A 134,083-nucleotide genomic window follows, 5' to 3' on the forward strand; every position below is an offset into this window, starting at 1 on the left:
GGGGTTTCATTCCTTCAGGCTGCCCTGCCATTCCCAGGACCCACATTTTGGCTTTTTCAGTTGCTGGAATTGTCAATGTGACTTCAAATGGGAGATCCATATTTATGCACCAGCTGTTTCTGAATGAAATGATTGCAGCCAGGCCTCTGTGGAGGTTCTGCTGTGGAAAACTGGGCTGAATTCCCTCCTGGTCTGGAGAAGGGAGCAGGTGAGGGCAGGGAAAGGCCTGGGCATGCTTTCCCAGCGTGATTTTGGAGGCAGTGCAAGCAGGAGGTGTCTCTCACTCTTGTGCCCTGCTGCCAGCCCCAGCCCCTGCAGGGGGGATTGCAGGGGACCCTGCCCAGCACAGCCCGGGGGCTTGGCTGCCTGGGGGCCCTGGGCACAGCACGGCGTCCCCAAGGCACTGCTGCCACCGGGGGCCTGGGGGGGACAGCTCTGAGGGTGTTTGCTGCCTGGCCAGCGGCCCTTGGTGCCAGGGCACTGCCACTGCCACTGTCACTGTCTGTCACTGTCACTGCCACTGTCACTGTCACTGTCAGTCGCTGTCAGTCACTGCCGCTGTCACTGTCATGGGCCTTCTTCCAGTGATGCCAAAATCCGGCACATCATGAATTAAAGTTATTTTTCAGATGACACGTTGGGCCAAAGTTCTCAAAGAAAGGTTCTGTATCATCTTTTCTGCACATCTTTCTACTTTTTCAGGTTTTTTTTAAATTCATCTTACTTTCCTAAAGTTGCTGTTGGGTTTCCCTTGGATCCTTTATTTTCTAAATTACCTTATAAATTACTTTTAACGAAAAGCTCTCACTCAAGTCCTACCCAGTGGACAGATCCTATTGCTGTATCCCGGTGATTTCTCATTTTTGGCACCAAGCTGAGGACACTGAGATGCAGGTGCTGTGAATGTGATAGCATCACCACTATTTGGCTACACAAAGGCAATTTTCCTCTAATTAAAACATTTGCTGTTGCTTGTCTCCTGCATGCATTTGGGCACTCTGTGATTTTTGCTTGGGCAGTAGTTGGGATGACTGAGCTGTAAATTCTGCCCTATGAACTCAGTTGGGTTTAGCAGCGCTGCAAACTTAAGCCGGGGTTTTTTTAGCCCTGATTTGCAAGGCTGGGATGGAGCAGGTCACAGCTTTGCCCTGTGGCTGGACAGATCCTGGTTTCATTCCCAGCCACGATGGAATCTGTTCATTTCTTTTCCTGTGGATAGTATTTGGAAATGTCATTAAGAGATTCGGTGAGATAACTTCAAGACAGCAATTCCTAAAAGTCCTGTGGGAGCAGAGAATAACAAAATACCTGTAGATGTGAGATACTGGAGAAGAATGGGACTGAAATGTCACTGGGGTGTCAGGGGGGCTGACACTCAGGACATGGGGACGTGCAGCCCAGCACGATCCAGAGTGTGACCAAAGCACTGCTCCTAAATTATTCTGTTGCTTTAGTTGTAGGTGATTTCAGGCATCTTCTAAGCCGAGGTGTCACAGTTTGGAGTTTGATGTCACGAATTCCTGGGCTTTTTGGAAACACTGCTGTTTAAAGCACTTTGTCCTCTCTGTGGCTGCCGTGGGAGGCGCAGGAGGCGGAGCTCCCTGGGCTGCCTAAGGGGAGACTGCAGGGAGGGCAAGAGGGTAAACAGTGCAGGTTTTGGGTGATGCTGCTCTGCCTCCCCTCTCACACTGCCACGCCTTGCAGCTGGATTTGCACAACTGCTCCAGGAGCTGCTGGGATTCATTGGCCTCAGTTTTGGATGCCCAGCTTGGGATGATCTTTGATGATGTTTTAAACTGGTTTTCAGAGTTCTGAGAGAAGTCTGATGTCAAATGTAAAGACAATCTTACCCTAAGCATGTATTTTTAAAAGTTATGTGTGTGAAAGAGGAATGAATAAACCTGCTCTTACCTTCTAGCTGCTCTCTGGTTCAGTTTGGCTCTGTCCTGCAGGGCAATGCCCAGGATGGGCCCTGGGCTTGGTGGAACAAATCAGCCAAAGTAGAGAGGAGTCCCCACAGAGCTTTGCTATTCTATTTGTGGAACACAAACATTAGGAAGGGAAATGTCATTTGAATGCTCTTGATTAAAGGGAATTTCTGGTTTTGAGGGTGGTGTTTGTTCCCCATCTCAGTGCCTGGAGCGTGGCTTTGTCCCAGTGATCCCAGAGGGACTGAGATCCACACTCAGCTGGAATTGGGGTCCCAGGGCTCGGCAGCCCAGGCTGGAGGGGCAGGGAGGGGTGGCTGGGTCCTCCCAGCCCTGCGCTGGCACTTCAAGCTCTGTCCCCAGGAACCAAAGTTTGCATTCATTCGGTGTGCCTTGACTTTGCTAATGGAACAGAATTAAGAAGCAAGTAAGAATTTGGCTTGGGTTTTTAAAATAATAGTTCTTAATTAACAAGCATTTCTTCATCCTGATCATATTTCATAAATATACTCCAGAGGAGAGAAAAAAAAAAAAAGAAGAAGGGGAGTGTGTTCACTTCCTGAGTGAACTCAGTACAAAGTGTAAATAAGTTGCCATGACCTGTAATTTGTTGGGCTCTGCAGTGGTGTTCCTGATATTTTTGTGTTTTACAAACCTTTCCCAGTGTTGTCATTGGCTCTTTTCCCCAGTTAAACTTTTCACAAAAAGTACAAAACTTCCATTATGAGAGAAGAGCAAATGAACTGAGAAATCCTTGGAAAGCCTCACCCACTGCCCCAAATCTCTGCTGCAGTGAAGCTGCAGCAGTTCTTTTGTCCTTCCACGTCCATGTTTTCCTTCCCTCCCTTGTTCCAGCCCTGGATGGGAGCCATGAGGGGCACAAGGAGAGGAACCTGGAGGAGAGGCAGGAAAAGCAGCTGGCTGGAGCCCGGTTTGGAGCTTTCCCAGCACAGGTATTGTCACAGGTTTGGGGAGGCCCAGTCCATCCCCCTGGCTGCCTTGGCACATCCCTCTGTGTGCCCAGGGTTTGTCTCTGGGGAGTTCTCCTGAGGCTCAGCACCAATTTTTATTTTTTTTCTTTTGGGGTTTCCAGATTTTGTGGAGCTACAGGGAGCTGTGGCTCCAAAGGGCCCCAGCAGCTCTCAGCTCCTCTGGGGCAGAAATGAAGTGCTGTTTCTCTCTTGTCACCCAGCTCCTCTGGTGCTCTCAGGAAGGGCAGGAGTGTTGTTCTGAATTTGTACCTCCAGAGCAATTAAAGCAACAGATTTGCTTGGGCAGACTCCCCACCCCAGGCTGAATAAATAAATACAAATCTGGAGGGTTCACTTGTGATTTTGTAGCTCAGTGAGCAGCCCCTGGGCCCCAAACCCCATCCTGGGTGGGAGCTCTTGCACTGTTTGGCTTTGAGGTTGGACTGGAGCTGGTTCCCACTTTGGGGATGCAGAGCTCAGCAGTGGAGGTTTCCTGAGGGGAGAATCTTTGCTTTTCACCAGCCTGGGTAAATTGCAGCTTTCTCAGCTCTCAAAATGTTGCTGCTCTCCCAGCACTGGGTTTTGTTGTTTTGTGCTCCTCCAATTCCCAAGGATCTGTTTTCTTTTTTCTTTAATTTCAAAATGAACCCATCTGTTTTGTGGCCGTGTCAAAAAGACTTGAAAATGTGAAGCAAAATGCCTCAAGAACAGAATTAACTCCAAATGTCATCATTCAGAATAACCTGATTTTCATTTCACTCCTGAAAAATTGGAGGGAAATATTTTCTGAGTGTTGGGAGTGCACAGCACAGTTGTGAGAGATCCTTTAGGACTGATCACATGAGTGATAACCCAAATAACTGATGGCAAGAAAGCTTTGCAGGCGCTGCAGCACTTTGATGTTGCTCTGTTTGCTGTCCCTGGGTCTGTGCAGGGCAAACAGCCACACAGCAGTGGAGATTCCTGCAAGCAGCAGAAAAGCAATGCTCTGTGTCTGTTCTTCAGCATTAGAAAGGCAGAAAACCAGTTTTTGGATGGCTGGGGAATTGTGTGCAGAAGTCTCAAAAGTCCAGAGTGATGTGTGAGCTGATTTAGCTGTGCTGGTAAAATGGACACTTCTCTTAGGGAAATCCGTGTGGTTTGTTTGGGATGTGTCCCAGAAGGACAGAATGGAGAGGAGATGGATCTGCCACGGGGCAGAGCTAACAGCAGCAACCTTTCCCTCTAATCAGAGAATATTTCCTGCCTCCACTCTGTCTTCAGTGATCTCTGATGGGTGGATCTGCACTGAGTTTGGTCCTCAGCCTTTGCCCCAGTGTTTTTTACATTTCCTGTGAGAATTGCTGGGACCAAAACTGCATGCAGAGCTCAGCTGCCACAGGGCAGAGCAGGAGGAGAATCCCACACTCCTCTTCCTGCATTTCCAGGCAGAAATTGTTTCTTTGTTGGATTAATCACTCAGAGGTACAGACGTGTCAGCAAAGTCACGGTTTGATTTACTGCTGCTGATTTTGCATCATCCTGAAAGGTCAGATCTTGACTCACAGCCTGCATTTGTAAGCCTGGCAGCAACCAAAGCATTATTTTCTGTTGTGAGGAAATCTTTAAAACAAGCTCTGGCATTGTTTTAAATGGTGGCTTTGCAATTCTTGGTTTTTTCTTCATTTTCCCACCTGAAAACTCGACGTTTGAGTCCATGACATTCATTACTTTGCCCAGACCAGGGAGCTGGAGGCTGAATTAGATGTCAGAGGAGGGGAGCACAACAAAGAACTCTGAAACAGGACAATTTATGCAACATCTTTAAAAGCTGAAGTGCATTTTACCTTTCTGTGGTTGGTGATTCTGAGCCCTGTTCAGCCAGTCACATCTTGATCACCACAAATGTCTGGAGTGCTTTTAGATGTTGTTTTCCTCTGCACACTTTCCTGATGTGTCCTTGGGGCTTTCTCACAGCAAAAGGTGAATTATGCACCTGTGCATTAATGTGCTGAGTTCTAGGGGAAAACTGAGAATATTGCTTACATTTAACAACCAGCTCTGCTGCTCATTGCTGTTACTTCATTAATGGGACTTGCAGGTTAATCAATGACCTCTTTTCACCTTGATTTTCCAGTTCCTGAGGGAGGTATGAGAGCCACTGGGAAGGAGAGACCAGTGACAAAAGGTTGGTATTGAGGTGAAAAACTTCACAGCAGAGGGTGACTTTTTATTTTTAGCAGCTCTGATCTGGGGTGTGTTTCCTGAGCAGGTGAGTTTGTGTCAGGGCATGGAACAGGACAGGGCCAGGAACACCTCAGAGCCTGTGAGGAGGAAAAATTGCATCAACTTCACTCCAGGTATGTCAGGGAAATCAAGAGAAAAGCCTTGGTTCCCTGTGGGGCTCTTCGAAGTCACCCACACTTTCTTCTGGGGAAGGTGATAATCTGAGATTTTCTGTAGGATTTTCTTAGCAGGAGCCCAAGAACTCGTCCCTTGGAAGGAAAAAGGAAAAGGAAAAGCCCTTGCTTTGATCTGTGAGTATTGTTAGTTCTTCTGACTATTTTCATCTCTACTCCCCCCCTAAAAAAAAACAGGTAAGTGAATATTGCAGAGTGGCAGTGAGAGCAGAGGTTCAGGCTTAGCCTGAGAAATATTATTTTTAAATGTGTTGAATCGACTTTTTCCTCTGAAAGCAAAAAAATAAAATAAAATAAAAATCTGTAGTTTTAAACTCCCTAGAACTAGTCTAACTCAGTGGTACATTGTTTGTATTTTAACACACAAGCCAGATGTCATTAACACAGCTCAACCCAGAGTATTTCACTGTTTTCAGGAAGCAGGAGATCAGAGCTCTGTGTTTTCCTGCATTGTAAAAGGTAACCTTTTACAGCAGAGGCTCTCAGAAGGGGCTCTGTGTGCAGAGTGTTTCCCCAAACTGAGTAAACACTTGGAAGATAAGCAGCTTTTGGACTATGAAATGTAGCAGGCGTTTGGCTGACCCAGCCTGGTGTTGACAGATGCCTTTGTGTCTCTTTGTGATGGACAGAAGACACATGTTCTCCCTGGCATTTAAGAAAGCTGCTGCTTAGCAAAATAAAATGTAAAATTCGACTGAACAGTGCAGCAGTGAGCAGTGAAACTGGCTGAGCAAGAAAAGATTGAGAGGGTCTCATGTGACTGCAGTGAAATGTGTCAGTAACTGCTTTGTCATTATGTGAAATGAGCCTGTGGAAAAATAAATTCTGTATTTTCCAGCTCTGCTGCAATACAAATGCATTCCAGTGGGAATATCCAGGTGTAACTGATCCCGTGCCAACCGTTCCCAGCAGGGAGGAATGTCCCTGGCTGTGGATGCCCAAGTGCCACAGCAATTAGCAGCTCTAAACCCCTGAGCCTGCCCCTTGTTGGCTGAACTGGGCTCCTGATCCTTCACAAGGAGAATTTCCTCGTGGTGCTCCTCCTGCAGCAGGGCACGGGCCACAGGAGCTCAGGAGCAGCCTGAGCTGGGAATGGGCTGCTGCTTGGCACTGGTCCCACTACAGCTTAAAAATACACATTTAAATTGTCTTGGCTGTCTTATACCCAAGAAAGCACTTGAGGTAGCTGTTCCAGAGAGGGGCAGAATGTTCCCATTTCAGGAGAGGTTAAAAATATTATTAAATGGATACAATTTCTATCAAGAGCTCTCCAGGGATCAAATGTTCTTTAGCATACCTTGTAATCCAGCTGTGGAATCACTGTCTGCTAAGGGAAGAGAGCTGGAGACCTGGGAACACACCTGGGGCTGTGGCTGTGCCAGAGGACGGGTCAGGAGCATGCAGAGGGCTTTACGTTCCAAGAAGGATCTGAAGATAGTGTGAGCAGTCCCCGGGCCAAGCCTGAGCGTGCCAGCCCCGGGGAGTGCACAAACACCCCTGGAAATGCTGCTGTGGGTGTTGCCCGGGTGTCACGCTGGGAACACGAGCAGGTGGCAGTGCAGGGACACCGGAGAAGTCTCCATTCACAGGGAGCCTGAGCAGTGCCACTGCCAGGCTCCTGAGGTGCCCTCAGCCCAGCTGGGCAGCCCAGGGCTCACTGTGGGCACTCAGGGTCACTGGACACAGCTGTGTGACCGCACGGGGCTGTGTGACCGCACGGGGCTGGGAGCCGTGCTGCCACCCCTGCCCACAGCAGCACTGCTGACCTCTGGATGGGTTTGTCTGCAGAGGTGATTCTCACAGCCAGCCCAGCCTGAAATGCACCCAAGCACATTCAGGAGAGGGCACTGCCCGAGCTGTGCATCCCCGGGGGTGTCTGTGCTGCCAGCTCTGCTTTCTGCCATGGGAACGGTGCCTGGGTTGAAACCAGCAGAACTGGTGTGTGTGGGGGCTGGGCTGATGGCACAGCTGGAAGGTGCCGCTCATTCAGCTCCCAGAAGATGCCACTACAAATGCTGGACCATTTAATGAAATACTGGGTGTCTGGGCCGGTTCCTCCACAGTGCCAGTCAGAAAAACCCTTTTTCCTTGCAGGAAATGGAGTTTGCTGTAAGTTACTGCCCTGGGAGACAGCCACGTGCCTGGCCTGTGTCGTGGAGCCCCCAAATCGTTGGTGCAGAACATTGTCCCTTTCCCTGCAGGGACAACAGCTCCCCTGGGAGAGCAGCCCCTGAGGCCCGTGGGGTGTGCTGTCCTGGGCCTGCCTCCCACGCCCTCCCAGCAGGGATCTGGGCCTCTTCCCAGGGTTTTCAGATGTGTTCCACCAACCCTCCTGAAGGGTTCTCATGGCATCTCCTCACCCTGAGCCAGGCCTGCCATGCTTCCAAACCCTGCTGAGCCAACAGGAACTTCATGTCTCCTTCCTTTTAGGGCTTTTTTTCTTTTTCCACTTTAGAGCCCCCCCTTCTTGCCTGGTTCATGGGGCTTTCTCAAACTCAGGGAATTAGAACTACTTTTTAAGGATTAGCCATCTCCAGTGCCATTGGAATGCTGCTCACCTGGACCAGAGGACTGTGGAGGTCGACATTTGAAATTCAGCTCTTTTCCCTGAAGAAGTTGAGGGACGAACAAAGTGCCACAAAATTGGTCTTTTCAGGAACAGAAATGCAGCACCAGCTGGTGTTTTCCAAACCAGTTCCTGTCCAGGTGAGTTCCTCAAGGCCCAGCACGGCTGCTGGGGCAGCAGCAGGGTTTTTATGGCTGGAAAGGATTTCCTGACAAACTCTTGTAGGCAAAAGCCCCCTGGACTGCAGACTGAGGCTGTGGCAGCCCCACCAGTGGGGTTATGGTCCTAAAAAAGGTAGGGATGCTTGGAAGGAAGGCAGGATGTGCCAGAGGTTTGCTTCTGCCTCACACACCAATTCCTGTCTCACCAGGCAATACAGAGGCTTAGGAACACACCTGTGATTTAAGAGCACTTTATTGTTCTTTAAGGCTACTTTTAAGTACAAAAAAAAAAGATGGCCTGCCAAACCTTTTTTTTTTTTTTTTCCAGGTGAAACAAGGCCACAAAAGAATGGTATATTACAGATTTACAAACACAGAGAGAATCTTTCAAACTGAACTGTAGATAACCTGGCTCTGTGAAGAAGCTTCACCACGTCTCGTGATGGTGAGTTCAGTTTAGTGTCCTTCCACCTCCCCCCAACCCTTTGGCTTTGTGACATTGTTGTGTCCAGCATCTGTTTTACTGGATGTAGCACATTAAATCTTTATTGCCCTCAAATCCATTTACCTATCTCAGATAAGTAAATGTAACCTTGTAAAACAGCTATTATTGAAAATATTAGCTTTAAAAACATTATCTTATTTGTGTTTACAAAGAAATAGAGGAGTCACATTTTCCACAGAGTCCATCTACAGTATTAGTATTGACTGTTATACTGCTCAGTAGCCTGTAGCAATAACAAACGAGTGGCTATTAATGCTAATGCAGTGTCCTCATAGAATAACTGTGTTCCTGCACTTTTTACTGTATTACAGACAAATCTACAACAAAAAAAAAAAAAAAGATCAACTTTTTTCTCCAAACAAACGAACGAAAAAAAAAAAGAATGATTACAATAAAGGAAAGGGAAAAATTAAATAGCTACATATCATTAACAAATTAATTGTTCCTCAAAAAATACCTACAAATTTCTCTGTACATTCTTTACGCACAGCGTAACGATGGTCTTAAAGTTACCTATATAAAAAAGTGTTCTTTTAACAATCTTCCTACAGAGAGTAGGGTACTGAATGCCAAAGCAAGGAAGCGTTGACTACCCAGTAAGATGGTAGTGAAATGTGTAAAACTGGGGGGCTTAGGTGTTGGGTTGGTTTTTTTTGTGGGTTTTTTTTCATTTTTTTAAAGAAAACTGAGCAGCCACCTTCTCACCAAGAGTAAGAGCCAATCTCCCGATCTCTTTCTACCCTGCACCTTTTCCAAATTAAATAGCTTAACTTTAAAAAAAAACAAAAAAACAAAAAAGCATAAAATAAAAGCCACAATGGACCCAATACTGTAACATAGTCCATAATACATCACGTGGAGTTCATCTTCCAACCAGTTCTCACTTCCTACACCGAGCCCATCCTTTCAGGGAGCCCAGTATAAAAACCAAGCCCTGGCTGCAACTGTCCTGGGAAGATGGAATGTACTGGGGAGAGTAGTTACACTTAACAAGAAGAAGAGAAGCTCTTAGCACTAGCACAGCTGTGGTTTTATGCCTGCCTCTACTGCCTAATTTCTAGTTAGTAGCTATTAAAATAGCAAATGATAATAAATGCAGTAATACCTGTATAAAATCTACTGGAGGAATGTATGCTGCGACTTGGCGTAGGCTGATGGATAGGCTTAAAAAAACCAAAATAAAACAAACAAACGGAAAGATCATCTTTCACAAACTGTAACAATCTGTTGTCCAGCCAAGATCTGTAAGGGTAGCAGTTCCTGCAGCTAGTTCAGGGTGGATTACACAGACTGGGGTTTGGGAAGCAGATCCCTGTGAAGCAGCAGTGCTGCACGAGGCCTGTCCTGAGCTGCCCTCGGTGCTGCTGCCACTAAAGTGAATAGCAAATACAAATATCATAGAGTACAACTGTACCAGCAGTAAGTATATCTAGGGTTGTTACTGACAAAAATAAACTAATTCTGAAGAGAAGCTAATAAGTATTATGATTCTTACTGTCTATACATTAATAGATACCAGCTATTTTTCATAAAACATGCATCGTTAAGCACTATGGAACCCTCCAACCTCAGCTCTATTCTAACAAACTGCAGTGTTTAGGAAAAAAATGCCCGTGTTCTGTAAATTATGCAGTCCAGTTGCAAGCTCTAAGCACCTGAAATCTAAAGAGAGAAAGACCTATAACCTGTATGAGACTTCCCCTTCCAAAGCTGTTTTGCTCTAAGAAAAATCAAACTGATAGAAATGTCATCCTTAAACCCTTTTTTCAGCAGTTTGCCCTCAAAATATTTAGCCTCTTCCAGAAAGTTGCTGTGCAACTTCAGTCCTCCTCCAATAGTGCAAATCATACATGACAGTTCTTTTCAAGTATATACATACAAAATTACTTCACAGAGGGAAAAAAAAAAAAAAAGCAATGTAAGCAAACCAGACAAATTCTAGTCTTGAGAAGCTAAGAAAAGCAAAAAAGCACTTGGGTCAACCAACTAAGTGTAATGGCTTTTGTGGATTAGCGTGCATTATTTTTTTAAGGGGCAGCAGATTTGCATCAGAGGTTTCTTTGGTAATTGAGGCAGGAAGAAAAGGATGCTACATCATATGAATCTTTATGAAATAGTTCCTGCTATCGTCTTTAAGGGCACCCTTTTACAAAAAAAAAAAAAACAACCAAAAAAACAACAAAGTGAGTACACAAAAACATGTGTTGAAAACTCCCCTCCCCTCCCCAGCACTACTGAAGCACTTGTTCCAAGCTCAGTCAAACCATGCAATTCCCATTGGGAAGGCTGCTGTCCTCAGGAGACCACGGAGGGCGAGTGATTGTGGCTGACCATGTGGGACGAGGGGGACGCCTGGCCCCGCCGCGACGCCGACTCGGGGCTGCTGCCCACGCCGTCCTTGGCAGCCTTGATCTGCAGCCACGTGTCCCCCAGTGCTTTGGCAAAGTGGTCATCCACCGAGCCCGTGATGGACACCGAGTTCGCCACCGGCTCGGGCTCCTTGTAGTTCTTGCCCAGGCTCCTGCGGAAGTGCTCCTCCACCACCGGGTCACACGCAGCGGTGGCTGTGGGGACAGCAGCAGAGGGGCACTCACACCCTGCACCTCATCCTGGCTTCTCTCACACATCCTGGAATGGATTGGCTTGGAAGGACCTTAAAGCTCAACCACCCCCTGCCAGGGACACCTTCCACTGTGCCAGGCTGCTCCAAGCCCCATCCAGCCTGGCCTTGGGCACTGCCAGGGATCCAGGGGCAGCCACAGCTGCTCTGGGCACCCTGTGCCAGGGCCTGCCCACCCTCACAATTTCTTCCCAATATCCCACCCAACCATGCCTTCTGGGCATGGGAAGCCGTTCCCCTTACCCCATCACTCCAGGTCCTTGTCTCCAGTCCCTCTCCAGCTCTCCTGGAGCCCTTTTAGGAACTGGAAGGGGCTCTGAGCTCTCCCCAGGGCCTTCTCCTCTCCAGGCTGAACACCCCCCATCTCTCCTAAGCTGTCTCCAGAGCAGAGGGGCTCCAGCCCCCAAAGCATCTCCCCTGTAGATGCCCTGTCACTACAAGTCCCTGTCACTAACATGGCCTTCCTCACACCCTTACATACCTGGGAGTGAAAGGGGTGGGCAAGGAGGTGGGAAGGAAGGAGTTAAAATTTAAAAAAACCTAATGGAATTAAACATTTTTACGTTTCTGTGACCTGGAACAGGTAAGCATTTATATATAATTGTATTTCTCCCTCAGGCAACTAACAGCTCCAGCTCCAATTCTATGGAAACCTTCTCCCAAAACAATCACACAGAACTTATATTTAAGCTTAAATGGAGTTAATAATGTAGAGTTGTTTAAAATCAGCTCCCAAGCCTGCTAATAGCAGTCAGGTGTGAGGAGACCTCATCCTAAACTGCAGCATGCCAAAAGCTGAGCTCAGGGTTTCATCTTAATCCCCACAGTTGTGCTGGGAGCAGTCAGAACTAAATGGGGCACTGCAGTAAGTGCTGTAAGACTATTACAGAAGCCTTAAAAGACAGGTTTTGACCAAGAACTGTAGTAATTCCTCAGACTAAATATAAGAGCACGGCAGTTTTACAATTCAGAATCAGTACTTGTGTGTCTTAATAAGAATTGTCTTTCCAAAAATACTTGGAACTGTTGGGATCCATGGCACAGCCCCCCTGCTTGATCCTAAAGCAATGCTTGATTGATCCTAAAATAAACCCCAGTGTCATGCACAGACACCTCTTCACCTGACAGGAACAGATCTTTTCTGGAAACATCCAGCCCTGTTCCCATGCCCACTGGAGCAGCTCTCCTGGGACCAGTAGCACCAGTTTGTGAGAAAACTGTAACATCTGAGATCCCCAATGATTGATTTCTCCAAGAGTGAAAGGGGCTCCTTCAGCTCCTAATTCTAGTTATCAACAGTATACCGATCTTTATAAAAATAATTTTAAAATTACAATTAATAACAAAATACTAATAATTACCCTGCTGTGGGCTTTAGGTTGCTGTCTACATCATGCTGGTATGGTTCCATGGACACATGGTGGCTGCTGGAGCCCCAGTGCCCTGAGCTTTTGGCAGTGCTGCAAGTTAAAGCTCTGCCCCAGCAGGTAAAGGACTTGCAAGGGAAGGGCTGAGCTTCCCCTGTGCTTTCTGTGCAGTGAGAGTGAACAGGAACAGCCCAGCTTTCCCAGCAAGTACTGCCTGAGCAGATTTCATGAGCACTGCTAATTGCACAGAAGGCACAAAGCTAGAGCTCCCTGTTTGGGTTGCTGTAGCAACTGCCCTCCAAAGGTTTTTGTGCTATCCATGCAGAGCAGGGTGCAGGGTCCAGCCTTTGGATGGGTATTTGTGGCTGTAGGAAAGATTTCTGCAACTGCAGCTGAATCACAAGAGTCTCCTGGCCATTGAGAGAGCTGGGGAAACTACAGGTCCTAAAAAAAGAGCATGGGGGGATCTGCTGGCCCTGGCTGCTGTTTGTCAGCTGGATTAAAATAAACATAATGACTTATTTGTCTGTGTGGGGTACTTGTTTTTTGTTTTGGTTTTTTTTTTTTGTCAAATAAGCTTTTCAAAACAAAAAGGAAAGAACACCTCTCTCTTCCTAGTTCTGCAGCAGTACTTCCAGCTGTGGCACAGGAGGAGACAAAGGGGTGTCCATCATTTCACCTCCTTTTCTCCCTGTCAATATGGGCACACTGGGGACCACTCTGCTCTGCTGGGACCCCAGTGAGGGCAGGCAGGAGGGTGGCACTGTCTCAGGGTGCAATGCAAGGTGTGGAATATTCTCCACTGGCTTGCAGCTATTTTCAGGCAGCTGCAATTTATTGATGAGTGGTCTTTGCATATGAATAGATTTTGATCTGTGCATGACTAATTTCTACTTTTGAAAGAGATTTAACATCTTTTGCTTCCTGCTAGAAAGCAATTACAGTTTCTGTGGACAATTCAGCATGGAACACTACCCTGAGATTGGAAGCTGGGTTTCATTCTCCACTTGTTTGCTTGCTTTTGATATTGCCCAATAAATTCCACTGAAGCAGAATCTTAAAGGCCCATCAAGTGGTAATTTATGGGACTCTGAGCACTGAAATTAAAGGAACACAAGAGAATCTGAGTGTTTTGTATTATCTTTGTGCTCACTTCAAACCAGATGCATGAAGAGGGTTTTTGCAGTTGAATGCTCACAATTTCTGCTCCACAGCAAGAGAAGATGTGATCACAAAATGGCCCTGCCAGGTTTTGCACAGGGAAATGGAGTTAAAGGAACATTTATCATGAATGTCAGCCCAGAAAGCAGCTTTAGTGTAAACAGTTGTGTTAGGGTGCAATACAAGGTGTGGCTGGGGGTGTGTATTCTGTTTGGCATCTGTTAGAGGTGGGGCAGTTCTGTTCATTGGACAGTTTTCTTTCTCTCTCCCACAACCAATCCTCCCTCCAGGAAATATCTTCTGTCCACGGGCCAGTGAGTGTCCCTGCATGGCTGATAAAATTACATCCTCCCATTGGGAGAAGCTCCACCCAGGAGGAGGAGCCAAGCATTCCTACCTGGACAGAATCGGAGATTTTGGGACACCACAGCAGCCTTTTCCCAACTGCATTGCCAGAGCAGCAGCTTTCTTCTCCACTGCATTCCCAGAGGAAGACCAGGCCCATCTAAACCACCACTGGAGCTTCAGAGGAAAACTCCAGCCTTGTGCAGGATCCCTGCTCCAACAGAAGCACAGCTGGCACTGCAGGAGGGCTGAGCCACCATGGGATGGGACTGTGCCACCACCCTGACACACAGGGCGTCAGCTCCTGCTCTGACTCTGGCAGTGCTGTTTTGTATCACTGCATTTTATTTTCCTAGTAAAGAACTGTTATTCCTACTCCCATATCTCTGCCTGAGAGCCCCTTCATTACAAAATTATAATAATTTGGAGGGAGGGGGTTTACATTTCCCATTTCAGGGGAAGCTCCTGCCTTCCTCAGCAGCCACCTGTCCTTCCCACCCCAGGCAGGCACTTACAGCTGGAGGGTCTCCTGTAGGCAGCCCCGGAGCAGGCGCTGTGGGCGATGGGGCAGTGGGACAGGTTGCAGTTGCGGTTGTTGGCAGAAGCACAGGTGATGACAGAGGGACGGTTCTGAGGGGACACAAGCACAGTGGCACACTCAGCAGCAGCAATTCAACCCACTGCATATTAACCCCCTGAATATTCAGCTATTTCTTTGCTTAAAAATAAAAATCCACATCACATTTCCACAATGGCTCCTATATAAGTGAACAGAAAAAGGGCAGTGTGAAAGTAAATGTTAAAAATAATTTTACATTGATTGTTGCAACTCCACAGCCATGGCAATTAAACCCATAAACTATCCAATTCATATTAAACCCAAATATTCAGCTGCTTCTTTGATTAAAAATAAAAATCCATTTTTAAAAGTCCATTGCACTTCCATAGAGGTTATTTCAGTGAACAAAAAAAGACAGTGTGAAAGCAAAACTCTGAAGTGATTTTACAGAGATTGTGTCAACTTCACTGAGTTCCATATCAACAGATTAAATGTTCATTTCATTCTGTGGCCACATATAGAAGGGGTTTGCAGATTTTCCAGGTATTTGTTGTCTTGGTGTTATAATTTTTATTCACAAGTTGAGTTTTCCTTGCCCTACCTCTGTATTCCACAGTGCATCCTAATCCCCTGCAATGTACAATAAATATGAAGAACTCTGAGCCAGTCTAGACCACAAACCCTTTCTTGTTGGAATTCACCTGCCTTTCCAGCAGGTGAATTAATTTATACTTAATTAACATCACTGTCATTCTCAGCACATGCAAATTCCCCAAAATATCTATTCACAGCTACATTACATTAGAACTCCTCCATCTGTACTTTAAGTGTAACCATAAAATACTCTTTTCAGAGTTGTTTACTATGGACATTTACACAAGGCCCTGGGAGAAGAAATGTCCCAGTTTCTCCAGGTGGCTGAAGGGAAATAACATAGGCATTGGAATAAATTTCATATATTTGATGATGCAAGGAGTCCATTATACTCAGTGCAAATTAAGTAGTAAGTAAAAGATTAACAGAACTGATGGAATTTAATTTCTTGACCATTTTACAAAATTTTACCCACAAAAAAATCACCTACCCCCACACAAGGTCAGTGAGGAAGGAGGGAATTTCCCTTCTTTGATGGTACTTTAGGCACAGTAAGAGCAAGGCCAGTAAAGTAAAAGAGCTGAGCTTTCTAGGGAAGTTTAACATCATTTTTGCCAGGACAAAACAGCAATGAGGTTATTTACACCTTATTGCACTGTCAGCAAAGTAGAAAAAAGTAAATAAAGAAAAACAGAAGAATTATTTGATTTTTCTGTAAACAGTTCACATGTGGGAGTAATCATTTTCTGTAGGGGTGAGGACTTTGTGCCTCTCAGAAGTGGTTTTTGAGAAAGGCATGCATTTAATTCTCTTCAGAAGAGTATTTTGGAGATGCAGCAGGTGGGAAGTAGAGAGACAGATAAGAGTATCTCAGAAACACACATGCCAACACCCTAAAGAACCCAACAAGGCACCTTGCAGAATCCTCTGCTATGGTTGTGTATATACAGAATATAGAAACCTACATAAAACTATCGAGATAAACTGAGAATTTAGTTACAATCACTAACTACAGCAGCTGAATAACCCTGTCCTGCTGCAAATAAGGTATTTTATTAGAAACAGAATAAGATGACATCTCATTCAACTCTTAAAGTTGAAAAAAAAATACCCAAAACAAGGAATTATCAAACTAGGATTTCTTTTTTTCAGTACACTTTTTATTTTGTATGATTTCTACTCTGTGCTCTTAGCAAGGCCTTGCCCCAACATCCTGTTTTCCCAAGAAAAATGATTGACATCTGGTTCAAAATGTCAAAGAGAACAGAGAGGGACCCAGGGAAGGCAGAGCTTGGGTACATGGGCCGGTTTAATTCCTCAGTGCTGCAGCTCATCACAGCTCAATTCTCTGCTTTGTGTCTCCACTTGTAGGAGGGATCAAAGTGAGTCTGACACATCAGGAATCTGCTCTTGCCTACAGAGATGGCTCAGCTTCAGCACTTCTGCAGCAAAACAAATGCCATGTGCAAAGCGAAGAACAACCAACAGAAAAACCTTAACAACCACTCCAGCACATGGAAATCGGGCATAAAATAATCAAAAAGAATGACTTGGCTTCAGGAAAAGGGAATGAGTGATACAACATTGCTCTGAACAACACAGCAACTGCCTTTGGCTGGCTAAAACAACTGAGATCATCCAGAGCCAAATTCTCCCTTCGCTGTTGTACCCCTTCTTGAGGGTGGAGAGGGCTGGGACAGAGGGGACACAGGGATCACCAGGAGGGGCTCAGGGGATGTCCCCAGGCACTGCCTAGCAGGCGCTGGGCCTCCCGGAACCAACCACTGAGCTCCCACTTAAAACACTGCTATTCCCAAATACAGCTCCTGCATTCCCAAACACAAACTCATGCATTCCCAAATACAACTCGTGCATTCCCAAATACAAACTCACGCATTCCCAAATAAAATTCATACATTCCCAAATATTTCCAAATAAAAGTCATGCATTTCCAAATACAACTCATACATTCCCAAATATCCCCAAATACAACACATGCATTCCCAAATACATCTCATGCATTCCCAAATACTCCCAAACAAAACTCATGCATTCCCAAATACATTTCATGCATTCCCAAATACAACACATGCATTCCCAAATAAAATTTGTGCATTCCTAAATAAAAACTCACATTCCCAAATAAAATTCATGCATTCCCAAATACAACTCCTGCATTCCCAAATATTCCCAAATAAAACACATGCATTCTCAAATGAAAACTCACACATTCCCAAATGCAACTCATGTATTCCCAAATAAAATTCATGCATTTCCAAATACAACTCCTGCATTCCCAAATACAAACTCATGCATCCCCAAATACAATTAAGGCATCCCCAAATATTTCAAAATAAAACTCATGCATTTCCAAATACAATTCATGCCTTCCCAAATATTTCCAAATAAAACACATGCATTCCCAAATAGAACTCCTGAATTCCCAAATACAACACATGCATTCCCAAACACAACTCCTGCATTCCCAAACATTCCCAAATACAACGCCTACATTCCCAATCTTGGAATATCACACGAATATCACAAGCTGTGACATTCAGGGTGTACTTTTAACCCCGTGCTGCCCGAGGAGCAGCCTCTCCTCTGGCTGCAGCTGCCCCAGGCTGTGGCTGTGGCCAAGCCCTGCCCGTGGCCCGATGCCAATCCCGATGCCGATCCCGGTGCCAGCCCCGGTGCCAGTGCCGTACCTGCTGCCGCTCCACGCTGCTCAGGCTGGGGGAGATGCCGACTGTCCTGGCTGCATCCACGCTGTTTTTGGTCAGTGCTAGGGGCTGCTCCATGCTCAGGCTGGGGATGGAGGCGTACATGTGGTTGGCGTGGAGGCTCATGGTGGGGGCAGCCGCCCGCTCGATGGGGCTGCGGCTCCGCTCCCGGTGCTCCTTCCGGTAGTCCCCGTTGGCAGGCTTGGTTCTGGCAGGGAGCAAACAGGGAAAAGGGATTTGTGTGGTTCCAGGATGTCCTGACACCTGCAGCATTCCATCAGCCCTGTCAGGAATGCACCTTGCCAGGGGGAATCCCCCAGTGGGATATCCCGAGAGAGAAGCCAACCCCACACATCTGCCAGCTTTGCCAACCAGCATCTCTCTTCAGCCTAGAATTTCTTCAGATACTCATCCACATGCACCAAGGAACAACTTTTCCAAACAGCAGACTCCTCCTCTTTACCATACTATTAATCCCACTCCATCTAACTCTGCAATATTCTCTAAGCACTGCTGAAGCCCAAGGAAAGTTTATTTTACTGAAAAGACATGGCTGATATCAGCAAAATTGCAGGGAGTCAAGGCAGGAAGCAACATTTTCAGAGGAGAAAATTAAGGAAAAGCAAACTACATTGCACTTATCTCAGAATCATTTATTTACAACTGCTCTTTCAAAAGACTAATTTCCAGCTACTCCTGAACAGTAAATCCCTGTAGATGTGCTCACATAATGAGCCCATCATCCACTGCAATGAAAAGAAAGCTGGGTTTATATCTGGCAATGAGGGATTTCAGTTTCCACACTGCAACTGAACTGTCATTAAAGGCAAACCAGTGACTGAAGGGAAAAGCACTTCTCTCATCACCAGGCAAATGTGGGCATCCCCAGCAGCCTGGAGTCAGCAGTGCTGGAAGAGCTCACACACTGCAGTGGGGAACAGCAAATTCCAGCTGCAAAAGCACCAGAGGAGACCACTGGCTCCACGGAAAATAAAAATAACAAACTGTCTTTGGACTGTTCTTGAGTATCAGCGACACACCCTCTGTGTCCTGTCTAAAAGTGTGTGAAACTCAAGGTGGTTTTTCTCCCATTTTTTAAAGCCTATCATGGCAAATTAATGTGCAGGAACAATCTTTAAAAAGGCTCTGATGAAAGGCAGAGACAGAAAAGGAATCAACATTCAATGCTGAAGTAAGCTACAAGACCAAAAAGCTACTGCTTATTTCAGTGTCTGAGGAAGTCTCTCCACAAGCACGGCTGAGAGAAAACAGTCCTGACAATCGAGGGAAATAAAGAGCCCCTAAGCACCCACATGGGGTGTGGGGATGTCCCATGGTGATCCTGCCCAGCCCTAAATCCTTTAGCCTCTACATCCCCTGGTCATGGATTCCAGGCTCTATGTACTTTTTGAAGTATCTTTTCTTCACAGGCTCTTTTTGTTTCTTTTCAACTTAAAATCCAATGGCTTGGATTGCCCTAGCCCCGACTCTTGAATTAGGAGAGACACAAAGCCATTGCTCCCCTCTTATCATCTTGCAGCCACTCCCAAGTTCATCTCTTCAACAAGCTTTTATTCCAGTAATGCTTTCTTCAAATAAAACCTGTATCTTTGTCATCTTTACGGGCCCTGTCAGTAAGAGCTAAAAGTCACCTCCTTCCTGGAGATGAGGATCCAGAACTCTGCTGCATTCAGGAACAGCACCTTGGCTGAACTACTCACAGTTCTCCTGTGCTATTCCTCAGCTTGCTCCAGAGGCACTTAGCTGTACAGAAATTATTGCTCCTGAATCAAATCTCAGCTCATTTATCATGGTAGAAGTTGGGTTAACACGATGCCAGGCAACCAGTGACTTGGGAAGCTCAGGACACAGGGACTCTGTGCCAAATTCCCCTGGCAGCCTGGGGAGGGAAGAGCCAACAGCACAACAATACAATCTGTAACCCTTTGCATCCCCTTGGCCCTTTTCACTAATTACAAATTAGCAGCTGCAGATTAGGAGAATCCACCGTAAAATCCAACCCTGGAGGTTTCACAGCTGGTCCTGTGTGCTCCCCAAGCCCATTTTCCAGGCTGGATTTGAGCAGCAGCTCACAATTCCCCAGGAATCACTGTCCCAGCACTGTCCCAGCTCAGCTCCAGCAGAATTCAACTGCAGGAGCAGCCTCAGCAGGAAAGTTTGGAATTGCAACACTCTGAGCTAATGACTGATACAAATATGAGTTAATGGCAGCACAAGGGGCTCTATATTTAACCTACAGTAGCTCCTCTTGGATTACAGCATGGAAACAGCTCCTGGATACGGGAATGATCCCACCCCAGCCCTGAGCACGCAGGCAGGAACCTCACACACAGCCTGGGATATCCTGGGAACCAGCAACCCCAAACACCACCCAAAATCACTGTGCAGCAAATGCTCCTTCTTGGTGCTGCAGTGCAGAACCTCTGGGGCTGCAGCCAAATTCTCACTTTTCAACTATTAGCTGGGCTACTACAATTAAAATTACAATTTGGAAGCTGCAAAACCACCAACAGCTCCAAGAGATTCCTACTTCTCACTGCCTCGAACAGAATCTCTACTCAGAATTATTCTGTTTTGTTTTAGTAAGCACTAGCTGATTTTCAAAGCAAAAGTTTTGTTTACCCCCCAAGAAATGCTTATGACATGAAACAAAACATGTACCTACACCAGTTGTTTGGGGATTTTTGTCTTAGAACTCCCTTTTCAACAACTTAGTGTTGCATTTACTGAGGGGTGGAGCTGTCAAGTGACCACTGAGGAACAAACTTACTGAAATTCCCAAGCAAAATAAACTTTTCATTTTATGCAACAATGCTTATTTCACTCATCCTCACTTTAAATGAAGAGTCACAGTCCTAAATATTGTTGAACTGGCAAAAAAAAAAAAAACCAAACAAAAACCCAATCCTAACAAAAATTATAACACAGAAAAACCCATCAAAAATTTTCCCTGAAGACTTTTGGAAGAAGAGACCAAAAACTGGGCAATGGGATCAGCTTGTCTCCAGGAACAAGCCCAGCAGGCAGACCTTCCCTAAAGACACCTAAAATTATTGAGTTATCTCAGCAATCTCAGCAGACCACACCCCAGGCCTTTCTGTAGGCAAATCATTCTCTCTTCTTAAATTAGAACAACTCCTCTTCCGGGCAGGGAACTGCTTATAATCCACTCCCTAAAATCCTCTCCTCAATTCATCCACCTTCAACTCATGGTGTCTCTGGAAAAACTGAAAAACACCTGAAGCTTCTAGTTCCACATCAGATAATATTTCTTCTGGAAATGTACCAGCACCATGTAGGACAGTACCATGAAAGCTCTGTCCTTGTGAAAATATGGCAGCATTTGTGAGTCCCTCCTGTTCACACATAAATAGCAAATCCTGCAAATTTGTCAGACTTGTAAGATTATTGTAAAATAAGCAATAAGACTTGTCAGATTTGTAAGATTATTTACAGGGCATTCATCAATTTCATGTTATTAAGTAATTTAGTTTAAAGCATCACTTAAAAATAATTTTCTATGGAAAATTTGTTGTTGTTATTATCATGCTGATTCTTGTTTTGCTATTAAAGACTTTATCTAAAGGGGCAATCCCAAGATAAGTGTGTGAAGATAATCATATTTCACTGAAGTCCAGGAGCTCAAACAATCCCCTCACTCTGGACAAGTTCAGAGATGCATCTCACAAGTCAAACATAAGGACCCAAAACCACAAAGAAGGATTTCTGACCAAGCTCAAAAAAGAACTTAGAAATATATACTACAAACAAATCCAGCTGTCCAAACAGCTTTGCCATCCCTGGACTCCAGTTTCTCCTAAAAATCAGCAGATTTTACCAACCCTGAGTCCATGAGCAGTGGGGGGGAGGGGATGCCAGAGCAATTCCAGTGTTTAAAATCCAGCAATTCCCATGGGTGAGCCCAGAGCAGAGCCAGGCACAGGGATCCATGCCCACCACCCCATTCCCTGCTCACACAGCTATCCCAGCTACTTCCAGCTTTATTTCAGCAAAATTAGACACGATCCCAACCTCCAGCGAATGTCTCCAATCCTTAAAACCCGGCCATGCTTTTCCAGCTGCTCCCCAGTGAATCAGAGCACTTACCAAGCATCCTGCGCTGGGGTGGCTGTCCCCAAAGCCCCAGCCATGGCAGAGGGCAGCTCCAAGGTGGGTAAATCCCCTGTTCCCAGGGTTTTGTGCCGCAGAACCTTCAGCCCAGGCTGTTCTGCTGGCTGGCACCGCCAGGGGGGAATTCACAGCCGGCCCACAGCAACAGGCGGCCCCTGCCAGCTGCTGCAGGAAAAGGGAAAAAAGAGGCCCACGAAGGGGACAGCGCTGCCTGCACTCACTTCCAGCCTGCAAAGCCCTCAGGAATGCTGCCAAAAGCATTACTGTACCTCCAAGGCAAGGAATCACAGACGGTTCTCACTCCCTTTGGCAGAACCGCAGCGCTGGCTTGAAATGGAAGCTCCAGAGTTTCACTCACACAAAGAACAAGCACCCCCTTTTCTTCACACAAACACAATGCCCTGCTGAAGAGCAAACTTTCATTTATGCAACCTAATTCCGACATGATTTGAACGTTTTCAGCATCTTTATGATATTTGTTTTCCAACATCTTCTACTGCCTTTATTCACTAGGTCTGAAAGAGGGCAGCTGCTTTTGTTAAAGGCTGCTTAAGGATTTCTAACCCACTGATACAGAATATCTGCTCCACATGCTGAGCATCATTTCCTGCAAAGTATCTACTTGCACACTTTAATTCTGTTACTGTGAGGTAATTCTGTTACTGTGAGGCAAATCTAGAATTTAAAGTGGTATTTGAAATACGATTATATACATCCAGGGAGAAAAATCCTTAAGAGTTCCTTACTCAGAATTAAACAAAACAAATTCACTAAAAAAAAAAAAAAACCCAAACAAAACCCCCAATAAAACCTGAAAGCAGCAACATTTTGCTTTGAGTCTCAGCCAATTATCTGAAGTATTCAGAACATGAAAAAATACTCCAAGCAGCCCAATGCCCTCCTGAATGACTGTAATCTAAATATACAGCCCCATTGCATCCCACTTTACCAGCAATGTGCTTCCCAGTTCCTCTGAACAGCCTTTTTCTTTTCTGGGTCAGTACTCCATCCCAAACCTTGCAGAGATCCTTGTTTTTTGTGGGAATCACTCGTGCCACAGACCCAGGTATGGTTTCCTGAGAAACGTAATGAATACCCTCCCTCAAAGGAAAGACCTTTAAGTCTAAACCATTGAAAAAAAACACTAAAAAGAAATGGGATCGTCTCATATAAACAAACACAAGTTCAGACTTTCTATATTTATCCTCACCAAAACAGGATTTCCAGAGATAAACCTTGGACCAGACAGTTACTTGCAAATGGAATCAACCAGGGGAACAGATTTCACAGTAGAAGAAAGAAATCAATAGTAAGCTGTGAAATGCACAAAGGAGTGTCCCATTACAGCCTGCACCAAGCACAAATACTCAGATACAGACAAATTTCCCTTCCTGAAGCCTTCATACTCACAAGTATGAGAATGCAAGAGAACTGCATGACATAAGAGCTCAGCCCAAAGCCAAACCCACAGAACTGAAATCTAAATCTAATGTACAGTAAAATCAATTAACACAATCTCAGATCCTACTCGTTTTTCTTACAGGGTTCTTTTTTAATGGTTGGCCACCTTTGCTCCAACACTCACAGGATTGTTTTAGAAGACAGCACTGGTTGCTTTATAACAGCAAAACTCAGGGATTTAATACATTAGAAGTTCTGTCACTGCTGGAACATGTGTACAAATACAATGCAGAAACAATGACAGAGTGACCTGGCTGCAATAGGTACAGACTGCAGGTTACCTGCAATTCAACTCTTTTTAATAAGGGGAAAAAATGACTCACTAATCTCTCTGTTCTGCACTGCTGCTGCCTTGCTCAGCTCCAAATATATTCCAACTCCAAACCTACTCCAATTCCTGTGTTTAGGTTCTCTTTTACCTGGCACACTTGATGGCTCATTCTAAATTTCCATTATTTTTTGAAGAGCCTTTATGTGAGGCAATTCCTGAGACACAAGCAACAAAAATTTAACTTATAATAAATACCCAGGAAACTTCTGAAATGGTAACTGTTGTCATTAATTCTACTGAGGTAGCTTTAACAAAATTTAGCCTGTAAAGAAAACTTTAAAAATCGTGAATAGCTCAAAAAGTGGAGCTAGAACAAGAGAAAGCTCCAGATTTCAGTGTTACCACAAGAAGTGTCTAGGTAGCAAAAGTTTCCTAAAATGCACAGTGATTTCTGGACAATAACCATAACCCTTTTCCACATCTTCAAAGTTTTGTTTAACTCTTACTAGGTGGGAACCAGCACTGAGCTCTCATCAGATCCAACTTACTTTTCAAGGATTCAGGACAAAAAGTCAAAAAGTCAAAAAATTTCAGCCTCCCACCAATCCCATCAGTCCAAGAGGAGAAACTTTCTGATCCTCTAACCTGCACCAGGGCATCTCTGTCTTCCTTCTCCCAGCTCCTGCCTAGAGCAGAGCAGTTCTTGGAAAGGAGACAGGACAAGCAACCAACTCCAACTCTTTGGGATTTATCTGATTCAGCCACCTCTCCATAAGCCTCTCTTCAAAGAACAACAGTAGCTCCAGCTGCCTCTGGAAAATCCTGCACTGCACACTAGAAAAATGCTGCATGGAAGAATTATTTCTGCCAGCTGTGAAGAGCTAAGGACAGGAGACAGAACTGTTTTGGAAGCTGAGAAAGGCCCTGCAGAGGATGTGGTCTGTCCTTGGGAGATGCTGCTACTGCACTTTGGAGAGCATTTGTTTGGATGGCAGTTTCAGCAAAACTCAGACACATCAAAGTGTGCCAGGAACTCCATCCTACCACTGCCAGTCCAGCCCAGAAGTCAGGTTTCCTTTCTAGCTCAAAAGTGAACCCTGCAGAAGCCACCACAGTGTCTGGGTGTTCTGAGGTACCTGAGACAGTCAAACAGAGCTGGTGAAGCGGAGGAGTGGAGCAAGGCAGGATACTGGAGGGATGAACAGGATGGGATCTAGAACAGCAAATCACTGCTGGAAGGGAAAGGAAAACTATCCTTGCAGAACTCTGAGCTGTTTCAAGTGCTTAAGGCACTTTGGATGCTTGGAGGAGAGACCTTCCAGGAACAAAACAAAACAATAAAACAATAAAACAATAAAAACATGAGGTACAAGAGACACTCCACATTTCAAACAAGCAGGAAGGGAAACCTGAGTGGAGGGAAAGAGCAGGGAGGCTTTAATGGAAACATCTGCAAGGTCAGAGGGTGTAAAGGGATTCATTTGTACCCACTGCAGTGCCCACCCAAACACTTCTGGCACACGTGTCCTCCTGCACTCTACCCATCCATCAGAGGGGTCATGTGCAGCTTTTTATTTCCTTTTGAATTCAAACTTGGCACACGCAACGAGCCTCCTATACCCAGTCACTGGAAAATACCATAAAAACTATTTATGGTCACCCAGAGAACACGCTGGGCCAGTGTCAGGGGAAAGGCTGCACATCCAGTGCTGCAGCGGGTCGTGTCCCAGGGCACCAGAATCAGCCACGGGCACTCAGCAATGCCAGGGCACTTCAGGCTGTCCTGCAGGCTCTGGGAAAACCTGCTGGTGCTCAAACTCAGGGGTGAAACCTGGCAGGAGAGTTAAAGGAAATACAAAGTGTCAGTTATGTTCCCTTAGAGGATCCACTGGCTTGTTCCTCGCAATGTTTTTTACTTTTTTTATTTGGAAAAAGTACTTTTGATCACCACCCAATGCCTGTTATGGAACTGTGTTTGTAAAAGTCAGTACCAGCTTGAATCAATCCATGAACCCCAAATTCTCTCAAGTCTGTGGGATGTCCCCTAGTTTCACCACCTAAAAGCCTGCATCAGGTTGAATTTTACAGCAGAGGAGCAGATTAATAATTTTCTCCAAATAAATGATAGGGGAAGTAAAAGATATCAACAGCATGAGCACAGCCGGTTTATTTGGTAAGAGCTTTAACAACACAAACCAGCCTCTGAAAATAAGGTCACAGTGCAGGAATTAACTGTGCCAAATCATCAGGAGAAAATGGGACTGCACAGCCTTCCCTTCCAGCTTCACTGTGTCTAATGAGAAAGAGGGAAAAGGGCTTGGGATGCTTACAACTTACAAATTATGGTCTCTATCCATCAGATACACACTGTAACATTAGCTGAGGTGAAGCAGGAAAAGCTGAGAAACTACAATAATTCACTTCCAGACATGTAAAAAATTCTCAAAAAAAAAACCCAGGCTCTTTAGGCCTTCAGACCTAGAAGAGCAGTGTTTAAACAACTGGTTTTAAGAAATCAGACCTTTTTCACAGGCTGTTTTAAAGAAGGAATAAACATTTCATTAAAAGTTTATTGAAACTGTTTGCAATTGCTAATAAAATCTGAATTACCAAAAACTCTAGAAGCACTATAAAAACAGTAACAGCTTCATTGTATATTGCACAACTATTCAGACCAATATAGTGAAATATTTCCTTGAAAAGCTGGCAACCAAATGGACCTCAGCAGCAACAGATGAGTGTTTGGAGGGCATTTCTGCAGCTCAGGCACCCCACACTGTGCAGTCAACAGTCTCCTCTCACAGCAGCTTCTGGTTTAGGGGAGACTTAATTAGAAAATCAAATCACAAGTAGAAATGTTTTGGGACTTTGTTTACTCCCTTTTGAAGGTATTAGTTTGTGAATCACGACACTTACTGATTAAAAACGTGACAAAGGTTTATGAAGCATCATTTGGGCAGCAGAACATCACTCATGTCAGTGGTGTCAGCGGTGTCCACATGGGATCCATCCACTCCTGACACCACCACAACTGTGGGCTCAGTCCCCATATGGGCCATGCACTGAATGAAGAGCTGGACTTGATGATCCTTGTGGGTCCTTTTCAACTCAGAATGCTCTGTGGTTCTGTAACTCACCCACACAGGGGCCATCCACAGTGGGACCAATCCACCTGGGGACTCATCCTCACCAAGATCCCCCCCACATGGGATCCATCTCTGCAGAATTCCCACTGGGAAAGCAACCCCAGCACTGGGATCAAACCCTCCAGACCCCAACAGCAGCTAAGCCCTTTTATTCCTTTCTTTCTTTGAGGATAAATCCCTCAAAACCAATTCAGCCCCAGCCCTGCACAGCCCAGCCTCAGCGCATCTCACAACCCCCAGCCCTACAGCTCAAGGACTCCCTGGGATCCCTCAGCTTCCTCCCCCAGCTCACTGTTTGGGAATCCCAGCAGTCTGCCAGCACCTGGCAATGCTACAGGAAGGAGTTAAACCTGCCAGGCTGTGCCTGCTATCCCACAGCATCAGCACTGCCAGCCTGGGGAACAAAACTACTGATTCAAGTAGAAATTAATGTAAGGTTTTATTCCAAACCTTACCCTCACACAGTCATTGTCTATAGCAACTGTGTCCATAACACTCTCATTCTCAAGAGCACAACTTTCTAGTAAAAGGCACATCTGTCAAACTGCAGGAAACATCTGGGAAAATGGTTAAATAGAAAGAAGTGAGATTAAACCTTTGTTTCCATGGGATTGGATATACATCCAGAGTATGTTTGCGAAGGTTACTGGTTCTTTCCTTGCTTCTTTCTAAGATCTCAGGATTTTGGATTGGTGCTGAATTTCACCCCATGTCGACATAGGTTGATTCACACAATGTAAAATTTTGCTTTTACCCTGGGGTAAAAATCCAACACTGGGGCTTGGGGGATTCCCCATTCATTTAAGAGTTGGATTCCATGATCCCTGTGGGTCCTTTCCAGCTCCAAACATTCCATGATTCTGTGGCTCCCATTCCACCTCTGAGTGCACAGGGCCCCCGATGCCTTCCCTAAGTGGGTGATCAAACCCCTCTGTGCAGCACTAACACAGCTTTGCCCTGACAGGCAGCTTGGAGCCTTGCCACACTGTGGAAGGGTCATGCACCTCCACAAAAGATGGAAAATGAAAGTGGAAAACATGATATCAAAGCAGAAATCTGGAGCTGGCTAACAAACCCCTTCTGTCTGCAAGTGGAGGAGACACCTGAGCTAACACTGCCTGGTTTTTCAAGTACCTCAACATCTACCCAAATTTTGACAGATAGGTCTTTTTGTGAAGTACTGATAAGCTATCAATCAAATTGCTTTTAGCCCTGAAACTGTTCCTAACAAACCTTTCACATGTGCTTCAACTGAAAGGGATTGGAGTGCTTTCTGAAATTCCCCCGTGGCTAAGAACCATAACTGTGTTAAATATTAACTTAGATATGGTGGCTCTTTCAAGTCTGTCTCTGAAGGTTCCATTTAACATATATTTCTTGAAAACAATTTAATTTTGTGCACTGTGTGATCTCCATTAATAAATAAGAAAGTGTCTGATTCACTCCATCATTCAAGCAATGCAGACAAGAAAAGGAAAAAAAAAATTAGGAACAGCAGTTTGAAACCTGCTCTGTGATTCTTTGTCCACTTAACACAAGAGCCACATGGGCACAGTTCCACTGAGGAGTTCAGCTCCAACAGAACTGCCTTGAGAGCCCCAGGTGAACCCCAAAATCCTTCAAGGACACATCTATGCCAAGGACTGGGTGAAGACACTTCACTCAGATGATGAGAGACACTTTGGGTGTTCTCAACTTTGTGCTGGGGTTTTTTCCCAACTCCAATTTGTCACAATAAAATGACAGTGGGAACATATTTCTCAATACCACATGAAGTTTGGAACCCAAAGAGCAGCAAAGAGTTTCTCTGACAACTCCCACACTACCTCTGAGAGCCAGCTCTGCATCCTTTCAAGCCCTGCTGGAGCCACGTTCCTCCACAACAGGGACCTGATTTTCTGCAGAACACTTCCACCCTGCGTTCTCAGCCAAGCTAAGGAGAAAGGTGAAAAAAATCCTCTAATGAAGAACTTTATTTACTCAATATTTCAAATCTTACTCAAAATTTCTCCTTTTGAGCAACTCTAAACTCACTGAACATGCAGATGAGCCTGCTCTGAGCAGGCGGTTGGATGAAATAGTCTGCTCTAGCCTGAATTATTCCACGGTCTTCAAATAAAGGTAACTTTTAGCACACCTTTTTTTAAGGGATTCCCCACTAACTTCTATCACAGTGTCATTAAAGTAAGCAAATGCAATTGGACATTCATGGTAAAAAACTTGTTGTGTAAGGCAGCTTCAGGAGTGTTTTGGGTGGGATGAACATCATTCTTCAGTGTAACAAAACTGAATACAGCCCAGAATTTGAAGAGTCTGAAACTACACATCATTTTACATGATACACACTGCAGTAACTTTTCATGTGCAGACCTTTTACTGCAAGAAAAATTTGGGTGGGATGGACATCATTCTTCAGTGTAACAAAACTGAATACAGCCCAGAATTTGAAGAGTCTGAAACTACACATCATTTTACATGATACACACTGCAGTAACTTTTCAGGTTTTTTATGTGCAGACCTTTTACTGCAAGAAAATGCCAAAATATTTATCACACAAACCAAGACAATTATTCCCTCGACTTCACAGCTGTGAACATTTAGCCGTAGGAAGATTTTTATACACAAATAAATTGCCATCGCAATCCTAATGCCACCAAACCAAACGGGAACGAGGGGAAAAATCTCCACGCACAAGCCCGCTCGTCCCGAAGCCCAAAGGCCAGCTTCCAGGCTGACGTACTCCGCACAAGGAACAAAAACAATGGTCCCCGGCTGAATTGCAAAGGCCATTTCTTCGGAAGGGGCAGCGCTGTGCCCGCTGGCCGCGCTGGGGACTCTTAGGGCGGCGGGGCGGCCGGGACAAGGCGGCCTTTGTGTGCCCGGGGCCGCGGAACGGGAGGGACGGGAGAGGGAGGAGAGACAGACCAGCGAGGGACGAGGGAGGGAACCAGCAACAGAGGCCGGGAGGGAAGGAGGGAGCCCTGCTGGGAGGCAAAGAACCCGGGAGGAGAGAGGAAGGAGGGAAGAAAAGGGAGAGAGGGAGCAAGGAGGCGGGGAGGAGAGTGGGAGGGAGGGAGGGAAGGAGAAGGGGAGGGAGGAAAGCAGGAGGGAAGGAGACATGAGAGCAGGAGGGAGACAGGGAAGGGAGCAGGAGAGAAACAGGAAAGGAGAAGGGAGGGAGCCAGGGAAGGAGAAAGGGAGGGAACCAGGGAAGGAGGGGGCCCGGGAAGGAGCTGGAGAGGAAAGACGCTCGGTAAGGAAGGAGCTCGGGCAGGAGGCCCCGAGCCCGGCAGCGCTGCCCCAAGCGCTCCCCGGACGGGCCAGGACGGAGCCACCCGCCCCTGCACCGCACAGAATTCTCGTGCAATCCTAGTTCCCAGTCGCTCTGCTGTAAACCACCGTGGTTTTAGTGAATTCACGGGAAAACAAAGCCATGTTTCAAGCCCAGCCTCAAAACAAGCTCCCTTCTCCTCCACAGAGCAGCACGAAGCCAAAAGCACCTTTTACTTCAGCAAGACTTTTAACTTCAGTGAGTGCATTTCAAGTTAAACACCTGAGCGACACACCAGAAAAATAAGGGAATTCTATATTACCTGTCATTATATTTTAATTTGGAAGTACTTGTTCTTCCCAGCCAAGGGGTTTATGGGTGTTCACAACTTCTATCACCACAAAAACACAGAAGCTATAAAAGTACATGAAAGGAACGCAGTGTCAAATGCTGTTTTTTTAAAAATTAATCCACAAGTGTTATTATCTTAACACTGAGAATTCTCTCCTTTGAAAAAGCACATTTGATAAAGTGTTCTTTGCACATTAATTCCATTACACATTTGAGGATCCTGCTGGGCTTGCCAGGGCATTTGATTCACTCTGCTCCAGAGACTGCACTCCAATAGTCGTGTTTTTCCACAATAAAAGTAAACATACCCAAGTACAGCTCACAAATGATCCTTCAGGGAATTACACCTGAGCAGGGAATGTCTCCAAGCACTCCATTTCCCAACAAAAGGCTGACGTAACTGGATTTCTAATAAAACATCCAAAGCCTTTCAATGGATTCATTCCCACTGAAGCACAGTGGGGTGCTGCTACCTCAGAGTTAAGATCAAATTGCTAACGAAAAGGTTCCACCATTTGTAATGAACCAAACACACAATTCTTGGCCTATTTAATTACATTTTCAGCCACAAGATGCTGGTGTTAAGAGAATGAATACACAACTATTTCCCAGTTCTACCAGCACCATCACAAAGACCCAAATGCCTGAACAAGAGCTGCTGCCGGAGGTTATAAAGACTTCTGTCAGCTGTGCCCAGGTTTTATGTCAGGAACACTTTAATCCTGTGCTTTCAGGATGAAAAGTCCAAAATACACAGCCTCAAACTGATCTTTACAGTCCCAGTCACAGAAATGTCTTTGCTGACACCACAGACACCGTGCCACCTGATCTCCACATCTCTCACACATTTGGATTTCTAAACTGCACATTGTCAACCTTACACTTCTAGAACCTCCACTACAATGGCTACCATTATGGTGCTCCACAAATTAATTCTTTCCCCCAATCCACCATGTTTCCTTGGGTGTGAACAAGCCAAGCTTCCACAACACATTTCCTGTCTCCCAGCTAAAATTCTCTGGACAGATCCACAGAGCTTGAGTAATCCAATTCTACAGTTAAACCAGAACATCCGAATCAGAAAAAAATGGAAAATATGAAAAACAGTCAAAAAAATAACTTCATTTGAGGCAGTGGCAGGGAAATGAGAATAAAATTCAGAGAATGTTTGTGAACTTTTCTGATATATCTGAAATACACAGAAATCCAGCTGTTTCAGATGAATCACAAATGTTTGAGTTTTTATAATATTCCAATGAAAGCATACTTTTGTATGGCCAGATCAAACTTACAAAATAAAGTATAAGAAGAGATGGCCTCATGGATGCTAATTTAGATTACAATTCATCTGCAGCAGATAGTTTAATTGAAACACATGAAGTCACATGAACCCTGGGCAGAAAACCAGTGCTTTTTATTACAAGAAGAAAAAACGCATGTTTCATGTACAAAATCACAGAAAGAATCTATTGAGAAAAACCATAAAAACATACCACACTGGAAACTATTAGACAGCTCTGACATATAGCTAAGGGATCACATGAAATAACTCCTTCATCTTTTAGTTTTGAACCTCGGTTGCATATGAGTCTGTTGGTTCAGACTTCATTATTTTTACGGCCTCCGCTATATAAAGTGTTATAATGTACGTAACTGCCAGCTGTGTTTTATTTCATCAGTAGAAAATGAGCCTTGAAAAAAAAAAATCACACTTTTCCCCCATAAAGTTACATAACATTTCAAAAATGCCATAAATCTCCTCAGTTGTGTCATGCATCCAGAAATGCAGCACACGGTTCTTTCCAAGCCCTCCTGGCCCCAGAGCAAGGCTATAAATAGTTAATTTTTTCGGGGAGAGGAGGAGGTATGTTGTAAATGAGAAGCGAGCTTTTATTGTTTTGCATTACTTCAGCGCTGGATTCCCGATTTGTAACAAATTCCAAGGCTGCAGACTGCGGGCCCAGCCTGTGAGTAAGGCTGCGGTGATTTATGGCAGGATAAATCCCTCCGTCCACATCCCATGACTGTGGAATGCGCGGAATGCCGGGGCTGCAGGAGCTGAGGCAGCAGCCACAGGAGCTCCATCCATCGCTTCCTCCAGGCAGGAATGACAGGAATTCTGCAGCAGTGCCAGCCAGGCTCGCATTCCCAGGAATGGCATCTGCTGATTGCCCAACACAGCTCATCAACGCCTTACCTGGCCGGCACATTCCACACCTGACTGTCAGAGCAGGAATGTTTAGCAACAACTGCCGCTTGCCCAGTTGTCAAGGCAGCCCAGGAAGCAGCTGGCTCGGAGCTCCTGGCCTCGGAAAAATGCAAAGCACTTGTGTTCCTCCTCCTGCTGCTGCTGCTGCTGCCTCCCCACCCCCAGCCAGAGAGCCTCAGAATGGGGGGAAGTGAAAGGAGCGCCTTGCAAAGCACGAGGGAACAATACTGCAGAAATCGCAAGGTGAATACGTATGGCTTGCTATAAATAGTTAGGCTGAGCTAATTCCTGTTACTTCACGCTGTACGAAAACAAAAGAAAGCATGAAAACCCATCTAATCACGGCAGCTCTAGCGCAGATCTCCCACACAAACTAGAACAAAGGGAAAAAACGGAGCACAAAGTTGGAGCCAGGACACGATTTTAGCAGATTTTAGCACGCAGCACTCAGTTCTGTGCGGGACAGACGCGAGGCACTTACAGATGCGGGTTGAACATGCGGCTCATTTTGGAGACGTGGTCATTTTCACAGTCCAGCTCCTCGTCCCCTTGGTCCATGCTGAGCTTCCTCTTGCTGGGGCTGATGGGCGGCGGGCCCGTGCGGTGGTTGCTGAGCGCGGGGGATTGCAGGGGCTGCATTCGGGGCTCCCCTCTCAGAGCCGCTTCACCTGCCCGGGGAGACACAGCAGGGGTGGGTCACCGCCACGGGGACAACAGCGACAACCTCCCCCCTGGGGAGCACGCAGCAAAACCCCCTGAAATTCCCCAGTAACATCCCACAAAATTCCCCAGTAACATCCCACAAAATTCCCCAGTAACATCCACCTCCCAGACTGCACACGTGGAATGTGATTGTAGGATGGATGAGGCATCCCAAATCACGCGTTATGCTGGAACAAGCGGTGAGAAAAGGCAGCAGGAGAGGGGTAGCTCACCCCGGATGGTCCCAAAGGCTGAACTAACCCACCTTGGAAGCAGTTTTTCCACTCAGATTCCCCCTCAGCTTTTTCACTCAGATTCCCTCTCAGCTTTTTCACTCAGGTTCCTCCCCTGGCAGGCTGCAATCGCAGCGCCGGGCTGTGATTACCTCACTCTGCAAACCATGACTATTCACAGAGAAATAAAAGCTTTGTTCCTCTTCTTACAGTCGCGGTTATAAATTCCAGGGCTACAGTTCACGTTAATGCCAAATATTTCACATCTAAAACTGAACAAACGTTCAGATTCTCAGATGATTCCCTTTATAAAACACTGTCCAAAACAAGCTTGTCTGGTATACAACTATGCAAGGGGAAAATTAGGGGGGAAATTGGAACTTGCTGATTCAACTTTTAAATATGTCCCTACAAGTCTTTCTCTATACTTTCAACGTATGTTTAGACCCGCGAACAAAAGAGCACAGTTCTTCAGCAGAGGAATCACAGCAATGCTAATTTCCAACTGGCGGCAGACTGAGTAGATGATAAGTTTTTATATAATCTCCCACTTCCCAGAAAAAGCCATTGCCAGCATTTGGGAGCTGTGTGTAATTCCAGCGATGCTGGCTGTGCACAAGCCCAGGACAGATCGTTGCTAAGCAGGCGTTAAAGCGTGACCACGGCTTTTCCCATTTCAATTAAACGTCTCACTACTCCTATAGCCTGGAGCACAGGGCTGCACTTCACCATTCTCAGGTCATATTTAGAACTCATAGGGGTTTAAAGATGTAAAAAAAGTGCTTTTGGGGCTCCATCAGGGGCTTGGAGAAGAGCTAAATTAACCAGGGTTACCTATTCTGGTAATATCCCTGAAATAGCTGCTTTTGCTGGAGTTTAAAATTTGTATTTTTCCTACACTGCCAGAAGCATTTTGTTTTTTACACAGCCATAATTTCCAGACCTAAAATTAGGCCTAAGTTAACTCCATCTAGAGCCCTGTGGTACCTGACAATGGAAATCTTTGTGTGCCACCACACATTTTCACATCATCACCGAGGCAGATGATTTATAAAATGCTGCCTTAATTCCTACACACGACAAATAACATTTTGTTGGAAAAAGAAGGAGCGAGGAGAAAATCTCCTGAATGTTTACCAGTAAAAATAAGCATTCTGCCAATTTAGTCAGCATAATATAAACTAGCAAATATACGCTGACCTATAATACACCACAAGCCATGATTTCTATTAAAGACTCTGGCACCAAATCTAAATAGGAACTTTCCATCTCAGCTCTAAATAGCAAAAACTGTGCCCTGCTGCAAATGCTCTGGGACAGACACCCAGAGCTCTCCTGTTCCGACCAAACATTAATTGAGAAGTGCCCACAACCACCCCAGTGCCACGAAAAAAAGCTTTTATCATCACAACATCTCTTGGGAATTGTTTTCAGATCAGTACATTTGTGAATTTTTCCTTTGTATTTTGCCAATAGAAACCCCCACCTACAGAGTGTTCATGTGCTAAACTTTCAAAGCAAACCACATCACAGCAGTTCCTCTCCATGAGGAATCTCCCTTATTCGTGTCTTTGAAAAGGAATAATCTAAAAGCAATGTTAAGAGATAAAGCTTTCAGCACCTGAGGCTGGAGGCTGTGTCCTCCCACCCATGCACAATCACTCTTCTCCCTGCAGTATCTCCCTTCACTTCTGGGGACTCCAACACAAAATTCCACAACAGCAATCACAAATTCCATGTGAGCACCTCACTCCCACTGGCTCCTGAGCAACTCCTAACAGTGCCTTGGGCAGTTTAAATACCCATGTAAAGCTAACTTGGGTGTTTACAAAACACCAAAAATCTCTAGACGTTCTTCAATCCAGTAAATCAGAAAAACTTGCCCTTTTCCCCCAAACAGGACATTGATACTATACAATTACCAAAATTGGGACTTTTTTATTTCAAAATTAAAAAACTCGTTTCTTCTATGGATGGTAAGAACAGCATTTATATATTAACATTCAGACTGAGTATAAAATCTGGTAAAAATGCTATTGTATGCTGGAAGAAACTTATTTCAAAGAAATTCAGCAAAGAAAGGAAGGGCTTCTAATGAAAGCTTATCCCATTTGGTAATGCATTTTCCTGACTGTGCAGGGAATACCAAGACTTCAGCTAAACATCCCAGGATCTGACCAGTACACTGGGCCAAAATTAATCAAATGAACCAAACTTTGAACAGGTGGGAGCAGTGAGAGTCTCTTACAGGCCAGACAAGGCAGTTCAGTTTGTACAGCCCCTCCTGCCCACACCAGGCAGGAGAACAATGCCAGAAAGAGTCCAGACAACAGGAAAAATCAAAGGTACAATCTCTTTACATTGTTTAGAGGGATAAAATGCAAATTCCTATACTGGTTTTGCACAGCACCCTGAGTTCTCATGGGGCCTGCACATTTGATTAGGGCTAAAACTGCTCTTCATTTAAATAGCATTCCTTCCCCACTACTTTCCTCCTTACCAAACTTGAATTTAAAGCAGAGAGAGAGAAACCACAGAGGAGACTATGGCCCCAAATGCTGTTTTAGGGACTAGATTTGTCTCCCCCAGCTGACCACACTCCATGGAAACCAGACTCTCATCACACAGCTGGCAAGGCAACACTCTGATAAAACAACTGTGTTTTATAAATTCCCCAAGTCCAAACTCCAGGCTTCAAAATTCATTACTGTGACGGCTTGTGTCTGCCCTGCAACAGAGAGCAGAGATAGCAAACACATTTATTGTGCCTCTCATAATGCTCCTCTTTGTTTCAGCCAGCAGCTGGTGGAAGGCACTCCAGATCTGCTGCTTTCAGATACTTCTACTTACAACTATTCATGCTAGTCTTTTTTTTTTTTTTCTTCTTCTTCTCCTCCTCCTTCTCTTTTTTTATTAAAACTGTTGGGCAACATGATAAAGCACAGACAAGCTAAACAAAGATAACACCGTGACGTAGTGTCTGCCTATAGAGCAGCTCTGCTCCTGCTTGACACCAGCCCATGCAGTCAGCAGGAATGTGCTTTATTTTAACCACTTAGGAGCCTGGCTCAAAGTGCTTCCACTCAGCACAGTGTTTGTCAGGCCAGCAGGGCTCTTCCCACCCTCACAGCCCTGGGACAGCTCTGTGTAAACAGAGGATGTCCAGCTCTGTTTGCCTTTCTCTGGCCAGCGGGAGCCGCGGCCCCAGCGGAACGTCCACAACAGCAAAAGCCGTGTTTTAACAAGTGTGCCTTGACAGAGACACCAGAGGGGTCTGAAATCTGTCTGAGAGCTCCAGGAGTCACCAAAGACTGGGAAAAAAATATACACTGCTGTGGCAGCAAGCTTCCTTCCTGTGACTCGGTACGGGCTGCACAGACACAGCGCTGCCATATCCTATCCCCCCTCCCCATTTCCTCTGTCCCGCTGGCTGCTTGTAACGCACAAATGTGAGCATTAATTACAGCCCAGAAACCCACACGTGCCTTTGTCCTGAGCTGAAGGGTGACAGTGCAGACCTTAGGCAGGTTAGCATAAAAGTCCTCGAAAGAAAATCCTGGCACTGCCCTTGCCCAGTTTTTTGTTCTGTGTCTGATAGATGGGTTTATCCACAAGAGTGAAATCCCGAAAAGTTTATTAACTTTAAGAAAAAAAAAACACCTAAAAATTCTTTAGTTGTGGTGTTTGTCATCAAGGTCCTCACCTTCAAGGTCTTGGATTGAATTACTATGACCTCAGGCCACTCTATTAATTAAAAAAATCACGGGCAAAAGCATTAAACAGACTTTAATTAACGGGCATCACACCTTTAATTACCTTTTCCAATACCTGCAGACAAACTCTCATTAGTGAGAGGAGTTGCCTCATGTTCTTAAGGCCAAATTCCCAGGGATGAGCAGTACATGAAAACCTTTAAGGACAGCAAGATCAAAATTTACTTTCATTGCATATGCTGAAAAGCCAAGATCTTCACAAAATCAATAGAGATGTGAAAAAGATACTATAAAATAAAATTCATTTTATTTTCTATCCTTATATTCTAAAAACCATTATGAGATTGAATAACAAATAGATTGGAACAAATTTCTAAACTATTGCATGTTTTATTCCACTATGGCAAACACTGAAATCAGTCTGTGCCAACATAAATTGGGATAAATGGCATAACAATTCCAATTCATGCACAAAATAAAAATAATCACATGATTTGAGATATCAAATACCAAGCAGGGAAGCCACCACAAATTACTCAATTCAAGAAGTCATCAGAACAAGTTCTCAGCAGAGAATTGCAATGCAGCGCCGAGTCCCTGTGCAGATGTGGCCAGCTGCCTGCTCTGGGTGTTACTGCACCTCCCACTGCACAGTGGGACAGGACTGACAGCCCTGGCACTGGAAATACCCCTGAAATCAGATCTGCGTGAAACAGCCTGCAGGCATCCTGAGAAGTGTGCAGTTCCAGGCAGATCTGCTTCACTTGCTTGACCAAAGACAACAAATTGATCCAGTCTCAGAAGGAAATCTTTGGTCACCATGAAAGAGAGCCCAAAAAGAATTACAAATTATATTATTTGTATCACTTTTGCAACCCCCACTCAGAAAAACAAACGAAATCCCTTATCCCAAAACCCCGCATTCTGCGCCACTGCTTTATTTCAGGGCTGCTTCTACAGAAGTTATGATTTAAGATGAGCTTAAATAAGACTTAATTCTGGGAAGTAGTAGATCAACCACTGTAAACAGAGTCACAGTAGTCTCTATTTCCTTTAGAGTACATTAAACAGGCCTATCTGGAGAGCATAATAAAACAGCAAACTACAGAACAACAAAAAATTAAGTATTAATGGCAACAGCCTGATTAAAACATGCTGCTGAGACATCAGATCTTGGAAATATTCTTTATTATAATTGACAGATTTTTTGCAGCGGCCAACTTACGGATTCCTTTATCTGCCACATATTTTACTGACTTTCTGCTATGATAACAAAAAGCTAATTTAGGAAACCAGAAAGTCACATACACATGTGGAGAAAAATTGGCAAAAAGCCTCTTCTCCTCCGTTTACAAAACATACGAACAGCACTTACTCCTGGAAGCAAGCTCTGGCTACCACTGTGCAGAGATTTGTACGCCAGAAAACCCATGGCCAAAACCAAAATACAGTGATTAAAGTGCCTGCTCTGGGCTGGCTCCTGCAGCTGCCCCTGCCTGCCAAGCAGGGACACGTTCTGCTCCACACTGCAGGCAGGGACATTAAATAGTGACCTCTGCATTCAATCACCTCCACCCACTTTCCTCCTCTTCCCTTCAAAAGCCTCACAAAGGAGCCAGAATTTGTGCAGCAGCATCACTGGCAGCCTGCAGCAGGCTCGCTGGAGGATCCTTCCAAAAATATCTTGTTCATCAAAATTAGAGACCATTTCTACTTAATAGGCCTTGAAAACGCTGCATTATGTACCAAAAGCTACAGTGCAACAGGCAGAAAATGGCAAATTTGCCTCCCCCAAGCCAACATCACCCTATCTGCTCCTTCAGAGGTAGTGTGAAAAACTGACTACTTATCTGAAATTCTCTCTCCTCACGTTCTAAAAGCACAGCTGCACACAACACCATGGCTACATCAACTGCCTTGGCTGGGGAACTGCTTCAGTTCCACAAACTATTCACAAATACATAAGATTAATAAAAAAAAAAATCTTTGCTAAACACTTCAACAATGGCTGAAAATTTCCCCCAAAAAATTCAGGTACATGGTATTTTCCCTGGTACCTAAAAATACCAGGTACCAGCTGAGGGAGTCTCCTTGGTAAGGAGGCAAGAATTGATGGCACGGGAAGAAACAGGGCAGCAGATCTGCCACAAAGAAAGCAGGGTGGAATAAATTTTAATGCTGTGGTCTGGCAGAGCTCCTTGATATTTCCTCTGTCAAACTGCAGCTTTCACACCTCAACAGTTGTGACTGTGAGGCTGTGTTCACTTCCAGCCCAACAATGAACTCAGGCTTGGGTCTAACTTTAGACCATGAGATTACTTCATGAAGTCACAGCTCTCACTAAGATCATGTCCCATTTAGGTAACTTACAAAACGCTGAAAAAAGTGTTGCTTTTTCTGCTCAGAGTACCTGTACTCGTGCAAACTGTGGCTAAAACAAGAATTCAATTATCTGGCAGGCACGATTTGGATGAAGTCAATGGTAAAGCTACACTGATCTCCAGATAAATAACACCAGGGTTGGCTGTAATACTTATGTTAACATCAGTGTCAGAAGGGATTTCTCTGACAGAGGATGGGTTTGTGCTCAAGGAGCAGGACTGCACCACCCCAGGAGCAACCTTTGAGCCTTTCTGCCAGCTCTCCCAGGAAAATCCTGCATCAACCATCCAAAGTCAGTGAAGAGGGACTAAAAAGTAGCACAATTATCATTTTGTCTTTGCTCAGAGAAGAACCAAGCTCTGGGCTAAGCCCAGCTCCTGAGTCCAGCCAAGGGCAGCAGTTTGGGCATCCCAAACACAAGAGGGGAGGAAGGGAGAAGAATCCTCTACACTCCCTGCAGGAAACAGTCAATTCCATATTCATTTTTTGCTTAGCAAACATGACATTTCTCTTTACTGGGCAGCAAAATACACATGTGATAATGTGATTTTACTGAAAATGTAAAAGCATTATCAATACAATTTTTGGTGAGTGAAATATAATTAAGGGAACATGTTGAAGATGTTGTTCCCCAGACCAAAGGTGGTTTCACATCTAGGTGTTCTTTTTTTGGTCACCAAGACTGAGAGTCTTAAATGACTTTGTCATATAAAAGATGGCAAGGCTAAACTAATCAAAGACCAGCTGAAAAAATCCAAGCCAGAAGCCTTGCCATCTATTTCAAAAGTAAATCCAAGTCACAGCAAGGTCACAAGAGAAGGAATTGTAAAACTGGGGCTAAAGCAGTATTTTAATGCACTAAATCCTACCTTATAGCTGTGTTGTCATGTGATGCTAAAGAGAGACAAATTCAATTTGTGAAAGCTCACATTTGAATAATTCCCCCTAAAGAGAAAATATTTGTTACCCTCCCCTCTGGTTGATTGGTTGGGTTTTGGGTTTTTTTGGATATTGTTTCTGTTACTGGATAGTCAGGTTTAGCCCCCCCTGCTCCATGGGCTGCTATTGCATGGCTATGATCCTGTAACACAAATTAAATTCTGGGTGTTCAGTGGCCCTTGTGGGTATGAACACAGTCAGGATGTGCTACAGCAGGCACGCTTCAAACATTAATTCTGAGATGTTCACTTGTAACAGGGTCATATTAAAAGCAAATCCAATAAATTGTGCACACTCTCCCTCATAAGAGTTTAAAGCAAAAGGTGCAATAGAAAGGTAAAAAAATATTCCACTTATTCCACAATTGGAGCCTATTTTTAGAAGTACTGCAGGCTTTTATTGCAGTTTAAAATAAACATGCTCTGAACACCTTTTCTCATATTATTCTCCTTTGCTACATGTGGAAAAATTCAGACCATCAAGAAAATGAGCTCTCTAAAAGAGCTATGAAATCTGATATTGCACTTTCCAGCAATGTTTCTTTTATTCCCGTTTTATTTCTCCCCAAATTCCCTACCTGGAGGTAAAATGGCCCTCAAGAGAGGATAGAAATGTTTTAAAATATGAATAGAAAAGCAGATGGATTTAAAATGTTAGGAAAAGACATGGATGGGTGGGTGCTGCCTTTGGGATGGATCTGGAATAAAGCAGGGTCACTGCTCAGGGCACTGTGCAAGATCCTGAGGGGATCCCTGGGACTTGCACCCAAGTGACCAAATTCTCCTCCTAAACCACAGTGACATGAGAAAAAAAATCACATTTGGCCCCACAAACGCAGGGAAAAGTTGGATTTCCACTTTGGTTTTGCTACCTGATGTGCAGCCTCACGGTCTCCCACGTGAGGGACACTGAGCCCCTCCAGCCAAGCTGGACAGAATATCCAAGATTTTAATCCACTGAGCAGCAGAACAATCCCAACCCATCTCCCACAAAGAATCCATTGTGGAGAACAAAATCCCTTTGTCCTTCAGAAGGGGCTCCAAAATCCCTTGTGGAGAGCGAGAGAGCAGCGACAACTGCGCGGGGCAGGCGGACATTGGGAACCCTCGGCGAAGCAGGAGAACCCGATCCTGTCTGGAGCATGGCACAGGAGCAGCATGTGCCAGCCTGCCCCTTCCTCCTGGGCAGGGCTGGGACGGGGCCCAGCCACTGCCCCACACAGGACAAGAAAGCAAATTCAGCTCAGCACAGGCCCTGGATGTGCACGCCACTGCCCCACACAGGACAAGAAAGCAAATTCAGCTCATGTGCATAACACAGGGCCTTCAATACTCTGCATCTGTGTTATTCTGAGGTATAGCTCAACGCTCCCTCAGATGCTGCTCTCATGCAGTGTTTTATTATCCAGGAACTTGTGAAGGATTCTAGAAAAGTGCAGCTCATGAGATTCAGAGGAAAGGATTCCATCTAATTTCTCCAGGGTTATGGATGTTGGTATAAAGAAACACATAAAAGCTAAAATATCACCATTGTTCCTGACAAGACTGCCTTCCAAAACAAAGAGGTACACGGCACCACTAAGGAAAAAGATAAAACTAAATCTGTGCCTCTAACAGAGCAGTTTTTAATCTTGGGTTCATGACACACAACTACATTGATTTTACTGGGGAAAAAGAAAATGGCTAAGAAGAGATGTACCAGAGAGCACCAAAGCTTTCAAACTGCTGCTCCACTACAAGGTTTAGCTGTGAAAAAGCTGGTAGCCCAGACTGAATTCCTGCCCAGAAGGACTGAAGGTGGTGGATTGCATTGAAGCACTCCCCCCAGGCCAGCAGCAGCGCTGGGATGGCTGGAGGCTGTCCCAGGGATAAAAGGGAGCCAGGGCTGTGGTGCCAGGGGATGGAGGCAGCACTGGCCAGCCCAGAGCCCGGCTGTTTATTTCACAAGCAGAGGGTGCTTTGTGGGGCCAAGTTGCAGGGTCACTCCAAATCAATGTTCTCTCCAAGGGAAAGAGAAGGCAGGGCAGATAGAGGGAGGGATTGTGCTTGCTACCAAGAAATTACATGCTGCCTGGGCAGCCTTTCTCACAGTTTTCTGGGCACTGAGGACAGGTTTTCCAGAACTCTTGGAAAAACAAGAACAAGCAGAGATTCTTATTTTTGAAGTTATCTTGACAGTCATGGGGTTGGAAGGGGTGAGCAGCACCAAAGTTACACTCTGCCTTCACTTAGGGCTGTGTCTTCCTGCCCTATACCTACTAGTCCTTAGCTGAATCTCCTTTTCAACAACAATTCCAGGCTCCTTCTCTATTTATTTCAGAGCTGCAGAAGCAACTCAATCCTGACAGAACCCAGAAGAGACATGAAGTGCAGATGGGTTGGTAAAACAAAGGTAACAAAAACATGCCAGCTGTGTTTTTGTGACCCACCACTCACATCACACTATTCTGACAGGAGCCAGAAATCAAACCTCTCACTGCATTACTGGGATATAATTCCCTAGTGAATTACCTGTTAAAACCTTCCCCATCTCACTTGAAAAACACTTCTGCAGATCTCTACCCCCTTATCATACATTTAAGATGTTCCAGCCCATAATTAAGCAGGGGTTGTATTAACTGCGAAGTTTTTAATGGAACTAAAGAGCAATGCTGGGGGCAGTGAGACACTGCATGATTAACTAAAAGGTTTGGAAGCCCTGCTTCAGGTCATAAATGGGCTCAGCCTGGCTTGCACTGCAGGAGCACAGCTGGACTGCTATTTCACTAAGTCTCTGATCCCAAATCATCCTGCAAAGAGAATATAAAAATTAACATCTGTGGGCACATTCCTTTTATGCAACTCAACGGGCTGTGATCTCAAGGAAGCGACCTGGGGAGGGCCTGTGGCTCAGACAGGGGAACTTCAAATTCTTCCCAGCATTGTCTGCAAGGCCTCATTCCTTTTATCACCTAAAAAGACTCAACTACATCCACAGAAGGAGATTCCATCACCTCAGTTTGGGTGGGGTTCACTACAGAGGAACCAAAGTCACAACATTTGGGTCCAAAAGTTCCTGTTTCCCCTCCATGACTGCTGAGCACAAAGTAAGGATCGAGTCCATACAGCATCAGTCCAAGAATCATTGCTCTTACCTGCTTAGCTGATTAATGACATATTTTATTTGAACATCTCAAACAGGTAAAAGCAATTTTCTTTACTAAGAGGTCACAATAAGGTTTAGCAGTTGTGGCAAAACATTCCAATGGAGGCACTTGGAATGCTGCTGTCAGCTTCAGCCCAGACTTATGCGAGTTCAACCAGTTACAGCTCTTTATTCCCCACAGTAAATAAGGATAACAGTCATTGTTTGTTTCACAGGGCTGGCTACAAGTTGCATTAACTGGGCTTCTGTGAGAGCAAGGATTCTGCAGAGAGTATTAAAAATATATGCAAATGTGAGCATTAAAATGTTTGTCGTCGTACTTGTTGCTAAACACAGCAGTTGAGAAACACTTGAACTCAAACAGGGTAGTGTTCCATTTACTGTACTGCAAAGAACAACTCAGAATATCCACAGATTAGCTGTTAGGCAAACATAATGTACCTCAAAGCAGTCACAGTCTTACATATTTGGACTTTTTTTGGACTTTTAAGAGTTTTTAAAGAAAGATAACAATTTTTTAAAACTTTTTTTTGTGACAAGCTGAGTTAAATACATGGGTTATGTAACATCAGTGAGAGAAGCATTTCTGAAGATAGAGAACCCAGGCAAGGCTCTGTAAACATCCTTGCTAATGCTGGAATTCCTATTTTTGCTACCTTTGGTAAAAGGCTCAGTGTGATGCCTGCAGCAGGACAAGAGCAGAGTGTTCACCTCTGGGTTTGGAGTGTTCAGCAGGAAAAGTGTGCACGTCAGCATTGCCCCAGCTGGCCCGAGGAGATTCAATCCACGGCAACCACAGAGTGGCTGTGAGAGCTCCGAGATGCCACAGCAGGAAAACTGCAGGGTGGGGGTTAAACAAGCACCAGTGCTCACCAGATGTCTGAGGAGGACATCTAAGAAGGATCCGGAGCATGAGGAAGAATATTAAAAAAAAAAAAAAAATCCCCTTCAATGCCATAAATATTTATACTAAATCCAAGGAACTGGCCGAGTTCAGACTTGCCTTATATGAATCATAAAGCACTTCCCTCACCCCATCCTCATTTCATGTGTTCTGGAGAAAAGCACCACAGAGGAGGTGCCACACTTGTGTCAGCTTCTTTTTCTCTATGGTAAGAGCAGTTTTTGTCGAGCTGCTTTAGAAGATGTTGCTTTCCAAAGAATATAAACAGAACAACTGAATAGTCCTATTTTACTTGGCTAGCTCTTGTGTGGCATTTACTGATCTTCCCAGATCATTCAGATTCATAGAAATAGCCCCCTTTTGCCTAGACAATTTAATTTTCTTTACAGGGACATTTAACTACAATCAGCAGAGCATCACAGCAAACAACTTCAACGTTGTCATCAGGAGCCAAGAAATCAGATTTTTCTGGAAGGTTCTGCTCTGAAAGTGTCCAAACCTGCTACTGTCACAAATATCTTAATTTACTTTCAGAAGTGAGACCTAGTAAACATTAGCAATTAAATAACAAAATTGGAAGTCTCAATATCATCTCTAAAGTGCAAGCACAGTGTGTTGATGCCATTTGCAAAAGAAGCAAATCCCCACTCACTCCCAAAAGAACATCAGCTACTCAAAAAGATCCATTTGGCAGTTTTGGGTTTCACTCTTCTCATGCAAAAGATGGCTGGGCTGGACACTTTTTAGGTTGTAACTACAAAGGGTACTGCCAATCTGCTGTTCTGGGATTTTAAGTTAAAACAAAACATAATAGATGTTCCAAATTGGTTTATATTCCCATGCAACAATTTCTACCCTGGGAAAAAAAAAAAAAAAAAAAAGAAAGAAAAAAAAATTGACTAAATCTCCCTCATCTAACTACAACCCATATTTAAATGCAAAAAACCCTATTTCTGCATGCTGAGAAATAAACATTAAGCCTCACAAAGCAGAAAAGTGCAGTGCTGGGAGGTTTCCATGCCTGCCCTGTCAAATGGGTTTCCAGGAAAATCTACTGCTTTTTAAACACAACTGGTTCCAAACTTTCCCTGGGAGAGCAAATATATTTCCTGGAACCTGCTAGCAACATTTGGAAGAATAGGAGGAAAGTTATACACTACAATGCCTGGTTCTCACAGCTGACAGGGAACACTCCAGAGTGATGAGGAGTGAAAAGGAACATGTCTTTAAATAATCAGAGACTCTTGTAACAAGGGGAATTAGGAGAGGACAGGAGCCATAGGTTCTGTGAGGGAACTGAGCTGGCTCCAGCCTGCTGAAGGCAACTTCCCCTCCTCCCTGTGTGCCACCAAGGCTGCAACATTCCACTTTATCCCAAATATGATCTGCTTCTATCCACGAACACCACTTGTGGATGAGCTTTTTCTCCAAAGCCAAAATGAGGCACAAGCATCATACAACATTTCTGGGGGGAAAAGCTGGGCTGCACCAAGTGCTCCTATGCTTAACAAGTTCTTGCTTTTAACACTAGCAACAATCAAGTTTAAAAGAAAAGGGGAAAAAAAAGTGTTACTTAAAAAAATCTGTTACCAAACAGTGCCATGAAATTTAGGCAAGGAAACACTCTAAACTCCTGTTTAAAAAAAAAAATCAGATACCAACCAGTGCTGTGAAACTTAGATAAGGAATGATTCCAACCTCAGTTTCACACTTTTGTCCCCACCACCCCTATCACCCTGAGATGTAAGGACTGCCATTCCTGTTAAAACTGGACCTCTGAAGATTTTTGATGAAGTCCCGTCACCTCACCCAGGTTTCTGGGTGACTTTTCCTTTGGCTGGAACCAATGCTGTGGTGGTGCTGGGTACCTCAACCTCACCAAGGTTGCACAAGAAGCTGTACTGAGATATTTCTTAACAAGAATGACCTTTCCTAAGGGAATGGCCTCAAGTTGCATCAGGGGAGGGTTAGAGTGGATCTCAGGGAAAGGTTCTACTCCAGAGGGCGCTGGGTACTGTCCAGGCTCCCCACGGAGTGGGCACAGCCCCCAAAACTCCCAGGGATGCCCAGGGTGGGATTGCTGGGGTGTCTGTGCAGGGATAGGAGTCAGACCCATGGTCCCTGTGTGTTCCTTCCAGCTCAGGACATCGTGTGATTCTGTGAACTGAAGTCCCCCAAGCTCGCCTTACCCTCCAATCAGTGCCAGCCACTCCTGCTATTAAAACCAAACCTCTTGCAGCTCCATCCATCTGTGACGTGAGGTTTACAAGTGGGCAGAGATAACCCTAATTAAGAGCTCAGCTGCCTGCTCAGTGCCCTGGAGGATCCATGTGCCCCCATCCCTCCCAGGACACACACCAGTGCTCCTGAGCTCCACTCACCGCTGAGCCCACTGGTAGGGAAGGCTGAGAATGAGAACATGGAAAAGAGCTGGGAGATGAAGCACCAGGGCCAATCTGCCCCCAGGAAATCCAGAGGGAGCCTGCTGGCACTGCTGGTGTCTGTCCCTGCCCCTCAGCCTCACCCCACAGTCATCCCCAAAAGCAGGGACAAACAATGCCCCTGTGTGTGTAGCTATCCGTGCTGATCTGAAGAGCAATTTGCAGGGGGATGATCCAGGCTGCAGGAAAAACTGGCTGCCTCTAAAGAAGGAATTCAACCCCAAAGCCCTCCCGGTTCTCTAAGGCTGAGGAAGTATAAAGCCATTCTTGTAAACACTTCTCCAGGAACCTGCGTTCACCACTACCTCACACTATTATCAGTGAGAAATTATAGGCTCTGTCCTGCTGGATTATTGTTAGTGTAAACAACTTTGCTAAATTGCTTGGCACTCTGTCTGCATGCAGCATGTTCAAACTCTGCAGTCTATTCAGCCAAAATCAAATATAAAGGCCCATCTGTATTAAACCTCAAGAAGAAATTAATAGACGACTATTTTCATGCAAAGCAGATATTTAAAAAAGGCAAAGCCAATACATATGGATGAACTTTTTCATTCATAATTTTAGATGCCACACAATGAAGACTGTTGTTTAAGCTTTATTTTTTCTCTAACAGCTCTCCATACAATGCAGCACATTGTTCAAACTCTGGAGCAATTTAAGCTTTTTCAATGTCTCCTAAAATCCCTGGATTTATATCCAAAGAGAGCTGGCACTGTAACAAATCTGACTTGTGAGTAACAAGTTACAGCCTTTAAGCAAATTGCTCATTAACACAGACTTCAACTTACTGCTACAAACCTCACTACCTTTTATCTCGGAAAAAAAAAAAAAATATGCTGCCTATCTTATCTACAGAAAGCTGTCGGATAACACTCTATTATATTTGGGGTTTTAATTTCCTTGTTTGAGTTCTCAGTACAAATGCTGAACTAGCATCCAGGGTGAGAACAACAGAACTCCAGGGGAAAAGAAAAAAAGTTCAAGTATGACCTAAATCTATCCTGCCTTTGATGAAGGAGGAAAATAAACTGAATTTTGATGTCAGTCCTGAAGAGGATATTCCCAACTTCATGCTAGGAGGAAATGAGCAAGAAAAGCCCAACTGTGAAGCTGGGGCTCTTTGTTGTTTTCCTGAAGATGAAAGAGATTGAAAATGCAAAACCCACAGAACGTGCTATAAATGGGGAACGTTCTGTAGGTGCATCTTAATTTACATGGCTTTGAACAGAAATTTTACACTCTGTTACAAATAAGAACACTTAATTTGCCGTGAAGGAGATTCTTATCCAGTCCTTAGCAGAAGAATAGTGCTTAAGTCATTTTACATATTTAGAGACTAACCCAAACTTTGCAGCTAATAGGAGAAACTGATGTTAGAGAAAGAGAAAAATGCAAGATCAGCAGAGAGAGCTGATGGAAGCTCTTTTTTATAACTTAAGAAAACATGTTGCATTTCATTAAAAAGCAAATGAAGTTAGCAGGATCTGTGCCTCTGATAGCAAACATTTGAAGTGGCGTTTTGGGGAAGACACAGACATTTTCAGGATGCTTTGCAGTGCCCTGAGAGGACACCCAGCTCTGCAAGCCAAGGAACGCTCCAGCCTTACAGGAAGTCAGTGAAATAATTATGTAATATGCCACTAACTAATGAAAGCTGTCCTGCAACCAAAAAGGGGTGTTTTGCTAGAAATCTGGATCCAATTTTCTTCATTAAAAAAAAAAAAAAATCCCAGTCTTCTGGACTATCCAGAGAACTCTGCATAACTATGTTGAGTGCTCCAAGTAACATGCCTGGGGGATTTCTTAGCATCTTATTGCATTTCTTTATACCTTTCCCAGCACAGCAGTTCCAGCCCTGAGAATGCAGCAATAACCCAGAGCATCTGAAACTGGGAGAGAGAGAGAAAGGAAGGCAGAAATCTGCCTTCCAACACAGCACCATCTGTGATAAACACCAGAACGAAAGGGATCTGCCTGGAGACTGCTCCTCCTCATGCATATTCCGTGGGAAAGCAGGAGCCAGAACTGGCTGGACAGCCCTGGAGTCAAAGAGCAGCATCACCTGTGCTCTGTTTTGTTTAACTCTGAGCACTCCATTACCTCAACACCGGGCTCAGAAGGAATACTGAGCTGGAGTTAAGTGAGTTTCCACCACAAAACGAGCTGCAGATGTTCCAGCCCTGAATACCTGCCCGGATCAAGTGGCTGTCATTCGATAGGCAGCGCTGGGAATGCCAGCCTGCCTCCAGTGCTGCTGCTCCCTGGCCTCTGCACCTCAGCCAGGGCTCCCAGGAGCTTCCTCACGGCCCTGAGCTCATTAGGAAGAAAACAATCTGAAAGCACCACTCATTAAACTGGCCATTGTTCATCACTGGCAGCAAATGTTGAGCAGAAGAGTATCAGATGTATTCACGCTAAAGATGAGCGTCCAGATGCCAAGGCAACAATTCTCTAATTATTTCTTCTTTTCTTTCCTATTGCACCAAAACTATTACAATAAATTGCTTGGAATGGTTGATCATCAGTAATATAACTGTCCTTTTCCACTGCATTCCCAATTTGAATGATTTTAAAATTTTCTTTCAAATGCCTTTTTTATGCAACTTTTTTTAAAAAACCCAGCTCATTGACATTCAGATTTTCCTCCAAAAGCATCAGTTGGATTTGGGGCATCATGGGGGCTCAAAGCTAGTAATGAGATTAAGAAAACCCTCCAAAGAACAAAAATAATCAGAGTAAAACAAACAACCTTGAGGAAAGGAAATGGCTTTACCCTGTGCTTCAGAGTTGCAGACCCCCTTTCTAAAAGTCTTTACCCTCATTTCTGGTTATAATCCTTTTCCTGGCTGTGGCTGTCCTAATTACATGAGTGTGCAGAAATTTCCAAGAGGCTACAAAGGCACCTTTAGAGGTAATTTAGAAACTTCCTGCTCAAAAACAACCTCAGGCAGGGTGGGATGCTCAGGTGGGATTGGAGCATCTCCGAAGGTGGAGACTCCACAGCCTCTCTGGAGAACCTGTGCCTGTGGCTCACCAACCTCACAACAAAAACTAAAAGAAATCAGCCCATGTTTGAGAAAACAGCCAACCTCAGGTGAGGTTTCACCTGCAGAGCTAAACCTGCAGCACAGCCTCACTTCTGGACAGCTAATGGGAGAACTTCCAGCTCTCCCATTCCCAGCCCAGCCCCAGCAGAAGGACAATTTGCTGTCCACAAGGCAGATCCCATCTATGTTATCACCATTTCTTCTCTTCCCCCAGAGAGGAGGCCAAAATCAGAGATGCGTTGAATGAATTAAACAGCACCTGTTTCCAAAACCAGAGATGTGTTGAATGAACTAAACAGCACAGTATTTCCATGCTGGGAACTCCGTGGCTGGAGTGTGACCACGAATGGCACAATTTAGGAGCAGACTGAGATGAAGACACAGCTGAGGTTCTTGGGAGGTTCCTGCCCCTCCCAGGCAGGGAAGGCTCTCCAGGGCTGGCATTAACTCAGCAGCCTGCAGCTCACAGATAACAAATTGCTATCTGGGACTCTTGCTGGGCAAGAAAAAGCAGGACTCCTCTCAGGATGCAAATCACACTCCTCTGCTCCATGTTGAACTAAAGGGTTGCCAGATGCACACACTTAAGGAACTTTTCCTGTTTCTTAGGTATCAACACATCTCTGATGCACAGGCTGCTGCAACTCCAACAGTTCCAGGGCCAGAAGAGTAAAACCACCAGTAAACTTCATAAAACACCCTGACATAGCTCACCAGCATAGAAATCATCCTCAAAAACCAAAACCAAATGTTTCCAGAGAGAATCTCAAGGAACAAGCAACCCATCTATCTCCTGTGGCCTATAGGCCCATCACTCTTTCCTCTGAAATTTCAAACCTATTTTTATCTTACCCTGCATCTTCAGAAGTACTTTTCAGGAAGGCATCAATTTATAAGTAGTTCAAGTGTGGCCTTCAGTAAATCCTAATTAACTGAGTTTGAGAGGGCGTTTTGTTGTCAATGTAGTTACTACTGCAACAGTGTCCCTGGAAAGACAAGATCCATCACTGCTGACACAACTCACTTCTAAAATAAATACTATGGCAGAGGCCAGGAAGATCTGTAGGCATCTCTAAAACACCCTTGGAGTTCAGAGCAGATGTTGCCAGTGTTTACACTTTTTAAACCACTGGGATATAAACACCTCACTATAAACACCACTGAAGTTTTGCTTTTCTTCTCTTCATTTTGTGTGTGTTTATTTTAGTGTTAAAAATGTTAACTTCCAGAATAAGGAAAATAGCAACAGATGTTTAACCTAAACAAAAACTGCTGCAATGGAGTGTATTCCTTAAGCTGTTCTTTTGCTTTTGAACTATTAAAGCTAAGATCTGGTTAAATAACAATTACTGGAGAAGAGGGTGGGGAATAAAAAGGGGCCTGGAAAGAATCTTCCATAAATATTAGGCATAATTACAATGAATTGAACTAATGAGCCAAAACTACAGAGCAACAAAACTTAGTGAACAGAACGCTCAGAAAGATGTATTACGCAAATAAAGCTTTGCATAAAACTCCTTGGTCTTCATCAGAAGTTACCAACTGCTTCCAAAGAAAACACTAATTACTGCAGAGAGCAGTGAAAAAGTTAAAGGATCCTGAAATGAAAACATTAAAGGATCCTGAAAGTTTTTTTTTTTTTTTTTTTTTTTTTCCTTTTAAACGAGTGAGTTTTCTTGCTCTAACAAAGAAAGCATGGGATAAGAAAGAAGTTGGGAATTCAACTTCATGGAACCCCAGCTCTTTATTTTTCAACTCAATCTTCTGTAAAAGAGCTCAGTCCGAGTGAATATATACATATTTGCACAGGAAAGAAAAAGCAGGAAAAAAGGAGAAACAAAGTTATTAACAGTACAACAGGGAGCCCCTCCACTTCCTGAAGGGAAGAAATGTGGCCATGCTGGTTCAGGGATAGAAGAGACTGTAATTCCCAAAGTGAGATTCAGCTGCCTGCGTTCTGTCCTGGCCTTTTTCTGAGCGCTGTGAACAGATATCTCCCTGGCCTGCGCCTGTGCACGCTCCGCATTGTTTCTTTCCTGACAACTCCAGCAAGTTTATTTTCTGAACGAACATGGAAAGCGTTCCTGCTGAATCAGAAAAAAAAAAAAAAAAAAAAAAAAAGAAAAAAAAAAGAAAAAGCTTTTCGCGGCGCTTGTGTGTGGCTACAGCAAAACCAGCGCCGCTGCCAAGCCGAATTAGCTCAGTGGTGCCTTTCTCTCCAGGCACAGCCAAGCCATAACCGCTTCTCGCAGCCGCACGTAGAGAAAGCTCCGCGCAGATGAACAAACTGATTCTGCCCTGTTACCTCAGGCGCCTTCCCAGCAGGGCTCGGAGGGCTGACAGGGGGAGGGCAGCGAGCCCCAGCCCCGCCGGACACAGCGGGCCTTGTGTAAGGCCGGGCCGGCGCCGGGGACACGCCGGACAATGGCCACGGCCCCCGGGGACACGCCGGACACCCGGCCGTGGCGCGGCCGGGCCGGGCCCACGCGTGTCCGGCCGCGGCCCAGCCCCGCGGCGCCGGGACAGACGGACAAACCAACCGCCGCCCGGACCCCGGCCTTCAGTGCCAGCAGTGCAGCCGGCCAGGGCAAGGAAAGTTGGAGTTGAAAACGTGGATTGTAGGGGGGAAAAAAAATGTAAAAAGAACAGAAAAAAATCACAAAGAAAGAAATCCCTGCCCTGTAACAAAGCTCTGAGAACAGCCCGCGGGGCGTCCCGCACCGGCGATCTCCAAAAACATTCCCGCTGACAAACAACAGCGAGCAGCGCTCGGACGAGGATCCATCCCTGGAAGGGATCCATCCCTCCCCGTGCGAGGGATCGAGGGATCCGTTCTCCCCCGTGCGAGGGCACTACCGATTTCCCGTGGCCAGGCACTATTACCTTCGTAGCACAGGATGCCGATATTGTTGTTCATCTTGTCCAAGTACTGGTAGTTCAACAGGTCCATCCTCATAAACAGCATTTATCGGGCTGGCGGAGACGAGCGGCTCCGGGCGGGGGAGGCAGACGGTGCCGAGGCGCTCCCGGCTCCCAAAGCCCAGCAGAGGCCCAGCCTGGAGCGGGTCGGGAAGGGGGAGCGGGCTCCGACAGCCCCGGGAACGCGAGGGGAACGCGCTGCGGGGCGGGGGGAGAGAGCCGTGCGGGGGCTTCCCGAGGGTTCTTCCAAGTTAAAAAAAAATAATAATAATAATTAAAAATAAGAGCGTAAAAGCAAAGCGAACGCGGCGGGGCAGGGCAGGCAGGGAGGAGGGCGCAGCCTGCTGCGAGCGCCGGCGCTGACAGCGGCAGTGCCCGGCACTGCCCGCCGGGCCCCGCTCCGAGCCCGCTGCCCTCAGAGCCCGGCCCGCCCCGCGCAGGCGCTGCCGGCCGGCCGCGGGTGCTTTGTGCTCCGCAGGGCCCGGCGGGAGCGGGGGAAGGAGGGAGGGCACGGCCGCGTCAGAGCCGCTCGCACAGGAAACAGCGGCGGCAGGAGGAGGAGGAGGAGGGGGCGGCTGCGAGGGGAGGAAGCGGCGCTGAGGGGCCTGCTCCGGGCACGGCGGCAGCGCGGCGGCTCGGGGGCGGGTGCTGAGCCTGCTGTTTGAAACTAATTCTGCCTCGCTGCGCTCCCCAGCACGGCCTCAGCGCCTCGCCGCGAGAAGCAATGCGCTGCTACAGCAACAGCAGCCATGGAATCACGGCGTGGCATCACAGGAATGATACATGGAATCGCAGGAATGAGGCAGGCAAAATAAAAGGCGTGAGGCAATGGCCATTGGCCCTGTGTATAGTTTATATATAAATAGTTTAAAAGGTTTCTGTCTCTCCATATAAACAGGCATCGCACACATTGCCACAGTTCCACCAGGGCACAGCCAGATGGGATTTTTTAAGGGCTATTAGTGGTTAAACATTCCGGTCTCTGGCTCTTCAGCAGCTGCCCAAGCCCCGGCGCTGCTGCAGCTCTGCCAGCCCAGGATGGGGCTGCCCGCCCGTGTGCAGCCCAGCCCGCAGCTCAGAGCTCAGACAGATGTGTGCCACTCATCCCGACACGGCGGAACATCTGGGCGGGTGGCACCTGATGGGCATCAGCATTTCCTGCGGCTCATCAGCACCCGAAGTCTCGGGCTGATACGAAAAGAGAAATTTAAAAAGCTAATGGAATCCTAATTTTTCCCTCGGCCCTCTTCAGCTTGGAGCACAGCTCATCCCTGCCCGTCTGGGATGGGTGATCTTCATGGTGCACACAAGGGCAGAACCAGTAAAAAACTTCAATTTCCACCCTGAGAACTTCTCCCCTCTGCTAGAGAAGGGGAAGGGGTGACATGACAGAGGCAAGTCACAGAGTGACACTTTGTGATGGCGTTTTGAGAGTCACTGCTTGAATGCTCTGGGTATTTCAGTAAGAACAGGTAGCTTAAATTTACTGCTGGTGTCTACTGAATATTCTAAGGAAGATTGCCTAGAACATAAAAAAGGTTTCTCCCCACTGCAGATCAGATACACAATGCTGAGGTAACAGTACATTTCTTAAATGGCATCTAATACAAAGTTGCAGTTGTTTTACAAAAGTTGCGACCACACAGACCAAAGCAGCCCATTATATTTTCTAGAAAGAGAAACTTCTTTTTATTAAAGAGTAGTGTATGGTGATTTTTAAGCAGGGCATTAGAAGTTTTGCATATTGTGCATACTCAGAGACGTTCTACACCAATCACTCAAATTAAAACAGCCATCTAATAATGACATCAAGAGAAATCAGAGCCATCGAAGATATAAACAACAATAAAAATCCACACCTACAACACTAAAAAAGAGAGGCACGTTTCTTCAGCATGAAATGCAGGTTTCTCACCAATTTTGGGACAATATTTTGATATATACAGTTTTTAACATAGAGAGCATCCCTGAATTCACAGGAATGCAATACATTTATTGGGTGCTTGGGAAGGACAAGAAGATAAGTATTTGATTTTTTCATTTTAAAATACTTAGATTTTTGTTGGAGGTGCAGGTGATGAGGAAGAAAACACAATTTAAACTCCTTCAGAGCAGTTTTCTATGAGACAGGGGTGCACATGGGCATTACAATTCCCAGTCCAATTTGAATTCTCTATATTCAAAGTTCCATATTTCTTCAAGCTGTTTGGAAAAGCATGGTTGGGTGCTGTCCAGAAACCACTGACTACTCAGGAGTGTTGTCCAGACACTAATAAAGGAGTTAATTTTTCTTTATTAGACCAGTAGTCACTGGTGTGCAGGTTTTTAGGCAGTAATGATCCCTGTTAGGTGAATGGCTTTCAGCATTTCAGTACAAACTCTGATTGGACTTGTCAAATGTTGCATAATGAGCATGCTTCACAATAAATAATAATAAACTGTACCAAACACCAAGAGCTTTTTGAACTTCTAAATTAAAATCAGAATGCTGCAAACGAGGCAATGCCTAGTGAAAGAGTGGGGGGAGGGAATTATCAATGTAAACATATCCCTTGCATTTTAAACCCAAAATCCATTCTTAGGAAAACTTTCATTGAAAGAAAATTTTATCAGCTCAACAAGCCCAAGTCCAGCAGACATTAACCTCAAATGCTGACAGGCTCACTGTAAAGTACTTGGTTCCTGTCAGCAAATTCTCAATTCAGATTGCTGCTCATGGTTCTGAGACCTTCCACTGAGCTGAAACCAACCATCAGCGCATCAATGGCTGGCAAAAAACGCTGCTTTGCATCAGTTCCTTCTGCATCCCGAGAGCTGCAAACACAGAGCCGAGCTGAGGCATCTCTGCCTCACTGTCTGCACTGTTTCCTCTAGGATCGCACCCTCCCTGCTCCTGGAGTGAATCCCAGCCCTGGGATCCGCTGGGAATGACGCGCTGAACTTTAACACAACACAACAGCAGCCTCTAGAGGTAACGGGAAAGCCGCGGCTCCATGGGATTGACATGGGATTTTATTCTAATCGTCCCACTGAGCAGGGCAGAGCCTTCAGCCTCCCAGGGATCTGCTTGGCTTCAACTCAGAAAGCAAATCCAGTCTGCACACAGCAATGTCTCACCACCTCAGAAGGCACAAAAAGCAATGTAAGGAAAGCAAGAGGAGCAGGTAAATCACCGCTCTAAATCACCACTTAATACAAAAGTAAATCCTTACAACTCTACATTATTCACCTGGATTTTTGTAGGGAAAATCCTTAATATATCAAGTCTGTGATACCAGATTTGACAGTGAGAGTTTGTATGGGTTTTAGATTATTTGAACAAGCACTGAGCTGCTTTAGAGCATTACATACATACAGGGAGTTGCTTTTTTCTGTGCCTTTTCTCTGCCCTCCTCGACCCTCTTCTCTCACACATGCTGCTGCCTCAGGCAGTGCTGAAGAGCCTGAGAAAATAAAATTCCTTCGGTGCCTGCACTCCACAACATCTTCCAGGGGGAAAATGGCAACACTGGCTGAGAATCAACCCCACAGATGGCAGACAACTGAAATTCCACCCGTGAAGATCAGAGAGCAACTATTGAAACAGTGACCAGTTCTGCAACTGAGGGAAAAAATAGTCTTTACAGAGTGGGACACACTGCTGTGTCTGTGTGGTCACACAGTGCTGCTCAGCATAATTCCATTTCTGAGCCGATAATTATCAGCTGCAGCTCCTCAGGTCAGACAGGCACCCACTGAAACCTCAGTGCACACCGAGGAGGAGGTGGAGGAATAAAGCAAGAACAGTTATAAACGGGTTTTACCTTTTTTCTTGCCCTAAGAAAAGAGCAAATTCGAGTTGAGGGTTGCTAGGTGGCGACGTGCCTGAAGGAAAAGGCTTTTCTTTTTCCACGCACTCCACGGTAGTGGGTGGGAAAAGCTGCTCTCAACATCCCTGGTTTTATATATGTTAGAGTGCACTGCACAGGAAAAAGGCAAAACAAAAATTCCCCTTGAAGCAGGAGGAGGTGTTTGCTTTGAAATCCACTCAGGTGTGATGATGAAATACAGTTAAAATGGAATGAACACGCAGCAAGGCCAGAAATGGATGACAAGGAAAATGACATTTCAAGTTCCTTGCAAGCAGCAATCTCCCAGCTGTGCCTCTGGGATCCACAAACACAACTCTTCCCTCAGTGAGTCAGATACCACAAAAATAACTTTACACACTTCTTACCAAGCATTAAGCACTCACAACTGCACTAGTGAACAGAAGATATAAAAGCACACATCATTCCTATGTGCCTTCTACTTTTTTTCTTAATCATAAAGTTGCATTACAAATAGATTTTAATCACACCCAGCTACCTGTTCCCTTAAAATAAATCAATAATTAAAGAAATCCCCATCAGGTAGAATAATTAAAATAAATCAATAATTAAAGAAAGCCCCATCATGTGGGGCATCTCTGAGCTCAAGCTGGTGCATTCCTGTTTGACCTGTCCCCTAGTTAAAGGTTTCAACCATGAGCAGACATTATAGAACACAAAAGATGCCTTTTTAATTATCACTGCAGCTTCTCAAGCCTGAAATAGGAAGCTTACACCCAATATTGTAACAAAAGAATTTGTGCATCCTATCATTCTTGTCATAACCTAAACGTAGGGAATGCTGCTTAAAAATCCCAAGCACAGCATTATCTAGTGAGGAAATGTGTTTGTGAGTGTGTGTGTCACAAAGTGCTGGGTAACTCACACTGGAATCCCCAGAGAACAAAATGCCAGGGAAACCAAAAGTACAGAGGTGCCTAAGAGTGTCTGGAGTTGCAAGCACTGCTAGGGCCCAGGAATAGATGGTAATAGCTTGTCTGGACTGGCAGATGGACTTTTTTTTATTTCTTTTTTTTTAAATTAGTTTTTTAATGCCTTGCTGTACTGCAGTTCTTATTCTGTACTACTCACTTCTTTAAAGACACACAGATTTCAAACAGCATCTCACTGTGGTGGTAAATAAAATTTCAGATCACTTGTTTGTAAATACTGAGTGATTTAGGACCAGCTATTTCATACCAGATCAGAAAATCCCAAGGTGTTTATCAACTCAAAAAGCTTTTGGTTAATGAAAACCTGCCCTCAGCAGCAGGAACCATTTGCCTCCCACCCCACACTAAACACACCTGCTGTCCTTCCACAGCCTTTTCCAGGTGGGAATTTGGGCCAGGAAAGGCAGAATCCAAGGCAGTGCACATACAGAGCTTCCCCTGTAGTTTGTTTTTTTTGGCAAAAAAAACTCACATTTAATTCTGGGTGAATACATAAAATAGGCACAGAGGTGCTGGGTGAGGCCTCTGGTTTATCAAGAATATTTTCCATTTCTCACTGGTATCTTGGAGCTCTCAGTTTGCTGGTGTTTTTCTCTTTTTGTTTTCTTAGGCTGAGCTGAGAACACTTCAAAAATGCAGCTAAAGCACACAACAGATAAATCTAGTTTATCTGGGTGGGAAAATTGTGATGTGCTAATTAGAAACTTGATAATATTTTTTGTTGTTTGCATACTAATTTAAATTTCTCAAGGGTTGATGATAATCACAAACATAATTCAACTTGAACTACAAAGAGTCTCAAACACCACCAGACCCTCCAGATGCAAACAGTGAAGTGCAAACCTTGCCATGCCCTGACATTGTATTAGCAGGGCAAAAAATTACTTTAAATTCTTCCAATAGGAGAAATGAGAGGATAAAAAAAAAAAGAAAGAAAATTAAAGAAAGAGCGATTACTAAAGAAAAAATGCCAATTTTAAGTCAGCTTGATGCTCAGGCATCTAAACCACTTTTAACTTAGGAAAATTAGGAGCCAGACTGTATTTAGAGGTTAGATTTCAAAATTACCGTGTGTATCCCTCAGCTTTGGGAAGAAGCAAATCCAGTTTCCAGAAGCCACTAATTGCAGGGTTTAGAAATAAAGCAGAGAGCTCTAAGATTGCTAAAGTCTTTGAAAACATTTCCCCTTATAGCTTGCTTGGCAAGACATGAAATACACTTTTTTATATAAATATATATATATATATATATATATATATATATATATATATATAAATGTGTATGGCCTAATTGAGCTTAGGTATTAACATATGGAAATCTGTGGAGCTGACCTTGCTTGCACACAGACTGAATATTCCAATAATTATAATCACCTTATAAGTGATACAAAACCAGGATTCTCAATGCTGTCCCCTGCCCTAAAATCAATCACAACTTTTCTTACAGAATGGAATAATTTTGGCTTCTATACATCACAGCAGTTACTTATCCTGAATTTTAAGATAAAAATATTTAATGAGTAGCTATTGCAAAACCCAATTATGTAACTTGCAACTTATTCCATTAAATTAAAATGAAATTTCATTCAAGCTCTAAGGCTATTCTTTTCCAATTGAGGGTCTTGTTCTCTATGATTTCAAAAGTATTTGACCTTAATAATATTTTCTACCACACCTAAAAAAAGAAAAAAAAAAGCACAAACAAACAACCCAAAACAAAAACAAACCCAACCTTAAACACACTCTGCTCTCCAGGCAGGACAAGGCCTGGCAGTGAATGGAAGCTGAAACCCTTTTCCAATGGATCAAAGTTACCATTTCCAATTCTACAGGTACCTTTTCCTTCCAAAAATTAAACCCAGAGAATGCTGAAAATTCCCCACCAAAACTATTTTTCAGTGGAACCAACACTAGGTTTTTTTTATTGTGCTTTTGCTGTTTTCACTCCCAAAAGAAATGGGAAAAAGAAGGTTTTTTTCATGTTGTGGATTAAAAAAGACATTTATTTGTTATTAACTTCCAGCTTTCTGACAAACCAGTAAAATCCATATTTACATTTCCCATCACTTCCCCTCTGCCAGCTCTGCCCTGGTTTTCTTAGGGATCACACAACCATCTTTAAAAAGCAGAGAAAACCTGCTTTTAAAGGTTCTTTAAACCAAATTTTTGGCTTTTAATTTACCAAAAAGTCAAAAATCTCCCTTAATTTACCTAAAATTTCCCTTAATTTACCAAAAAGTCATCAACATCTCCCTGTGGTGAGCACTGCCCCTGCCACAGCCTGTCCTCAAGGCCATGAGGAATCCCAGGTGCTGCAGGAATTTGCAGTGACCACAACCTGAGCTTTGTCATGTTTTAGCACTTACTTGTTTTTCACCCAGAGGCAGAGAGGAAAGGATCACAGCAACCGAATTTTAACCACAAAAAGCATTGGCTGTGCAGATTTGTGGGGTTTATATCAGGTTTTTTATATCAATTTTTTTTCCCCAAGGCTGACATCCACCACGCCTTCACTTCCTGAAATTCAGCATTTCCCCGAAAGTGACAAATATTCCACAACATCCCCAAAATTTCCTCGGCCTTTTAAAATATTTTCCATCTTCTTTCACTCACCTACAAGCTACTCTCTCTCTCTCTCTCCTTCCAACAACCCCAACACCTTCCTCAAGCTGTGCTCTCCACCCACCCTAAACCCATTCCTCTCATCCTGAACCAATTGATGCCACCTCACCCAGAGCCCCCCATCCTCTCTCACCACAATTTCCCAATCAAAGATTAATTCTTCATGACCCAGGCTTTAAAATTCCCTGTTTTCCTGCAGGCCAAGGGACACACACACAGCACCCAAAGATACTCAGTCAGGGGATGCTGAAATCCCAAAAATGAAGTGGCAGATCGCACTCTCAGGGTACCCCCTTCACTCTCCCTGTCCTGGTCCTTTTCCTGTTGATTTTTTATTTCCTTTCTCTCGAGCTACAGGTGCTCTCAGATCCATGAACTCAGTGTTTTTTTCTCTAACCCAGTGATATTCCACCTTCTTTCCAAAAAGCTGGAAAAACAGATGTCCTGGAGTTCACATCCGCCTCCTTCCAGAGCAAAGGGGGAAAAAGGCATTATTTTGGGACAGGACTAGAGAGGTGGCTAAAGAGGAAGAAGTCCTGATGGTCCCAGCAGCTCTCCAGCGAGATTAAATTCCCCTATAAACAAATCCCAACTCCCAAACAAGAAAAAGGAAAAAAAACAAAAAAAATCAGCTGTAGGTGGTGAGCTGGGCTAATTACATAAATCAGATTATTGCCAAAAACGGTGGGCTCGCTGCTTGCAGAAGTCAGAGGAGCTGAAGTGCCATGTGGAAATGACTGCTGGGGCAGGGCCAGGGCCAGGGCAGGAGGCGCTGCTGTGCTCAGGATGACAGCAGGGGCAGGCGTGCACCAGCAGGCAACAGCTCCGGTTGTAAACCCGGTACCGAGTGCGTGCCAGCCCGGAACGGCGCTGGGCAGCACCGGCTGCAGGCGTGGGAGCTGCTCCAGGAGCCCCCCGAGCACACGCTGCCGCCGGGCTGGGCCTCTCGTGGAAAAGAACCGGCAGCAAAAAGGTTGGCTGCAAGGCATTTCACTTAATAAATACTTACCAGCTATAGAAATAATATATTCTATAAATATATAATATCTGTTATATAGCAAAATATAGAAAAATACTATAAAATATATATTAAAATGTAAATATATAAAACATTTTAAAATATAAAATTATAACTAAATATAAAAACATCATATCTCTAATATAAAGTATAGATATATAAAATATAGAATTATAAATTAATAATAAATATATAATATCTATAATATAAAAAATATAAATATAAACTATAAAATAATTTATATGCAACTATAGAAATAATCTAATACATTAAAATTAATTAGATAAAATTTAATAAATTTTATATTCTAGTTTTAAATTTATTAATAAATCAAATTTAAAAAAGAACCCAAAATCCTGAGCTGGAGACACTCTACTCTTTACCATTACATGTCTTAGGAATCAGTTTTCAGGATAAATATTGTAAGATATTATTTTTAAAATACAGAAATGTTTAAAGAGCACTGCTCCTTTTTTTCTCCGGGTTCTTTATGTTGCAACTCCACAATATTGCAAAGTTTTGCAATGCTGATGCCTTTCTTAAAGGCCCATTTCTCCCATAGGCACCTGAAGATACTGCACACAATTATTTTTTTCAGCTTTTGAATTTAACAGATTTCTTTTTTTAAATCATGCAGGCCTCAAAGTGAATCCACAAGTTCAGAACTAGAAATTAGAAGAAAACTTTTGAACTGAACATTTTTGAAAGCCAAAAGTGAAGTGCCAAAATGTTTGGGTTGGGCAGAACACAACAACTTTTAAAAGTTTTTTTAAAAACTTTTTTTTTTCAAAGTGCAGATGGATAAAGGCTGTCAAAATACACTTTCTCCTTTGGTGTCCCATCCATCAAATGCACTCAGCCATGTCGAGCTCTTCTGTCTCAGAAGAAATTCTCTATCTTGAGCTTTCCCTGAAGTCACATACCTGAACACCCATAACACAATGGAACAAATTATTATAATTTTATTATATATATATATATACAGACAAGAATGCACCTAATCCAAAGCCACGTGATCAGTATTTTGACTTCTAAAAGGTGAATTTTCTCACATTTCATACAGATGACAGATTAGAAATATTGTGCATACATAATTTCTATGTGCAAGGAGCCTGGCAAACAGGAATCATTCAGTTTTCACCTGGGGCAAGTATCCACCTCTGTGGCAGCTGCAGGAATCAGGCAGGAAGAGGAGATTTCCCTCAAGGCACAGAAGCCAGTCAGATCCTGACTCTCCAAGGACCACGCCTTGCTTTCATCCACGCTCAAAATTACAAATAAAAGAACTTCTGCTCTGGATATTCCTTTCAGGCAGAACCTGTCTGACCTGTTAATGCACTGACAATGGATTTGAAACAGCACCAGCCTTTATTAAAGTGTTATTAAAGGAACCCTGGTGGAACACCCACCTCCTTCTCCAGACTCTGCCCAGGCTGCAAGCGTGCTGGAACCCTGATTGCTGAGAGAATTCCAGACTCTCTGTGCTGCCAGGCACTGACCCCAGGAGAACACTGCATTGACCTGAGGCCGTGGAGAAGCTTCCAAAATGGAATGACAGAACTGGGATTGTGGGTGTGGAGTTTGAACAGAAGTGTGTGATATCACAGGGTGGGAAACTTAGAGTTTAAGGGTTTAGAATATAGTGATATATATAAAGATGGAGGGTTTAGGGCAGAGGCTGCTCCTTCTTCTCCACCTTCTTGTCCATGGGTTTGGGTGGTTTTGTGTAATTGGATAAAAAAGTCCCCACTGCAGGCATGGGTTGTTGGTTATTGGGTTAAAAGTGAAAATAATTCAGGTGTCATTTCTTAATTGGACAAGTTCTCCTCAAATGACCTTATAGAGAGAGAGACACAGCTCCATTTTCAGTTTGTTAGAGCGAAGTCCTGTAGAACTCAGGGTTTATGAGACTGTGACATAGATAAGAACTAACAAACATCTGAGTCCCAACAAGAAACACCATCTCACACATTTAATCCCAACCCTGGCAAAAAAGAAGCAAAGACCCCACACAAACTCCTCTCTTTACCTTTACTGATGGAGGATATAAATTCAGATTTTCTCAGGGCCCACGAGGAAGGTTTGATCTCACAAGAAAGTGAAGCATTTAACCTCTACATGAGAGAGAAGCAGCCAATTCCTGCCTGCACATCTGCAAGCCCAGCATTACAGCAACCAAAACGTGGCAGTTTAGGAAAAGCTGGGTGAGCTGCATATCTTGGATATTCTGGGGTTCTCGTGACCCATCACACATCTCAGTGAGCACAATCTGCTCCTTAACTTCATCCAAAAACCCCCAACAGCCTGACTTGGGGCTCAGGAAGATGCCTTCACACAGTTTCTCTGATAAATATAAGAATAAGGACTCCACATCCACGAAGCTCACAATAATTAGAATTAATTACTGTTCCTGGGAATGAGCCCTGGCAAGGCAGCAGCCCCAGTAAGAAATGTGCAGTGCAGATGATCCCAAGATCAAAGTTCACCTCGCAGAGTTATCAGCAGCAGGATGCAGCTCCAAAGGGAAACTCCCCGTCAGTCCTATCAGATATCCCCACAGATTCTCCCTGTGCACACATCCCTTCCACAGGCAACACCAAAGGAACATAAACCAGCTGCCTGTTGATTTTCCTGGGCAAATAACCCTCCCAGCTCCAGAGCCTTTAGATTTAGTCATGGTGCAGCAGGTTTGCCACCAGTAAATTCTTGTCACTAATGACAAAGTGGGAGATCAGCCGTGCTGCCAGCGTGGAACAACGCCCACACATCACCCCTGGCAAAACTTCTGCCTGAATTTTTACTTTTATGGAATTTTATGCCACTGAGAAAATCCAGCTCTGGTGAGCTGTGTCCCATCTCAGCATTCCCCCATTTTTTTCTCTGTGCACAGGTGGAACATGAATTTTTAAAGTTTAACCCAACCTTCCCAGCCTGGCAGTGCTGCTGCTCCCACTGAAGTCACCATTCTCACATCATTCCTATTTACTGACAGGCAGGAACATTGATTTTCACACCCCACTTTCTCCTCAGCTTCTCCCCACGCTGAACAGATACTGAACCCTCAGAGCTCTGTCAGCCTCACAAGTGTTGGTAAAATGTGCTCTGCAGGCAGACCAACTCCAGAGACAACCATCACACCCCAGAACATTTCAACATCATTTTTGTTGAGCTAATTTAGGCTTTATTTTGTACTTCCAGACAGGACAGGCAGCTCATCTTAAAGCCTGCACCGTTTGGCTTTCCTTTGCTTGCTGGAAGATTGAATTTGTGTCAGGAGTGTCTGTGCAGTGAGACAATCCCAAAGAAACCAATTAGCCACATCAGGATTCAGCAGCAGGAGTGATACCTGAGCACTGCCAGAGGTTATCAAATACCCAACAGCTTGCAAAGTTTCATAGAAAAAAAACACTCTAAAAAATACTATGAAAATACGATAAATATACTATTAAATAAATAATACTAAATTTAATTATATAAAAATACTACAAATGTTATTAAAATACTATATTTTATATACACACAATACTATATATACTATATATGTATAGTGTATATATATACTATATATAGTATAATACTAGATTCAATAGAATATATTAAATATATTAATATACTTACCATATTACAATACTATATTTAATATTATAGAAAATATATTAATATATACTATATATAATACTGTATTTAATATAATATACATTAAATATATTAATATATATGCACTATACATATACTATAATACTATATTTAATATAATATTTAAAAATACTACAAAATAGGGATACAAGTCATTTGCCGTGTTGCATAACAAAGGTTGAAAATAAATCCTGCACCTTTGGCAGCCAGAGTTGAGCAATGCTGTTTAGGTTGCAGACAAACAGGTCCCAGTGCAGGGTGTCAGCAGATGACAGCCAGCACACACAAATCCTAATGGAAACAGCCAATCCTCACCTTCACACACTCACATATCTCCTCCAATATGCCAATTAAAAGATGAATCTTGTTCTGATCTGACTGAGCGGCAGCAGGAGCTCTGAGGACTGGGATCAGTTGAAATGGTTTATCGTGCCCCTTTATCGAGTGCAAGCACAGCAGTGAGCTCACTGAACTGCTGTGGGCCTCGGGAACTTCCCAAAGCTGCTCTCCTGAAGTGGTTTTCCAAGCAGAATTGATAACACCCAGCCCATAACTGAGAGCAAGCTGGGAGGGGGTGTATTGGTGCATTATCAGCTGTTAGTTCATCCCTCACATTATTACTGTATCCCAGCACGGCACAGCACAAACTGCTGCCACTGATTTAAATCACAACAGATTCAACAGCTCCTTCTCAGAACAGTGACAAACCCAAACCCACGGTCTGAAAAATCAGTTAGGGGCTAAAATATGATTGCAGCAGGCTTCAAGAAATGCTGTTGCAGCTCTCTAAAGAACTTTTAAGTTGTCAATTCCTTTCTTCCCAGCCTCCAGCTTAATTCCCTATAGAATTCCCAGTTTCCCTCTCATACATTTACTTCAGAGGCACTTGGATATTAAACCTTATAAAATATTTATGTATCTAAACTCTTATGAATTATGGGCTAAAACAACGATTTACACCACGGCAAAGAAATTGTGCTGAACGTGTTGGAGCACAGGGCAGCCTTGTCCTTCCTTCAGCCCCATTTTCACCATTTCTCACCTCTTCTTTCACTCACTGTTAGAATTTCCCACCTTTGGAAGAGCAACTCTCAAATTGCAGAGGTACATTTTGGTTAAAGCTGATGACACAAACCTCTAACTGAAACAAAAGTATCTTCCAACTTCTTCTTGCTATTTCAACACAATGCAAAAGAAATTCTCATTAAAAAAATAAATTAACTATTGCTTAAAAGCATTAAATACATTAAATACATTAAATGTGTCATTGCATTAATGACAATTTCTGTGCAATCAAAATAACCTCAGTTGCTTCACAAGTGACATAGATGTGGGTTTCCTTACAGCCATATAAAATCAAGGATGCCAGTTCACATGGAACATTTAATTCCATAGCTGGCCATGGAATTTAATTCCAGCAATAAGGTGCACACTCATTTGCAGCCTCCAATCTATTACCCACTCACCACTGCGTTCATAATGGCAGATAGAAAGAAAATTAAAAATAAGACCTCAGAGAACACAGAGTCAATTGAAAGAGACCTTTAAAAAAAATCCTCATTTACAGCTTCTGTTTCTCAAAGGAAACATCAGTTATTCCACAGCTACCAGAGAAATTGTTTATCTTCTCTGTGCTTTAACAATCAAAAGAAGTCACAAGGTAGCATCATTTGCATAAATATTTTCCCCTTACTTCAATGAACAGGCAATTTCAGCCAGTTAAAAAGGAAAATGATTCCTTTCCAACTTAATGAAGAACAGGAATCCAAAGAGGAACGGGAAACAAGGAGTTTGTAAAAATATATTTGGAAAGGAAAAAACTCTATCCCAGCCAAACCCAGGACAGAATCCAATCTGAGAAATACAGAAATGTTCTTCCACAAATCCTCCTTGAGTACTTTACAGATGTTAACTGGAATTCCTGGAGTGCCACCAGAATCTGCTGTAATCAACAGCTGAAATTGCGAGGGGAGCACAAGGGCAGGGCTGGAACAGAGCAGTGCAGGGCAGCAGGGAACAGGCAGGGGTGAAAATCCACATTTTCCTATTGTCAGCCTTCCTCCTGCTCCTCATTAATATTTGAGCACGACAGAGCAGACAGTGGCATTGATGGGACTGCGTTAGGGTCAGTGGAACCGCTCAAAGCGCCACCGGGCCCTGCTTCTGAGAAGGAAAAAGAAAAATAAACCGAGGGTAGAGCTGCCAGCTGACCAGACAGACACAGGGATGCAAACCCAACAGGTGACCACAAAAAAGTGGGAACACATCAGAGTGCAGAGAAACAGCAATACTGAAGTTTTATTACAATTTTTGTTTAGTTTTATTCAAGATTTTATTACAACACGATACTGCAGTTGTTGCATGGGTTTGCCAGGTTGCCTCTGCTCTGCCTATAGAGGGATAAATTTAATCTTGGATCAATCAAATGGATCAATTTAATCTTGAATTCTTGCAGAACTCAAGCCCATCGAACCACAGAGATTGTCCCTTGGGCCATTCAGACCCCAGCAGTCCTCGCTGCTCCCATCCCCTCTGTCCTGACACAGAATTCCCATTTCAAATCCCGCTCTGCCAGCTGGCCAAGAGGCTGTGGGGACATTTGGCCAAGAAATCCACGACGTTTCCTTGCTGCTGGCAGCCCACACTGCAGCGGAGAGCTCAGGGAGCCTGAAAGGCAAAACACCTGCTGGGATAGGAGAGGCTGAGCCACTGCTGCTGCAGCACTCAGAGCTCGCCACTGGCACCAGGAAATATCAGCTTAAAAATGAAATAAACAAAAATCTATTTTTTTCTCTTTAGTTTTCCAAATTCTTTTTCCTTTCCACAGAAGACAACACTGCAAAGCCCATTATTGTCCTTCATACCCAAACACGGACAAATGACATTCTTAATAAGATGTGCACCTGTTTTATTCAGCAATGAAATTCATATCCATATGCAACATATTAATAAATTATGAATAATTAAATAAAATATGAATAAAATTAATATTCAACATATTACTAAATTATTGATTGATAATTCTGTTAAGGACTACTGTCAGTGTCGATGTATTTAAAGCTAAGTTCAAATATACTTATAAATATATATATATAAATATATATATAAAAATATATTCAAATATACTTATAAAATTGGAGTTAATAATTTTGGAATAAAAGAATTAATGGAGTAGGTATAAATGTAGCAAAAAATTGTATAATTACGGTAAGTACCAGCACTAAATATATTGTGAAAAAATATATCCTGAAAAAAATATCCTGAAAAAAAAATATATATCCTGAAAAATATATATATCTCTCCTGAAAATATATATATATCTCCTGAAAAAAATCCTAAAAATATATATATATCCTGAAAATATATATATATCCTGAAAAAAATTATATATCCTGAAAATATATATATCTTGAAATTCCCCCAAAGACAGATCCTTGCACAGTAAGATCAGAGATTTCAACACTGCTCAACCTGAACATATTGGAATTCCAGAGCACTGCTGGAAAACCATTACATTGTCTGCTGATGAGGCAAATCTGAGGATAAAAACAACTGATGCCAGAATTTGGAGGTGAGTTCAAACGAGACAGCACGAAATAAAATCCAATCCAGTTTATAAAACCCAACCCTATTGCAGGCTAAGCAAGAGCAGCACCAGAAATGGGCAGAAGGAGCCATGGATGAGCTGGGCACTTTCTGTCAGGAGCCCCAGGAAAGCAAATAGAGGCAGGAGATGTCCAGGGATGGAGCCACAGCTGGAACACACAGATGTTCTCATACCAACCGAACACACAACATGGGCATGACCCAGAAAACAAAGTAGTTACTGCTCCTGGCATGGCTCCAGAAAAATCCCAGTGCTCTGCTGAAATTGTTCCCTTTGAGACAAGAAAACACACCAAGGGCCATTTCTGCCCAACTGTTCAGAATGAAATTTCAGAATTTAGAATATTAGCAATAAATGTGTACCTAAAGCACATTTATTCCAGTGCTAGGCAATTTTTATCACCCAGCACAATGCTGTTGCTGGGGATGCACACAAATACTCTTGGAGGGTTTTGGGGCACCTTTCCATGAATGTGTCATTAAACTTCAAGTCAGAACAGAAAGGGGAAGAAAAAAAATCAGAGGAGAGTAATAAATCACTCTTTACTCTTCAATTTGCTAAATAAGAAGCATTTCTCTTTTTAAGCTCACAGATGACAGAATTTTCTGTAGTGACATTGTTTATAGCTGCCCTGCAGATTTGTAGCCAGAATTCTGCTTTCACAGGGAATTGATTTTTGAGTCAGCAGCAAAAGAGGGGCTGTGAGAAATAGATTTGTAGAGAATTTTTAAAGTCTGATAAAAAGACCGTAATACATAATATATTGTAATTATGAGTATGTATTCATTTTATTATTTATTTGTAAGTATTTATTACTATTACAATACACTGTAATTATAATATATTGCAATTAAGAGATAGGTAACTTCTAATTGTGATAGCATGAATTATAACATCTATATTGTGTCACCCTTCACATGAGACTAAAAATTGAATAAAAGTTTTTAAAACACCTCTCAGTTACCCCATTTCTAAGTCAAAAAAAACCCCATCCAACAAGGGGGAAAAATAAAAGCAAGTCACTGTGGTGTTTGCTTCTTGGAGAAAAAATAAGTTTCTCTTCAGGCTGAAGGAAAGCTCTGCTGCTTTTTTTCCTTCTTGAACAGCAGAACAAAAGGCAGAAGTGAGTAAAGCAGAGTGTTAATTGACTGCATCCTCTCTTTGTTCCACAAGCCATTCCGTCAGGACGCTCACCTTGGGCTGGAAAATCTGTGTGCAGATCCCTCCTCCTCCAGGTCAGGATTTGAATGGCATACCAAAAATAAAGCCTGGGTTCTCCGCCAGGGAAAATGGAAATTCCAAACAGATGCTCATTAGCTAAGAACTTGCGTGTTGCCTTTTACAACAGAACTGTAAAATTTCTATCATCAATTTCACTAAAGACTGTGTGACTGAACAAGGAGTGAAGGTTACACAGGACCACCTCAATTTTAACTTTCAACTTTTAATTTACAGGCAAATTTAACTGCTACTGAAAGAACTGGGTTTGTAATCCTGAGCCTGGTTTAAGACACGCTGTTAGAGGCAACAAGGAAGCCACAAAGTGCTCTATTCCAACCCTCCCAGACACTTTATCAAGCGCTGAAATAAGTACCTGCACATAAAAAAAGAGTAGAGAAAGCGGTAAATAGGCCAAATGCAGAGTTCTGCTGCAATATTTTACCTCCTTTGCTCTCCCCAGCTCTGCCTCGCTGCCACTTCCAGGAATGTCCTGTGTGCTCTAAAGGACATCCTGGAAAGCACCCTGCCTTTTTCTAGGCAGCCTGCAGTACTTCCAATTAACAAAGAACTTTTTATTTCCTTTCTAAAACCAAATTAAACATGCCAAATAATATGTACCACGGGAAGAACGGTCACATGTCCACTATTCCAGTTTCCACCCCCAGCAGAAACCTCCACAGACAAACCCTAATCAGGGAATAACTTCCCTGCATTGTTGGGAGCTCAGGCTGCAGCAAACAGGAGTTCTGGTAAAACAGGCAAACCCCAAGGGCAGCATGTGAGAAATGACAGTCATTCAGCAGCAATGACAGCCATTCAGCAGCAGCAATGACAACCATTCAGCAGCAGCAATGACAGCCGTTTCTGCACTGACAAGTCCCATGCGGGACGTGCCATCCCCTCAGCATCCTGGGATTCAGCCAGCTGTGATTTTCAGAGCACTGCTCGGGATCTGATGGCAAATCCCATCCCAGCAAGGAGATTCCTCCTCCTGCACTTGCCAGACAACATTCAGAGAGATAAAGTTTCAGCAAACACCATTTATTGGGGGGGAATGCCAGCAGCCCCCATATTGTATCCCAAATTAAGCGCGGAGGGCTGAGTTCACATAGACTAAAAATAGAATAAAAGTTTTTAAAACATCTCTCAGTTACCCCATTTCTAAGTCAAAAAAACCCCATCCAACAAGGGGGAAAAATAAAAGCAAGTCACTGTGGTGTTTGCTTCTTGGAGAAAAAATAAGTTTCTCTTCAGGCTGAAGGAAAGCTCTGCTGCTTTTTTTCCTTCTTGAACAGCAGAACAAAAGGCAGAAGTGAGTAAAGCAGAGTGTTAATTGACTGCATCCTCTCTTTGTTCCACAAGCCATTCCGTCAGGACGCTCACCTTGGGCTGGAAAATCTGTGTGCAGATCCCTCCTCCTCCAGGTCAGGATTTGAATGGCATACCAAAAATAAAGCCTGGGTTCTCCGCCAGGGAAAATGGAAATTCCAAACAGATGCTCATTAGCTAAGAACTTGCGTGTTGCCTTTTACAACAGAACTGTAAAATTTCTATCATCAATTTCACTAAAGACTGTGTGACTGAACAAGGAGTGAAGGTTACACAGGACCACCTCAATTTTAACTTTCAACTTTTAATTTACAGGCAAATTTAACTGCTACTGAAAGAACTGGGTTTGTAATCCTGAGCCTGGTTTAAGACACGCTGTTAGAGGCAACAAGGAAGCCACAAAGTGCTCTATTCCAACCCTCCCAGACACTTTATCAAGCGCTGAAATAAGTACCTGCACATAAAAAAAGAGTAGAGAAAGCGGTAAATAGGCCAAATGCAGAGTTCTGCTGCAATATTTTACCTCCTTTGCTCTCCCCAGCTCTGCCTCGCTGCCACTTCCAGGAATGTCCTGTGTGCTCTAAAGGACATCCTGGAAAGCACCCTGCCTTTTTCTAGGCAGCCTGCAGTACTTCCAATTAACAAAGAACTTTTTATTTCCTTTCTAAAACCAAATTAAACATGCCAAATAATATGTACCACGGGAAGAACGGTCACATGTCCACTATTCCAGTTTCCACCCCCAGCAGAAACCTCCACAGACAAACCCTAATCAGGGAATAACTTCCCTGCATTGTTGGGAGCTCAGGCTGCAGCAAACAGGAGTTCTGGTAAAACAGGCAAACCCCAAGGGCAGCATGTGAGAAATGACAGCCATTCAGCAGCAATGACAGCCATTCAGCAGCAGCAATGACAACCATTCAGCAGCAGCAATGACAACCATTCAGCAGCAGCAATGACAGCCGTTTCTGCACTGACAAGTCCCATGCGGGACGTGCCATCCCCTCAGCATCCTGGGATTCAGCCAGCTGTGATTTTCAGAGCACTGCTCGGGATCTGATGGCAAATCCCATCCCAGCAAGGAGATTCCTCCTCCTGCACTTGCCAGACAACATTCAGAGAGATAAAGTTTCAGCAAACACCATTTACTGGGGGGGAATGCCAGCAGCCCCCATATTTTATCCCAAATTAAGCGCGGAGGGCTGAGGATGAAAAGCCACAATTGTGTGGCTCAGGAACATCTGGGCTGCCCGAAGGATGCTGTGCCTGTTTACAAACTGCAGGCAGCTGAACTTTTTAAAAATTCATTCCAAAGGAACACGCAGGCCCTTTGTTCCTGCAGGAATTTCCACCCCTCCACTGGCTCTACTAATGGGGTTCCCCTCACTGAAACACATCGAGGCGCCAGGCAGACAATTGCCCCATTTTCCAGCCTATTTAACACGTTGAAAACATCCTTTTATTTTCCTGCTACAATAAACTCGGAGGGAAAAAAGAAAAAAAAGAAAAAAAAAAAAAGGTGAAACTTTCCGGGGGTAAGAATAATTCATTGTTTTTTAAAAACAAAACAAGCCAAGCAAGGAGTTGTCCTATGTAACACTCGTGCTTCCAAGAAAATCCTAAAATTAATGGGGTGGCCCTGACAGCACTCACAGGAAGCTACTCTGTGAGAGCCTGAGAGATACAGACAGCTAAAGGTTTTGGAAAGACAAAAAGCACAAGGTCAGAAGTTCAGCCATTCAGATATCTTACTGAAAAACAGCTTTACTGATCTTTAAAACAGTGAAGATATTAGTATTTTCTGTGGGGCTCATCAATGTAAAAGCAGAACACTCTGCATGTTATTACTCAGAGTTTTATTATTTCAAGCTTTTGGTATTCATACAACATCAGATGATTCAGGCTGCATCTCCAGGACTGAACCACTTCTGTTTTTTCATCACGTTATTACTGTGCTGAAACATCACATTTCCATACCTTCCCCCTTCCATTAAACAAAAAGGATGATTTATGTCACAAATTCCACTCCAAAACCAACTGCACTCCCTCCACCATTGATCAAGCATTACTTACATGACAAACTGATAAATGTACTTTTAACACCTCTCATGGCTGTTAAGGGATTACAAATGTAAATTTTGCTGACACTGCTCCTTAGAATTCAGAGCTTTTCCTCCAGGAAACTTCAGTTTCTCTTTTGCTGGACAGCAGAGAAAAGCTCTGACCACAAGCACAGTTGCTAAATCATAAAAACTGTCCCATTACTGAGCTACACATTAAATTCCACAATTAAAGGATCCAGGGTATTAAAATGACTTGCAGAGCACCACCAGTCTGATCACGTCCCTAATTTTTAAGGGTAATTTTTTGTGTATATCAAATATCTGCCTCTTCTCTGAACCAACCTGGCAAAAAGACGACCAAATCAATATTTTAATTTGCCATAAAGGAGGAAACAAACATCCATGTGGTGAATCCATCTATATTCATATTAAAAGTTATCCTGGAAAATTCTCACCCTCCCCTCAACCAAAGTCCTGAAGAAGTTGCCAAGCTCTAAATGAAAATTTGTGCTGGCTTGGTTGGTAAGAGACAGCCAAGAGCTGACAGACCCTGATTAAAAACCCCCAAACTCTGAAAGCACGCAGAAAAACCACACATACAAAATACTGTTAAATTGATTTGCAGAATACAAAATAAAGGTCTGAATTCAAGTGGTTGTGTTGCCCTCAACCAAGCAGGATTGCAGCAAGCGTTGTCCAACAAAAAACTTCATTACTGGAGGACTCCTGAAGTCACAGGAAGGAAGATTTTCAGTAGAAGCATCATATACAACCTTTTCATGGTAAGGGAAATTCTTACTTAGGCTACATTGGGAAAAACCAAGACAGGGATTTTGTCAGTCTTTGTAATGACTCCCAGGTAAAGGAACAGAGCCCAACACTCTCCAAAGGAATCTTGAAGGACACAAACTTATTTTAGATGTCAAAAGAACTCTAAACATGTTCCAGGATGCCCTTAATAAACCAATTTGAGTCCCTTCCACCCCTGAAGCAAAAGTTCATGGATGAGCAGCAATACTGAAATTTCTCTTAATTCAGGATCCCAGACCTTTTCCATTCATTTCTTTGTCACAAGATTTGCTATTTTTCACCCACAGGTGCAAATAAACTACAGAGGGCACACCACATACTGGAAATCTTTCCTTGTTTTGAGTGACAGTTTGCTATAGAATATTTCCTGTCCTTACACTACAATTCCTCCCAGTTCTACTCGGAATGGGGTGAAGCTGTGAACAGAAAATACACAAGGATTGGGACATGAAACTGCAATTTCACATCTGAGCAAAAATGCTGTCCTGTTTTTCTGAAGCAGATAAATCTCCAGAAGAAAAGGAAAACAAACAAACAAAAAACCCCAGAACACACAACCAAACTAATCCTGGACAAACCTCACAATCCTCTAAAACCAAACTGCAAATGATCCTTGAGACTTCCCTCGTACCAACTTTAATTCACAGATCAAATTCCACCCAATTCCTCACTTTTAGTCACTCAGAACACCTTCAGGACCTGGGGGATTTTCAGTGCTGATGTAACTGTTCCCAGAGAAGGATGGAAGCTCTTTAAAGTGCTGCAAACATTGATTTTAAATCCTGCCTCAGGCTCACTGCCCATAATTTGCCATAAATTTACACAACAAACAGTAGTGGGTGGAAAGTCCTGGTGATGCTGGAAATATTTCATCATTAACATCTTCAACACGAACAACAGCACTCAAGTCTAATTCTGCTACAAATACTGCTTTGTTTTTATCTAAAACAACAACCTTACAGAGCCACCATCTTCTTCAATCGTGCTAAAAAATAATAAATTCTCCTCAACCCAGCCTTGGAGCAGGATCTTTTTTTGGGATCAGCTATCCAAAACAAATAATCATTGCATATTTATTCATGAGGGGGTAGCAGCAAGCACAAAATTCATGCTCCTAATGAACTCCTGATAGCAGAGAGGAGCAGTAAGAACTCTTGTCTACACCAGGATTTTATTACAAAGTGGATTAGGGCAGGGATTTTAAAGCACAGTAATTCTTCTGTACTAGAAATAACAACTGTATGGTTTGACTTAATTATTTGAAGTGGATTAAACTAAGCCACATAAAAGCAACTGTTGCCAAACAATAACAGTGTTCACAGGCAAGGAGTGTGGAATTGCAGTTCCAGGCTTCCCTGCACACATGTGACTGATTGAGCACGGATTCATCAAAGATAATTTTCTTTCTTTTAATGCAGTTCTCTATCAGTTTTGCAAAACATAAATCAAGGCTCAGCAGGTGTGGATTTGGTCCCAAGCATTAAAATGCAAAGTATTACCCAGGACTTGGTGGTGCCATTCGTAAGTTGTTCCCAAACCTTTCATTTCCTTCTGGAAGTATATTTTCTCCTGTTTGCCCACAGCAGACTTTTTACCATATTACCCTAAGAGAGTGGGAAAAGACATGGTTTTTCTCATTCTTTACCACATTTTTAAACTGGCCTTGCATATTGCAGGGAAGTGTAAATAAAGTGTTCCTATAAATCCGCACACACTGAGTACAAAGTGCTTACAAGAAAATCTGCAAGCACAAGCCCTGATCACTGTTTTTCTTTACTGTTCTCTCAAAGTCAAGATGATGCTTTTAAAACTGTTTATGACCGAAAGACCAGTTCCCAAACCCTTATACCAGATATATAGGAAATGATAATCCTCCTCACTGCTTGAAGACTTGCTTAAACCCTACCAGCTCACCCTGTGCTCTTCCAAAAGCAGCCAGACTGAGCCCTGAGCAGATGAGAAATCAGAACAAACCCAGGCAGAGCAGAGCAGGGAGAGAAGAGTGCCGAGCATCTCACTGGAAGCTGCCAAGACCAAGTTTACCATAACCACTTTCTGTAAGGTTTAAGGCTGTGACAGCAACAAAACCCCAGCATGGGTGCACATCATAGAGATGGTTATTTCCTCTAAACCCCATCCCTGAAAAGATCCCAGCAAAACCCTCCCGGTGACACTAACAGGTGAAATAATTGCACATTACCTATTGCTCCTCATCAGGGCAAACAGATTTTTTTTATGGTCTTTCTTCCACTATTGACAAGTCAGAAATTAGTGACCAGCCTTTAACACGTCTGGCTAATAATGACATCATAGCCTGTCTTTTGTTCTGCCTTATTTTGCTTTTTAAAGTACAGCTCCACTGTAGAATAAACCTAAATAAGTGCTTCCACCTCCGTGGCAGGAGTTAAAATCCCAAAGTGCAGTAGCCATTCCTGCTCCATAATTAATCCTTCCCATGACACAGCAGTTAAACAAATGTGGTTCATAAATTTTCATTGCTAACAAGTGCAGGATGATTTCAACTGGGAGCTGCTGAAATGCAGTTTATAGCTCTGAGCTAAACCAGAGATGAGCCTGAAAGCAGCACCCAGGGTTAACTCAGCACTGCCCAAGAACCTCCTGCCCAGGATGGAAACTGGGCATCAGCTGGGGGCCATCACTCAGTGCCTCTGCCCTGGGATTTATTCCTCTCTCTTTTCCTTTTCTCTTTGCATTATCATAAATATAACATTTTATTTCAATAATTAAATTGTTCTTATCTCAGCCCACAGGTTGCACCCTTTTTTCTGATTCCTCTCCCCATCCCAGCAGGGCTGGCAAGTGAGGAGCTGCATGGCACTTGTTGCTGGCTGAGGTTAAACTCATTTCTTTAAGTGCTGCTAAGTTGAAAAGTATTTGTTTTAAACAGCTCATGGTTTGTATACACAAAGACACTTCAGTATTACTTGGCCCCGCAGTGAGTGCCCACGGAGATAAGAGGATCCTTCACATTTCAAAGCATTAAATTCATAAATATTGGTAATATTGCTGCACTCCTGTCATTACTGGAATCACTGCAGAATTCTGTTTTAGACAAAGTGTGTGGGGATAGAGAAATACAGCACCACTGCTAGAACCTCACTGAAAGCTCAAGGATAACAGCCAAATTCAAGATTAAAACTCCTTTTTACCCAGAACAAGCTCAAGGGTAACTCCTAAATTCAAGATTAAAACTAACTTCCAAACTAACTTCTTTTTACCCAGAACAAGTTCAAGAGCTGACCCAGAAAGGCACAGGCTCAGGGACAGCCCTGCTCATTCCTCTGCTCACTGCAGCACTTTGGGGTGCGAGGCAGCAGCAGGGCAAGCTGGAGACAGCACAAGTTAGAAGCTGCAGAGTGGCATAAATCTAATTAAGTCTAAGTGGTAAGACTAAAGGAATGTAAATTAGAACCAGATACACATCAGCTCCCTCACATGCAAGTTGCACTGAATCCAGACTTCCTCTGGGTTCCCTAAATCCAACATTCCTACCCTGTGGAGCTCAAAATCAAACTGCAGTCTTAGGCAAGAGTTAACCAAAAAGAATCCATTTAAGCTCAAGAAAATTGAGAGTATACATTCAAAATTTACTTTTTAAAATGTAGCCAAAAGAAATCCCCCCCCAGGTCAAAATCATGGTTGAAATAATTTCCTCAAGGAGTTCCACTGCTGTTCATTTTACCAGTAATGGCCAAGAACTGGGGCAAATCAACCAAATCATCCCTCCACAGTGGCACCACTGGAAACCTGGGGCTCATCCAGCACAAAGTGAACGTGCAAGAACAGCAAAACCAACATTCCTTACAAAGCAGATTTGCAGCAGCAAACCAATTATTTTATTCAATATTAATAGAATAATTAAATAAAATAATTGAACAATTACATAAAATTCAGTTGGATTCATCAAATCATTTTCAAAAATATATACAGCACAAAGGGACAAAGGAGGAAAAGCTGCATTCACCTTAAAAGGTAATTTTATGCACAGAAGTGACTAGCAAAAGCAGTTTGAAATTCAAAACCACCATTTTTCTAGTCAGAAGTCCAAAATACTCTTTTTCTCCTGAGGTTGATACCCAAAGTGCACACACTACTCAGAAAGCACCAAGGACATTTCCTACTGAGCATGCAGGGAACAATCTCATCTGTGAACTGGCACTGCAGCCTGGCAGCACTGAAATTATTATTCTAACAAGAGTTAACCCATCTGAAACTCTTACCATGAATGGCAACAGCAAAAATATTACCCAAATAATACCAACAATATTACCCAAATAATGGGCAACACGGGCCTCTGAGTATTTAAAAACCTCTAATTTCCTTTTGCTGGCAGAGAAAGGCAAATGAAGACTCATTACTAATGATAAACGTCAACCTGAGAGTTTTTATCAGCTGAAATCTTCACAGCCCACCCAGTTATGAGTTCTTAAAAGAGATCCAACCAAAATTATCTGGGAGTCTGAGTTCTCAACCTGGCCTGAGTTTGGCAGCAACTCCACCACAACTTTTTGTCTGCTAACAATGCAAATGCTACTGGGAAAAGAGAGGCACCTTGACATGAATTAAACACATTTTTAAATAAATTCATATGTATATTATTCATATTTTTATATCTGTATGTATAAATTAATTTTTTTTTTAAATGCACTCATTCTCTCCTGCCCACTGGCCAATTTAAATGCAAGGTGTTGAGTTTGCACCTGAGGAAAACAACCTCTGAAGGGTTTCCTACACATCTGTGTGGCCCTCAAGGCAGTTTCCTACACATCTTGGGCTCAGGAAAATTGCAGGCTGGACGAAAGCAGCCTCTAGGCTGCCCCACAGTGCAAACACAAAGCAGCTGGGTCCAGCAAGGCAGGGAACTTACGTTTCTCATCATCAGCATGGACCAGAGATGCTGCTCTGGACAGCACATCCAAGGGAGTCTCCATTCCTCTCTGGATCCTGCAAAATTCAGAACCAAGGTTTCAGAGAGCAAACTGAGCACCCAGAGCACACACACCCCCAGGCTCACGGGAGCAGTAATGCACGACAGCAAAAAGAACCAAAAACCCAACTTTGTGCTGCTCTTGTCTCCTCACAGCAGCACAGGGCTGGAGCAAAGTGGCACTGCTGAAACTGGAAAATCAGTGCTGGCATTGCCCTTCCCACCCAACGCGGCACAAGAGCCAATTCCCAGGTGCTGGAGCTGCCACACTGCTCACACAGGGGCAGCAGGGTTACCTGCTCCTCTTGCAGGGGGTTTGCCTCTCAAACAGCTCTGGAGAGAGGGACAACACCAAAGAGATTGCCCCTGTGATGCAGGGGCAGCTGGCCTGGCTGCCTGCGTGGCCACGGGCTGCTTTAGCTCCTCAGGATTCCAGAAACTTCACCTCCACACCCCCTGCCATGCCCAGCCCAAATTCTATCATTTTATTGAGATTTTCTTCACTAGCAAACACACAGTTGAACTCTGCATATGTGAGAAACCACACACAGAATTGGATTTTTTTCAGTCATAATCACACCTCAGTAGCTGCTTTTCCCTGGGTTTTGCCCCTTACAAGGCACAATTTTAATTAAAAAAATGAATTCCTGCCACATTAAAAGCACCTATTCCAGCACTACACCAAGCAACCAATAAAACTCCCATAAAACCAAGGATTGCATTGCAGCTTCTCAAAGCTTCACATGAATGGCTTCAAAACTAAAAAAGATGCTTCAATATGAAATTCCAAAAATATGGAAGGGAAAGGAAGGAAGAGAATAACATGTTGTCAAGATGTTTTTTACTACAAGGCTAACAACTTAGACGTGCTTCAAATAAAAAGGCAACAAGACGGGCAGAACTGTTAAAAAAAGGGAGAAAGAGGAAAAAAAAAAAAAAAAAACCAGAACAACCAAATTTTGTTGAGGTTTTTCCACAAAAAATTTAGCAAAAATTTCACTCCTAAGAACCGTTTACTGTAACTTACTTTACAGTATGATCTTAAAAAAAAAAGAAAAAAAGGTAGTGGCAACTGCAGAAATCTCAAACACATGTCCAGCATGTACACTGACTTAACAGCAAGCACATGTTTGGGAAGCAATTTCCTTGACTTTGCACTAAAACAATAAACTTCACCATCCTCACTCCCTCTTCCTAAATAAGTCAGACTTTAATCACAGACTTTAAAGCATAAGAGAAAGGATTTTAAAGTATTTGTATGCTGAAAAAAAATTCTTAGCTCCAAATTTAAAACTCTGATTTGGTCAGGGCAAGGTCAGAAAATGCTGCCTGGAATGGACAGCCCAGCCACCCTGGGGGAGCCACGTTTCAGAAAGGAAAGACCAAAAGCACTTCCCAGGCTCCCAAGAAATCAAAATTAAAAAAAAAATTAAAAACCATAAACACAGAAAACCACACCAAAAAACGCCAACAAACAAAAACAAAAAAACAAGACAAAATAACAAAAACGCCGTGTTAATAAGGAGACCCTTGACCAAATCCAGCTATTTCTCAGTGGGACACAAACCTGTCTCTGCAGAACCCAACCCTGAATTTTCAGGTGCCCCCACCACAGCACAGCTCTCTTTCTTGGTAAGGAAAGGCAGGAGGAGAGAAACACAGGGTACAACTGCATTTCCCCTGCCTGCAGCTGAGCGAAACCCCCTGGAAACAGTTTCCCAAGTAGATCTCACAAATCTCTTTGTAACCAGTCTCACTGCTTTGGTTCAGCAGACAGGAGCCAAAAGCACTTTTACAAGCATTTTTATCTAGTGTTATTTCAAATATTAGTTTAATATCTTCCAAAGTGCTCTTATTTATCAGTTACTGCTCCCACTCAGCGCTGCCCTGTTCTGTCCTCTCCCCTACACAGCAGCAAAGAAACATTCTGCAAAACACTAAAGACATGAAATGGGAAATCAGAGACGTCTGAGAGACTGACCTAAACTCTGACCCACCTGTCATTTTTAATGCAACACCAGAAGCACACAATACCCATTGGTGCAAAGAAACAGCACTTCATTTTCCCTCTCCTCCCCTTCATTTTCCCTCTCCTGACATTTTTGCAAGACCCAAAAACACACAGGGTACTCTCAGCTTTACAAATGTCTGCTAATGTTTAATGTTTTGGGGTTTTGGTTTTTGGGTTTTTTTGGTTGGTTTTTTTTTTTTTTTTTTTTTTTGGGTTTTGTTTTTTTTTTAGTGGTTTTTTTTTTTTAGGCTCTAGGGAAGTGAAAGCTTTAGAAAATGAACAGTTGAGTGTTTTCAGGGATTTATGCAGCACCCTCCAAGCAGGGAAGGGACAAACCCTGAGGATGCCTGTTTGAAATTCAGTTCACAGGAGCACCACTCACTGTGGCCAAGCAGAGACAATTATTTAATTATTTAATCCCACCAAAGTTCATGTTCACAGGGGGAAACGTCAGGGAAGAGTGAGATAAAGAGAGGAACTTGACATTTGATTGTAAAAGGGGGGAATGGCAAAGGGAGAGGAAGGAAGGAGAAGCAAAGATGATGTTTGGGCAGTGACCTCACACAGAGTTAGGATGGGTCTAGGACAGACCTGAGCTCCAGCCAGGGGCCAAAACCAAGGCCAAAAGTGGGTGATGAGAACAGGAGTGCAGGCACGACAGAAAGAGGATTTGGATACAATTTGGATATGGAATCCCAAAGATAACTCACAACGCTGTGAGAAACAACTGCTCACTTGGAAAATTTAAAGAGGTTTATTAAACCTTGACAAAAACACAGCAAAAGGACTAGATAAGGAAAAATTCACAGTGCTGGGAACCACAGTTGTCAAGGTTTAATAAAGCTTTTTAAATTTTCGAAGTGAGCAGTTTTCTCACAATGTGGGACTGACAGAACAGCAGCACACCTGAGGAACAGCAAAAGCAGCCTCAAAGCTGCTGAGCCACAGCTGCACCTGCCAGGAGAGAAAGGCTGACAGAAAATCCTGCTGCTGGAATTCCCGTCTGCAGAAATCACACAGATAAGGCTGAAGGGAGAAGAGCAGCATTAATAAACAAAGCCCACTAATTACAACAATGAAAAAGCAATTCATGAGTAACAAGACACTTGAGAAACCACCAAGAGCCAAGTGTAGATAAACACAAGTGCAGGGAAAACAAGATTAATTGAAAAGAGTGATCAAAGCAGCTCCCACCTGGGGAGAGACAGCCCCAGAACTGCCCAAATTCAGACCCAGAAATGCCAAGAAGAAACAGACTCTGCTGATTTCAATGGAAGAGAGTGAAACTGAAGAGGAAATCCAAACGCAATTGATCAGCACAATCAGTAAATCCACACAGGGAAGGAGGATAAAGCAGAAGTTTGATGCAAAATAGGTAAATATAATTCATTTTTTATGACAGGAGAGAGTAAAGCATATTTGCCCCATGAATGAGGACAAAGATAGACACGTTGTAGTCAATAATTTTCTCAAATAGGCACAATGCATTTAAATTTCTTCAGCTATGCTTGGAGCAGAGCTTCTACTTGTGGACAGAAAAACCCTGTGTTGAGATACCCATGTGAAATGTTAAAATGTGAAACGTTAACATGTGAAATGTTAAAGTGCTCACTTTAGACCATGATCACCAAGCAGCACTGATCATTCCTTATTTACAACATCTTGGGAGCAACTTCAGCCTATTTGGCTAAACACCACTTTTTTTTTTTTTTTTTTTAAATGCATTTATCCCCTATTTTTGGGTTTCTTTAAACGATGCTTGTTATGCATGTGGAAAATGTGTTTGAACAGGCAATTCTTCAACCAGAAACAACGATTTAACTCATCACACAGAAAATTATAAGCTTAAAGCAGAGCTTTGGTATTTTACCTCGTGCTTTTTGTTGTCCTGTTACATAAATCCCCCTTGACAAAGCAACATTTTAAGAAGCGAGCTATTAATAATTTTTGAAAGCTAAGAAATTTAAGGTGGGAAAGTCCAAGCTGACCTTGTCTTGTACCCACGAGATCACTCAGAGCATCCCAGGTGCTACACAACCTGCTGCAAACACATCATGAAACATTTAAGCGCAGTAAAGAGAACAGAACCAAAGCTCCCTTTTCCAACAGAAAGCTTCCAGGTGTGTCTGCAAACAAACCAAATAACCCCTGCAACACGGAGATGCCCAGAAGGTTATCAAAGCTGCTCGTGTGTAAATAAGAAACTGATGGTTTGTGATGTGGATGCTCTTAATTAACCCGCCCCAAAGGGCTGTACAGATATTTCCTATCCTATTTTAGTTGCCAGGCTAATTTCATAGCAGGCTGTCAGGCATCAGCAGCGCTCCTGGGTGCTCAGCTCTGGCCCAGTTCCTCCTCTAGGGTGGCTCTAAAAACTGACCCCATCCCACAGAGGGGTTCCTGAGCAGGGAAGGAAGAGCATCCTGCCCCAAAACATCCATCCCTGCTCCCCACAGCGTGCTGGGGGCTCAGCACACCTGCTCCAGCCCAGGCAGCCCACCGGGAAAATGCAAATGTACAACAGGCAGGCCCAAATTCTACCAACAACAGGGAAAATGCAAATGTACAACAGGCAGGCCCAAATTCTACCAGGAGTTAACGGGTCAGATCTGTAACTCTCTTGTGAATCAAAGCAGTTCTTGTAACTGAACCCCAAAAGCCTCATAGCCTGATCCCCAAAAACCAGATAATAACTGTGTGTCAATAAGAAGATATGTAGAGAATTTAAGCAAAACACATTCCACATTAGAAGTCTCACAAGTTCACAGATAGGAAAATACAAATAAAGGGCCTTCAAGTCTGGAGAAGAGCCTAAAAAAGTTTATCATTAAGGCAGGAGAAGGATATTGCTGCCCAATTTTACAGAGTTTTGGATCTAAGGGTTCTCAGTAGCACTGACTGCAAAGAGTTTCACTCAGGTTTCCCAAACTGCAGTTTGTTTCTCTGGGAGGAACACTCTTTAAACAACTCTCTGTTCTAAAATCAGAGAAAAACTAATCAGAGACATCACCCTGCAGGAGAAATCCTGGAACTCTTGATCAGCCAAGTTCTCTTTGGTGTAATTAAAAAAATTAATTATTTCTCCTTCCTGATAATCCCGAAGCACCAGTACAGCAGAAAGGAAGTGAGCTGGCTTTATGGGTTCTCCACTCCAGTGGGAACGGGTGTTAAATTCCCATTCATCCATTCTCAGAAAAGGGATGCACTGGCACCAGCGTGGACAGCTTAACTCAGGGAATTAATTACTGCTGATTACATCTGGGGAACACGCGGCCAGCGTGACACCACGCCGCTGAAGGCTACAAAAATTCCCTGCCAAGGGAATAGAAAAGATGCAGCGCCAAAAGCCTTCGCAGCGCCCTTGGGACGCGTTCTAGAAGGCTTCACCTCTGCTGCCGATAGGGCGCCGGGGATTTTCCCTGCAGGAAATGCCAAAAATGCAAAAAAATGCCAAGCTCCAGACAGCGGCAGCGCCCCGGTGCTGTCCCGGTGCTGCTGCCGGGGGATATCCGCGGGCACGCTCCTGCCGGGCCAGCTCCTCCGGGGCTGCGCCTGCGAGCCGCGGCTGCAGCGGCCGGAGCGGGACCTGCCCCGGGCCGGGGGAGAGGATTGTCCCGGGCCACGGGGAGAGCGGGACCTGCCCCGGGCCGGGGGAGAGGATTGTCCCGGGCCACGGGGAGAGCGGGACCTGCCCCGGGCCGGGAGAGAGGATTGTCCCGGGCCACGGGGAGAGCGGCTCCCTCCCCGCCTGGATCCCGACACCGCCGGGAGGTTCCCCGGTCGCCGGCAGCGCCCGGCTCGGCGCGGCTCCCGCGGGGAAAGTCCCGCGGCGCGGAGAGGACGGGCCGGGGTGGTGTCGGCTGGGGAAGCTCGGCTCGGCTCGGCTCGGCTCGGCTCAGCCGGCGCCGCTGGCCCCGCTGGCTGCGCGGGCCCGCCGAGGAATCCCAGGAATGAGGGAATTCTGCGGCGAGCAGGTGGGGAGCGCCGCCCGCCCCCATTGGCCGGGCGGCCGTGACGTCAGCGCAATTAGGGTAATGAGGCGCTGACGTCACATCCTCGCAGGTAGGGAGCGCGCGGGCCCCGCCCCCGGGAGGAGGGACACGGGGCCCTGGGGTCGAGGGTTCGAGCCCCGGGACGGCCGGGAGCGACACCGGGGACAGGAGAGCACGGGCGGGGACAGCGCTGCTTCTCTGCCCCTCTGCCCTAAGCCTAAACCTTTTCCTTCCCCCCGCAGGAAAAACTACAGGGAAACAGCACTAAACTAAACTTCCAGGAAAACAACAAAAAACCCTCTTTCAAGAGCAACGCACTTTTTAGAAGCAGAAACGCGCGTTTCGAGTTAAAGCACGCGGTCACAGCATGTGACAGAGCGGCTCGGTGTCCCCAGGCACACCGAACCACGCACGAATGACGAGTTTCAGAGCTGCTGTGAAGGCATGGGGCTCACATCCCCGTCCTCCGCACGATGTGACGGGAATTGCTGGGAGCAGCTCCGGCGCTTTCCTGTTTACTGCTCGCTCTGCAGCGGGCTTTCACAGAGTCCCTTCTCCCGACGTGACTCACTGAGCCTGGGAGGAGCTGCCGGCAGCCGGGGCTGGGTGAGAGCAAAGCGGAGCCCTCCTGGTCACCGAGGTTCGCCTCTCCCCTCCGCCTGCAGGGCAGGAGCTGCCCGGCCCTGCTGCACGAACCGGAATATTCCATTTCCATGCCGTGCCCGGACACCGCGCTGCTGGGAAAGGATGGCGCCTGTTCCCTCCGTGCCAGCACAGCCCCGGGCATTCCCATGGCAGCGGCCATGCCAAGGGTGCCATTTCCAGCAATTCAGGAGGAAGTCTTGCTAAAACTCTGCCTGTTTTTAGCAGTGTTACAAATCAAGCTGTCGGGCAGCTTGTGCATCTGGAGGAGCCACTTCCCCAAAGCCAAGGCCAGGTTTCTCCAAGGCGCCCTGAAGAAGCAGGGAATGCTGCTCCCAGGCTCGCAGAAATCATTCCAGAGCAGGAGAGGATGTGGGAAAGTGCTGCAGTGATCTCCTGGTGGCCACACTCGCATCAGTCACCACGCAGTCCCAGAACGGGGCATTTTATCCTCACGAGGGTCTGAGCTGGCCTCAGGCGCCTCTTGGAGTGCATTGAAAGGCAAAGAAAAGGACAGTAAATCAACCTGAGCCCCCTGAGGAGCCTGAGGGTTGGTGGTGGAACCCAAAAAGAGCACAGGGCAGCAGAAACACAGAGCGCTTCTGTGGAATTCCGCTCAGGGCATTTCTCCCGTGCAGCTCCTCCTCCCTCGCTGTGACAATAAATGCACCGATAGATAAATAAATAAATAAATAAACAAAACCTGGGATTTGTGCAGGAAATGGTGCAGGGAGCAGGGCTGGAGAGCCAGGGCTGTGGGAGGTGCGGGGCAGGGAGCGGCCGGGGTGACCCCACACACCCTGCACTTGGATTCCTTGAGAGTCCAGAGCCCGGGAAGGCTCCGTGCTGTCCAGCTCCCATCTAAAAGTCCATCAAAATCATGCTGACACTGAACTATTTTCATATCCTCGCAAGGACAGGTCATGAGATCTCCGGGCCACCAAAAGCTAGCCAAAAAGCACATTCCAAACCTAAATTAAATCCAGATTTAGACTCCACACACTCAGGATATCTAATAGGAACACTTCAGTTGATGAAACAAATTAAATGCATGCAGTGTCAGAACAACCATGAACATAATTTTATACATGTTGCAAAACCTTCATCTGTGGCATCTATAACAATATAATTTTTAAATTGATATTGTATTAATAGACTACTGGAGATTATTTTCATTGCCAGCAAGCAGGAAGAGGAGTTTGATGATCTAATATCTCCCAACCCGGTGATTCTGTGAATTCTGTGAACTCTGTTATCCTACAGCCCCTACTCAAGCATTAATCCTGTAATGCTTATTGGAATTGCCTGACGTTTGTTCCACGACCAACCAAGAAAATAAAGCATTTCCACTATAATAAGAGTTGGTTAAAAATGCCCTGGGCAAGTTTCTCCCTCCACATGGCCCCAGCAGTGGCACACCTCACTTTTGGTACAGACTGCAGTGTTCCTCACCATGGGACCCAAACCTGGCCTGCTGAACTATTTCTGAGTGAGTTCAGTGATTTCTAAGAGCAGCAGCAGGGGCAAGGGTTGTGTGGCTTCAATCAACAGTGCAAGTGTAGAGCTGCAAAAAGCTCTGTTTTCCTCAGGTGCCCATCTAAGGAAGGAATCTGCCAGCTGGCATCACTGCATGTAAAAAAAAAGGAATTTATGGAAGTTCTTCCAGTTTCTTACCGCCATCCCACTTTGGTTTTCAAACAGCACCAATGCAGATACTTCTTTTCCATCAGCCAGGAATGCCTGAAGTTCCCTGGACTCTGCAGGGAAGCTCAGTGTGGACCAAACTCTGCACAAAGTTGATGGAGCTGGTGCCAAAAGCAAACATTTTCTCCATTATTTGTCACAGGTTTAATGAGGCATGACAGTGCTTTGCCATCTCTGTCAGTCCAATTACAGTGCAAGCTTCCATCTATCCACACCTTCTTTCATAAAACAGGTTAATTTTACACCAAGTGACAGCAGCTTTTGGAATCAATCTCAAAGCACGTTTTAGCACACACAAATTATGTGGCCTGAGAAGCAAACATCTTTTCAGCAATGAAAAACTCCTAAAATCTGAAGCTAAAACTCTTCCTTGCAAAAATCCACATCCAGCTGCACTGCAGCTCAAAGCTGCCTTATATAAAAGCACACCCAAAATTCAAAATACGTAAGATCTAATTTTTTTTGAAGATAGTTTATTATTCATTACACCACAATGTGTTAAATTGCAGTAATTCCAGCCAGACAAGTTGATCCAAACTGTAAGTTGATGGAGATGGTTATTTATTACCTGCTTCAAGACAAAGCTTGCCCTCTTCATAATTGTCTGCCCCATCATCCAAGGAAGATGAAAAGAGACAGAATAAATTCAGTTGGAGCAGGGTCAGAACAGCAGGATCATCTTCAAGCAAACTTCAGACTCACACAGAACATGAACACCACCAGCTCTGCTCTTTTAGAACGTTTAACCACAGGTACTTTTTGCTTGCTTTGTTCTAGAAAAGATTTCACCCCATGGAGGTTCCCATAAGATGAAGACAGACAAGATAGCTGAAAAAAATTAAATACTAAAGGAGTGTCAGATTAACAAATTAAAAGCAACCCCTGGCCACAAGCCACTGGTTTTAATTTGTTAAAGTTTTGTTAAACACTGATAAAAATACCACAGATGGCTCACAGCAGAACTCCAAATGCAAGTTTAGTGTAAAGGAAAGATCAGTACAGTCAGTGATCCACAGCTGAATGTAAATATGCAGAGTAACCTCTTCATTATGCACTTCTTCCTTATGCAGTAAACATCCACATAATAGATTTCACTCCCTATTTCATTTGCATCCTGTCTCTCACACAGGACCAGATGAACTTCAGTCCAAGTGGGATCATTAAATCACAAACAGGTTGCAGCTCAAGATGAGATGCAAAGTTATTTTCAGAGTTTCCACGTCAATTCATGGTAAGCTACACAATTTCCATACATTTGCAGGCTGTAAGAAAAGGCTCTTCAGTCACCAGGATTTCTTCCAAACCAAAGCCACCAGCAGCAGGTCACTGGACAGAAGGAACTGGGCACCAAATGGTGTCCAAAGCCCTTTGGAATATCCATCAGCTACGGATGCACATGGAATCACTCTGGAAGGACCAAGCTCAGTCACATCTGCTGGATGCCAACACCCACCCTGACTGTCACACTGCTCCTGGGGGCCAGCTCTGCAGCTCCTACAGCTGATCTGGCTAACTGCTGAGCACCTGGGGCTCTTCCTGACTGGGGCTTTCTGCACTAAGGTCACTCAGGACCTCCTCAGGACAAGTGGACTCTCTCCTCAGCTTTCCAGGTGTGCCCTTCCCACGGTTTTTTCTCAAATGCTTCACAGGGGAGTTGGGCTCTGCTCCCAGGGAACAGGGACAGGAGGAGAGGGAACGGCCTCAGGCTGGCCCAGGGGGGACAGCAGCAGGAATTTCCCCATGGAAAGGGAGCTCAGGAACTGGAACTGCCCAGGGAGGTTTGGAGAGCCCATCCCTGGAGTTCCCAAGGAATTCCTGGACACTCAGAGCTCTTGGCTGGGGACAAGGTGGGGACTGGGCACAGCCTGGACTCAGCGGTCTGGGAGGGCTTTTCCAGCCTGAATTATCCTATGATTGTCTAATAAAAATAACACATCAATTTTCAGTTCTATACTGGGAAGGGAATCCTGCTAAAATTAGTCACAGATAAACTAGACAAACAACAGAGGACACTCTTTAAACAACAAAAACATAAAGCAAAACAAACTAATCCTTGCTTTAGAAGCAGCTGTGCAAATACAACCCTTAAAAATAATCCACTTAAAAATGCTGTAAGAATTGGAAGTGCAGTGATGGATTTCATCATCTACTGTTGTCTGCAGGGAACTCACCTTCAAACTGCCAAAGTGCTGCTGACTCAGTCTCCTCCTTGGCAAGAACCTAAGGCAGGGCTGCAGGGACAGAGTTAACAGGGGTGTGCAGGATGAGCACAAGCTCACCCAACCCCAGACTTGGGAGGCAACGAGGGGAAAGAAAGAGAAAAAAAAAATTGTCTAGAATTTCTTGTGCAAATAATTTGGTTTTAAAAAGCTTTGCCCCAGGCTGTAAAGCCAAAGCCCTGTGACTGCATTGTGGGGCAGACATTGGGAGCTGCTCTGTGTCAGCTCTTCTTGAAGCATCCTAGGAAGGGAAAAACTTCTTGGCTCTCACTGCTGTACAGAGAGTGAGCCAGACTCTTCACCACTGCTGAGAGCAAGGCAACTTGAACATGGCAATATTAAAAGAAAAAACCAAAACCACAAACAAAACCAAAAAAACCCCACTGAATGCTCCCCTCCCAGGCTTCACTATGAATTTTAAAATAGGAGGTTTGGAGAAGCTTTGGCAGCAGGCAGAGATTAAGTAAATAATCACTGTGTGGGAACACAAGCTTTCCAATTTACCAAGTGCACTGTGGAGCTAAAGAGATCCCATACAGAGAAGCAATACAAATTAATTCAATAATGAGATGTTTTACTATTTACTTGGCTTATTTAATTGAGTAGGGGAGGAATCTTTAATATCAGGTTCAAGGCTTTTGAAGAAGGTATCAGTGCGACAAAAGGAAGCGAAGGAACCAAAACAAAGAGTGTTTGTTCTTGGTCAGTTTTTGCTTTGTTTTGCTTTTAAAGACAGCTCCTTGTGGCTGCAAACTCCTCAATATCAAATTTAGTCAAATTTAAAACTAGGAAGAACCCCCTACACCCACCACACTTGCACAGATTTTCAGTCTGCCTTTGCAGCTGCAAGACCTTCCATTTCTGAGAAAAAATTGTGCAAAACCATCCAAACAGTCCCCACCACTACTGGAAAGGACTTGGCACAATGCTGGATTATTAAGGCAAAAATTGCATGGAAGTTCTTAGACTAAAGATGTCAATAAAATATTTCGAGTTTGCATTAATAATTTCAGAATGTATAGTCTGAAGCTTCCTGTTCATGTAGTAAAACTTAATCCATTTCTAAACATTTCTGATTGAAGCAGTCTGAGTAAGAGGTTAAAACATGCAGGAGTGAAGTGATTACTGCCTCTCCCTAAGGCAGTCATTAAGTTCAGGATCAGTTAGCAACTGTGGTGGAGATTTTTATCTAGAAAAAGAGGTAAATAAAGTCACTGCAAAACTTTGTGAAACCACAATATCAAACGTGACAGAGCAACTGTTGAGTCAAACAAAAAGCAGAGCAGAAAACAACTATATGGAGGTAAAGTCTTTTTTTCCTGCAGTAGGAATAGAAAGACAATTCATTTTCTACACAGACTATATGGCCAGCAGAGTGGCTTTGAAAATGAAGAATACTTTGTCCTCTCTCAACACCTTACCCAGGAAAAACCATCAGAAACACACTGACCTGATATTCTGACCTTCAGAGCATATTTCAACTTCAGTTCTATTTTTAAATTAATTGCTGGGAAAAGACATGAGTCACAGCCCTGCTTGGATCCCCCTGCACTGGACACTCACCAAGGGCTGTGTTCATTCTGAACTTTCCCAAGTCAGAGCAGGCTCCTGCTTTAGGACCTGAGTGTGAAGAACAAGGTTCAGCTCCCTCAGCCACCCAGGAATCCTGGCCTCTGTGTCCATTTTGATCTTCCCAGTTTTGGCACAGATGTTTGTTGCACACATCAGGAAGCTCTGGGATGCTGCAAAGTGTTTCTGCCAGGAAGAGATGCCAGCTCAGCTGCCCATGGGCACCTTCCTTGTGCTCAGGCTGCAGTGTTGACTCCCACCTGCCGACAGTGAAGGTCAACAAAATCTAAAGAGAAGCCTCAGGGAAGCACAGCTGAGAAATACAGGCTTTGCACTTACAGGTACAGCTGGAATTTGGAGGGTCCCACAGTCAGGGACCTGGAGAAACTCCCTGTTCCAGCACTTGGAAAAGGGGAAATGAGCAAGCAATGAGGAACACATCATACATGTGCTGATGGAGGTCAGCAGCCTGTGTGGTTCAGCTTTGTGCCCTCCCCAAACCGAGTTTAGGAGCAGCCAAATGATTATGTACGCAGTCACATTTTGGATTTTTTGATTTCCCCTTCTTCCTGTGTCATCCAGCTCATTCCCTCTGGAGCAGGAGGCTGTTCCACACTCCCCTGGCACTGTGGATGTCAGAGGCAGTGAGGCCCCTGCTGCTGACTCACCTACACAAACCCTCAGCAGTTTGATTGGGTCCAGGCTCTTCGTTACAAAGAAGCCTTTTAAGACATCAGAAATAAATCATCTGCCTGGTTGCCTTTAATGAAAGCTCTGCTACACAGGAAAAAGGGGGAGGGAACATGAAACAATATCCATGGTGGAACAGCCAAGCCAGAAAAGAGGGATGTCTGAAGAACAGAATGAAAGACTTGAGAATTAAGTCAAGAAGAGAAACAATAAAGTATGGAAATGGAGCAGGAAGGTATAAACAGGAAAGTTACAAATGGAATGAAAGGCTGAACTGACTTTTTTTTGGTGAAAGAACAACCACACCTCATTAGGACAAAGAGGCAGTAACATATTCCCATGTCCCAACTTCCCGTGCAACAATCCCCGGTTATTTTAGTGGATTACAGCTGTAAGAGTAGAAGAAATCATTTCCACACAACTGGTGGGGACTTCAAAAGCAGCTAACAAGGCTGAAATCAATCTCTCTTCTCTTAAAAGTTTTACATAGCAAAGCTCTGTAACAACTGCCCCAAGTACTCTCTTAACAATGGTGAGGAGTTCACAACGAGCTGCTCAGGGCTATGATTCATTCGTGGCTCTCTGCCAGAAAAATAAATACATTCAAGACCAGTGGCCCCAAGGGGAAAGGTAGACTACTCTTAAAAAGCACAAGATGAATGATTTACAGAGCAGAATCCAGTTTTCGGCCCATATGGATGAGGAGGAAGGACTTTTTTACATCTCCCAAAGATTTAGTGCACAGACTTCGATACTGGCAGTGCATCAACAGATGGAGGGAACTGGGAACTATCGAGCTGGGATTTGCAAAACTCACTCCAAAGAGCAAGAAATGACTTCTTATATTGCTGTGCACAGAGTTCATAAAGCCAAACCAAGCCTTGCAGTGGGTATCCAGCAACACAAGACAAACACAGCCGGCTCGGGTTACAGGAAGTGCAGTAAAGTCCCACCTGTGCAGGGACAGAGGGATCCTCTGGCAGAGTGACAGTGACAAACAGCTCAGAGCTGGGCAGGGCCTGACTCCACACGGCATCTGCTGCACATAAAAAGAGTTAATTAGCTGCTAAACAGCCAGCAGTACTTCACTTTTTTTCCTTTCTCCCCACAAGAACATTATTTCTGGGATAAATGCTCAGGCAGCAGGGTGCAGGATGGAGCCTGGGCTTTCACTGTGGGAGTGAGGCCAGCTCATCTCACACCAGCCTGATTTGTCACTGCCCTCTAATGTTCTGAAGCACCATTTCAGCAGCCAGCACCTTCAGAAACATCAAAGCCCACTCTAAGTGTGGCTTTAACATTCAGAACATTAATGGTATTGCTAAGGGCTTTTAAAGGAAAGCTGCTTTGAAATGCTAGCAACTGCATTTCATCATTTAAAAATTTCCAGATTTACCTGGAAGTGGCTTAAATTCAGTAGTTCCACTTTTTATAATATAAACTTTTCAAACTGGGGACTTTGGCCTCTTATGAATATGGCCAGAGAATGCCAGGGCCATAGAACATTCTTTGCCCCATAAAAAGGTTGTACCACCACAAAAGGACATTTGAGGGGATTTGTTTCACACATTCTATCACCAATGGATAATGCAAAGTGTGAGGAACCTGCCTCTGACCTTTGAAAGTTTCCCAGTTATTTTATTTCCTATTTCACAGCAACTATTTCCTGAGTCTGGATTAAAATTTCAAACTCAAATATTTAAAAAGAATCAATATTTAGAAGTTTTCCGTGATTAAAGCAAGTATGAGTCCTGTTACATACAATGTATTTTCTGCTGTCTTTCTTAAATTTATGCTCTGAACTTCTTCCTGGAAACAATTAACAGACAATTTCACTGCAATAATTTATTTTTTTGAAGTGAGATATCTAAATCAAATGTTGCTTGAGAGATGGCCCTGATGATCACATAATACACAAGGAAAAAACCCAAACATGCTGATCAGGAAAGATAGATTTTATTTCCTTTTTTTACCATTCAATTATTTTTACCATTGACAGTCTCACAAGGAAAATGAAACCTTACCTGAGTTTATTTCTATTAAGAAAAATTTCCCAAATTAGCAAACCCACCTGAGTCAGTGTGAAAAATATTCTATTTACAAAAGATCCTCCCAGTTTATTGCACCAGACATGGATACTGCCAGCAATGCCCATTCCTTCATGGCATGATTAATGCAACAAGTCATGTAAAACTCCAATTCTCTTTAGTTTAGCTCATTTAAAGGGAGTTCAAGTTTCATCTTTGTGGGCATCTTTCTTTAAGGGGAAAAAAAAGATAATCAAAGAATTAACCAACCTGTGCTTTTGTTCATAATATTCCAAATTTTCAAGTATTTTGATGAAATCTGCCAAACAACAAATATTGCATAAGTCTGCCCAAAGAGATCCATGGAATTCTGATTTTCCTTCCAACTGTGCTCTTGTGACAATGCCCATGAATCGGGCACTTTCATCTCAGCCTCATGAGAGGAACACACAACATTATTATTAAACATCCTTATTTATTAATATTATTAAATATCATTATTAAAGCATGTGTCACCTGCCAAGCTGCTCTTTTCCTTCTCCCACACTGTGGCAGTTTTTGGGATTCAAGATGTCACAGGGAGCATCCTCAGAGGAATTCCAAGGATGAACCTGTCAGGGCAGCAGTGTCGGGGGGCAGTTTCATAGCTACTGAAAACTCAATGGATTCTCCAGTTCTGGAAATCCCTCAAAGAACTAAATTTGGGATATTGATCATTTTGAGACTCTGAGGGTACTTTGGGAAGTAAAGCTACCACCACAAAGAAAATGAGTCACTTTGGGTTTTAATCCATCTGTGCAATCAATCTTTTATACTTGGGGTTCTTCAAAATACACAGGAAAATTCATTTCAGTATTTACAGAGTATAATTCCTTCGCCCTATTGCCAACAAACCTCCCATTTAAAAAGTTTCTATTTCATTAAGAAAATTGGGCATGTAAATCATCAGAACAGACTTCTTAAATACACTGTAATCTTCTCAAGTATGCACAGTCACATCTGCAAAGCATTTAGAGAAAAAGTACCATTTATTTACCCATACACAGTATGTACAGACTCAAGATGGCTTCTTTAACCCTCCTTTTGCCATCTTATATAATTTCTTCAAACTGTAGGTCACAGATTTCTTTGCCCCTAAAAAAGAAGAAAAAAAGAGAGAAAATATCAACATTTAGGAAGGCTGACTCAGGCAGAAGGTGCTTAGTGCATCAAATGAAGGATTTCCCTGGGAGAATGACAGCCTAATCCAGCAGGCAGACATGCAAATAACCTTCCTGTCACAGGCAGAACACAGTAAATAATGCCACCAAAAATATTTTTAATGTCATCAAAGTAGAGCAAATAGAGCAGAATTCTGGTAAATACCATGCCATGGCATAAAATACAGGCAGATATCTCAGTTTTCAGAGGTCCAGCAGCAGTTGTTGCCTCCAAGCATTTATGAGTTTTAGATATGACTGGACTGAGGATGACTCCCACAAAATTTGTAAAATGTATCCTTGGAGTTAAACAATTTCTGAAGTTCTAGCAGAGATGAGCCTTCTCTTACAGACCTAGAATAAAAAACCACGTCCTTTTGCTGGGTTTAGTCACAGAGTATTTGTAAATTTAAAATTAAAACACTGTTAGTCTTGGCATTTCAGGGGGTTCGGAGATCCCAGCCAGTGCAGCTACTTGCTTTTCCGTTTTTGTTTAAAAAAATCACCCCAAACCAAACAAATAAACGCAAAACAACGCACAGAGTGACTGCTCAGATTACAGCACAGCCTAACACACCCTTACAAATTCAGAACTGAAAAGCCACGTTTCAGTGCTGCACAAAAAGCTCTAATTTTGACACATGCACAGATTAAAGGTGTACTAGATTATATTTACTACAATGTTTCCTATGTTTATTTAATTGAACACCTGACAAGACTGACTAAAAACACACAAGGAATTTAGCCAAAAGTCACGCAACATCACAGCCCAGAACAAAGGAAAGACTTGCAACAAACAAGGAATGACAACCCAAGTTTAGCCATGTGCTGCACTGGATTTCTTTAATTTTTTGGGGGTGAGTGGGAGGGGCATAATAATATTTGATTGTGAAAGACCTCAAAAAAAAAAAAAAAAAAGGAAAGAGAAAGAAAGAAATCCATTAAAGATACAATATTGTAAGTGATAGATGCATTCAAATTCAAGTTGCAAGAAGACAAATTAGTTGGCAGCAAGAAGGAAAAGTGAAATCCCTCATTTCCAAAGGAATGTGGCAGAGGAAGAAGCCTCTGATAACAAACAGACTGCAAAGAATCAGTTCTGCACTTCTCACGTCTCCAACTGCAATTTAAATAAACTCAACTTCACCTTGGGTAGGAAAACATCCATACACGTATTGTGAACTGACAAACTCATTCTGCATCCCATATGTAGGCTCCAACTTTTCCATATTTACTGGGTTTTGCAAAAGAAAGCACACTAATGAAGCCATGACAGGCTTTTCTTTGCAGCATCTCAAATAACAGATAAATAACCATGTAAATCATTAAGTGCCTGACAAATCTGCATGGATATTGCACACAAAGCAACAATTCCTGCAGCAGCACAAAGCCAGGCTGAGCTCTGGCACAGCACAAATGAAAGAAATTAACATTGTCTAAGTGGCTCTGGAAATGCCCAAGCTGTAGGATGCAGCCCCTCTGAGAGAGGAACTGCTGCTCTGTCATTCCAGTGAATTCCAGGTTCTTCTGGAAGTGCAGTGTGTGGCAAACCCACTGCAGCACAGCTGCTGCAGGACTGCAGGGAATGGTGCAGGCACTGGAGCCTGCAGGGACACTGCTGCTCTCAGCCTGCAGGAAATGGTGCAGGCACTGCAGCCTTCAGGGACACTGCTGCTCTCCAGCCTGCAGGGAATGGTGCAGGGAATAGACACTGCTGCTCTCAGCCTGCAGGGAGATAGATTCCTGCTCTGAGCTGCAGGGACACGGATCGCTGCTCTCAGCCTGCAGGGACAGTTGCCCTCAGCCTGCCCACCTGCCCAGCAGCAGATCCTTGCCGTCCCTCTGAGCTCAAGGAAGGAGCCCAGCACAGGTTTGTCCATCCAGCTCAGCTGCTTCCCCCAAAGCAGCCCTCGGGCTGATGAATCACAGCTGCAGGAAAAGTTAATGGCTGTAATTACGGCTCTCTCTCAGAATCTGAAGCACTTGGACCACATGAAAATGTCTTTTACTTCAGCTCTGAAGCTGTGACTCGTGGTTCCACCTCCCCGTTAGATTTTTCCACTGTAGGACACAGAACAAAGCCCTGATGCACATGGGACCGAGCCCACAGCGTTTGTGTGAACACAACCCGTGTCTGGTTTCACTTAACAATCCATGCTGAGTTTTTTGCAAGTGTTGGTACTGTAAGATGGGGTTTGGCTGGGAGTCCCTCAGAGTGTCCTGCTAGGTTTGCCTGGCTGCAGTGTCCTGGATTCCCTCAGGATGGATGGATGCACTGTTGGACAGCTGATATGTGGAACAAACATATATTTGTAGTGTGGCATGCACAGATATATGCATATTTACAGATATTTATAGTGAAGCCAGCAGTTATCTGCTCAGGCAGCTGATGAAGAGAGTAGTTATCACAAAACCTGAATATTTTATATGTAAACATGCTCCTTAAAAAAAAAAAAAATCCTTGAAAACAAATGCTATTCGGCACATTTGTCCTAACTTAAAAGTATCTTGAACAAATGAAACCTACTCCTTAAAAAAAAAAAAAATCCTTGAATCCTTGAAAACAAATGCTATTCATAACATTTGTGCTAACTTAAAAGTATCTTGGACAAATGCTTCAATTGATGATTTATGCTGTAAGACTGTATTTATAGAAAATTTTTCAAAGCTTGCAGCATTCCTTGAGTAAAATATAAAGAAGAAAGAAGCTAAAGAAGTATCAACATCTCCTTCAGAGGAGCTAAATATAAGAGTTGCAGTGAGTTCCCAAAGCCCAGGCAGGCTCTGGCTATGTGGGAAAACAAATCAAAGCCTGGTGCCATCTCTAATGGGAAACAGAGAGGCAACCTCACCACAGCCTCAAAGAAATACACAGGCACATTTTCAGAAACTAAATAGGGCATTTAACAACAAACAAAAACACAGAGCTGGGGCTCCACTTGAAAACCACACTGGCAGAGAAAGATGAGAAAAGTTCTCTTAAATGGGTTGAAATTCCTTCTTGTGCTCCTTGCCAGTAATGTTCATACCCAGCATGGCATCTGAGCACAGCTATTGCTGATTTACCATTGGATTTAGAAATGCTGGACATTGCACTGCCATGCTGTGGCCCAGAGCAGGCATCTCACCTTTGCTGGTGTTCTTAAGATAAAATAATCAGCTAAAGAAAACAGATTGTGTCCCCTAGAACACTTCAAAAAGAGTCATGGCCAGCTAATGAAAACGTTCCTTTGCAAGCAAAGTATTTGTACAGTTATTAGAAACAGCAATAAAAAGTCAAAGCTTAATGGAGCCACAGATTTCATGATTCTATTTCATAAGTCTTTTATTTTAAGCTACTGTTCCCACCATAAGCACTGCAGAATGTCAGAGCCTTATATTTTTCCTAAAGTCTTTACTAGAAAGTGCGAAAAGAGGTCTTAGGGGAATGGAATATTAGACAAGATTTGGAAAAAGAATAAAGAAAGAAATGCAGCATCCTTAGGGACTGAATTTAAAGCTCCACGCTTTCCTGTAAAACACATTCCTTGCCTGAGTCAAGCAAATATTTCCATGCAGGAGCCACATTCCTGTTTTCTCTGTGTAAATTCTGTATCCTATGAACATGGGGAGTCCCAAGAGCTGGCCCAGCCAGGAATGCTGCCCCAGTGATGCATTTGAAATTAAGAAACCATGACTGGGAGAAAATCTTCAAAAAGATACTGACAGGTTTAATACAAACTCAGTCATAAGTGTTTGGAGACAACTATTAAAAACAAAACAAAAAAAAGGGCAAAAGGTTTTTGCTAATTAACTCTAAAGCTATGGACACCCATCCCTCCTCAATTCCAGGGCAGATCACACGAACTTCATACCTCAAAAATACTGAGGTGACATCCCTGAGCAGGTACATTTCACTCCTGAATTCTGTCACTAATGGTTTTCACCAGATTCTGGCAGACAAGTGTAAATTAAAAAACCCCAAACAAACAAAAAAACAAACAAACAAACAAAAAAAACCCACAGAGTGCCAGTGCCAGGAGAGAACCCAATCAGTATTAAAAATCATGCAAAAGGTATGAAAATCCACTCCCCCAAGCCTCCTTGTTCAAGTTTGGCTTGTGCTGGAGGCAAAGGCCCAAAGTTGCTTTGCTCTACCTAAACCAAATCACAAAAATATGTTTTCACCACAAAAACCACTCGTAGAAAATAGTTTTTAAATACAACTCTATATAACTGATTAGAAGGAAACTACAATTTGTTTGAAAGAGAAAAAAGCCCACTATATATAAAGCAAAAAGCAGTTAAAACCAAGGGAAAGGGAGATATTTCCCAAATAACTGATTTCAGGTGCATGAAGCAGAATGATAAAGAATTATGATAAAAAAGATAACAAAATGATGATAAAATGATAATATAAGGATAAAAAATGAAGATAGAAATTCCAAGTGTTACTCAAAGATCCATGAGGACCCCCCCAGAGTGCCAGTGCCAGGAGAGGCTGTCAGTGACTGACTGCATGACACACAAGGGGAGCTAATGAGCCTCAGAGGTGATTTATAATCCCCACAGCTCAACCATTTCTGTTCCACTCCTGCACTTACCCAGCTCTGCCCCACAGGACACCCTGAATTCAAGGGAATAACTTGAATTCAAGGGAATAACACTGTTTTTAGCCCCTCCCTTACAATTATTTTGCTCCACAAAATCTCCTCTGCACAGCTCCAGAAACAGATAAAATAAAAGCTGATGTTGTTTGGTTTGTTGATTTAAGAGTCACACAGACTCCAGGCCCTTTCAGCATTTTATAATTTTGCAAGAAATCCTCCGCTTTAAATGTTGCTTTTATTTTCCAGGGACTTTGAGTGAAACACATGAAAAGTTTATTCTTTAAACTCCTGTAACAAGACAGTCTTGGGCCCCTGTCATTTTTGCCGTGTGAAATCAGCAGGCCCACACTGATAGGAACCCCACACATTCTTACCAGCTGTCAGGATGGTTTTAGCACTCTGCACTATACTGGAGGATCTCACAATTCCTGAAATGCCTGCAGAGGGAAAAGCACACAGATGTTACCCATCCAGCACTTGTGTGGGGATTCTTTTCCCCTCCACCATGCACAAGTTAAATATTGTTCCAGTTATACAATCAGGCCAGCCTGAAAGTAAAACACACACTGAGAAAACTTGGGTTTGCTCTGCTTTTTCATACTAATTAAAAGTGTTCTCTGAACTATTTTGAATTATTTTATAGGTAATATACAGAAAAAAAACCCAATCAGTATTAAAACAGACAACAAGCAGTAGGAATTGATCAAATCCATTAATTTATTGTTCCCATTAGCTCTCTACTAAGATGATTAACCACAAAGGATTCAGAGTTGTTTCATCTAAGTGCTGGTAAATTAACATTCTAGAGCAGAACAAACAACACTCCCTGTTTACTTCAACATGAAGTTGGGATTTGGCATTTCTCTGATCAAGCACAGACATCTCTATTGTGCAGCTCTTCCCTGGCTTTCCTAAATTACAGCTTTTGGAGATAAGGCTTGTTTACCACTTTGCACTGTGGCACATTCAGCTGTCATTGTCCAGGGGTTCTTAACAGAACAGTTTAAAAAAATCTTAATTTTTTTTCAGAACTATGAAGTTATATTTGTTCTAACACATATAAAAGCATACTGATATGTACAAAACTACTTACATCACTAAATAATTGAAAGAAACGTAGAGCTGCAGCAGTCTCAGAGCTGACCTTCCAAACTGACACATTCTGCATCGACCCACAGAATATAATTTCAAATATTTTTAAATACTGCTTCCATATTGAACAACAAAGCATAACCCATGTGTAAGTTAGGATACAAAATTCCCCTGGACAATCATTTGAGGGGTAGGAATAGGGAAGGGAAAGGAACAAATTGTGTTGATGTACCTAAATATCTTGGGACAGTGCAATTCAGCTTGAGTAATCAGCCCTGTCTTGTAGGATTCCCAAATGGCTTAACCTGGCCTTTACCCAGATTGATGAATTAGGAAAATGCTTTGGTCACAAAAGTAAAAGAATATCTTGATGTGTTCTCCTAAGAGTTTAAAGTGCAGGGCCTGAGAAGATGAGTCCAGTTTGCTGCTGCATTGCTGCTCCCTGTGCAGCCACAGCTACAGGAATACAACCACAGCACCATCAGAGCTCTGTGTGCAGCTCAAACACTGCTCCCTGACCTTGCTTTTAGCCCTTTACTGCTTCAGCCCAACCCAAGAAAGAAGCTGAACGTCTCCATGTCCAGGTGCAGCTCATCCCATGCTGTCCATGGAGAACTGAAGCACCCAGGAGCTTTATTTCCCCCAGAGGAATCAGGCTGAGAGCTCCCTCAGCTCCCTGGTTAGTGTCTAGTGGCTCCCAGGTTTCTTGGGAATTTTTGCTGTGCTCAGGGAGCTTGTAAAATTTGCTACCTGGAACAGAAAATGTGCCAGGTTCTTCAAATGCATAGAGGACCCCAAGTACTAAACTTTTTTCATTTTCCTGCAGTGTAGCAGAACATTGGTGTCTGCAGCATCAGCTTTAACTTGCTCATATGACATAATGGTGCCTCAGAGCAATTGTGCTGATGAGAAGCACCTCAGCCTTCCCCTCCGAGCTGGAGCGCTCTGCCAGGGCTCACATGTCTGGGCTAACCACGTGATGACTGCCAAGGGAAATGTCAGCAAGTCAGAAAATTACCTCAGCCTTCCAATCTCTGACTGGGAGGATATAAAGCTCAGTATTTTGATGAATTTTTGCCTGAAGATGGAAGCAAGAGTTAGGTGATCTAAGCAGGCCACACTATTATTCCTTAAGTTCTGCCTCTTTCAGGATCCAAACCAAAACACATCTTTCTGTATCACTAGGAATGCCATTGACAAGATTTCAGATAACCTGTCTGCAATCAAATCCAAACCCAGGCTTTCAGGAATGTATTTCATAATTAATCTCCTGGACTTTTTCACCCTTCTCTTTAACCCACCTGAAACAGGAGAACATACACAGCAGATTTGTGTGTCTATCATGTCTTAAAGTAGATTACAGACACTGGTCCAGACCTACCTTGATGCACCAGAAATCCACAGTCAGGGTCATGGGCAACTTGCAGTAAAATTTCTTCCACGTCTCTGTTCTTTCCAGGAGGGTTTACCAGAGCAGTTATCTTTTGTTGCAGAGTCTTTGGCAAAGCCATAAGTTGTGTAAACTGACCTTCTGGACTTTTATCAATCTGAATGTTATAAAAGTAAGACATTAAAAACACTGAGTTCTCTTTTTTTTTTTAAGAAGTCAGAAAATTGACCTCTGATAAATATCTCATAGAACCTGATCCATTTCACTGGAAAAGGTCCTTGACAATGCTAATAAAAACTTCCCAAGAACAGGGAAATGCAGCATCTCAGTTTTCAACTTGAAGAATGACTCAGTGCAAGGGTTTTTACTCAAAGGAAGACACACATGATCTTGCTGTGTCTGCAAGTAAATTTTCATTGAAACTGTATCATTTCTGTTGAATCCAATTTCCTTTGGAAACATACATACAGGACAATAAAAAACAGCTCCCTGAAGACCCCTCAGCTGAGTTTCTTCTGCCTGAATATAATCAAACTGCAGACACACACACTCTTCAAGTTTAGCCTGAAAACCGTTTTCTCTGCTTAAAACTCCAAACCACATCTGGTTTGTATAATTTGAAGAAAACATTCATCCCACATTTTGCAATCTAAATCAGAAATCCAACGAGCCTTTTTTGAATACAATGATACCAACATGCAGGCCTGGACAGATTTCTCCAAAATGCAGTGCACGATGGGGCAGAGCTCTCCAGAAGAGGAGGAAAATCTGAAGAACTCCATTCCTCCCACACAAGGTTTTAGCCACTTCATGGAGACATCAGACAGGAGTCTGGTTGCCCTCTCCACTCCCTTTTGTCAGTGTGGAGAAAATGATCTCCAGATGAGTCAGCCACAACTCCAGAGGCACCAGAGCGAGCAGCTCTGAGCTCTGTGTGGGAGGAATCCGTGCCTCAACCAGAGCTCAGAGCTGGGCTCTGCCTCCCCTGGCTCTGAGGGACCTCTGAAGAAGGAATCTTCTCTCTAGCTCTGCATCTCCTGGAGAAGGGGCTTCCATTCTCTTAACTGCACCCCCAACAGCACTCAGCTACCTCAGGCGGGGCAGTAACTGCCAATAACCACAGGAAGGTGTGAGCAATAATGTATTAAACACTTGGTTGATTAAATGCCCTCATTTTGCTGTTGATTTGAAGCGGTCTTGATGACTGTTATGGGATTGTGGAGAGATTTATTATCCAGCAATAAATTTGCAGTATGCTACCAGGATTTGTTTATAGCAATTTTTTCTTAAAGGAAGCATTACCAATTCTTTCCCAAATTCATTTAAATATTGCTTGCACCAAACTGTTCACAAGCAATAAGAAAACATGGAGAACAGCTGCAGGATAATAAAACACAGGTTTGCCTGTGTTTTATCCCAAAGCATTGCAATGGAACTGTTTACTGTACTCAAGCCTGCAGTTAAATGTATTTCTAACAAAGACACATCCCAAAAGGTGGCATTTAGGAGATAATTACCATGGCTTGAGGATAAAGAGATGCACACATCCATGAGACAAGTGGTGCTATTTGTGACTTCACCATGAAGTTTATATCACACTTGAATATTCACACAGGGACATGCAGATTACAGAAGGGAAAATTGCTACTGACTGTGGCATCTCTCCCCTAACTGCAATGTTACTCCAGAAAGATGGAATTCAAGACACTAGTCACTCTGTATTTCCCAAAAAAATAAGGAAAAAAGATTTTGTATGGGTATTATTATGCCAGAATATCACTTGGATTTAGTCAGGTGACCTTCACAGCTAGAACTCGAGAGGTTTTTCATGAGATGCAGTTTTTGATTGCAGAAAGTTGCACCTCTGAGTTACAGCCTCATCCCTTTAACACAAACCATCTGCTTATTCCTCACTTCCTAGCCTGTCATTTCCATGTGGAAGCCATTAGAACACACGTTTTACAGTGATCTGCTCTGGTTCCCTTGCTGGGGTCTATTCTGTGCTCATATTCAGAGAAAATGAGCAGTAGTTCCTCCATATGAAAAACCTGGCATTTAAGGCGAGTCTGCTGGTTGCAGAATTAACTAAACAACAGAAACACAACAAACAGCAAGCAGAGAGACTACAACTGCTCTCCTGGTGCATGGCATAATTCCTGCCTTCTGTCAGTGATGAAGCACTTGCGTGTTTTAAAGCTGTTTAGAAGGAGAACACTTGCCTCGAGCCTTCCCAGATGGTGCTTGTACACCACTTGAGGGCAGTCCTGGAGTATGGTACTGTACAGCTTCTGGAAATGGGCAACGTTGGGCTTCACTATGTTCTGCACTTTGAATTTGTCTTCTCCTATTATCATTCTGAAATCACCTAGGTAGGAAAAGAGAGAGTTAAGCCATTAGGAAAACCCCAAAAACATGAAGGAGAATGTAATAGAAATCAACACAGTACAGAGCTGCCATCTAAATCTCTATTCTCCAATATTATGTATGCCAATATAATCCACAATAATAATTTTTTAAGAGTCAAAAAGCTATTCAAACACCTTCAAGCACAGAAAAAACATCCTCGAAGGCACATATTGTTATGTGGCCTCTGATACAATGACATCAGCCTAGTATCCACATCTTCACTTGGAAACAAAATAATTCCAGCTGTCAAGTAGCAGTACCAGTTACAGTCTCTGCACCATACCTCAGACTCAACAATTACTAAACAAACTGCCCAGTCCTCATACTCTGTATCCACAAGCAGATGAGCTTAAATTTTCCAGTTTGAGAGGTAATAATTTGCATTGCTTCTGCACTCCAAGGGCAGTACCTGGAGTTCGGCTAATGGCAGCCATGGTAAGATCACTGGATCACTTTTCCTCTTAGCCATGTATTGTGCTAGTAGTTTCAAAAAGCAATTCCTTTTAACTCCACTGTTACATTACTGGCCTTTACACTTTCTTTTCAGATACATGACTGGGAAGTTTCAAAGAGAATACATGAAAAGGCAGGCAGTCTGTATGAAAGCACTCCACTACCTCTGTTAGGTACCAGTCTGGCTGCTTGCTGGGTTTCCAGCCAGGAGTTGGATGCTCAGTGTAGCTTGCACCAACAACCAAAATTCTGAATCAATTCCTTTTCCCACTTCCCACATTCAGGAGATAAATGTTGTTGAAAGGTGCCAACTTGCTAGCCTTCCTTAGTTTATTTCAGTTTATGCCAAGCCACAAAACAAACACTTCACATATAAATGGTACTGACTCAGTGCTCTCAAAAAATGCAGGAAAAAATAAAGGATAAACATTTTCTAAATTAAAGCATTAACAACTCTTTTCAGCAGTCTCCAAGGAGACTGATTAGAGTAACACATAAAATCAATTTTGTCTACTAGTACAGCCTCTGAAAGACTTAACGAAATGGCAGCAAAATAAATATCCACAAGCAGCCTTTTTTCTTGTATATTCCCAGCTGGGAGCTGTGTTGCTTCAGCTTTGCTCACGCAGCACAGCCAGTCTCAGCATTTTACTGATTTTTGTTTAATTGCACTGTTTCAAAGAGTATACAAAAAGCATCTTGGTCACTAGTGCCCAGCAAGAATCCAGTGCCAGTGCTGGACAGGTTTCAGGTGGGCAGATAAGCACTGAACATCCCTGGCTGGCAATCCCACTGTCAGCACCCTCTTCCTGGTGCTTTAAAACAGGCAACACTTCAGGAGAGAACTGCTCTGGAAAAGCGAGCTGCCATCTAAACTGCCCTGAGAAGTGTTACATAAAACACTGACACTCCTCAGTACAGCCAAGCTGCAGCTTAGACCCCCCTGTGCTTCCTTTAAAAGCCAAAATTGCATTTCTGTAAGAGCCAAGGAAGTGCTGTGTAGAGCACAATTCCAACCAAGCTCCTTCACAGTAATTCCAGTAAGGATGTCAGCATTTAAAAAGCAATGCTGAGTTAAATTGTAACAACTACATCTTATATTGAAGAATCATTTGCAGTAGTTTCTTCAATATTTTTCCTTACCAATTTCCTAAAAAAAAAGAAACTCAACAAATACCAACCAGGAGCGTTAAATGTAAATCAAAGAATCATAATCAGGATCTTTAAGTTAACTAAATAAGAACCTTAAACACAGCACACTCAAAAAGAGATGATAAGGTATGAGTCAGACTATCAGATGACTCAACATTGCACTGAGTGGAAAGAAAAAATCTTTTTCCCAAGGTTTTGAAACATTCCATCAAAACACAACCCCTGCAAACAGGAGAGAACCCCCATTATTTCATCAGATCCAATCACTCACACTTAGCTGCTCATAAACCAAGCAGGTACAGGCAGCATTGCTGAGGCAGCTACACCTATTTCCTGTGAATAAACCCAATTACTGGAGCTGTTACGTAACCACCATTCAGAGAGAACTCTTGGTGCACGCAGCAGTGCAGGCCCAAAGCAGGAAGGGGGATGACTGATCACACGTGAGACTCCAGCTGTGCTCCAAGCACAGCTCTCCTCAGCCACCGCAGACCCCCGCACTCACCAGCGTAGGAGAGTCCAGCAATCTGCAGGTACAGGTCCTCTTCCGAGAAGCTCTCTGGCAGCATGAGGAAGGCTGCTGTCACTGCACTCTTCAGGTTGCTGATAAGAGCAGCTTGCAGTCTGCTGTTCTCATTCTGGGCCAGGATTTTCACCTGGAAAAGCAGAACCATTTGGAAGCAAGACCTCAGGAAAGTGCTACTGAAGCTGGAGCTAGAAATGTTATTTATTTTTCATGCCAGATTGAGTAAGCAATTAATTTAAGAGTAGCTCTTACTAGCATGGTACAACAAGTACTAGAGTATCCCCACTCTAGTATATCAGGGAAAGGAACATGATTTTAAGAATTAACACTGCTAGAAAAAGCTGTTTTCACACACAGGTTTGGAAGTGCTGTATGCACCAGACATGAGCTAATCTCTGAAGAGCTAGTCACCTTTTCATACTTGTAAATTTAAGATTAATCAGAACAGGAAATATGAATGCATCAACAGAAATACTTCACGTGTGATTGTGCAATAAGAAAAAAGACTATACTAAAAGAGAACAGAACAACAGACAGAGTTAAGTTTTCTTATTCATCTTCACTCCTTTTATTTTTTTAATAGAGGACTCCCCTATCAAATGCTTCAAGTAGTTTCTCAGCCAGAGGTTGTCCTAGAGGAAGCAGGGCTTTATTTTTGCACTTTGCACGAGCAGAATGTGAACTCGAGGGGATCTTCACTTACCCATGAGAAACAGATCACTTGAATGCCTCTACCTGCCACAAGAATTGTTTATTTTTAGGAAACATTGAAACTGTTCAAGACTGACTAGAGAATGCAGTCACCTAGGGTACGGAAATATACTGGAATAAAAAGCAGATATTTGGTAAGAACTGAAGATAGAAACCCTGGCAAATGAAGGGAAGTTAGTTTGAGAGATGGGTAACTGTGCACTTCCAGAAACAACTCCCTTAGGAATCCCTGCTTGGTGGGAGTTTGTCTTTTTCAAGCATTCTGGTTAGGCAATCCTGTCTTGCTTATAAAAGGCAGCTTTTTAATATTTGTTTACTCTACAACACCTTTGTGAACAAAGGTAGTCCTCTCAATTTTTCTCAAATCTCATCAAGCAATTCACTTAGATGTAAATTCCTAACTTGTTGCTACAGGGAAATGTAAGGGAAGTCAGAACAGAAAAATCTGTGGCACCCCAAGCAGTCACACAGGTGACTGCAATACCTTAGGATTGCCGTGGAAACATCAGCAAGTTATGGACATGTAAAGGACACCACAGTTAGAGCCTTTTAAAACATGAAAGTCAGCAGAGATGCTGTTCCTTCTCATGGAAGACACCAGCCTTACCTTAGAGAAGCAAAAGGAATAACCTCCTCCGTTTCCAAAAATCCCCCCTAATACAAAGCAGGATTTTTTAGGAAAGAAAATAACACAGCAGGCTTCAAAATCTGAATGCCTGAAACACTGATAGCATTTATGAACAAATTTCCAATGGTTCAGAGAGCTGCAAATCTCCCAGGAAGTCAGAGTGCAATGGTTATCCCCCTGGTAAAACATGAACATTGATTCTTGGACTAAATCTGACAGAGCACCACAGTTAAGGAAGGCTTTTTCACAGTACAGACAATCTATATTCACTGTACCACGTCACAGATGAAAGCAGCAGCAAATGCAGTTCCACTGAAAACCGCTATTCACTATTCACTGTTGAAGTGACATCCAGAATTCTCCCTTCAGTCATCTTTCTCAATGGATTAACTTTCCTCCTTCACAAAGATAACAGCTGCTCTAACCTGGATCGTGCTGTAATACATCTCTGGAGATAAAGCCAGCAGTCTGAGACAATCTATTCAAACTTTCACTCTAAGTTTTTTAGCTAAAAGCATAATTAACTTCTCTTCCAAGACCTGAAGAGATTTCTCCTCTAATTCTCCCCCTCCCCTCGTAACAAATTTTCCCTTAGCACTGCTGCCATCTGCTGAAAGCACATTGAGGCAGGCACAAGGGGGAAAGCAAAGATTACTTTTTATGGTCCAAATATGGAGGAGAGAAACCAACATGCAGAACCCATGGTTCGTTCAATTATGAGCCAGACAGTAACTGCACAGCAAAGCTGCTTTCATCTTTAAACTTTTCCATTCTTTAGCTATGTTAAATTTTGGCCACCCCTATAATCTGTTATAAAAGGCAAATAATACATTTAACATTAAAGGACCGTGGCATTAATAGAGTTATTCAAGATTTACTACAGGCAGAAAACTGTTATTAATATACTCCCCTTTAGGGGCTCTTTTTCCACAGAACATCATTAGGAAGTACATTTCACCTCCCCTCTGAGAGATTATCCCTCTGGGGCTACACCCCTAAATCAGGGCAGATTATTTGAGCACAGATCCCTGACAGATAAAGTTCAAACTCTAACTGATTATTTTCCAGCCCTGTAATTTCTTGCATTTCCAGAGAGAAAACTGAGCAGTTACCGGCTTTTGGAGGCGCCCAGCCACATAGAGAGTTTTCCAGTGAAACAAATCCTCAATCAGGGCATCAGTGCTAATTACTCCATATTTTATCATCTGGAAAAAAAGAAAGCAAAATAGAGGCTTTTGAAAAGACTTATACCTGCACCGTTTTCCCTACATGGAACTTACTACTTGTTATAAGTGCCCTCAATCCTAAGGCACACATACCTCCAACAAAAAACTGGAAAACATTTTTATGTCTTAATTAACACACGAGGTAAAAGAAAAGTCTCCTATTTACATTCCAGCTTCTGCAGGGAGAAAATGAAGGACATGAAACTAAGATCCTTTCTAAAATCAAAGTTGCAATTAAGTCAGCAGCCAAATATTACAATAACTGGAAAATCCACATTAACCTTTAAGATATTAAAAAAATCAAGCAGTAGTGTGTCAGAGACTTAAATTAAAACCTCCAGACATTTATGTATCCTGTTACTGGGAGATGGGATGTGCATCAGGGAGTTTTTTCTTTGCTTTTTGATGTTAAGAAAAAAAATTTGTGATTTTGCTGCTTATTTTACGTAACTGGAAAAAACATGGGACTTTCCACAGTTTGTTACCAATGTGCAGTACCTGAGTTTCCAAAGATTATCACCACAGCAAGGCAGGCAGCTCCAGAATTTCTGGATACCAAAAGACCACAGCCTGTGATATGACTGAGTCATCAGAACATAAGAGCAGGGCATAAAGAGCCAAGAAGACAATGTCATGGCAAATGCCACTGGTCCTTCAAATGAAATCCCAAATTCCTTTTTGCATCAAACAAATAAGGGTCAAACCCCAAAATCTCATACAGGGACAAGAACAGCAAGACTGACAGTGTTCCCCTCACTCCTCCCTACCAAACACAGAGGTGCAGGAACAGGACTTGCTGGACAAGAACCACTCACCAGAGTTACTGATTACACCCAAGCCTCACAGGTCAGGATATGAGACACTAAACAACACAAATGTCAATTCCAGCTTGCTGTTGTAACTTGCATTTTATGTCAAACAGCCCACTCTGCTGTTACTACATGGTCAGCTGCTGAAATGAAGCACCACCAAAACTTCACCACCACCAATACTGGCAGACAGAAAGCAGTAAGGAATATAAATCCAGTTCCTGAAATGCTTTAGCTAAAAGTTCCAAACACTGCTCACATTTTAAGGTGCAAGACAGGCTGCTCTGTTTGCTTTTTAATTAAAATGCTGTTAGTGAGGCATTTTGAGACATAAATATTGAAGATACCACGAGTTACTCTACAATTACAATCTGCAATATTTGCTTCCTGAAATCTGCTTTAAACTAATCATTTTAATACTTCACAGACATAAATATTTGACTTAATTCACTCAGACTGCTCGTACTTACCCTGCCATTGCATGGCACTAAGGTGTTGTAATAAATTCCTGCTCCATATCTCTGTACAGTACTTATCTTCTTGGGCCCAAAAAATTTAAGGAAGGAATAATGACTCCTGTTCTTTGACAAGTTCATCATATGCCAGGTCACAACATCATCAACAGCAAACACAAAGTCCAGCATATTTGTCTGAGGAGAACAAGAGGTGTGGTGGGGTGTAAACGTCAAGAAGAACCAATGTGATAATAATTTAAGATATACACAGTATCAAACTCCCAGCTAAATCTTTTTCATGAGTAAAAAAATAAAAATAAAACCTAAACCACAAGTATTAATTTCAGATACAGTTCAAAGGTTCCAGTGAAGTATGTTTATTGTCAAGTATATCAGACAGTCCAAAATTTTCCTGTCCTGGTCAAGACCAAACTTCAAAAAGTTTGGTCCCAAAGAGGGGAGCAGGTGTGAGATCTTCACACCCTCACTCGCAGCTCAGTGGAACAGCTTACAGTGCGAAGGAACAACACTTTTTGGCCACGAATGGGGGAATGTGGGCAGATAAAAGCACCACCCGAGAGCCGGCAGCAAGGAACTGCATTTCTAGTATATTCCTTTGCAGCGTATTCCTTTGCTTTTGTCAACAAAACCCAAAAAATAAATACAAACATTATTTCCAAGCTGTTGGCCCTCAGAAGATGAGGAAGCCTCCCCAGACTGCCATTTCAGTGCGGCAATATATTTGACATTCCCCTCATACTGTGCACAGCAGCTGGACGAGATGCAGTAACTCTCCAAAAGCAGCGGTAAACAAGCTGACACACACTCGATACACACCGGGCTGAGAGGGACCCCGAGCCCCCACAATGACAGCCCCACTGCCGGGGCCGCCCTGGGCTCGGCCCGGACACCCGCCCCCGCTATTCCCTGGGGGTTTGGGATCGCTGCCCCTCGCCGTTCACACGCCGCAGGGCCGGAGGCGGCTCCGCTACGCGGCGCGCCGCGGGGCCCGAGCCTCACCTCGCCGTGCTCGGCCGAGGCCCCCGCCTGCCGGAACACTCCGGAGCCGTAGGCGAAGGCCAGGCTGAGCTCCTGCGGGAACTGCGCCAGGACCCGGCGGAATTTCACGGCCGAGCTGGACAGCACGGGCAGCGCCATGGCCCCGGCCCCGGGCCCGCCCGGCCCAGCCCGGCGCTCCCGGCCCGGCGCTCCCGCCCACCGGCGGCGGGAGGAGAGGCCGCGCCGCGCCGCGCCCCCTACAGCCCGGCGTGGGCATGGCGGGCTGGCCGCGCCGCCGGGGCTGGGCTGGCCGGGGGGCGCTGGCAGAGACCCGCCCCGCGTCCCCTCGGTGCCCAGTGTCCCCTCAGTGCTCCACTCAATGTCTCCTCTGTGCTCCACTCAGTGTCCCCTCACTGTCCTCTCTGCTCCTCTCAGCGTCCCCTCAGTTCTCCACTCATGGTCCCCTCAGTGCTCCACTCAGTGTCCTCTCAGTGTCCTCTCAGCATCCTCCCAGTGCCCCACTCATGGTCCCCTCAGTGCTCCACTCAGTGTCCCCTCATGGTCCCTTCACGCTTCCCTCATGGTCCCCTCAGTGCTCTCCACAGGGCATCCCCAGCACCCCCTCAGGGTCCCCTCACTGTCCCTTCAGTACTCCCACAGGGTACCCCCAGGGTCCCCTCATTGTCCCCTCAGGGTCCCTTCAGGCTTCCCTGAGGGTCCTCGCAGTGCTCCTCACTGGGTACCCCCAGCATCAGGGTCCCCTCACTGTCCCCTCATGGTCCCTTCATGCTTCCCTCATGGTCCCCTCAGTGGTCTCCACAGGGTACCCCCAGCATCCCCTCAGGGTCCCCTCACTGTCCCCTCAGGGTCCCCTCGAGCTGTGCTGTCCCACCAAACCAGGCACAGTGAGGTGATGCTCAGCATGTGGGCCTAACATTTAGTCTTCCCCCCCACCGCTGCTTCATCTTAATTTTTTTAGGTCATCACAATTCTGTACCACTTCTTCCATTGTTTTTCCTCCTCTTTCTTTTTATTTTTATTTTTTCTCTAAATTCATATTTTATGCCGTTCCGAGGCTTTCCTCAGGACTTGTTGCCGGTGTTCCAGTTCTTCACACATCCCCCGGGGAACACAAACACAAACCCACGGCGTTTAATCATCGTGGTTGTGCTCAGGGCTGTCTCACGCTCTCCTCGTGCTGAGCCTGCCTTGGTTTGAATGTTCAAGTCCTACACAAGAAACCTGTCTGAGCTCCGAGGGAGCGCTAAATGTATAAACGAGCCTCGTGAAATTGAAGCGCGCCTTGTTCCCTCAGGATTTTACACTTCTCTGCATCTGGTACCCAAAAATCACATTTTATCTTCCCATGGTTTATGGCTTTCAAAATTCCCTACCTGAGGTCTGAGGGAAGGCTGGCAGTCAGAGATGAATTTATGCCCTCACTAAATTCAAAACACAGTAAGACACCGCTGGGCTCATAATAGCTGATGAAAACAAATATGAAACATTCTGTAACTTTGTTACACCCAAGAAAGTTTGATATACACAGCTAAGTCACCATCTATACAATTATTATTCTGAAGACAGATAAATATATTATACATGGGCATTGGGAATTTTGGGAGAGAGCGCCTGAAGGAAGAGAACAATCTTGTATTGGCAAACAATGTAAAACTTTAATGATGTGAGGCAGGTTCCACCATAAAACTGTGCCAGACCTCTATTTTTCTGAGCTTTTGTACATCAAATGATGCAGCTAAAGAGACCCTTCTGAATATTCACTTTCAGAGGAGAAACCATAGCATGCTAGGAGGAATGTGTTCATACTAGAAAAAATCACATTATAGCTAACAAATTTTTATTATTCTGAATAATAATGTCCCAAATGTGCAATTATGGCTGGGGTTTGGAGACTTTTGTTCTCCCTCAGGATTGTGATTCAGTGCCCAGTAATTTTAACTACTCATAAATCAGATCATACACCTTGTTCTTTCCTTAGTAAAAGTATTTTAGTTATTAAAGGTATTAATAACTATATATAGATGTAGCATTTAATATCACATTGATATTAAATGCTACATCTATATATATTAACTATAATTAATAATTATTATTTAAATACTTAATGGCACACAATATAAAGACCAGCAGACTTGTTGAGCCTACATTTTAAGTTTTTTCCTGATGCTTGGGTTAGCTAAAGCTTTTGCATTACTTTTTAGAGAATGATCTAACTCTATACAACAATTTATGGAAGTACACAGAGAAACATTTTGGTGAAATAAGTAACTGGTATTCCTTGGCTGGTTCTTTCTGTCATTATTTAGAAAACTTCATGCAAAAGCTTTCAAATATCTATACTGACTCACTGGTGTAGTTTGTTTTCTAAATTCTATTCACCTTCTTTGCTGCTATAAAGAAGTCTAATTTTATTAAATGAAAATAGAAGCTGAAGGCCTTTATATATATTGTTATGAATGGTATGGAACTAGAATACACTCATTCTAATAAATAATAAAAAAGGGTAAGTTTCTTTGAAAATTAACAGGCAGATGACCTTTCAGAAGGAAGTTATACTGTTGGATGACATTAAAAATTAAGGTAAGAAAGCAAACTTTTGAGAGGGTATGATATCTGGGGCATTTTCCCTTGGATATTTGTATATTAGAGAAATTCCGGGGAAGAAGTTGCTCAAATATTGCAGAATATCTCCATCTCCGCCTTTACCTTGCCAGCTCAAATTCTCTCCTTGAGGCTTCCAAGGTGGATTTTGTTAAAAAAACTTAAAGGTTCTGTTTTTCAACTTGTTCTTTGTGATTCTTCCTTAGCTGACTTTTGTGTATTTTAAGCTAAATCTAAAGTTTTTTCTTGCATCTACTGCTGACTTTTAAATTGATTTTGTTTCCAGCAGCACAGGCAGTGTCGAGATTAATTGTCATCTGGGATGAAACTCAGAGCTCATCTGAAAGTTTATGTAAAGCTCTGTTACGTCTCATACTGATTCTGAACTTGGCCTCTAATCTGTTTTTCAGTGGAAGTTTTGCTTTGCTAACTTTGGTAAGAAAGCCTACAAACACCAGAAGGTCTTCAGTCTGATTTTCACTCTCAGCCAGCACTGCTGATGAAGGGAGCAGTTTTCTTCTCCCTGCTTCTATCAGTGTGGGTGTTTGCGTGGCTGCAGATCAGAACAGATTGGGGAATTGATGTGGGTTAAAACCAACTGTTTGGGGTGGTTGGGGCTTTTTAAACCAGTCTAGTTTTAACCAGGTCACGGTGTGCTTCACCACACATGTTTGTGTTGGTATAAGCAGGAGAGATGAGAAGATCTCTTCTTCTGTTGACAGTGCTGGTTCAAAAGAGAAAAGTACTTGTTTGGGGTTTTTTTAACAGAATTTTCACACTTAAAATTTTGGCTGTGATTGATCCGTGCATTAAAGTTGTATAAGAAAGGAAACAGCATTTTGCATATTGCACAGTGTTTTGCTTTTGTTCATTCCCTTCCAGCCAAGTAAGTTCTAATACTTACTACAGAGAGCATGACAGAAGTGGGACCTTGAGCCTTTATTTAATTTTTTGGCAATAAAATGAACAGTTTGAATGGCCCCCACATCAATGCACGTGCAGGGGTTTTTTCTGCCTTACCACCCCTGTGCTCTCCAGCTCCTCAGAGGGAAGGAGTCTCTCAGAGCTTGATTCTGTTCAGTGTCTGAATATCTCTAAAAAGAGACATTTGCAGCTGACTGTATCTATTGCACAATAGAAAATTCCAGTTTGGGTCTTCACAGAGTTATCTTAATAACAGCATTTTCAATTAAAGCAATAGTTTCACTAACTTAGTATAGGAATGGGAGTACTCACAGTCTGTCAGTCCATGAGCTGGTGGCAGTCTGGAGCTGGGCTCAGCTCTGCTGTGTGGCTCTCTGTGCAGCTGGGGAATGCTGTGGTTTGGGAGTTGCTGGGTACCTCAGTGATGCTGGTTTTGCTGCCCCAGAGTCTGCTCAATCAGTTCTTCCTCTGCTCTTACCTCGTGGCTCTTCCTCCAACAAAACTGACAACTTTGTGCCCTTGGGTTTTGCAGTAGTGGGGAATCTGTCCTACTTTTCCACAGCATGTGTCTGTTTGGTGGAGGTGGCAGACTCCTGTGAGTGTAGAGTTGTTTCTTGCCTGTAACCGTTAAAAAATTCATTTTCATAAAGTAGTGGCAGCATCTGGAATCAGCAACTCATGCTGTTTGTTTGAAATTTCTGTGTGCTTCTGTGATTGCACTATTTGAAATTCTCCATCACTCCATCTTTTATTTATTTAAAGCATGGGTTCTGGTAATTGTCACTGGTGCAGCTGCACACACATCTGACTTGGATTGCTGTTTTTATATGCTAACAACTAAACACCACCAGGTGTCCTCTGTCTCTCTACCAGATCTGAATTACCTCCTGGAGATCCTCCTCTGCATTGGAAAATACCAATTTTAAACAAACCCCAGGGGTGAGGGGCAGCACACAACCCTTTTCCTCAGCTTTGAAGAAGTTGTGGTGAGCCGCCACTTGGGAGCGTCAGGGGATTTGCACTGTGTGTTACATTTTTGTAGCATAGCTCTCCCCCTGGCCCCTACAAGCTTTTTTGTAACCCTGTGGCTCAATGTCCAAGAGATCATTTTCCAGCAAGGACAGAGAAGTAGCTGGGTATATCCAGGTATCTCTTCCAGCAAGGACAGAGAGGTAGCTGGCTATTTCCAGGTGTCTCTTCCAGACCTGTTGCTGGAAGCAGCTCAGCCATCACCACACACGGGCTCACCCTGCTCTTATCCAGAGTTTATTAGCAGGAGCAGTTAGTATCGATCTACAAATGGATTTTTGCTAGAATAGTAGTCAAGATAATTGAAATAAAAATGAGCATAAAAGTTGGTAAATACTGAAACTTGTGTGTTTTCTTCTTGCCTTGGTCCTGTCTCCTTGCTTGTTCTAGTCAGGAAGGGATTTCTGTGACAGACTGGCAATGTGTGAGAGAACATATTTTTACACAGCAGCACATCCTTCTGCGGGATGCAATAAAGCACCAGGAGATGAAAATTGTGCTGTGTCCTTGCAGGTGGTGCACTGCAGGCTGCTCCATCCCAGGCCAGGGAGATTTATTTTGTCGCCAGCAACTTCTGAGCTCAGGAAAATGACCTCTCTCTATGGCAGCAGCTGAAATCCCCTGGGAGCTCCTGTTTTGCAGAAGTGGCATCTCACTGTTCTTCCTGAATGCTTTAAACCAGTATCCCAACTCCCAGCTTTTAGGGAAGTTACACCTTATTTTGGATAAGAGATAAGAAAAAAAAAAAGCACATTTTATGTTTTTTTCCTTCCCTGTGGAGACATCAAACGGCAGCAAATGAGGGTGTTCCCTTATCAGATGGAACAAATAGAAGCTGTAGGTTATCCCCAGTTCAATACTTTCTATTTCAGCTCTGTACTCCTGAATTATTCACAGCCCAGTTCTGGAATAGTAACAGAGCTCCAGCTGCATTTCCAGCATTAACCTAGAGCCACACCAGGTGTTGGGTCCTCAATGGCTCTGTGAGTCTGCCAAGAGATGACACCAGCTGAAGGTGACTCCAGAAGGAAATCCCTTCAGTGATGGCAATATATGGGAATAAATCACAGCCTCCATTTCCTTCAAGGTGGAAAAGGCCATTCTTATTCACATAACTCCTTTTTATGCAGTTTTACAGATACTGCAACAGCAATGCTTTCAAGGGCACTGGCTGTGATAGGATGCTTCTTTACCACCCTTTATTTTGTGAATATTTCTAAATGTAATTAGGTGATTAACCAGGATGTTTGTTTGTTGCTGTAATATGTGTAGATGATGAGAAGTCATGTCAAGGGTGTTAGGCTGAGGCTGTGATGGTTTGAGTTGCTGAATGATGCCCATGGATCCTGCAGTGGTGTTCTTGTGTATTTTAATTGATCAGCTGTTAATTACAGCTTAACCACATTTGATTGTATGTTAATTCATGGAAGTGAGATCTTGTAGTTAGCTTGTACATTTTGTGTGTTGGAGGAGCTTTATTGGACACCAGCTTGAATTCAAGTGTCTGAATGAAAGTGGATTTAACTGCCTATGTTATTATTAATATGCTAATATATTTAAATCCTAAGGAAAGCAGTTATACAGCTTCAATACAGGACATTATTTATTAGCTTAATAATTGTAGCCACCAAACTGCATATTCTCACCATGATGAGTTACCAAAGCAGAATTGAAATTCTGTGCACACACCAGAAAGAATGAGAAGGATCATTAAGCAGAATAAACAGCAAGTGACACTGAAAAATACATTACAGTGATATTTTAAGCTAATGCTTGTGTGGGCTGTGCGAAAGCACAAAGAGTTTATCTCCTCCAATCATTTCTGCAGTTCTGCTACTAAACAAGGGGCTTGTTCTGCTGCTTCCCTTTACCTGCCCAGGCTGGGCAAGGCCCTTCAGGCAAGACAGGGAGGACGAGAAGGTGACAGGGCTGCAGAATGGGATAAGGATGAGGGAAGGTGTTGATCTAGAAAATGGCTGATATACAGGTGGTAACCATTTCTTCCAAATGTCATTTTAAAAAACTTTCTTTTCATAAAGAGGTTGGTCTTAATCAGGAGTAAGTTTTTGTCCTTCAAAACAAAGGACAAAAACTTTGTGTTAATTTATGTTCTTTATCCTTTCTAGGTTCTAATCCAACCAGAGGCTCTGTGTTGGTATAAACAGCCTCATTCCATAGATGAAAGGAAAAATTGTCATTCTAGTTCCTCATTTATGAAAATATTCACTGGTATTATACTATCAGTGCAATCCTAGCTGCTCTTCCATTTCTTAAGCCGATTTATTTGAAACTGTTACAGTGGGAGATGCCATCAATAGAATTCATATTCTGTGAAAATTGGAGCTTTTAATACTGAATGCAGTTTATAATGTCACAGCAATAATGCATGGTGATCATGAAAAATGAGAATATGCATCTTTTGACATTTTGTAATCATTTAGAAATGACCATGCTTATCTGCATTTCACATGAACTTTGTTATCTGTAATGGAAATGACAAATATTTAAAAGGCCATTTTCATGTAACTAATCAGTTCTGTAGGGTTTATATTTCATTTTTTCTTCTTTTCTGACTCCTTGAAGTGCCTGTGTAGTTCTGCCTGAAATGCCTGCAGTCCACATGTGCACTTCACCTGAGCTGTGCTTTTATTTACTTTCTTTTTCTGCATTTAATTGCAAAAATCAGAGGTGTGCTGCTCTGAAAAGTTTAAGGATATTTAGAATAGATTCAGGAACATATCACTGCATGTTGGTGTATTTTTTCCTTGCTGATATGTTTCTTATTGCCCATTCATCTTCTAATTAGCAAACTGGTGGAATCAATCCCTGTTTCCAGCAGCTTGGTCTGTAGTTCTTGAGAGAACGGCCTGGAAATGCAGCACAATAATGTTTATCAGGTATTTCCCATTCTCTGGCAGACAAAGAAAGATTCCTGGAAAGGGTTGCTGGTGCTGTGCAGTAAAGTTGTTGCCCATTTTTTGGGGTATTTGAAGTTCTGAATCAGCCCCTGGGCTCCACTACTCATCCTCACCCCATGGAATATTGATTATTTACATCCCAGCTGCCTTGAAATTACAGCAGCTGAGAAGGTGAGGGGGAAAATCAGGATTCCCAAGGGAAGGGCAGGTTCCTTTCCACTGCCAGTGTCCTTCAGGAAATGAGGATTTGGATTTGTTGTTCTTGAGGGAAACTCTTCATCACAAGCTGAAATGCTTTGTTGGATTTTCTGACTGAGGGGAAAAAGAAGGTGGAAGGAAAGAAAACAGCACCAAGGAGTCCAAAATAATAAAAGAAAAAGGGGAAAAAATATCAAGGATGACACACAAAAGAAATGCAGAGCTGTAAGGAGAAATAAAATGTTAGGTATTAAATTGGGAGGGGGAAAAGGAGAATTCAGCCATAATTGAAGGAAAATAAGAGCAGCACAGGCCAAAAAACACTGGGAATCACAGAAAATATATCCCTGTCTTAAACATTAATTAATATTCCAGTGAGTGAGAATGAATTATTTGTACTCCACAGCCCATTTAATGTTTTCCTGGTACACACCCAGAATGCTGATGCTGGTTATTGTGATTATTGCCATTGTTAGGAGCAGTAGCTGCTTTCTGGGGAGGGCTGACAGCAGAGCTGTCCTGTCCCTTCCTCCTCTGTGCTGAGCCTCTGCAGGATGGAATGAAATCAGGGAATGAAATCAGAGAATGAATGAAATCAGAGAACTAATGAAATCAGGGAATGAAATCAGGGAATGAAATCAGAGAATTAATGAAATCAGAGAATGCATGAAATCAGGGAATGAATTCAGCCCCACTGGTCCCAGCCCAGCCCTGGGGTCCCCTGGTGTGGCAGCAGAGCCTGGTGCTGCTGAGCAGGAGCTGAGCAGCCACTGCTGCCCCTGCCAGGGTCACTGTCACTGCTGCCACTGTCACTGTCACTGCTGCCCCTGCCAGGGTCACTGTCACTGCTGCTCCTGCCACTGTCACTGTCACTGCTGCCCCTGCCAGGGTCACTGTCACTGCTGCTCCTGCCAGGGTCACTGCTGTCACAGGGCTGGAGCAAGGGAGGAGGAGGGAAAACATACTGTGAGGGAATCATTATGGAAGTGCAGAGTGGTTTGGGTTGGAAGGGACCTTGAAGATTTTCTCTTTCAGCCCACTTTTTGGGAGCCGACAGGGCTTCTTTTGGGAGCTGGCAGAGCCCATTTTTTGGGAGCTGGCATGTCCCATATTTTGGGAGCTGGCAGGGCCCATTTGGGGAGGTGACAGGGCCCATTTTGGGAGCTGGCATGGCCCATATTTTGGGAGCTGGCAGGGCCCATTTTGGGGAGCTGGCATGGCCCATATTTTGGGAGCTGGCAGGGCCCATTTCTGGAGCTGACAGGGCCCATTTTTTGGGAGCTGGCAGGGCCCATTTTTTGGGAGCTGGCATGGCCCATTTTTTGGGAGCCGACAGGGCTTGTTTTGGGAGCTGACAGGACCCATCCTGGGAGCTGGCATGGCCCATATTTTGGGAGCTAACAGAGCCCATTTTGGGACGTGACAGGGCCCATTTCGGGAGCTCACAGGGCCCATTTTTTGGGAGCTGGCAGGGCCCATTTGGGAGCTGGCATGGCCCATTTTTTGGGAGCTGGCAGGGCCCATTTTGGGAGGTGACAGGGCCCATTTGGGAGCTGGCATGGCCCATTTTTTGGGAGCTGGCAGGGCTCAGGTCAGCGGCGCAGGGGTGAGCGGGGCAGTGCCCTGTGGAAGGAGGGCTCCTGGGGATCCTCCCTGGCCAGGCTGGGGGATGCAGGTGCTGGAACAGCAGGGCAGCCGAGGCCATGCTGCCCTCCTGCAGGACTCCTGCAGCTCTCAGGCTGCAGCCACGGGCAAAGGCAGGCCAGGACACAGGGACACGGCAGCAGGAGCAGGGACCTTCATTCCAGCACCAGCCTGATCCTCCTGGACACCACAACACGGCTGGGAGAGCAGCAAACAAAGCACGAGGAGCTGATCCAGAAGCCTGAAGTCCCACTGAGGGCAGGCAAACTCGCACAGGGCTCTTTGCCCCAGGGGAAGGAGCAGAGAAGGACAAGGAAAATGTTCCTCTCAGCCAAGAATTTAATTACATGCCATCTTTTGAGCCTGTCCCCTGCCCTGCAACCTCAGGGGCTTTGCTGATTTCTTTCCTCATTGAAACTAATCCCAATCACTTTGTTTGGATGGCTGAACTCCCTGGCTGGCCCAGATGCCTCGCTGCTCCTGCCAAGAGGCTGCTGCATCCTAAAATTCATGTTCATGGCAGGAGAAACCTGGTGATACAGATGATTTTTCTCAATAGACCAGGGCAATTGGGAAATAAGGAGGAGCAGCAACAGAAAAGAACAGTGCCAGATGGTTTGGAGGGTGGCCTGGCCCTGGATGTCTCTTTTTCCAGAGGGCCAATACTGTTTTAAAACAGAAAACATGTCCAGGGTTTTTCCCTTCCTTTCCTGGGGATTTGTTCTCGTCCTTGCACAGCTGAGCACCTGCCAGCAGTGCCACCCTGCCCTGGCAGCACAGGGGTGGCTGGGGGACACCAGGGATGTGGGTAAAGGTGCACAGGGAATCTTTGATAGGAGAGCAGGTCAGGGAGATCTTTGGTGCTGCTTCACAGGCCGGGATCTGGGGCTGGCCCCAGGGAAGGACAGGGAATTCCTGCTCCTGTGCTGCTGCTGTGGGAATGCAGCTGATCCCTTGTGGCACAGAGAGAATCACACAGAATTCACAGAAACACAGAATCCACAGAATGACAAAATTCACAGAATCATAGAATCACACACAGAATTCACAGAATTCGCAGAATCACCAGGTTGGAAGAGACCTTCAAGATCATGGAGTCAAACTCAGCCCCAACAGCTCAACTAAACCCTGGCACCCAGTGCCACATCCAGGCTTTGTTAAACACACCCAGGGATGGTGACTGCAGCACCTGCCTGGGCAGCCATTCCAGAACTTTGTCACCTTTTCTGGAAAAAACTTCTTCCTAATATCCAACCTATATTTCCCTTGGTGCCGCTGGAGGCTGTGTGCTCTGGTTGTGTCAGTGCTGCTGGAGAAAGAGACAACCCCAGGCACCTTTCAGGAGCTGTGGAGAGTGAAAGCTGTAAAGCCTCTCCCCCCACCCAAGGACATTGCTCTGGTGCACTTTGTGTCCAGCAATCCTCACTGCACGACTGCAGCTTTGTCCTTGCTTTGGGTTCAGATTGGGTTAAAATGCAGGAACCTCAGCTCTGCCCAAGGAAAGGAACAACCTGGGGAATTTTTCTTTGGGATCCATTAGGGAGCTCTTTCCAAGTGATGGTTTGGGTGGATTAGCTCCCAGCTAATGTCCTAATTAGTGGACTGGCTTCCTCTGGCCCTCCCAGCTGGGTCCTGGCTGTCCCTGCACTCATCCCCTGCTCAGCCAGTGCAGAGCTCTCATTACAGCCCTGGCTTGGGCTCCAGGTTTTGCTGGAATGTGAGAAGGGAGACACCAAAACTGACATCCATGGGCCAGGGAACATCTGTGACCTCTGCATTTGTCACAGCTGCTTGGAGAAGGGGCTGCTGTTTGCTTCAGAACTGTGGCAATCTCCTGCACAGGTGGCCAAAGCCTCCCACCAGCACAGGAAAGAATAATTGGATAGTCCCTTTTTTAAACTGTACGTAACCAACCATATCAAATTTATCACTAAATGTCACATTTTATCATAATCTAATCACCAGAGAGCAAGAAAAATGAGCAGACTTGTTTCCATCAATAAACAAATGATTGCTCAGACAATAACCAGGTTTATTTTCTTTATTTCTGTAAATGTTTGAAGTCTTATGAAGATGCTCTGGAGAAAGGATTATTATTTATTTTGGCATCCAGACAGTTCAGTGATGGGAGGCTTAGAAAAGCTGAAGATGTTGATTTAAAAAGGATCCTAAAAGTCTTACTCATTTTCATTCTGCAGGAGGAATCTGGGACACCAGATTATTTATCAGATTAAAAATGCACTGCCTGTTCCATCTTGTAGCACGCAAGTCCTGTGCAGAATGGCATCCCTGGAAAGCCAGGGACAATAAAAAACCAAAATTTCTACTTCAGCTTTTATTTTTAATCTCACCCAGCTGTTCTCCTGCCAACTGGCCCTTCCTCCACATCCCATTTTTGGGACATCAAATGCTGATGTTGCCAAAGGCAACCCCTCCACTCACAACAGGAAAAATGGATTTGATCAGCATCAGGAAAAGAAAATAACATCATAAATATGGCTGTGGGAAATGGATTTATGGAGAATTTTTAAAGCTCGATGGAAGATTTACATAGTTTCTTGTCCTTGCTTTGGGTTCAAACTGGGTCAAAATTCAGAAACTTCAGCTCTGCCCAAACAATGGAACCACCTGGGGAATTTTTCTTTGGGATCCATTAGGGAGCTCTTTCCAAGTGATGGTTTGGGTGGATTAGCTCCCAGCTAATGTCCTAATTAGTGGACTGGCTTCCTCTGGCCCTCCCAGCTGGGTCCTGGCTGTCCCTGCACTCATCCCCTGCTCAGCCAGTGCAGAGCTCTCATTACAGCCCTGGCTTGGGCTCCAGGTTTTGCTGGAATGTGAGAAGGGAGACACCAAAACTGACATCCATGGGCCAGGGAACATCTGTGACCTCTGCATTTGTCACAGCTGCTTGGAGAAGGGGCTGCTGTTTGCTTCAGAACTGTGGCAATCTCCTGCACAGGTGGCCAAAGCCTCCCACCAGCACAGGAAAGAATAATTGGATAGTCCCTTTTTTAAACTGTACGTAACCAACCATATCAAATTTATCACTAAATGTCACATTTTATCATAATCTAATCACCAGAGAGCAAGAAAAATGAGCAGACTTGTTTCCATCAATAAACAAATGATTGCTCAGACAATAACCAGGTTTATTTTCTTTATTTCTGTAAATGTTTGAAGTCTTATGAAGATGCTCTGGAGAAAGGATTATTATTTATTTTGGCATCCAGACAGTTCGGTGATGGGAGGCTTAGAAAAGCTGAAGATGTTGATTTAAAAAGGATCCTAAAAGTCTTACTCATTTTCATTCTGCAGGAGGAATCTGGGACACCAGATTATTTATCAGATTAAAAATGCACTGCCTGTTCCATTTTGTAGCACGCAAGTCCTGTGCAGAATGGCATCCCTGGAAAGCCAGGGACAATAAAAAACCAAAATTTCTACTTCAGCTTTTATTTTTAATCTCACCCAGCTGTTCTCCTGCCAACTGGCCCTTCCTCCACATCCCATTTTTGGGACATCAAATGCTGATGTTGCCAAAGGCAACCCCTCCACTCACAACAGGAAAAATGGATTTGATCAGCATCAGGAAAAGAAAATAACATCATAAATATGGCTGTGGGAAATGGATTTATGGAGAATTTTTAAAGCTCGATGGAAGATTTACATAGTTTGTGTTTGTATTTGTATTTGTTTGTATTTGTATTTGTATTTGTATTTGTATTTGTATTTGTATTTGTATTTGTGAGCCTTCTATCACATTTGAAAATTCTCTACAAATCCATTTCCCCCATTTGGCCACAAGTCCTGAGGATGTTCTGACAGCAGGGAAGGCCTGGCTGGTCCCCAGGGGGGTGACAAAGTGCAGCCCTGGTGGCTGAGCAGCCCTGAGGCTCCTCTGCTGTGGAATTTCTGTCCCACACTGCCCCCAGGCAAGGCTCTCTGAGCCTCCTAGGGGAAATGTCAGGGAAGGAAAAGCATTTCCCAGTGATGTGTGTGCCTTCATAACCTAAAAAAAGATCAATGAAATAATTAAAAACATAAAACCTCTTCAAGCTAAACTTCCTTCTTTATCAATAATCCCCAAATGCTCTAATTTTAAAACCTCCCACACCCTCAGAGCCATTCCTCACCCCCCAGGGAGCCCCTGAGGGCATCAGGAGGCTCTGGAGGTGCTTGAGGAAGGATTTTTTGTGGCCAAAAGAGGAATTCTTTGGCTTTTAGCTGGGTGAGTGATGGAAGAGGACTGGTTTTCCTGGCTCAGGTGGAGACAGCAGTGACAGCAGCCCAGGGAAAATTGGCCAAATTCAGCTTCCACAGTGCTGGCAGGGCATTGCTGGTTAATCAGAGAGTCAGGGACTGGCTGGGCTTGGCAGGGACATTAAATCTGAGAGCTTTCCCCCTCCATTTCCTGGGAAACACAGGAGAAATCCCAGGAGCTTCTCATCCCTCTCCACTGTGAGTTCAGGGTGACAGAGTGAAAACCCTTCAGTGTTTCCCCCTCCCTTCACAATTCTCTCTCTCTCCTGCCCTGAATTTTGAAGCCTCAGTGATGGGGAAGAGCCAAAATGAGTCCTCCCTGTCCCTGCTCTATTTTTTCCTATTTCAAATCTAAGAAATTCTTAGCAACAAAAAGTGTTCTTTTCAGTGCTGCTCTGACATAACAAGGCTGTTCTGTGTGTCTCCTCCTAAGGTTTTCTGCAATTTTCTGTGGCTGACTTTGGTTTTCCTGGAAGCACTTGAGCTGGAAAATAGAGCCATTAGTCCTTAGAAAAAGTTAAATTAGAACTGAGGGAAGTTGAAATCTGGGTCTAGATTCATGGCTTGGGTCTGGTCTTGGGGATCTTTGAAAATGACCTTTAACCCCTTTAAAACATTAATTTTAAAGCCTCTGCTACCTGACATTTCTGTGATAACATCACTGCAACATTTCTTCTGAACAGCTGCTGGCTGTTCATGGGGTCTTGGTGACCTAAAAGCTGTTTTTGTGCAGCACTGACCTGCAAACAGCAAATGCTCTGGATTATTTTACACTTCCTACAGTAAAATAAGGTGAAATAAGCTGGTGGGAAGAGGGGAAGGGGAACTGGTGACAGAAGAGGGGACAGGAGGCAGTCCTGCCCCAGGAGGGAGAGTCTGCCCCTCACCTGGGCCAGCAGAACAAAGACCAAGTTTCTGCTTTCCTCTTTTTAATTCCTTCATGCAAAATGAGCTGAATGTCCATTTGATCTTGCCAGGGAACAATGCTTTTTAAAAAGGCAGACAGTGCTTTCTTCTTGCCTTTTTCAATTAAGTTTACAACTATTTTCTACTGCGTTTACAAACTACTTCAAAAGCTTGGAATTCATTCACCCCAGAGTCGTTTGGCTGTAGTACAAACCAAGAAATTGAGGAAAAAAAAAAAAGTGCAGTGAAAAAATAATTAAAAAACCCTTAAGAACTCGCAGGTTAATAAGATTTCAGATGGTAGAAAAAAGCAATAGCTCAGAGCTGCTGTGTGAGAGACTTTGGGCCTATTTATTTCTGTTCTCTCCCTTCTTATTTTAATGCACCAGAGTTGAATTAGCCTTGGCAGAATTTACAGCCCTTTTGGTTTGCTGGGTCTTTCATGGCCCAGGTGGTTCTGTGATCTGTTCCTTACCTCGTGGCAGGCTGAGCTCTCTGGGGCTGCTTCCCTACAAGAATTCTTTGTCAGGATCTGGTTGGATCCCATTTTCTGTGAAGTGTTGAGTAAAATCCTCTGCCCCTGCCAGGATTCACTCAGCCCTTTGCAGGGTGAAGAAAATGATCAAAAAATGACCCATTAGAGACATCCTTGAGCACCTTCAAAGGTGCAGGAGAATGGTTCACATTTTGCATCCCATTGTGACATTCCCTCCCTTTTCCTTTTTCCCTCTTTTGGGACAGTTCTGGTGCTTGGCTTTGCAGGGCTGAGCAGCCTGGAACAGCTGAGCTGAGGCAGGAAAACATCAGCCTGTTCCTTCCTAAGCCAGAGGGAATGCCATGAGCAAAGGGAGCTTTGGGGTGAGGGGTTTGTCCGTAATGGACAGCCCTGATCAGAGACAGAAAATGTGAGGGGCTGGAGGGAAGGGAATGGAGCTGTTGAAGGGGCTGGAGAATTCCTGAGGGAGCTGGGAAGGGGCTCAGCCTGGAGAAAAGGAGGCTCAGGGGGACCTTGTGGCTCTGCACAGCTCCTGACAGGAGGGGACAGCCATGGGGGCTGCCATGACAAGAGGGAACGGCCTCAGGCTGGGCCAGGGCAGGCTCAGGGTGGGCACAGCAGGAATTTCCCCATGGAAAGGGGGCTCAGGCACTGGAGCTGCCCAGGGAGGTTTGGATCCCCATCCCTGGAGTGTCCCAGGAAGGGCTCTCCCACCCCAGCCCAAGGCCAGGCTGTGCCCTGCCCATCCCTCTCCATCAGCGGGGCTGAATGAGAGAGACCAGAGGATATTTGGGGCATCCCCCATTTAAGAGAAGCACCAATGCTTTTTAAATCTCCTGGATCTCATCCTGATATTATTGCAGGCTCTGCGAGGCAGAACAGGCTGGAACAAAAGGCAACCACAAAAAAAAAACCCTCTCTTTTTCCTAACCCCCCGCTGGGAGTGGGTGGAAGCGCTAAACTTTCCGGCACTTGGAGAAAAGGGAGAAGGGTGATGTGAAAAGGAGAGTGTCAAAGAAACATCCTCCATCCCCAGCTCCTCCCCCGACTTTGTACCCCCTTCCACCGCCTCCTCCCGCTGTGGAAGTGCTGAGAAATTTCAGACTTTAAAAAAAAAAAAAAAAAATTAAAAATGAGCTGTTCTTCTAAAAAAGAAGGGGGGAAAAAAAAGTAGTGGGAGGTTTTCCCGCAGAATTTCCCAGAGTGCTGGGACTGCACATCCTGGCTTGCCATGGCGAAGAGGAGGGAGAGATTCCATAAAATTCCATAAACTTGGAATTTTCACAAGTCAATTGGAGACTCCCGTGGCTGCAGCAAACAGAGCAAGGTCAGAGGAAATGTGTCATTTCAGGCCTCATCAGAAATCCTTTCAGCTTTTCCCCTCTGGAATGCCAGAGGTTTAACCTTGAACATTAATGCAATTAATATGGGATCAAAGTGTTTGCTCTGCTACCTTGTGCTGGTATTTTCACAAAATGCAGGTGCTGAGAGCAGAGAATAAAAAGACTTTAATGAACAGGAGGAATAATTGCTCTTTATTGTAAACCTCTCCAAGTTAAATCATTTCCTTTCAGTTTTCTCAGCTCTCGAGTAGGAAGATTGCAGAAAATGGACAAAACTATTAAAGAGAGTTATAGCTGGCATAAAGGGACCTTGGAGGGCAGAAATGATGTGGCTGTATTAGGAAAATAGATCTGAGAGCAGCCCAGTTCGGGTTTACATTATAATTTGCAAAAGCTGCAGGTGACTGCAGGAATACAGACAGGGGGAAAAAAATCAATGGTGTGAATTATTAAAAACCAGAGGGCCTGTTCCTCTGTTAATGTGAATTCACTTGGTCCTCAGCATTGCTAGGATACACAGAGAGCTACAAGGAGCTTTAGCAAGACAATTTTGAAGGGGAATACAGGAATGAGTAAAAAACCTGCCTTGTATTTGGGATGAGCACAGAATTCGTTAGCAGGGAAGCTGGGAGTAAATCACCCTGACTCTTACAAGAAGCTGAAAATTTCCTTCAGCCACTCTGCTTCATCATAGACATTGTGTGTGGCACCAAAAAAACAAATTTGCAAATGTTTTATAAAACTAAAAATAAATCCTTTGTGCAATTTGCCACTGAAGCCTGCAGCAAGGTTTCTCAGCATCAGGCAGGAGCCAAAGACAAGCATTTGAAACACCTGAAATTACTTTAAAATAGTCATTCTCTATCTGAAAATCAGGCAGGAAGAAATCTGGGGGGTTTCAGTCAATGGAGGGTTTTGTGCTGATCTCAAGACATCCAAGAGCTGCCCCCAGGGAACGTGCCCCGGGTGGGGACCTGGCAGGGTGGCAGAGGAGCTGGGACTGTCCCTTCCCTGGGCTGGGGAGAAGGCAGAAGTTCTGTCACAGCAAGTGGAACCGTGCAGCAGCAGGGGAGGAAAATAAACTGGAAAGAAAAGGAAGGAAAAGAAAATAAACCAAAACAGACGGAGCATTTAATCTCAATTCCAGTGTTCTTCTTTCCACAGGAAGCTGAAGTGAGTGGTCTTCAAACAGCCCAGAGAAATAGAATTCAAAATGAAATTTGCCATCCCCTGCTGGCAGCCTGCAGGGGCTGTGCCAGGCACCCTCTCCTGCTCCTGCTCCCAAACCAGCCCTTCCAAGGCTCTTCCAGCCCCTGGGAGCCACAATCCCTCCTGCATCGAGCCCCGACCTTTCCCTTTAACCTCGAGGTGTGGAACGACTGTGGCCCCAGGCTGCTTTCCTAAAACCGGGCTTATTTCTCTCAGGAGGCAATTCCCAGCCAAAGCCGCATCCCAGGCAATCAGGGATGCAGGACCAGCAGCATCCCCGCACCAGCTCCCCCCTGCCATCCCCGGGCCCAATTACAGCCTGTGAAATGCTCTCCTGAAAGTAATTAGGTTGTCTTGTGTAGTCCCTGCACAAGTGATTACAGCGAGATCCTCCCTCCTGTGAGCGGTGAAATTACCCTCGGCACATCCAGATGAAAGCTCCCTCGGCCAAGCCTTGGTGCGTTTTGAGGGTTTATTGGCACGGTTTGATTTTAAATAGGCACCAAAGCTCAGGCTCGTGGCACTTCAGTGCACTCACTGTCCCCAGGGACCCCTCCCTGCCCCGGGCAGTGGAGAGCAAGTGCCTTTCAGGGGGGGAAAAAAGGAGAAAAAGGGAGAAAAAACACCAAAAATGAGTATAACATCATTTAAACGTCTGTAATCCCAGGGGAGCCAGCAAACCTGACCCCAAGATCCAGCAAAATCTGTGGGGTCAGCAGTGTTCTTGGTGTCTCACTCACAGGCTGACACCTTTTTGTCCCCATTTCAGGATTTATGAACTTGTGCCGGGTTCAGGACTGGGAGAACCTCGTCCTAAAGGCAGAACCGAAGCAGAGACAGGGCTGGATCTAAAGCTGGGATTAAATTTGGGACCCAAATGTGTGCCTGGGTCCGTGCCCTGATTCCTGTGCTGAGGTGACTTGGGGCTGTGCTAGAATTCCTTAGGCTGTGCTAGAATTCTTCTGGAATTCTATTGGGCTAGAATTCCAGAGGAATTCCAGAGGAATCCCATGGGCTGTGCTCCTGGGAGCCTCAGCAGCACACCTGAATTCCCCCCACCCATCCAGGCTGCCCAGCTGAACTCCTCAGCCTCAAGGGCACAGAAAGCAGAGCCCAAGCAGTGCCCAAATAAAGGCAGGTGGTTGGGTGGGACAGAATTTCTTTAATTATGCCTTTAATAATTGTTGGATTTCTTCCTAACTGTGGATTTTCTGATCCTTCTTGTGATAGATGAGTAATGCAATGGCTGACTCTCACAATTAAAGGCTAATATCATATATATATATATATATATATATATGTCAAGATAAGTTTTATAGCTTTATAGTTGTGCTTTAACCCCCTCCCTTGTGTTGTTATCAGGGGTGCCCTGGGTTTGGGACATTTGGGAGGGTGGGATTGTTACTATGGCAACGGCTGACCTCCAATTGAGATGTAAAGAAGTGATCTCCACCACTGGACAGAGAAGGAGCCAATGGACAGAACTTTGGGAGGGGCTAAAGGGTTAAAAGGCAAAACCTCCATTGTGTGGGTGAGCACAAGGTGGGAAAGATTCTCTGCTCCAATCACTGTAATATTTTCTCTATTCAGTCTTCTGTTGTGTTTTTGATAAGGTTTTAATAAGCCTTTTAAATTTTTGAAGTGAGCATCGTTTTCTCACATTCTCCTTCATGGGGAGCTCCGGGAATGGGGGCTGCTCCCAGATTTCACATCCAGGCAGGGCTGCCCTGCTCTGTCATCCCTGCCCGGGCTGTGCAGACCAACACTCTGATAGTGGAGCTCTGAACACCACCCTGGTTCTTCTCCAGTCCCATTCCTCCTCTTCCTACCCAATAAACTTCCCCTCCTACCTCCACTCTCCCACGTTTTGCTGTCTCACGTCAATTTTGAAGGTTTCCCCAGGTGCAGTTCCATCACCTGTGGCAGAACTGAGGCAGATTTAGCCACAGATTCCCAGGACAGCCTTTCTTCCCCCGTGGAGCTGTGGGGTTTGTTCATGGATCTCCCTGAGGGGCTGCTGGTGCTGGGGTTGGAGGTGGAGTTAGGGAATCCTGGACTCTCAGCACTTCAGAGCTTTTTTTGAAGATGTGCACACTTTAAAGGGAGGGAGAAAGGGAAGGAGGGAAATTCTATTTAATCAGTTTAATAATGGGATAGATAGAGATATATGAATGTATTTATACAACGTAAATTAATTTTCCCATCACAATCCCCTGCCCCATCCCTGGAGGTGTCCAAGGCCAGGTTGGACAGGACTTGGGGCAATCTGGGATAGTGGAAGGTGTCCCTGCCCACCCCAAACCATTCTGGGATTCTGTGATTCTGTTATTAATATGTGCCCACACAAAAATCAACAGCTTCTCCATCATGTAATGCCAAAATTGCACTGGAAATACAAGGGCTGAGGAGCCTTTTTCACAGGCAGTGATGGCCGTGCTCTGCAGATTGGATGCAGCAGGGAAAAGCAATAAACCCAGAGCTGAGTAAGGCATGGAGTAGATTTTTCTCCCCTTCTTTGTTTGTTTAGCTTGGGGAGGTTAAAGTGGCATGTCTTAGTTGGTTTTTATTCTAAGAAAAAGCTCCATTGGTATTTTTTAAGCACGGCCAAGGCACAGAAGGGAGCAGATCGTGGGGTGGGCTGCAGGGAGGGGTGACAGAGATTAATGCAATTTGTATGAGCCAAAGACTTGAACGTCTTAATTACTCATCTGAAGGTCTCAGTGATTATGCCAATTGATCAAAACCACCAGAAAAAATTCCTTCTCATGGGATGGCGTGGAGCAAGGAGGGAATGCTGCATCTTTAAACATGAAGTGACTGCAGCATCTCAGTGAGCTGAGCCCCGCCGGACTCTCTGCTGCTGACAGAGCCTTTTCCTCTGCAAAAACCCCAAACCTCTGCTTCTCTCCCTCTGTTGGGCTCCTCCAGACCTTCAGCCTGAGGGGGAGATGGGGAAAAAGGGATCCTATGGAATATCCTTTACTCCAGGCACTAAAAATCTACTCCAGTGAGTTTGTGCCAAAACCACCAGAAAAAATTCCTTCTCATGGGATGGCGTGGAGCAAGGAGGGAATGCTGCATCTTTAAACATGAAGTGACTGCAGCATCTCAGTGAGCTGAGCCTGAGTCAGCTGAGCCCCGCGGGACCCTCTGCTGCTGACAGAGCCTTTTCCTCTGCAAAAACCCCAAACCTCTGCTTCTCTCCCTCTGTTGGGCTCCTCCAGACCTTCAGCCTGAGGGGGAGATGGGGAAAAAGGGATCCTATGGAATATCCTTTACTCCAGGCACTAAAAATCTACTCCAGTGAGTTTGTGCCACCTGAAATCTGCTCAGAACCTTTAGCTCCTGCCAGGGCAGGCTGTGTTTGAGCTCTGCTCGGGTTCTCATCCCCAAATCACTGCTCAGAGGCTCCCCAAGGATCCACCCCCATGGCAGGAGTGCAGGGACAGCCCTGGCACCCCCAGGGTCGGGTCACCAGCAGCAGCTGGGGGGACGTGGCTCATTTACACCCCTGGCTGGGTGAGGCAGCTGGAATTTGCTGAAGGTAAAGGGGAAAAGTGTTGGGAATGTTGATGCTTCAAATGTTTTTGGAAAAAGCCACGCTCAGCTTCCCCTTCATACATGAATTTATGAAAATATATGTGAAAAAAGGGTGAGTTTTTTCTCACTGTTTAGGTACTTTCATTCCTACCATTAGTTTCAAAATTCCCTTCATCTTGTATTTTTTTCTTCTCAGCATTTATACTTGTAAATTCCCAAATTTTTCAGCTCTACCACAAAAATCCTATTTTTAGCAGGAGAAATCTTCCTCCCCACTGTGACAATTCCTTTTTTTTTTTTTTTAATTGATGGTAGGCAGAAGTTGTTTTGCCAGCAAGCCAAAACTCCATAATTCACCCAGTAATTCTGCTATAAAAGTAGCCCCATCTTCCCAGTGGATTGAGCTCTCTTGCACACCAGACCAGCCAGTCCTGCCTGCTGCCAAATGCTATATTTACATTTCCAAACTAAAATCTGTTTCTAATACATTTTTATGGGGAGTTGTGACCCTTTATATTTATTGTTAATGAGCTTTCATCTCTGTAATAGCCTTTCATCCCAAAGGATCCTGAAGAGTAATTGTAATAACCTGGCATACAAAATATACACAGAAATCAATTTTCCCAGCGCTGAATGCAGCCATGGCTGGTGGGGCTGGCAGGGGGGGTTCAGCAGAGCCCGGAGCTGCTGCTGCCACCCAGGTGACAGGGACATGGCCTGGGCTGGCTCTGCTCCCCCGGCCTGCAGAGCAGAGTGTGGAGAAGGAATTTCAGCTTGGAAGAGACCTTCAAGGCCATGGAGTCCAACCCAGCCCCAACAGCTCAACTAAACCCTGGCACCCAGTGCCACATCCAGGCTTTGTTAAACACACCCAGGGATGGTGACTGCACCACCTCCCCGGGCAGCCTTTCCAGAACTTTATCACTCTTTCTGTGAAAAACCTTTTTCCTGATATCCAGCCTGTATTTCCCTTGGTGCAGCTGGAGGCTGTGTTCTCTGCTTGTGTCAGTGCTGCCTGGAGAAAGAGCCCAGCCCCAGCTGAGCACAGGCACCTTTCAGGAGCTGTGCAGAGTGATGAGGGCACCCCTGAGTCTCCTTTTCTCCAGGCTGAGCACCCCCAGCTCCCTCAGTTGTTCCTCACAGGGTTTGTGTTCCCAGCCCCCCACCAGCCTCGTTGCCCTCCTGTGGATGCAGATTTGGTGACTGCAAGGTTTGGGAGGTTGGATTTTGGGGCTCCAAGGCCATGGGGAGGCACACACTGAC

At 44.1% G+C, this 134,083-nt stretch overlaps 2 protein-coding genes across 4 annotated transcripts; both read right to left on the reverse strand.

The window, feature by feature from the left end:
- Window positions 1-8,262: 8,262 nt before the first annotated feature.
- Window positions 8,263-79,257, reverse strand: VGLL4 (vestigial like family member 4). 2 transcript variants are annotated; one of them, XM_041489979.1, is made up of 5 exons: window positions 79,183-79,257; window positions 33,243-33,429; window positions 17,885-18,107; window positions 14,539-14,653; window positions 8,263-11,094 (listed from the first exon to the last, which is right to left on the reverse strand). In XM_041489979.1, exons 1-5 carry the CDS (start codon window positions 79,244-79,246, stop codon window positions 10,826-10,828), a joined length of 858 nt encoding a protein of 285 aa, XP_041345913.1. In that variant the 5' UTR covers window positions 79,247-79,257; the 3' UTR covers window positions 8,263-10,825. The 2 variants fall into 2 exon arrangements, with proteins under 2 accessions (XP_041345913.1, XP_041345911.1); XM_041489977.1 differs by lacking the exon at window positions 79,183-79,257 and adding an exon at window positions 53,153-53,667.
- A 15,064-nt stretch (window positions 79,258-94,321) lies between these two features.
- Window positions 94,322-111,943, reverse strand: TAMM41 (TAM41 mitochondrial translocator assembly and maintenance homolog). 2 transcript variants are annotated; one of them, XM_041490007.1, is made up of 9 exons: window positions 111,753-111,943; window positions 110,748-110,927; window positions 109,355-109,447; window positions 106,883-107,033; window positions 104,586-104,731; window positions 102,358-102,523; window positions 100,259-100,321; window positions 95,133-95,230; window positions 94,322-94,707 (listed from the first exon to the last, which is right to left on the reverse strand). In XM_041490007.1, the coding sequence occupies exons 1-8, from the start codon at window positions 111,888-111,890 to the stop codon at window positions 95,154-95,156; spliced, it is 1,014 nt and encodes a 337-aa protein (XP_041345941.1). In that variant the 5' UTR covers window positions 111,891-111,943; the 3' UTR covers window positions 94,322-94,707; window positions 95,133-95,153. The 2 variants fall into 2 exon arrangements, with proteins under 2 accessions (XP_041345941.1, XP_041345940.1); XM_041490006.1 differs by having other exon boundaries at window positions 94,322-95,230.
- Between the last annotated feature and the right edge of the window lie 22,140 nt (window positions 111,944-134,083).

This window comes from Pyrgilauda ruficollis, unplaced genomic scaffold, assembly GCF_017590135.1.
Source record: "Pyrgilauda ruficollis isolate IOZ18807 unplaced genomic scaffold, ASM1759013v1 scaffold97, whole genome shotgun sequence".
Lineage (NCBI taxonomy): Eukaryota > Metazoa > Chordata > Aves > Passeriformes > Passeridae > Pyrgilauda > Pyrgilauda ruficollis.

Coding starts and splice junctions, on each gene's coding strand:
- VGLL4 (XM_041489977.1), bottom strand. CDS start 53,234: ATGCTGTTTATGAGGATGGACCTGTTGAACTACCAGTACTTGGACAAG. Junction 33,430..53,152: donor CGGCATCCTGTGCTACGAAG/GTAATAGTGCCT, acceptor CTCCCCGGGCAG/GTGAAGCGGCTCTGAGAGGG. Junction 18,108..33,242: donor CGCATGTTCAACCCGCATCT/GTAAGTGCCTCG, acceptor GCTCCCTGCCAG/AACCAAGCCTGCCAACGGGG.
- TAMM41 (XM_041490007.1), bottom strand. CDS start 111,890: ATGGCGCTGCCCGTGCTGTCCAGCTCGGCCGTGAAATTCCGCCGGGTC. Junction 104,732..106,882: donor TGCTGGACTCTCCTACGCTG/GTGAGTGCGGGG, acceptor TTTCCTACCTAG/GTGATTTCAGAATGATAATA. Junction 95,231..100,258: donor TAAAACCATCCTGACAGCTG/GTAAGAATGTGT, acceptor CTTCTTTTTTAG/GGGCAAAGAAATCTGTGACC.